Source organism: Sphaerodactylus townsendi, linkage group LG06 (genome assembly GCF_021028975.2).
Source record: "Sphaerodactylus townsendi isolate TG3544 linkage group LG06, MPM_Stown_v2.3, whole genome shotgun sequence".
NCBI lineage: Eukaryota > Metazoa > Chordata > Lepidosauria > Squamata > Sphaerodactylidae > Sphaerodactylus > Sphaerodactylus townsendi.
In genome coordinates this window covers 113,939,137-114,049,515 of record NC_059430.1, presented here as the reverse complement: position 1 = coordinate 114,049,515, position 110,379 = coordinate 113,939,137, and the positions used below count along the sequence as shown (strand labels likewise).

At 46.4% G+C, this 110,379-nt stretch overlaps 1 protein-coding gene across 2 annotated transcripts; it reads right to left on the bottom strand.

Annotated features, from left to right (window-relative positions):
- Positions 1–1,843: 1,843 nt before the first annotated feature.
- Positions 1,844–59,725, bottom strand: SCMH1 (Scm polycomb group protein homolog 1). Of its 2 annotated transcripts, XM_048500723.1 has the most exons (15): positions 59,515–59,725; positions 44,634–44,705; positions 42,464–42,532; positions 38,499–38,569; positions 37,473–37,707; positions 32,873–32,961; positions 30,296–30,539; positions 19,519–19,751; positions 16,675–16,801; positions 13,570–13,770; positions 11,624–11,806; positions 10,120–10,251; positions 7,510–7,713; positions 6,595–6,737; positions 1,844–3,795 (listed from the first exon to the last, which is right to left on the bottom strand). In XM_048500723.1, exons 2-15 carry the CDS (start codon positions 44,656–44,658, stop codon positions 3,670–3,672), a joined length of 2,082 nt encoding a protein of 693 aa, XP_048356680.1. In that variant the 5' UTR covers positions 44,659–44,705; positions 59,515–59,725; the 3' UTR covers positions 1,844–3,669. The 2 variants fall into 2 exon arrangements, with proteins under 2 accessions (XP_048356680.1, XP_048356681.1); XM_048500724.1 differs by lacking the exon at positions 10,120–10,251 and having other exon boundaries at positions 59,515–59,718.
- Between the last annotated feature and the right edge of the window lie 50,654 nt (positions 59,726–110,379).

Genomic DNA, 110,379 nt, shown 5'->3' with positions numbered 1-110,379 from the left:
ACGACAACGACGAATCTCCAGCAGCAGCAGAAGCAGTCCCTGCCGAAGGGCCGCCTGCCGCCCGCCGCTTCGCTCACGGGGCCCGCTGGAAGCTTCCGCCTTTACGGCCCCGCCGGCCAATCAAGCGGGAAGGGAAGAAGGAAGGACGACGGCCCAATCAGTGCGCTCTGTCGGGCGAAAGGCGCGACCATTGGCCAGGAGGCGACGGGGAGGGACTTCCGTCATTAGCTTCTGGTGGAGGCCAAGGCCCGACTCCGTGGGAGGGCACAAAACGCACAAAACGAACCGCCGGCAGCAGCTCCCTCCCTCCCCCAAGAACAGGGCTGGTGCTTGGGGGGCTGGACGCTGGGGCGGGCTATTGCCGTTATAACGATCGTTATTTCAGCTATGACCGTTAACTGCCGTTATAACTGCCATCGTGAGAACATCCATTGCAATGGCCGTTAAAACGATTGTTAAAACGAGGGGCTAGACGCTGGGGCGGGCCATTGCCGTTATAACGATCGTTATAGCGGCAATGACCGTTAACGGCTGTTATAACTATCGTTATAACAGCCGTTAACGGTCATTGCTGTTATAACGATATCCACCCATTGCTGTTATATCCTGGTGTCAGTCTAATTCAAATGGTCCAGCGAATTGTTGGCGTTGCTTAATTTACGCAGCCGACCAGCCCCTCCAGCATTCTCTCGTTGAAGCTGCTTCAAGAGAGTGCCTGCCATGGTCGATCTGCGCTCAAAAGCTAAGATCTCTGAGGCAAGCTGGCTTTGCTATAGTCAGTATTGTGTGTATTGTTGTAAAGTGAGGAGCTTTTCCATCTTCACAGAACACAAAGTAGTTCGCTAGAACTTACAGCAACTGTATTACACAGGCATGTGCATATGTAAGAGAGTTCTGGTCACCAGAGTTTTCTCAGTGCAAACGCTCTTCCCTTGAGCTGAGATGGTACAATAGAAGAGGCTCCCAAGCAGCTGAGGTCACCACTGTTGCTACAGGCCTGGAACACAGGAACTTGGTTCCCCAGTCTTCTTGATCCTCTGAAGATGCCAGCCACGGATGCAGGCAAAACGTCAGGAGACAATGCTACTGGAACTCGGTCATACAACTCAGAAAACCCACAACATTCCACGCCAACAGGGCGGGATGCCCCGAGCACTGGTGCAGCAGGGGCGTGGCCAGGCAATGGAAGGGGTGTTCCAGGGTGGGTGGCATTGCGGCTGCGGCACAGGTTCTCCCTCGCTCCACCCCTGGCCAGTCACATTTGAGCACCTGGAGAGCCTGTCTGAGGGGTGGGGTGTGGGCAGGAGCTTAACGAAGGTGCCGCAAGGGAGGGCTCTTGCACTGAGCACGTTATCTGTGGGTGCCCTGGCTGCCACTCCCACCTCCGTCACAAGAAAATAAAAGCCTGTAGTTACTTTAAAATGGCTGGGAAGAGCCCTTCCCTGGTCTTGTCCCTGTCCCAGTCTCCTCCAGACTGCAGCTCACCTGGAAGTAACACAGGCAAGACTCCCCTCCACCGAAGCTCTCTCTTAACCCCCTTTTTCTCTCACCCCCACCTTTTCCTCTGGATGGAGGATATACTTCTGAGTAGTACTGTGTAAAAGATCTTCAGGGTTTGGATGGACAGTAAACATTATGCGGAGATAAAAAGACTAATATGATCTAGGAGTGTATCAATAGGAGCAGAACATCCAGGCTGGAAGGGGGTGTACAGTTTGAGAGCTTGCTGGTGGGCGCCATTCTCTGTAGATACGCCCCTGGGCATCTGAATTCCCCCTTCCCCTGGGCACACACCACTGACTTCAGCGCAAGTCACCAGAGAGCCACACAACACCAGCACCCATTCTATTTTTTTTCCTTTATTTATAAACAAATCAACAGAATAAGTGCAGGAAAAAAGACTTATTGGCAGGGCCTTCCCTGCTAGCTGTGGGTAGCTCTGCACACCCAAAATGGTGTTCAGCAGCCAGGCAGTCCGACTAAGGGCAGGTGACCCTCCTCTCCCTCTTCAAAGAGGGCCCAAACCGGCCGTGGCGTTGCTCAGGCAGTTTGTGAATTCTCACTCCTTCCCTGCAGACTGGCTTATTGCCAATGAAACTTCATTGCTTCACAGTGGAGGCTCCCCTACCCCACCCCCACCCCCCAAATCTCCCTTGTGTTGTCTTCAATTGCTGCTGGGTCAGTACCAAGAGAGCCTTTTGAACCCGAGGCTCGGGGGAGACCGAAGAACCATCCACAGGACAGGCTGCTGGACACCGGCAGCCTCCGAAGGAAAAGCACGGCCCTCACCCTTGGAGACGATTTGTAAGCATTCCCACATCTGAAGGCTGCAGGGTCTCTGTGGCGGCCTTCCGAGGGATGACTCAAGGACCGAGTCTGGAAACAGAGCCCCTTCTGCTGACAGCCCAGGAACAGGCTGCCAAGGAACCAGTAGCAAAGCTTGAGCTCACCTGCTCCTTTCCACTCTGGCTCACTAGTGGCAAAAACTCTCTGCTAATAGGACAAGGACAGTCCACCGCTCAAGTGCCATCAAAATAAATACATTAAACATCCCCCCACCCCCAGAACACACACATACAAAACAATTCATGTCCCTCCACTTCACTGCCTGCTTCACCCTTCCTCGTGGCCTTCCCCCCATGAATGGGCAAGAAGGTATAACTTTCAGCAAGGATCTGATAAATTTAATGGGAGGAGCTGGTACCGTTGTCGAGTAAGAACCATTTCATTTCCTGGGGAAAAGCTGCCACTTTGACAGCAAGTATGAAGACGTTTCAGACTGGGGGTGAGGGGAAAGAGGAGGTGCACAGAAAAGAAGACTGTCTGCTCGATTGTGCCCCCCCCACCCAATGACATCCAGGTAAAGAGAAGCAAAGGGTTTCTTTCCCTTTGCCACTGCTCTTGGCTCACTTGGTGAGCTTCAAAAGGGAAGGGTAGTTCTCCGTGACAAATGCAGATCTCCTGCTGGACGCCCAATTAGCTTCCCTTCCTTATTCTACATAAATATTAATGCTTTCTGCCCTCACAACAGCAATACTGTCTGCTTGAGCCCTCAGGGCAGAAAAGAAGTTCCAGCACCATCTGAAGGGAGGTCTTTTCCTAGAGGGGGAATGCCTTCTGCGCCCCCTGCCCACGTACCCAACGGAGTAAACAATCTGGTTAGCAGCAGCAGCAGTTCGTTTTATGCCCAAGCTGACTCCTTGCAGACTATATGGCACGAATAGGTTAAAAAAGGGGGGGGCGAGGGGAGGAGGCAGCTCCTGGTACTGCCAGCTTTGAGTTTGAAACATGCTCTCCTCCTGGCGCGACAAAGACGTATCAAAGAGGGTGGTGAAAAGACAGGGCAAGCTACAGTGTGTATCTGCTGAGGCAGATAAGTCAAAGCATCAGCACCAACATGAGCCTGGCTCTGGTCAGATCAGCCGGAGTCCCGTCCGCACGACAGGAAGCATCTTTGTGGCAGACAGGTGAGCTGCGAGTCCCGGGTGCCATCGGGAGACAGCAGAGGAAGCCTCTATCCCTTTGGCAGGGCTCTTCAGGGCGCTTTCCTCTTCTCAGCCACAAAGGAAGCGCGGAAGGAGTCCTCCTAGCCCCGAGATCTGGTGGCTGAGGAACGCAGGCGTGCCTGCAAAGGGGAGGAGAGAGTGTGGGCCAGACGGCCTCTCTCGCTCAGAACTTGCCCTGCTTTAGCTTGTCGATGTGGTAGGTGAGCTTCAGAGCCGGTCCCAGTTTCAGGCCCATGTACTTCATCATCATGTCACTGCGCAGCAGGAGCAGGGCTTTGCCGTCGATCTCCTGGCACGGAGCAGAAAGAAGCAGATTAGAGCAGGACCCCGTATATCTAAACGGGGTCAGAGCACGCTTCTCCCCCTCTCTTCCTAGCCCTGCTCAACTCTTGAACAAGGTGGTTATTGAGGTGCTTTGTGGTTTCCAGGCTGTATGGCTGTGTTCTAGCAGCATTCTCCCCTGACGTTTTGCCTGCATCGGGGGCTGGCATCTTCAGAGGATCCTCTGAAGATACCAGACTCTGAAGATGCCAGATCCTCTGAAGATGCCAGCCACAGATGCAGGCGAAACGTCAGGAGAGAATGCAGCTAGAACATGGCCATACAGCCAGGAAACCACACAGCACCCCAGTGATTCCGGCTGTGAAAACCTTCGACAAAGGTGGTTATTTTCTATAGCTGCTGCTGGTTTCCACTTCTCTTGCCTCTCCATATCTGCTGTTTGGCCAGGCACATGGGTTAACCACCTTCTAAAAATGGACCCCTTCTCTTGATGGCCCTTTATATCTCATTTCTACCCCTCCTCCTTTCTCTAGTTGAAAGACCTTTCTTTCTCTTTCAGATTATAAGTTTGTGGACACAGTTTCTTTCCTCTCACTTCCAGTAAAGAAGCTTGGCTGCAGGGTGCTGTGTATGTAGTGTGTGTGTTAAGTGCCATCGAGTGGCTCCTGACTCGTGGAGATCCTGTGAGTCAAGATCCTCCAAAATTCCCAGTCGTTAGCAGCCTTGCTCAGGCCTCGCAAACTGGGGGCCGTGGCTTCTTTACAGAGTCAATCCACAGCATGTTGGGTCTTCCTCTTTTCCTGCTGCCTTCAACCCTTCCCAGTAGTATGGTCTTTTCCAGTGACCCCCTTGTCTTCTCATTATGTGACCAAAGTATAACAGCTTCAGTTTAGTCGTTTTAGCTTCTAGAACCCACTGATTTGATCTAGAACCCACTTAATTTTATTTTTTTGGTGGTCCCTGGTATCTGAAACAATCTCTTCTAACACAACATTACAAAGGACTATATATAACACACATGGAAACTTTTTTTAAAAAGTATTTTTATGTAATACCCTTAAAAATTACTATTTTGAAAAAGGAACTTGGCTGGGTGCTGCTTTTCAGACTGCTATGGCACTGTGGTGTAGTGATTAAGAGCAGGTGCACTCTAATCTGGAGAACTGGATTTGATTCCCCGCTCTGCCCCTTCAGCTGTGGAGGCATATCTGGGGAACTAGATTAGCTTGTGCACTCCAGCACATGCCAGCTGGGTGACCTTGGGCTAATCACAGTTCGTCTGAGCTCTCTCAGCCCCACTTACCTCACAGGGTGTTTGTTATGAGGGGGGAAGGGAAAGGAATTTGTAAGTTCCTTTGAGTCTCCTTAGAGGAGAGAAAGTGGGGATATAAATCCAACTCTTCTTCCTCCTCCTCCTCCTTCAACTGTGACACGACAAGCAAACGTCTTTCTTTGTGCCACTGTTAATGGGTACTAATTTTAAAAGTGCCAGAGCCTCAAAGGCTGTTAAGAAAAACCATCAAGTTCAAGCTCTAGTTGTGGTGCAGAGCTTTCCCCACTGGCTCAGATTATTCACTTTTCCAGCCAGTCTGGCTGAAAATAAAATATATACCACAACCACCACCACCCCTCCCCGGCCCTCTCCCATAGTAGAAAACTGTGGCCCACATGATGAACCGCACATGCTTCTCACGCAGGTGGTTCTCTAAGGGAAGGCTGATGAATTTGGGGCCTTTCAGCTTAGCAAAAACAACATGACTAACAGAGGGGTGGCAGACATTTTGAAGATTATGCATGCGGTAGAGACAGAGGAAGACCTATTGTGAGACGGATTGATTCAATAAAGGAAGCCACAGCATTTGGTTAGCAACACCGGAGAAAGGCTACCCATGATCTGACATTTTAGAGGCCGCTAATTTATAGGTTTGCCATAAGTTGAAAACAACCCAATATACATAAAACACATGGAACCTCCCCCCTCCCCTTCCATTCTACTTGGGGAGATGAATGAAGTTCATGGGCATTAGACTCTAGATGGACAAAAGAAACTTGCTCTTTACTCAAGGAAGTAATTCAGCTGTGGATGCGGCAAAGGCCGCTACTAAAGGTGGCTGTAAAAGGGGATTAGTCAGACGGAGGGCCGACAATGGCTGCAAGCCATAACGATTAAAGGAAAGTTAACCTCTGACTACCACAAGGTAACATGGGAGGGGTGTCTCTATACTCTGTATGTTAACCCTCTAGGGCATAGGTGTCAAACTTGCGGCCCTCCAGATGTTATGGACTACAGCTCCCATCATCCCCTGCCAGCATGATCCTGGCTGGGGATGATGGGAACTGTAGTCCATAACATCTGGAGGGCCGCAAGTTTGACACCTATGCTCTAGGGAAACCGATTGGCCACTATGTGAAACACGATGTTGGACTACAGGGGCTGTTGGCCGGATCCAGCTGGGCTCTGATTATATTCTAATATCCTGCACTCAATTCCTAGCATCTCCAGTAGATTATATGAAAACCTTTTGCTCTGAGAGTCTGCAGAGCTGCTGCCAGCCAGAGTAGACAATACAAAGCTTGACGGACTAATAGACTAACTCAGTAAAAGGCAGCTTCTAGTATGGAGCATTTTTGCTTGCTTTGCATACTGCTACTTTCCTTGATCATAAGGACGAGGAGCTATGTGGAATACTAAATCGCTGCTTCTATCCTCTTGGAGATCTTCTAGCATCTCTTCTGAACCATAAAGTCTCAGGAAACTTTCTTTCAGAGATTAAAAAACCCTCGTCCAGTAACTGATCATATTTACATGTTTTCGGAACAGGTCGGCGTGCGGCCCAAGCTGAGGGTCAGCTTCTCTCACAAACTGCATGACGTCTTCCACTGTCCAGGCAGAGGGGTCCCGGGTGCCCAGACGTGAGGTATCTCGGGATCCAAGGTATCTGTCTGAGCCTAGAAGGGAAACAATAAAGAAGACTTGGATCAAGGAGCTGGGGAACCTCAGAGCTACATTTCCAGATAGCTTCCTCCCGACCCCAAATAATCACCATTGATTTTATAACTACCAGCCAGACTGTGGCCATAGTGAAGCATAGTGTCATCCTGTGGAGATTTACTCCAGTGGGCTCAGGCTGAAGCAATTCACACATGAGAGTGTGCCACAAATTTCTCACAGGCACAGATCTCTCAATAATGTCCTTTCTTTACAAGCAAGATAAAACGTTTTGAGGCAGGAAATAAAACGTTTCCTTCGTGGCATTCCACATGTCCCCTCCCCAATATTTTATTTTCAGCTTGAAAATGTTTTAAATGAATCCTCTCCTTTAGTGATTCTTTTGTGAAAATGTTTTCACTGGCTGTGTAGATCTCTTTAAAACGTTTCCCACTCTGCTCGGCAATCCTTGGACTTCGTCCTCAGAGCTATTTTCTGAGCTCACTCCGTTGCCTTGCCTCTTTTCATTTTTTTAAATTTTGGGAGTGGGTCAAATCTCCGAAACCTCAAGTACACAACCTGTGAGAATCGCAGCACAAGGCTTTGAAGCACCATAGCATCGAATCCACAGAGAATATTTTAAAGATTGGAACAATCACAAAATGGTGGCCAGGAATTGTTTCGAGGGGGTGTGCAAACATTTTCAGGGATCTGTGCCAATGTCAGCAACACAGGTCTGGAGTTTAAAAATACCCCCCCCCCCACACACACACACAGTTTCTGCTCTCTTACCCCCAGCACTCAGCCTGTGCAAAGCGGAGGAGCCGCACTGCGTGAGACTGGAAGGCTGGTGCAGGTGCCTGTATCCCTGCAGCCGATAGTCCCTTGACGTCCTGCTGGGACTGGGCGCGTTGACGGCATTCAAGGCAGAGTCCAAGGGGTCCAGGCGAGGCTCCAAGGCACCCGGCAACCCATCACCTAGAATAAACGTTTCTCCTGCAAAACATGTAAGCAACTGATGAGGGCAGGAGGAAGAGAACAACGACTTCCCGCTGGCTGCCCAGAACGACCCCAAAGTCTCTGGAGTCATCAGCCAAGAAGCAACTTGGTGTGCTTTTGTCTGGACAAAAAGTCAGGAGAGGGAAACCCAACCAAACTTTCCTCTTACAGAGTGGCCAGTAAGGGCAGACTCAGTTCCACCTGTAAACCCTCAAGTAGTTGCTTTTTTAACAGTAGCGACAGTTGAAGGGGAGATAGAGGGTGTCATTGCTAGCACGCCACAGAAATGATCAGTTCTGTGTTACCAATCCTCATCTGAACTGCAAGTATTTTGGCAAGCCAATTCGAGTCTCTCTTGGAGGAGAGGGGCATCAGTTTGGTTATATGTTTCCGATTACATAAACCAAGCATCAGTTCTTTTGGAATTACCCACCCCTTCCCCAATAGAGATGCATTTATCAGTTCCAAAACTCCAAGCAATTTGCATTTACTGTCCATTTGACCAGTTCCAGACATATCCAATTAGGCTGTCCATAGAGGTGCAGGGCTACTTTGTCTGGGGAGCAGGGATAAAAGTTGAAGTGGAAGTCTCAAACCACACACTCGGCTGAGTTCAGCAAGCCTACTGGGAAAGGTTGAGAGAGATCCTTTTTGATGGCCAACCAAGCCATGCTTTGATATGCCGCGATGGAGAGAAGGAACAGCTGGAATCTGCCTTTCACTTCCGTGAGGCAAACAAGGAAGCCACCAACAGGCATTTCTTTACCAAGGTGTTTCGTTTGTACCCCCCTTTCTCACCTATGAGCTGATGTCATTCTCCTCTCCTCTATTTTATCCTCACAACAATCATGGGAGGAAGGCTAGGCTGGGTGTGTGTGTGTGTGGCGGAATGGAGATTTGAACCTGGGGTCACCCAGATCCTAGTCGGACACCCTTAGCGCTATACCACGTGGACTCTTGGACATGCAGTTAGCAAAGAATGGATTCCCCAGACTGCTGCTTTAATTGATGTTACTATCTGCCCGATGCTATTAATTCAGGTCCTCTTTCTTCATGAAAGAGAAAGAGCTGGTCCAGAAATTATCCATGCCGTAGCAGCTCTCCCATGATGAGTTTGTATTTCTCTGGCATGATACACCATCACTCGGCTGGCTGGCAGGAATTCATTTAGAAATCTTCTCGGCTGCTGCGGCCCACAAAGCGGCATATCAGAAAACCAGAATGAAAACCAGGTGAAACAACAAATAAAACAACAGACCCCACCGTCCCCCCAAAAAGACCAAGGGAGCAGCGCATCTGGTAAAAACCAGGGAATCTAAAACCAATGCATAAAAACTGTGGAGCATTTTTAAAAGGTTTTCACTTGGCAATACAATAAAAAAATGAGAATAAGGCAAGTGTTTTACCAGACGTTGTGAGGAGGATATTCTACAATCACCACTGAAAAAGCTCCCTTCTTTCCTGTACCACCTACTTGGTCTAAATGGGGGAAGGGGAGGCAGAGAAGAAGGGCCTCCACTGCAGACCTTAAAGATCAGGCAGGTTTACATTGCATTGGAAGATTATGTCAGCATGAGGGGAATAAATCAGGGCAGCAGAAGAGACATGGAGGACTATCCTACTTCCCTTGATATTGTGAAATAACTTTATATCAGGGGTGTCCAACTCTGGCGCCTCAGATGTTCATGGACTACAATTCCCATCAGCCCCTGCTGGCATGGCCAATTTGAAGGGCCAGAGTTGGACACCCCTGCCTTATGCTGTGTATAGCAAAGGGAAGGACATTTTTACACTTTAAGACACACAGTTATTTGTTGGAAGGGGTAAAAAGGAAGAGTTCCCCCCCATTGGTTTGACTCCTGCAAAAGCCGTACAGATCACTCTTGAAGACACAGAGCTGCTCTATCAGGAGTCAGACCATTGGTCTGTCATGGTCGTTCCTTTGTATTTTGACTGGCAGCAGCTCTCCGGCATTTTTTTGTTTTTCTCTCCACATCATCTACTTTCCCATTCCTTTAACTGGGGCTTCCAGGGACTGAACTGGGCATCTTCAGCAAGCAAGACAGATGCTCTGCCAATGAGTTATGGAAACCTCCTCCCCACCACTTATTCCAAGGACCAGAAGCAATTGCTTCGGTCCACAGATGTGAGACTGTTTCTGCTTTCACTGGTGGGCATGGCTGATGGAAACCCATGCTGCTCTGGGTGTAATTGCATCCCTTATTCCAGCAACCTAAGGAAGCTGCTATCTGGCAAAGACTTAAGCAATGAACAGCCAGGCTGGAGGCAGAATACTGGACTCAAATCCTGCAAATGTGTCTCCCTAAGGGCGGTTCTACGGGCCTCGGCTTGCTGAAACAGGCATCCTCAATAGCCAAGCTTGGGACCAAACGCTGTGCTCACCTTCCAAAGGGTGATGGTCATTCTTTGGCAACTTGGGGGAGAGAGGAGAACTGTATGGAGGGGAATCTTGGGAATATCTCTTTGTACCCCGGCCTGGTCCCTGCAGAGAGCCGTCTAACGAAAAGCTTCTATCTAGGGGAAGAGAGAACAAGCCCTGCTTAGGCAATTTCCTGTGAAATTCAGCTCTGCTCAATTTTTCTGATTCTTTGGGGTAGTCATTTTTTTCACCTACAGCCTTGTTTGAAGAAGGAACAGAAGTGTAGATGATTCACAGCACAGCCCTCCTCCCCCAGGAAGGGGGATATCAATCCAAACTCTTCTTCTTCTTCTATGATGCCATTTGACACCTAGTGAACAGCACTACCGCCCTGCCATTCAAAGGAGGATTTCTAATGTTGTTGTAGGGATGCTGCTATATTTTTCGCAAGGCTGCTTTCCGTAAGAAATACGTGGCAAACAATCTGAGGTATTTACCAGCCCGGGATACACAGCCTGGTTAACAAAGGAAATCTTCAACACGTGTGAAACTATTTGTTGTGCTTTACACGGATTATTCCTCTGAACCAGGCTGTGGTCAGGGAGGTCAGGATATAAATGTAATTTAAAAAATAGCTCTAGCAATTCATCCCAGGTTGAGAATAGTCCATGCCAACTCTAACTGAGCTGTTTACTTTTGTTGGAAGGACTTTGTGACCATTTATGTTGTGAGCAGTTAATGGAACTTGCTTGCATCTTAAGACTGGTTTCTGGTGGTTTCTGGTCTGACTTGGTTAATTACTGGTTGGAATGCTTTTGTAAGTGAACTGGGATCATAACGCTTGTTTTATCTGAGGGTTCGCTGCTACTTCCTTATTTTCTTTTTTGCAGCTTTCAGATTGTTGCATCTTACTAGGCTGGATCTGATCAGCCTTCCTGTTGGCGAGGGAGGAAGACAGTGACTCAAGAAAGACTAAGCTGAGAATCATGAGACCTATGTGCATAAAAGCTAAGTGACTTGTGGGTCTTTAGCACGGAAGGGAAATGGGTGATGCTGAATGAAGAAAAATGGCTGGATCCAATTCACAGACCTACAAGCCATTTTTTAAGCAGAGAGGCAGGGAAAATTCTGTAAATAAACCTTCTCCCATCCTCTCTGTGTTTGTGAATAGACACATATAGACAGAGAACCCCCCTTCACTACCAGCGGCAGCTTCATTCACGTAGTAATGATGGGTTCTGGCTCACAAAAATTCAACCCCCAAGTAATGTGTCAGTTTCATGATACCATAAAAACATTCTGTTACTTTGCTTAAAAAAAGACTAAAACTGCTAACCCTCTGAAGTTCAGGAGTGTTGCATAAGTGAAGCCTGCAAGCGGAAGGCGGCAAGTATTACTTTTCAACGACACTTGGGGTGGGGAATCTGTCCTCCTGTCCTTCTCTGGTAGCTTTGAACTGTGCTTGGTGGGAGTGTCCTCCCATCCGGGGCAACGACCGTCACAATTCTTCTCAGCCCCAGCTCCTACCTGGTAGGTACCTGTCGTGCTCGTACTCGCGACAGTGCTGTGCGTGATGCTGAGTGAACGGCTGGTTGCCAAAGAGGTTGTCGCTGCGGAGGTTGTGGCACAGTTTCTCAAGGAAGCGGAGGACGTACGTGATGCTGTTGACGGCTGGCAAGTTCAGGGTGTGCTGCTCGTGATCGAACACAGCTGGAGGGGGAAAGAACAAAGCCAAATGTCTTACAAGCTCACCCGTGACAGACTGGAACTCATGGCTCACATGGTGCACTCTTGCCATTGGGGATGCAGATGAAGTTCATAAAGGCACTCCTCAACACAATACAGGGCTGTAATATGAATCAGGTGCCGCCACCTCCAACCCCCTGCCCCCAGAAGTTCTTTTCTGACTTGGAATATTTATAGATATGTTGGTCCAAATATGAAATCCAGCAAGCCAAGACAATCCCTGTAACACCTTTTATTAGGAGTAACCAATGACACTTAGCCATGAGTAAGTTTTCAATTACTCCAGGGAAATTGAGACCCAGAGTGGTATAGTAGTGAAGAGCAGTTGGCTCTAATCTGGACAGCTGGCTTTGATTCTTCACTCCTTCAAATGAGTGGTGGCCTCTTATCTGTTTTGTTTCCCCACTCCTACATCCCTGCTGGTTGACCTTGGATTGTCACAGTTTGTTCAGAATACTCTCAGCCCCACCTACCTCACAAGGTGTCTGTTGTAGGGAAAGTCCTTACAAGAGAGAAAGGTGGGTTATAAATCTAAACTCTTCTTCTCATAGTTCTGAAGGCCAGGCTTCTTTAAATTGCACTACAGGATCCCAGATCTGGTTGGGACTACCATAGCGCAGGGGAAAGGAATGGATCATACCTTCCCCCATGCCATTTTTATGAACCAAAATGGAGCTGGGGGCATGTGAGCAAATAACACGCCCTCATCATTGTTTGTGTGTGGGGAGGCACATTCCCCTTCTCCCCTGTGCTGCAGTGGTGCCAACCAGAATCAAGCCCCATGATGCAGTTTAAAGGAGTTCCCAGGTGGCCTATGTTTTCGTTACCTTGCAGTTGGACTGCTGTAACGTGCTTTGCACGGGGCTGCCCTTAAAAAGCAACTCAGAAACTTCCATTGATGCAAAAATGCAACAGCTTGCCTGTGACCAAGGGTTGGTCAGAGTGAGAATATTGGACCTGTACTAAAGCAATGGCAATTGTCTCCTTGAGTGGGAAGTAATGTCTATTTCATACTGGCGCAAATCTGATTTTCGTAAGCTGCCTTGAGCACAGTAATAGGGACAGGGCAAATGTAATCATAAAATACTAAAACAAAATAAAAGCTCAAAGCTCTGTAAGACTGAAGAAGATCCACTGGCTCCCACAGAACTGATACAAGAGCAAGTGACCAAAATTTCTAGTCTTTCAGAAATCATATGGCATACATTTTATTAATAAAAGCGCTGGCTGTATGTGATGCTAAGACTGAGAAAAATATTGCCCCCTGCTTTGGCAGACTAATAATGTTACAAATCTTCTCCTGTTCCACTCTTTGAGCTAGTGGCAAGAAGACAACTGTATACAAATAATGAGTGCAGCAGTCAATAATATGGGATAAACTACACAAGCTGATGCACTCTGGCTGTAACAAACCTCTCAGATAACATTTATATATTCATAAACTTATATCACTAATCATCTTTTATAGCTCATTAAATATAATCACAGTAACATATTTACTGAGTCTATATAAGTAATATTTTCAAGTAACATCCAACAACGAAATCGATCTCAACTGCCAACGGATCCTCGTTCCTGGGATCTCAATATTGTCCGTATCCATAGAATATGCGCATTGCGCACACTTGCCACATGCAAAATGTCCATGAGTTGTCAAAATGTCCTTCTGGAGCATACAACTGAGAACTAAGCGGAACAAGGAGACCAACCATTGTGGCTCTCTGTACCTGAAATGATCTCGCCTCCGTGGCCTTGCTTCAGGAACGAGAAGACAATTTTCTGGTGGTAAGCACAATCGATGCACGCCTGGACCGCCTGTTGGAGGACCACAGAGGCTCGAGCTGGCCCAAAATGATCAGGCAATTGCTGGATTTTCTTTTTGTCCAGGTGAGGACCAGTGCTCCCGTTCTTATTCAAGTAGATACAAACTATGGAGAAAGACAAGAGACTTCTTAAAATTAAATTGAGAAACAAATGAAAACACCTTTCCTGTACCTGCAGGTCCCCCTCCCCTGAGTCACTATCTCTGCTACGGAAACAGTATCCCTGGTCACATAGTTTAGCTGAGCCTTGGAGAGCTGCTGGCCCCAATACTTTAACCACCAAACACCTGCACAAATGGAGTGTCATCATCCCCTGAAAGCCAACAGACTGACTGGAGAAGAAAAGCCTTATCCAGTCTGTCAAACACTGCTGGATGAACAAGTCCAGAAGGGCAGCCACATTTATCAGCCGTAGCAAAGGGCTTTTGCACATATTGGGTCGTCCCGCCCCCTTTCCACCTGTTTTACTCTCTCCAAGACAAAACTGAAGACAAGCCCAATGTTCCAGCTGGAAAACTGTTCTGAACCGCAGCAGAAGAACAAGATTTGAGGCCAGTAACTCCTTAAAGACCAATATTTTAGGGCTATCTGACAAAGGGAACTTTGACTCTTGAAAGCCTCTACCTCAGAAATATTGCTGACCTTTAAGGTACAACTAGACTCGAAATCTTGCTGCAGCAGGTCCTTAAAGGCTGAACAAAAAATTATTTTGGCTCCAGCTTTCACAAGTCCTTCGAACGCATCAGAGGAAGTGACTCACAAAAGGTCACGCGGAAATAAACGTGTGAGGTTTTCAAGCTGCCGCTGGACTCCTGAGATAATGTTCATACTGTTTGGCCGCAATGAGACTCAAGCTGTGCCTAACGGGTCGACAAGCTCTTCACCTGCAGAGATCTTGTCCATCTAGACAGGAAAGGAGGTCAACCCTCGTGTGGCCAATGACACTGCTGCTCAGCGTGGAGGTGAGGAGGGGAAAATAGCTGGAACAGCAGGAGAATAAGTAAGACCATGGCATCAGTCCACAGGCAAAGGACTGTGAAAACCGCTACCCGAATGTCTGCAAAAGACGTGCACTTTTGGAGATGTTCCTGGTTTCATGACAGATCTTCCACTGGTGGTGGTTAAAGGAATTTCTAAGCGAACAGCATTCAACTAGTGAAGCTTTCTGGACAAGGAGATGAGAGTGGACACATGTGTGGTTACCAGCCAAGATGGAGACCTCCAAATTAAGTAGCCAAAATGGCCAATGTGTCTCCAGGCTTCTCTCTATTAAACTCTGCCACTTTCCTAGGAGCACGTCTGGGGATTGCTGTGTCTGCTGCGACTAAGAGACATTACATGACTCACATCAGGGCATCCAGAGAACCAAAGCTAGAGCAAAAGGGTTAATGTGTTGGCCAGGTATGTGTCATGACATCGAAACGTTCATTGGAAAGTGCTCTGTGTGTGCTTATTATGTACCAAGACAGCAAAAAGAGCCAGTGGGGATGACTGCAAACAGAGCTGCCTTAACACAGAGTGTGTTTTGATCTGATGGAGCTGTTCTGAGCATGCACTGAGTCAGCAGAGGGTAAACGGCAGCACTTTCTCTGGTAGTTTTTGAAGCAATGCTGTTAAAACAGGAACGAGTGGATCTGTGCCTGCACGGGCCACATAATAGCTTTGTTTTCCTTTGGTGCTGTCAAAAACAGGGGTTTCCGACCTGCCACGTCCTTGCAAGGATGCTTTGACTCCAATTTCCAAACCTGTGACTCTGGAACAAATCTATTTCTGATAGTTTGACCAAAACTGGGTTAAGACAGCCACGCGCACAGTAGAACACACCAATAAAAGCAACTGACTTTATTGATGAGGTTAAAGAAAAGGACCAGTAAGGGCAATAAAGCTACATACACTTACAAATGTGAAGGCAAGCAGGTTACAACATCTGAAAATCAGCAAAGCAGCAGACAGTAGATGAAGTGAGATGGTCTCTGGCCCTTTACTGGTTCTGATGTTATTATTGGGCCATGCATGGAAATCTTGTGCCAGATGGTTATAGGCTAACTTTATAGGAAACTGGACCACTGCCGCCTCCAACCAGCGGGGTATAAACCAAGGTGGGGTATAAACCAACCTAGGACGTAATCCAAAAGGTGATTCTCAAAAAGGAGCAGGATCCCCCCCTCCCATCTGACACTGCCGAGAGCAGATAAGTCAGTCCACTTTGAAAGGCAAAGGTGTGATCTGGGGCTCTTCATTTCATATTGGGAACAGCAGAAGTGTTCGTAAGCATTTGATATGGAACTCTTCTTCAGTTATTCTTTGATACCTAGATGGCACATTGGGAAACAGGCTGACACTGCTGCTGTTCGTAAACTGTCAGGATGACTGCTACAGAGGTGGCAGGTCTCTTGGGAGGTACGTTTTCTCTCATTACTCTCATTACCAGAAGTGCAGGAAAGAAAGGGAGCATTTCTCAGAGCAAACATCACCATGCAGTCAAAAAGCAGCCTCATTCTGCCTGTTGCCTAAAAGACCCTCCCTCCCCACACCTCATGGCTGGAATAATATGCATGGTGGTAGGGGGAGGCCCCACGCAGGGGACAGACTATTCAATAGGCTGAAGGCGTGCATAAATCCATACTCTACAGACAGCTTCTTCAGAAGGAGAACAAGCTGGCCTCTTCTGAACCACCACAGCCTGCTGTCTCGTTCCCTGCCTAGAAGCCTAATTCAATAGCTGCCTCATGATCTCAGGATGAACGTCACGATTAAAAACTTATGGGCCATCGTCAAAAGCTGCTGACATTTCCACTGCAACTCCAGTGATATATACATATGCTCACACCAAAGGAGACAAAGGAAAAGAAGCAAGGGAGAATCTTGGGTGCTCCGAAGCCTGTTTACTTTTGTTTCCTACACCACCCTACCTTCCTGTTGTTGCATTTATTCCACTGCTCAAGTCATCCTGACTTCCTCTTCACCCAATTGCTACACCCAAAAAGGACGGCAGACCACATTCTGTACCTGTAGGGGCCTGCATAGCAGAGCTGGGGATAGTTGCCGCGTCTTGGGGCACTGTACTCGTATCGGGTTCAGGAGTGCTGGTGGTAGGGGAGGTGGGTGCTGGATTCAGCAAACTTCGAGGTTTCCTCTGCAGAAAATCACAGAGAGGAGAGAGATCACACTAATAAGCCATACAGCCAGAGTGGTGTAGTGGTGAGAGTGTCAGACTAGGGTGCAGAAAACACAGGTTTGATTCCCCACTTGACCATGGAAGCTTCCTAAGTAACTCTGGGCTGATCACAAGCTCTCATCCTAACCTACATTACAGTGCCGTTGTGAGAATAGAATGGAGGAGAACAATATAATCCTTATGGGTCCCCGTTAGGGGGTAAGGTGGGGTATAAATGAAGTTAATAACTAAAGCGTGATGTAGTGGTTAACGGCAGGTGGATTCAAATCTAGAAAACTGGGTTTGATTCCCCACTCCTCCACCTGAGTGGTAGAGGTTTATCTGGTGAACCAGATGTGTTTCCGCACTCCTACATTCCTGCTGGGTGACCTTGGGCTAGTCACGGTTTTTCAGAACACTCGCAGCCCCACCTACCTCACAGGGTGCCTACTGTGGGGAGAGGAAGGGAAAAGGAGTTTGTGAGCGACCTTCAGTCTCCTTACAGGAGAGAAAGGTGGGGTATAAATCTAAACTTGTCTTCTTCTTCTAAATAAAACACTTGAACAGGAGGGGGTAAAAATCCAGCAAGTAGAAGAAATGTGGAGGTCATATCAGATGCCTTCAGATCTCAGTAGAACTTGTTGCCACCTGCACAGCATTTCATAGTATTTGGTTATCTAAGTTATGGATAATGGCAAATTACAGCAGGGGGAAGTATCCTGATTGAGATGGCAGGTGACAGATGTTATAAAACACCGATAATATTTGAACAGCCACAGAAGAGTTTATCGGCCACAGCGCCATTTCAATGGAACAAATGTTTTATTTACTTATTAACAAAATCAATCACAAAGGTGCACAAGGACATGTCCTGAATAATAAAAAATATTTTTAAAAAAGAAAATCTAATAAACGCAAAGACGTACACGTAAAATTAACAATACATAGATCGGCAATCAAAGCACTCTCAATTTCCAAACACCTGGTTGGTAAAAGGGTCTTAACTGGGTCTCTAGGAAGAAGACTACTGTTAAGCTGTACAAAATGATGAAAGACGAGGAAGTGGGTTCGGATTTTATTTATTTTTATTTATTCACTTTTAAAAGTTTAGTATACCCGCCCACCTCGAAGGACTCTGAGCAGTGAACAGAATAATCAAACATTAAAATCACAACTGCCATAAAACCGTAATAAAAACAGAACAAGATTACAGATGGCGGTAAAAACCCCGTCAAAGTCAGAAACAATCAAATCCAGCTCCTTATTGCTCCAATGATGGAAAAATATGGGTGGCAATAAACGGGGTTACTCTCCTCCAAATGCTCGGTGGAACAACTCAGTCTTTAAATTGGAATGTGCCCAATTTGAATTTATGTTATGGTGCAAGTTGTTTCATTTGAATTCCCACATGCACTTATGGTCAAAGTGAAGACTCGAAATATTTAGAGTGGTGTAGTGGTTAAAAGCAGGTGGATTCTAATCTGGAGAACCGGGTTTGATTCCCCACTCCTCTAAGTGAGTGGTGGAGGCCTATCTGGTGAACCAGATGTGTTTCCGCACTCATACATTCCTGCTGGGTGACCTTGGGCTAGTCACAGTTCTCTCTGGACTCTCTCAGCCCCACCTACCTCACAAGGTGTCTGTTGTGGGGAGAAGGGGGGAAATGAGCTTGTAAGCCATCTTGAGTCTCCTTACAGGAGAGAAAGGTGGGGTATAAATCCAAACTCTTCTTCTTCTTTAACTTCTTGATGAGGGTACAGTACTGGTTAGAAATAACGAATCACTAGCTTTTTAAAGTTTTAAGAATATGGGAAAGTATTGTCAAAGGCTTTCACAGCGGGAATCAGCTGGCTGTTGTGGGTTTTCTAGGCTGTCTAGTAGTTTTTGCCCCTAACTTTTCACCTTCATCTATGGCTGGCATCTTCAGAGGCATGTTACGGTAACGTGTTTCTCAGAGCAAAAACTACCAGACCATGGCCACATCGCCAGAAAAACCCACAATCTTGGAAAGAAACACATGGATCTCCCTCTATATTAACAGTTGCAGGAAGGAAAATACACATAGGTTCCAATTTTATATCCCCCCCTTCCCTCTCCTATAGGAGACTCAAAGGGGCTTACAATCTCCTTGCCTTCCCCCCCTCACAACAAACACCCTGTGAGGTGGGTGGGGCTGAGAGAGCTCCGAAGAACTGTGACTATCCCAAGGCCACCCATCTGGCGTGTGTGGGAGTGTACAGGCTAATCTGAATTCCCCAGATAAGCCTTCACAGCTCAGGCAACAGAACAGGGAATCAAACCCGGTTCCTCCAAACTAGAGTACACCTGCTGTTAACCACTACACCACTGCTGCTCACTTGACAGGGATCACTCCTTTTTTTTTTTTTTTGAAGTTATTTTTCTCTGGGGAAGTCAACTGTGGAATTATTTTTTGAACCCCCCGTTAGTCTGGATTCTCTGTCAGGTATAAGGCACCTGCAGTTATCTGTTCATCACAGCATTGTAGCTAGTTCTCAGGGACATAGGTCTTTTTTCTCAGCCTTCTTTTGAATGGAACCTACTATGAAAAACTGGGAGATAACCATGTCATCTGTATAATATTCTGAGCATGAAAATGTTGACGCCTTAGCTCTTGGCAGGAATAGCTTTCGTAGCTGACTGTCCAAACACGCAGTCACATGCCCCCATCAACCTACCTTACTGCCAGGCTTTGGGCCTCTCTTTTTGGGGAATTTCAGAGGTTCCACTGCTTTGGAAGGGGCGGAGATGGGGTGTGTGGTCAGAGCCTTTGGCGTCCGGCCTCTCTTCCGACCAGGTTTGCGACCCCTCTGCCCGGGCTGATGGTCCAGGATGGTCTTTGCACCGCTGTGCATGCTGCTCTTGTCAGAGATCACGTCGGGGACGGGAAACGGGCTCTTTGGAATGACCACTGCCACAGAAGAGAAGACAAACCGGGAGTCACCACAGCCTCAGGCAAGACAGAAGCAGAAATGTATCGTCCACGACCCAAGGTGCCCAACTGCCAACGCATCGGCGCCGTTGATCTCAAAGGGAAGTGTCACAAATATGCAGTCAAAACTCCAATATATAACGTCAAAAACAATCCTTAAGGCTTGCTTCCCCCCTTCCAGAAACAGCATGAATTGGTTTGGCGGGTGGACAATTCCTTTTCTGCACTGGATTCGAAGAGGAAGACTGAACGGGGCAACTTCAAAGCAGAAGCAAAGGTTAACGTTTTACAACGTGGACACACCCCTTAGCATGAACCTTCTCAGCCACTGAGATCATTCAGACTGCCACAGCTCTGCGGCTTGGATCCTATGCAGCTTCAGAGGAGCTGCGCTATACAAACTTTTCTGCCTCCGGTGCAGTCTTCTGCTCCCCTCCCACATATGGGTCAGTGGATTCCCAGAAACATCAGGGGAGATCAAAGTGGACTGCAGCAAGAACAGGGAATTGGCAAAAATAGTCCACGAACTCTAAAGCCACTTGGAATATAAGCTCATGCCTGCGTGCCTTCTGAGATATGGCAGGTGGTTATATGGTGGTTCTTTGTGGTTTCCCAACTTCTTTGTGGTTTCCCATTTATTAAGAGACTCCCCTCCTTACAAGAAGAAGAAGAGTTTGGATTTATACCTCACCTTTCTCTCTTGTAAGGAGACTCAAGGTGGCTTACAAGCTCCTTTCTCTTCCTCTCCCCACAACAGACACCTTGTGAGGCAGGTGGGGCTGAGAGAGTTCATAGAGAACTGTGACTAGTCCAAGGTCACCCAGCAGGAATGTAGGAGTGCAAAAACACATCTGGTTCACCAGATAGGCCTTCGCCACTCAGGTGGAAGAGTGGGGAATCAAACCAGGTTCTCCAGATTAGAATCCACCTGCTTTTAACCACTACACCACGATGGCTCTCATACAAGGCCCACTTGATACCATCTTTGCTAGCCTTTTATAGCCTATACCAGGGGTAGGGAACCTGCGGCTCTCCAGATGTTCAGAAACTACAATTCCCATCAGCCCCTACCAGCATGGCCAATTGGCCATGCTCAGCAGAAACTGATGGAGTGTATAGTTAATACTAGCATGACTAACCGAGTTATCTAAACCTGGATAACACTAATGCTGGAGGTGACTTCTTTGTTTTGCTATAACCTGACGCCAGTGATGTTAAGTTGCTTAAGTTTGCCATCTAGTGGTCTCACCCACCCACTGCATCTTTACAAAAAAAGAGAAGAAGAAAAAGCAGCATCAGTAGGAGGAGGAGGAGGAGTTGGATTTATATTCCCCCTTTCTCTCCTGTAAGGAGACTCAAAGGGCCTTACAATCTCCTTTCCCTTCCCCCCTCACAACAAACCAGTGACAAAGGGAGGGGAAACTGCGCCTGTGACATGAACTGCCCGTGTGCCCCCTCCCGGCCCACGCACTCCTCCCCTGGCCCCGTCCCCGACACGTGACTGCAATGGCGGCGCCCGGGGCAAGCCACCCTGGATATCCTCATTGCAGCTCCACCTCTGCAACTAACATCCTGTGAGGTGGGTGGGGCTAAGAGAGCTCCGAAGAGATGTGACTAGCCCAAGGTCACCCAGCTGACATGTGCTGGAGTGCACAAGCTAATCTAGTTCACCAGATAAGCTTTCACAGCTCAAGTGACAGAGCAGGGAATCAAACCCAGTTCTCCAGATTAGAGTGCACTGCTCTTAACCACTTCATCATGCTGGTTATTTAGCCTTTTGCCTGGTCCCTTATGGCATCCTGCCCCGCTTTCTGGCAGTTACATACCAAGATGCACTCGTTTTTCTCCTCCAGATTGAGTTTTCCTCTTCATCACTTGTGCTAAAGTGCATATATGTACTACTCAAGTGTGGGGCTTCAAGTATGTGGGAAGACACAACTGCTAGAGTTCTCTAGACAATTTTCAGAAGGTGGCTCTTAGCACGAGATTGCTATAAAAGCAATGTACAGAAATGGTTTGAGCCAACAGTGTGCAGAAGGCGCTGCAATCAGGCACAGCTTAGATAACCGCTGGCCATCTCCAATATAAATGCTACATGCTCTATGCCTGCCCTTAGCTCAGGGGAAAATGATTTCCTGAAGCTGGCGTTTCCTGGTGCAACAGGCTCATTCAAAGAAAAGGAAAAAAACCTATGGGGCAAAAAAGGGAGGCACGTGGGGCAATTCCAATTACTCACACATGTTAATATAATATAATTAATATAATCCTGGTATAATCTACAACCCAATATCTATTTGATTGTTCCCACATACAAGACTGGGCATAACATATTGTTTTAAACTTCTGTTTCAAGGAAACAGTATGCTCCCCACTCATGGCAGGATACTGAGCCACATCACACTCAGTTCTATTGGCCTGTGGCCTCTCTTTTTTTCCGGGAGGCAAGGTCTGCTTAGTGGCTGCCCCATCCTTGTTACTGCACTCTGGGATCCACATTTTCTGTCACTGCTCCTTTTGTCCTTCATGAACTGAGCTTGGAGCATGAAGGGGACAGGATTGTACAGATCTACCCTAACTCTTCCAGCTCTTCCCCAAGTTAAGCTGCTTAGCAGGCGCACCAAAATCTCAAGGCTTCCGTCAGCTGATGGCAAATGAATACGTCTTATTGACTGCAGACACCCGCCTTCAACTCAACTGGAGCCAAAACGTGTTAATAAAGAGAAGAACAGTTTTGGATTGACATTCTGCTTTTCTAGACCAGGGGTCTGCAACCTGCGGCTCTTCAGATGTTCATGGACTACAAATCCCATCATTTTAAGGTGGCAGGGGCTGATGGGAATTATAGTCCATGAACATCTGGAGAGCTGAAGGTTGCAAACCCCTGGTCTAGACTATAAGGAATTTCAGAGTGGTTTACAATCTCCTTCCCTTCCTCTCTTCAGAACAGGCACCTCATGAGGGAGGTGGGGCTAACAGAGTTCTGAAAGAACTGTGACCAGCCCAAAGTCACCCAGCAGGACTCATGTGTAGGAGTGGGGAATCAAATCCAGTTCTCCAGATTAGAAAATGCTGCTCTTAACCACATATATAGCACTAGGCAACCAATAGCTTCTTTCCCCAAAAAAAGCTTGCCGTTATTTGCCACTAATTCAGGAGCACTTCTCATGCAGTGGAGAGTTGCACATCCAGGCTGCGTGGCGTGTTTAGTGACTCCACAATTCACAAAGAACAGGGGATGGAATAACAAAAACCCACAGAATCCTGACATAAGAGAACTGGGTCAGCAGCAGAGAGTTTCTGGCAGTATCATCTTATGGGGTTAGAGAAGGGCCACAGGGATAAAAATACCCACAATTAATTGCGCTCTGCAGCACCCGTTTCAGCGAACACGAGCCCCCGACCTTCCGGGTATTCTTACAGAGTTTCTCTTCAGCATCACAGTCCTAATTTCTGGCTGCCTGCTACATTCTTTTTGGGAGGTTACAGGGGTCGCCGCTCTAAAATTTGCTTCCTCTGCATCGTTCGTTAACGAGACCTTGCTCTCTCTTTCTCCGCCTTTCCTGCAGATCTAAGGAGGCAAAGGGTGAAGTGCTCTTCCCGCCCTTCAGCGTACTGGAGAAGAACGGCAATTAGCGCCAAGTGCTGAGATCGGAGCTGTGTGAGATCCAAAAAGTCTGGCTGGTTTGTTTCCAAGCATAACCTTGAAGTGAGAGGCGTCCTCCCCGGCTCTTAAGTCTCTGTTCTTTCCGGTGAAGAGCAGACTGCTATACAGAACGTTTGTGCCTGCGTCTAGATTCTGCTTCGGTAATTCTAATATTTTTCAAGAACATAATTCCCTGAAGGAACCAGAGGGGGGAAAGTTCAAAATGACCTGGAAATCTGACAGATTAGAGAATTCCCGTTTATTTTCATTTCATTTATTTAGTCACAGCAAGCAAAATTTCTTGGTCTCAACAGTTTACTACAAACACTTTGCAACAAAAAACACAAGGTTTTTTCCCCTACATAACAGTAGTAGTAGAGGATAAGTTTGGATTTATACCCCACCTTTCTCTCCTGTAAAGAGTCTTAAGGCAGCTTACAAACTCCTTCCCTTCCTCTCCCCGCAGCAGACACCTTGTGAGGTAGGTGGGGCTGAGAGTGTTCTAAGAAAATTGTGACTAGCCCAAGGTCACCCGGCAGGCTTTGGGTGTATAAGCGGGGAAACAAACCCAGTTCATCAGATAAGAGTCGACAGCTCATATGGAGGAATGGGGAATCGAACCCAGTTCTCCAGACTAGAGTCCACCGCTCTTAATCACTACCCCATGTTAAAATATTTTTCTCCACATATGCCAGGCTCCACATATGCCATCTCCTGTCCTGAAAGAGGGAGAAAGCTACAAGCATCACCAGGTACAACTAAAGAAAAAACAACAACAAAACCCATTACCTTTGTATTCTTAGAGGAAATTCTACAGAGCCACTGGGGGGTTATTTCCACCTAATAGTCCAGCTGCAGGTAGGCTACCCCCCGTGGCTGCTTGCCGGTCGTCTTCTAGGAATTCCTGAATTTCCTGTGAAGTTGAGTTTTCAGTCCCTCTTGGCCAACTGAAGTAAAGCTACCTGGGGGTCCTTAATCTGCACAGAATTGTTGGGAAAAATGGCTGACAAGTCCGAGAAGAATGGACGCCTGCCACTGAAAACGTCTCCATGGTAACTTAAAAAAAATTAACTTTTGCAGGCCTGCCAAGCAAGTTGACTTGAACAGTCTGGCGGCATTAGCCAGAACAAAGGAAACTGGGGCAAATGTCTGCTGTTAGATCTCTGCTGCACCCACAGTAACCGTCCCTTGCCCTTGGCACAGGAATGGCCGGGGGGGGGGGGGGGGGGGGGGCGGCGGCAGGGTGCGGAGAAGCATCCCAGTTGTTCGGCAGTCCCTCAGTTTATTCTTGCCAGCTGGGAGGGAGCCAAAGGAAAGAAACTCCACTCCTTTACATTCCAGATCTCTTGATAAAGCGGAAGACTGACTCTGGCTCATGGTCTTTCTAAACATGGTTAACTCTTAGGGAGCTGCTGCTTGGCTTTAAAAAAAAGGTTCCAGCATTCCCTATATAAGGGTGTGCTGATTTCCACATATTCCTCCCCCCCTCAGGGCTTGGGACAGTCCCCCCACCCCCAAAGGTGCTGGGAATCATTATTGGGAAGTGCCACCATTAAAGCCCAGGCTGTGGGTATGAAAAGCAACTTCCAGCTCCAGGAGAACTGATTGGAGAGTTGAACCTTAAGTGTAGGAGAGATGCTTGAAGATGGGGTCTAGGAATGCCGGCTGCAGTTGTTTGCCAAAAAGCTCAGGTTGCTTCCACAGAGACAGTTTGCTCTGGCCTGCCATTCAAAGGGGACTGGTTTGATTTTGAGAATCCACAGGGCTATTCCTTAATCCCCCCCCCCAACACACACACACACCCTTTGCTCTAGGCCTGTGGTGGTGAACCTATGGCACCCCAGATGTTCATGGACTACAATTCCCATCAGCCCCTGCCAGCATGGGGGAGCTGATGGGAATTGTAGTCCATTCACATCTGGAGTGCCATAAGTCTGCCACCACTGCCTAGCCTTTTCTAAACCTGGTTTGATCACACTCCATGGGTTTTTGCATGCTGTGTGGTTACAACAAAACTAACCACGCTGGCAACACGTTCCTTCCCTGCAACCCCCCCCCCACTTGTGACCCCTACCACCAAAGGACTTTTTCAGCTTTTTTGTTAACAACGTAAACAAACAGCAACATGGCGCTAGACTACAGCAGTGTTTCAAGTGCCAATGTTATAGCAATATCTCTATTATGATTCACAAAACAAACCCTGAAAAGATGCTCTTGTGGTGTGGCTGAGTTAAGCCAAGTGCGGGGAAACCCGTGACGTGGGCACTCCACTGTTGCCGCAAATGCCTCTGAATTCGCAGTGGCCCTGGAAGCTCCTGTGTGGAAGCAACCTCAGAGAATGCTGGCATTTAGCAGTTGTTCTTAGCACCTTTGCAGTCCAATGGAAAACCATCAGACCATCTGGTTTATTACCACCATGTGCATTGTCAAAGGCTTTCATGGCTGGAATCAACCAGCTGTTGTCAGTTTTTTAGGCTGTGTGGCCGTGGTCCGGTAGTTTTAGCTCCTAACGTTTCACTCACGTCTACGGCTGCCAGCCATAGATGTCAGCCATAGATGCGGGCGAAACGTTAGGAGCTAAAACTACCAGACCATGGTCACACAGTCCAATCCATAACGGTCACCACAATGTGCCTTTGGCTAAGCATGTCATTTCTTCCTCATTTGTACGTCCCCTTCCCTTCTCTCTCTACCCTTAACAACAACGAAGGTTGGCAACTTTCAGGTGTGCCCTGGAGTTCTTCTGGAAGTACCACTGATCTCAGACCTCAGAGATCAGATCCCCTAGAGGGAACGGGAGCCTCTGTGAGTGGACTATGTGGCATCACAGCCCTTCCCCAAGCAGCATCCTTAAAATTCCCGGAATTTCTCAAGCCAGAGTCAGCAGCCCCGGCAACAGAAAGCACTGGGAGCTGCAGCCTCCTGTTCCCTACATACAACGTGAACTATATGAAACCAATAAATGCCCTCTTTCCACAGCTAGATCAGAAAAGGGACGATAAACAGGTAAAAAGTATAATGTGTTCGAAGATGAGTGTGTGTTTGCTCAGGAGTTGGGAGTGTGGTGGTGGAGAGAAAGATCAGCAAAACCCAGCTCTTTAAGAAGAAGAGGAGGAGTTTGAATTTATACGCAACTTTTCTCTCCTGTAAGGAGACTCAACGTGGCTTACAAACTCCTTTCCCTTCCTCTCCCCACAACAGACACCTGGTGAGGCAGGTGGGGCTGAGAGAGTTCTGAGAGAGCTGTGACTAGCCCAAAGTCACCCAGCAGGAATGTAGGAGCAGGGAAACAAAATCCAGCTCAGATTATAGTCTGCCACTCATGTGGAGGAGTGGGGATTAAAACCCGGTTCTCCAGATTAGAATCCACCTGCTCTTAACCACCACACCACGCTGGCTCTCAGAAGCCCCACTATCTGATCCCTGAGATGCTAACCCAGAAGTGAAAGACAGAGGGGGAGGGACTGGCAGCTGCAACTTGAAAACCCCACCAGTTATTCCTTTGAAGGACAGGAAATGCAAGCTTTGCCTGCCACCTTTCTAAAAATAACCATTCGGCAAAACTAGCTGCAGACCAGGAATGAACAGAGGGTGTGACAGGATCATTTGTGGAGGCACCTGGTAGTTCTTGATAAATAAATGTCAGACAAGGCTCATTCGGGACATTTGCCAAGGACCCTGCTTAATTGTCAATAGGTGCCGAATCATCCAGATCAGCTGTTCTCAACCTGTGGGTCGCAACCCCTTTGGGGGTTGAACGACCCTTTCACAGGGGTCGCCTAAGACCATCGGAAAACACATATTTCCGGTGGTCTTAGGAACCAAGACACAAATAGTTTTATGGTTGGGGGTCACCACAACATGAGGAACTGTATTAAAGGGTCGCGGCATTAGGAAGGTTGAGAACCACTGATCCAGATGAAACAATCGTCTTTGTCAAACACTTATTTGTCAGATTCACTAGAAAACACTGAGAGCTTTCTGATATTTCTCATCAACCTCACCAAGTGTTGAACATTACGGGTGAGAGTCATATTCACTGAGATTCTGGTACATATGCAGGATTGGGCGTGGAGCGTGCCAGAATCTCAACACTGGCTGTGAAAGACAGAGAAGCGGATTCCTTGCTCCCTCTACTGTTAAAGGGGCAAAAGAGTTCCAAAGGTTGCTAAACAGATTCTTGGGATGGGGCTAGAAATCCATAAAAACAATTAAATATAAGCACTGTACTTTCCAGCCAAAGTATTTTTAGAGTTATGTTAGTAGTAGAACAACAAGAAGAAGAGTTTGGATTTATACCCCACCTTTCTCTCCTGTAAGGAGACTCAAGGTGGCTTACAAGCTCCTTTCCCTTCCTCTCCCCACAACAGACACTTTGTGAGGTAGGTGGGGCTGAGAGAGTTCTGAAGAACTGTGACTAGCCCAAGGTCACCCAGCAGGAATGTAGGAGTGCAGAAACACATCTGGTTCACCAGACAAGCCTCCGCCACTCAGCAGTGGGGATTCAAACCCAGTTCTCCAGATTAGAATCCACCTGCTCTTAACCACTACACCACACTGGGCAACCCTAACCCTATCTAACCCTATCTGAACCTTTGTTAGCTGAAGATTTGTCAGGATAATGCAAAAGGTGTACACCAGCATGGTGTAGTGGTTAAGAGCAAGTGGATTCTAATCTGGAGAACTGGGTTTGATTCTCCACTCCTCCACCTGAGTGGCAGAGGCTTATCTGGTGAACCAGGTGTGTTTCTGAACTACTAAATTTCTGCTGGGTGACCTTGGGCTAGTCACAGTTCCTGGGAACTCTCTCAGCCCCACCTACCTCACAAAGTGTCTGTTGTGGGGAGAGGAAGGGAAAGGAGTTTGTAAGCTATGTTGAGTCTCCTTACAGGAGAAAAAGGTGGGGTATAAATCAGAACTCTTATTCCACCACTAAGCCAAGGCCCCTGCCCAGATGAATTCTCACTAGCACCATGGAGCCTACCAGCATATGGTGCTCAGCCAGAGGTGAACCTAAACAAAATAGCGCCTGGGGCAAAAAGTAAAATGGCACCCCCTGGCCTGGGGCAAGAACTAAAATGGCGCCTCCTGGGTCCCCCCAAATTTGCTCCCTCCCCCCAAATTGTGCCCCTACCTCTTAGGCAGCTGCAAACACACTCCAGCTGTCTCGCCGCATCAGAGGAAGGGAGGGATCAAAGGGAAGTAATGCTCAAAGAGAAGAAACGAGGCAGAAAACGGAATTCTTGGGCTAACTGAATAAAGAAACGCGCAGAATCGCAACCTCCTGCCCTTCTGCTGATTTGCTCCACTGGCTTCAAGGGATAGGGAGCAGAGGACTGGGAGTGCAGCAGGACGACACCGGCCAACCTGACCTCTGCCCTCCCTGCTCTGCCTGGGCAAGACAGCTCTTGCCTATCCCCGAGAGGTCAGCGGTCTCTCGCCTCGGCAAACTCCAACAATTAGGGCCTCCTCACCTCTGCCTCCCAAGCGGCGCCCTGCTGCTCACTCTCCCCCGCTGCTCTACCCTGGGCTGTGGGGGCCCCAGCATCTGTTCTCCTCCCTGCCTTGCCTAGTCCTGGTCTGGCTGCACTGCACAGAGCTCCCCAGTGCCAGAAAGTCGGGCGTCCCTCTGTGCACCCTGTCACTGGCTTCATGGCGAGGGGAGTGCAGGCTGAATCTCTGGGGTTGAGGAGGTGCTGGCGGCAGCAGCAACAGCCGCCAAAGCTCCCACTGCCACTGCTGCTGTTACAAGAGCTGCAGTGGTGGCGCCTCGATTGGCAAGCCTGCGAGCAGGTGTGGTGGGCCCCCAGCATGAAGTCGCTGCTCCTTGGTGCTGCTGCCGTGAGGGCCTCGACGGCGGAGGGATGCCGCTGGTTCCTGCCCGTCTGAGCAGCTGGAGGGACAGGAGGGACGCATGGGAGTGGGGTGCGGTTTTGCATCCCCCATGTGATAAAATGTGTGGCACCTGGGGAATGTGACCTCACATGTTCCTCTGGACGGTATGCCTCTGCACTCAGCACATAATGCTTGAAAGGCTGCTGGCTTCTGAACAAAAAGGAAGCTCCAAAAAGGAAGCTTCCAGCCAAGAAGGCTGACAGGCACGAGCCAATCAGGGAATGTGTTGGCCCCTGCAATGATCTCAGGGCAGAGGGATTGGTGGGGTCGGGACAGATGACATTGTGCAGGTGACAAGTGGCAGCGGGACAGTTCTGCAAAGTCTCGCATAATCACAAACTCCCTCAGAATGAAACTGAAAATCCCTTTCCTTCTCAGGGCATGGGATACAGAATGGACCTGCACCATTTCTGCCTATGCCAAAATTCAGTGCAACGTGTCATGCCATACACAACTTAAGGGAGGAGTGACCACAAGTAATGGTCCACTGTAAAGCCCAAACAAAGTCTGCACACTCCAGTTCCAAGCACAGGACAATCCTGACTGTATGGGTTGGGCTCTAGACCCCACCATGCATCTGGATATTTACAGAAGGCCATGAGGGGAAAGGGTGCAGGGGAGAAAGCTGCTCAGAGAGGTGGGCTTTTCAATCTACCAACAAAGTGCTGCCCAGAGCAAACTACCAAAGAACCCCTCTCCATCTTTTGAAGTAACTGCCCAGAGGGCTGGAATGTACCTGTCTTCCATACAGCGAAAAGAGGCAAGGAAAACTTGTGATTACAGGGACTGCTATGAAATAGACTGATAATGAAAAGAGGACCCTTTGCCCAAGATTAGCTTCCTTAAAAACAAACTGGTTACATTGCGATAGACAATCTGAGGCAGATGGTCATCATGAGGTTGCTACTCCGCAACCATTCTTTTTTTTGCAGTGATCAGTGCAGGTGGAGCACATCAGCATGGGGTAGGAGAGCCTGACTCTTACCTTTTGTCCCAGGAGGCTGCAAGTTGTCTCCGGTCATCGAGCACCAGCCCACGGGAAAGATGTCTCGCGAGTCATAGCGGCACCAATAGTCAAAGGCCCCCCTCCAGCCGTCAAAGGTAATGAGGACTTCGGAGCCCCGCACCTCACCAATGGTTGCCGGGCAGATGAAATGTGGGTTTTTCCTGTCCACCGCCTCCAGTTTCATCCCAATCTTGAAGAAGTTCTGGGATGGAGATGGAGGCTCCTGGAGAAGAAGAGAGGCATGAACAACTAGCTCCCCTGAAGCGCTCAAAGAAGAAAAATGGTTTCACAGCCTTTGTTTGCTGACTTGGAATGAAACAAGCCCATAAACGACTAGGCTATTTTTTGAGCTCAATCGCTTATGTCTCCCAGCAGCCCTTGCTAAAAGACTGGTAGGCTGGTCAACAGTTCTACTTTAGAATAACTCGGCTGCCTAAATTGGGGATTATTCTCCTTAAAAGTAAACATTTTAGGTCCAAGTAACAGCAATTAAAATAAAGTTTAGTTATTGGTCTAGTTCAGGGGTCTGCAACCTGCGGCTCTCCAGATGTTCATGGAGTACAAATCCCATCAGCCCCTGCCAGCATGGCCAATTGGCCATGCAGGCAGGGGCTGATGGGAATTGTACTCCATGAACATCTGGAGAGCTGCAGGTTGCAGACCCCTGGTCTAGTTTGAGAAAGAACTTTGTAAACAGATTCTCTGTCCAGTTAAGCTGATGGTCCTGGTTATCACAACCACTTTTCTGTCCCCAAATCATGCCAACTGTGCTTAAAAGTGATGGTTGACCTGGTTTAGGAAGGCAAGGCAGAACTGTGCAGAACAGAATCTGGGGCCTTCTTAGAAAGATGGAGGACATATAAGCATTTAGTAGTAGAGGCAGACCTTTAGGCAGTGGGCTGGATCCAGACTGCTAATGTTTTCTGCTAATGGAAGGCACAATTTCTGTCATTTCCTGCTCCTGACGCATACCTGATTTGCTCCATTGCAGATGGTCCCCTATTCCCTGGGAGCAACATTTCGGGGAGGTCCATTGACTGCATAGGGAGGCAGGAAAGTTCTGTTCCACTGATGGAAGTGCCTTCCGTGAACATAATATTTAGTCTGGCTCTAACCCAGCAAGTGCTAACCTGGTTCACCTAGATGTTTAATTTACATTAGTTAGAATAAGATAAAGGAGCACTGGGGCGCAGAATGGTAAGTTCCAGTTTTGCAGTCAAAGCTGTGCTCAAGACCCGAGTTCGATCCTGACAGAAGTTGGCTCCAGGTGGTCAGTTCAAGGTTGACTTAGCCTTCCATCCTTCTGAGGCTAGTAAAATGAGTATCCAGCTTGCTGGGGGTAAAGTGTAGATGACTGGGGAAGGCACTGGCAAAACCACCCCCTAAACCAGGCGTATCCAACTCTGGCACTTCAGACGTTCGTGGACTACAATTCCCATCTGCCCCTGCTGGCATGGCCAGTTGGGGTTGATGGGAATTGTAGTCCATGAACATCTGAAGTGCCAGAGTTGGACACCCCTGCCCTAAACACAGCCTGCTTAGTAAACATCAGATATACAGATTAGGTATATATATCAATGCTTTGACTGTATTTATATGTTTATTATTTAGTTTTGCACTTTGCACTTGTGGTGTTTAGATATAGAAATGCATAAGAGAGTACTGATACATAAATTTGCAGCACTAATACACAATATATTTGTTGATTGATTTTTCATATTTCCGCTATTGCTTGTTGCATATTTTCATTCCATTTTCCTTTGGATTTAAGCATACCCGAGACTGACCAACTGCCTTGCCAATGCTGTTCACAGATCCAACCAGCCTCTCACATGTGACCACTCCAGTCAAGTCCTCATCAAAATTAGAGACCCCACACCAACGATTCACTTGTATTTCAGAAATATAAGTTGCCATCTACATTCACCTCACGTACATTCAACTGAATGCTGTTTATTACATATTTCTTTGATAGAACAAAGACTCCTTTTCATAGAACCTAAGATCCAAACCATGTGAGTTTTAAAGTGGAGGGCACGTATTTCCCTGACTGACTTTGAGACAGTCAAAGGTCAGGTGTGGGGGAACTTGTTTCCCAAGCATCTGGAATCCCAGTTTGGACTGGGACTGTAATTAGGGGGGAGAAGAGCTTCAGCCCCCTCCATACTGTTTTCATGGCCCAAATAGCTCGGGGAGACTGATAGGCTACGTATACTGTGCCCAATCTAGGCATTTTGAGTCGGTAAAACGGTACAAGAGTAAAGGCTGAAGCCCTTATCCTCTCCCTGCCGCCCCCTCCCCCTCCCCCGGCCATCCCATGCCACAGTCCCAACCTGAATTGGTGTTCTGGATGCTTGCGAAAATAAGTTCACCTGCACCTGACATTTGACTGAGGCAAAATCAGGTCAGGGAAACCCAGCTGCTGCATATTAACAATTGTTATGCCCTAAGCACCCAGATAACAAAATTCTTATCACATTACATGTTGCAACATGCAGTTTAAAGCAACATACATGTTGCAACATGCAGTTTAAAGCAAGTTTCATGCTGAAGTACCTTGTGGAAAATCCGAACAGGAGCCATTTCTGCTCCATTCAGAGTTTTCAGGAGAAACATGGGCCAAGACGAAGCATTCAGCCGAAATCCTGGAACAAACAGAAATGGGGAGGGGGTGGGGGGTATTCAAATGTAGCAACAGAAGTCAAAATATATATTCTCCATAAGTGAAAAGCCCTTCTACAATGAAGACACCTGCAGGTTTCCAGGTAAATTCTCAAACACTCAGGCATTCAAAATCAAGGAATTCCAGATCTCTGATTTGGAGTGATTCTGTCTTTTAAAAAGAACAGTTTATGTGTTATAATACCTTGACCTGGATGGCCCAGGCCAGCCTGATCTTGTCAGATCTTGGAAGCTAAGCAGGGTCAGCCCTGGTTAACAGTTGGATGGGAGACCGCCCTGGAAGACCAGGGTTGCTACACAGAGGCAAGCAATAAAAAGCCACCTCTGAACCTCTCTTGCCTTGGCTGTGACTTGACAACACTTCCTGCCATCATGGACTGTTATCACTTGATTCTTTAAATGTGCCACTAATAAAAAGTGTAGAGATTTTTTTTTGAATGGGTAGGTAGCTGAACAGGAAGTGGAAGGCTGTGAATGCTGCAATTCAGTAACACTGGAACATCCCTTAAATCTGGTGGAAGATATTTGGGCAGCCCTTGAGTTCCGCTGTTCTCTGATAAATAATCAGTGGGTGGTGGCAGAGGCTGATTTACAGTATTCTGCGATTAGAACCAGTGTGCTGTAGCGGATAAGAGCAGGTGGATTCTAAAATGGAGAACCGGATTTGATTCCCCACTCCTCCACCTGAGTAGCGAAGGCTTATCTGGTGAACCAGATGTGTTTCCGTACTCCTACATTTCTGCTGGGTGACTTTGGGCTAGTCACAGTTCCTGGGAACCCTCTCAACCCCACATACCTTACAAGGTGTCTGTTGTGGGGAGAGGAAGGTAAAGGAGTTTGTGAGCCACCTTGAGTCTCCTTAACAGGAGAGAAAGGTGGGATATAAATCCAAACTCTTCTGCTTCTAGTTTAATAAAGCTGTGCATTAAAACTTGCTCAACTAACTTATACCTCCTTTCCCCTTTCCAACTGTCATTGATTTGCCACTGAACTCCTGAGCACACAAGGAAAAGAATTCTACCAGTAAGCTCACTTCAGTCATCATTCGGGTGAGAGTACTCAAAAACTCTGAAGTACAGCTACACAGTGGATCATCAAGTGTATTCTTCTGAACCTGTTCCTACTTTCAAACACGCTCTAGCCTGGCCACCTATGGTGCATAACACTTAACTTGGGATGTGCATGTAAGGACCCTTTGCACCCAACTTGGTAGGGCCAATGTGGAAAGAGATGCTCCTGTGTGCGCAGGTGCCTGCGACAGCAAGCTCTCAGATCTATACATGGGCTGGCTAGAGTCAGGGCAAAGTCATTTGTGAATTTTAAACAGTTCTTGATTATCCGACTGTTACCAAGCCTTGCTCTTTTCCCTCTGGGACTCAACTGTAGAAACTACTACGATGTTCACAGTTAAAGGAGAGCGAGGACAGTGTTATTTTGCCAAGAGCTTGGAAAAAAAGAAGCTAGAGCTACACCTTTTTTATGAAGGCATCTCTCTCTCTCTCTCTCTTACAGGTCAGAGCAGTACAGCATGTTCATGCTGATCAGAAAAACAACTACCACACAGTTTGTGGTCTACTAGATTTCACAGACTTGCTTTCAGGACTATATTAGTTACCTTTGGAATACCTGCAAAAATACCTTCCCTGACCCCTCACTCCAAGATGTTGATAGGTTCAGTAAAGCAGTTAAGATAATGTAAATGATTGGGAGTCCCATGGCACAGAGTGGTAAGCTGTACTACTGCAGTCAAAGCTCTGCTCATGATCTGAGTTCGATCCTGACGGAAGCCTTCCATCCTTCCAAGGTCAGTAAAATGAGTACTCAGCTTGCAGGGGGTAAAGTGTAGACAACTGGGAAAGGCAATGAAAAGCACCCCAGTTTGCCTAGTAATTTTTTTTGTTGATGCTGTATTTAATTAATTTGGTTTTAATTGTTAGATCGAGATTTGTTTTCTTATTGATTTTATCTTCTGTACATTGCCCAGAACCCTTCAGGGGTGGGTGGTATAACAAGTGGAATGAATGAATGAATGAATGAATGAATGAATGAATGAATGAATGAATGAATGAATGAATGAATGAATGAATGAAGTGACGTCACCCCATGGATCAGTAATGACCCAGCTTTTGAAAGGGGATTATCTTTACCTTTAAGATTACTAAGGTCCTTCAAACTGTTTTGTGATTGGCTTTGAGGTTGAGAGCTAGCGTGATACCATGGTTAAGAGCGGCGGATGGACTCTAACCTGGAGAACTGGGTTCCATTCTCCATGCCTCCACATGAAGCCTGATGGATGACCTTGGGTCAGTCACAGTTTTCTAAGAATTCTCTCAGCCCAAGTGGAGGCAGGCAATGGAAAACAAACTCTGAATGTCTCTTGCCTTGAAAACTCTACCAGGGTCGCCATAAGCCAGCTGGGACTTAAAGGCACAGACCCTTTGAGGTTACATCATGATTATACCTCCTGTCCTCTAGTGGCCAAGAAAAAACCCAGAAGAAGAAGAAGGAGGAGGAGGAGGAGGAGTTTGGATTTATATCCCCCCTTTCTCTCCTGTAGGAGACTCAAAGGGGCTTACAATCTCCTTGCCCTTCCCCCCTCACAACAAACACCCTGTGAGGTGGGTGGGGTTGAGAGAGCTCCGAAAAGCTGTGACTAGCCCAAGGTCACCCAGCTGGCATGTGTGGGAGTGCACAGGCTAATCTAAATTCCCCATATAAGCCTCCACAGCTCAAGCGGCAGAGCGGGGAATCAAACCTGGTTCCTCCAGATTAGAATGCACCTGCTCTTAACCACTATGCCCCTATCCTTTACCATCTAGGAGAGAAGCTGTAATAATAACTCACGAGTGGGAACTAAATTTGGAAATAATGCACATTTTTAACAAAAAGAGGGATTTTTTTAAAAAAAGAAGACCCTTTTTATGGAAGATCTGTACTGTGGTCAACTTCTGGTGGGCCAGATATAGTAGTCACATGAAGCCACAGCTGATCTGTGTGTTGCGGATCACACTCGTTTACCTTAAACTCAATGTGTATATTTACATAATCACTTTATCCCAGCTCTGTAAAGCCCTGACATTGTTAAACCTGCCCAAAGTCAGATTTTAGAAAAAAATTACTCCTGTAGCTAGCAAGACATCTTGATATGTGTGTGCGTGCAGGCATGGCATATTCATTATCACTTCAAACCTGAGGGCACTACCACAGCAAGATTTAATTTCCCATAGGTTGAAGGAATGCTGCATTTGGCCATTAGCAATGTGCAACACACACACACACACGCACGCACGCACGCACGCACGCACACGCACACACACACACACACCCCTTGATCCAAAGCAGGTGAGAAAAGGAAGTGCTTACTGAAGAGGGGAATATGTCAAGCCAGAAGAAGTCACTTTTAAAGTAGCTTAAAGATTCATAATGAACACACCGCCTACAAAGAAAATGCTCCCATTTTCACTGTTAATTTGAGCCAAGGTCCCCTTCACAGAAGTGTTTCCTGAACTGCGGGTTGGGACCCAAAGTGGGTCACGAGATCTCTAAACCTGGTTCATGGGCTCACCCTCCATAATGGCCGCCTCTGCTCTTCCCATTGTTCTCTTCCTTCACGGCATACACACGTCAATCAAGTAACACATGCCCTGATGGTTACCAGAGTGAGTTCCTTGGACTCTTAGGGGGCTCAGATGGAATAGTGGAGAAGGAGAGGGTGGTCAAAGACTAGCATGTTACCTCCACATGCAAAGGCTGTGTATGTCAGAATGTCAATTGCTTGGGGTTCGTAGTGCGCCCTTTGTGTGATCTTTGTTGGTTTCTCAAACGCATCTGATTGGCCGCTGTAGAAGATGGAATGCTGAACTAGATGGTGCCAAGGTCATGGTTTGCCTGGGACACCTCGGGCCAGCCCTGGATGGGTCCCCTTGCCAAGTAAATTTGGACTTGTGGGTCACTATACTGAACAGCTGGAGAACTGCTGCTTCACAGAACATGAGTAGAACCACACACACACACTTTTCAGGACAGCGCTTTGTGCTCCACCCTCATCTCCTCAGCATTATTCCAAAGCACTTTTTAAAAAAAACCTGAGCAGTAAAAGGAATAGCTTGTCCTCCCTCGGGATCTAACACACAATGTAAACATGCTTCCCAGATGCAGAGAAGAAGAAGAGTAGATTGGATTTATATCCCCCTTTCTCTCCTGTAAGGAGACTCAAAGGGGTTTACAATCTCCTTTCCCTCCCCACCGCAGCAAACACCCTGTGAGGTGGGTGGGGCTGAGAGAGCTCTGAAGAACTGTGACTAGCCCAAGGTCACCCAGCTGGCATGTGTCAGAGTGCACAAGCTAATCTGGTTCACCAGATAAGCCTCCACAGCTCAAGTAGCAGAGCAGGGACTCAAACCCAGTTCCCCAGATTAAAGTGCATCTGCTCTTAACCACTACACCACGCTGGATGACAAAGGTTTCTACTCACCCAGTGGGGGCTGCAGCATCCCTCCATCTTTCTCACAGTTTCCAATGGGCTGGATTTCTGCAGAATCCACCAGACGCCAGAAATCATTCTTGTTGTCGCTCCCGTCCAGGCGCAGCCGGAGACGAGCACCCGTCAGCCCCACTACAGTGGCGATGCATGTGGAAGTGGTGTTCCTCGGGTCCTGGGCCTCAAGTTTCATGCTGATCTTGAATTCATTGGTGGGTGGGGTGTAAGACTGAGGAGAACCAGGATCTCTGTCAAACTCAGGAATCAAACTGCATGCCCCCCCCCCTCCCGTACCCTGAATTCTTCCCAGCATCTTAAGAACAACAGGGTCTTCAGAGCTCCATGTCTCAATTCTAAGTCACAGAGAATCTTGAAGCTGAGATGCACTGTCAAGGAAGTTTTAACTGTCCTCTAAAATGCTGGACCCTCAAATTAGTTTATCCTCAAAGATAAAATGAATGAGAGGAAAGGGACGTATTCCATTTTGGATCCTCACTGAGTATAAAGGCAGGGTGTAAATTAATAAAATAAGGTCTTCAAGTCAGGTTATTTTCTCTGGGGTTACTATGACACTTACAGTCTGCTCCCAAGCATATTTATTCAGACGCAAATCCCAATAAGTGCACATATAAGTGCGCAGCCCTGCTTACACTGGCTTCTTGCTACACTGTTACAAAAGTTTAAAGGATTTTGAAGTTTACTGCCACACAATTTACAAATAAAATCCATCTAAAAATACTATTTTTTCTCATGCTTTTCAAAATAATGAACAATACAATTTCACGTGTGCCATACTTTTCACGTTGAACTGTAAAGTTTATGTGAATTCATAAAGTATTTCAACAGAGGGGGGTCTCTGTTTCCATAGCTTCCAAATTATGGAAATTTTGTACTTCTGTCCCATTCCTCCTCCCCCACCCCAAAAAGGAACGTGGAAGAGTCTATATCCCATTGGTTCCTATCCTGACTAAAAGCAACCCTTTTATTCAAACTTTTAAAAAACACAAAACGCTTCTTTACCTGTTTGAAACAATGAGAAGGAGCTGGGACGGAGCATGTCTCTTTCAAGTATTTATCCCAGGCAAAGTGACCTAAAAGTAGGGGGGAGAAAAAGTGAGCTCAAAAGAAGCTCTGAAAACTCTGGGAAATGGTCTACCTTCTGTCTGAATATGAATGACATTCCTGAGACTGCACTGGCTGCTGTTCAGCTGCTCACCCCCTCGCTCACCACACTGACTGTGTCTTCCCATCAAAACCCAGCGCCAACCAGAACAACCACAACAGAGGTTGATAAAGTCTCCTGCCTGCAACAGAAAGGTACAACTGAGAGGGAGAAAAAGGAGTCAAGTTTAACGTCTTGACCTTTAACCTGTTCTTTCTCCCAAACAGGAAAGCAGCAAGTAGCCTCCAAACAGCTATTGATGGAGCAAAAACAATTTTTGTTTTAGTGATCCTTTTCACCTAGGACCACCCAACCAATAAAAGAAGGCAGGGTGGGACATACATAGTGATGAAAAAATGCAACCAGTTTTAAAAAACCATCACTCGATAATGGCTAAGCAGAAAAAGCTTGCATTTGTAAATGTGCAAAATGTAATCATATATAATTTTTTTTAAAAAAAGTTAGAGGTCTCAGAAGGTCTCCTAAGACCCCTGGCTTCTTTTAAAAATATTATTTTTCATATTTTGTAAATTTACAAATGCAAACTTATATGCAACTAGCGGGGCCCAGCCATGCATTGCTGTGGCTTATTGCTGCTCACAAACAGAAATGTGAAAGAGAGACAGTAGTGCAGCAAATCTTTGCAGAGGCCAGCTTGGTAAAAGTGCCTTGGTTTTTCTCTTTAACTGTAAATCCACAGTGATCTCAGGGAATTCCAGGGTGCCTTGGCCCTCCTCCCCGGCTCCCTCCCTTGCATGTCACCCCCACCTCTCTCCCTCCCTCACTCTCTCTCCCTGCATGTCACCCTCCCTCCCTTCCACTCCGGGCTTAGGGTGCCCAGGTGTGTCATATCAAGATGCTGGCCCCCCTGCCTCCCCTCCCTTGCATGCCACCCCTCACTGTCTCCCCTCTCTCACTTCTCTTCCCTTGCATGCCTCCTACTCCATCCCTTTCCTCTCCCTCCCTCTCTTCCCCTTTGCATGCCACTCTCCCTCCACTCCTCTCTCCCTCCCTTCCTCTCCCCTCATGTGCTCAATGTGGCCTAGCCTGTATGTGTTTCACTTCCACTGGAGTTACTGCCTATGTACTGTTTCCACTGCTCATATCTGGCCGTCTGAGTGAACATTCTAAGCAGCATGAACATTCTAAGGGTGACCGAGGTTACACCGCCACCGAGGGCAGCTGTGGCCATGGTCCTTCTCACTCAGGAGGTGCCAGGAAAAAAGGCGCTTTTACCTGGGCTAGGTGTTGGAAATTTCAGGTATGTGGGACCAAATGCTTAAAAACACTCCTCGCCGCATTGAGCTATGTGGTGGCTGGGAATTTTCAGAGGAATTGGCCCAGCAGTTACTGAGCTATACTGTCATCAACAAAAACACTGTTAGCTTTTTATATATATAGACTAACCAAAAGATATTAGAAGTCCATTCATTCACTTCAGTTCACACTCTTCGTGATTCTGCTTTAAGACAGCATTGTTAAGTATACTTAATTATGAAGTTAAGTCCTATAAAAGACTTCGACTATACATTGTTATTTTGATTTATGGGGGGCCTTTTTACTTCTATTACTGATGGCCTTGAGGTTCAAGACAGATATTTTTAATTGTTGCTAGTTATTTATGATGTTCATTTTTATGGTTCCATTGTTTTCATATTGTTGCAAACAGCCTCAGGCAGTGCGTTCAAGAGAGGAAGTGAACACTCCAAATAAAGAAAGACTTACTTTTGAGACACATGTTTCTGGGTAATTAGAATGGAAATCTCACCTCCTACAAGCCTGCATTTTATTAACTCCTGCACACCATAAATAGCAAGAGATCTCTATTTCTCAGTGTTAGGAGAACGCTGAAGGCAGCAGAAGAGAAAAATCATTAACAGTTCTCACTTGACTCTACATTTTCAGATTTTCAACCCAGACCCACCAAATAAAGGGTTGCCAACAAGCCTGGAGAAAAATGTCTGACCCCACAGCTGTTTACTTCGCAGTGGTGTTTCCCTATGGTTTTTTGTTTGCACAAGGATTCTCCTCCTGCAAAGTGTCCCTAGCTGAGCTGATCTGCCATTTTGCCCACCCCCACTCCTTCACTGTCTCCATGCAACCACCCTTTGGAGAAGTTGCCTGCCGCCTCTTTCCGGGTCTAGCTTCAGTGTGCCAGACCATGTCAATTTCACTGGGTCTATTGCTCCAGTGACAGACCTTCAGCATGGAATTTTTAAAAAGTAAAGTTCTTCTGATCCTTCATGAAGAAGAAAGTGTCACTGGGTTGTAGTCAACTCATGGTGACTCCATCCAAGGAGCATTCCGAGCTCTGCCATTATCTTCCTCTTCACTGCCCCCCCGTCTTCCCTGGTGGTCTCTCATCCAAGGACTAACCATGGCCAACCCTCTTAGCTTCCAGCTACTAATGAGCTCAGGCGAAGCTGGGCCACAACACCCGATTAAGACTCTGCTAAGGGACAAGGATATTTCTTTCCCCCAGGCAAGTGGCAGTTCTAGGCCATTTATGCATGCACTACTTGCCCCGCAGTCGATTCTCTAACTTTGCTTTGCAGTGAGGTCTCCCAGCAGTTGTTTACACTGGGTGCCCTCCTACGAAGTGTCCCTAGATGAGCCAATCTACCATTTTGCCCGCCCAGCTCCCTTTGACTGTTTTAATGAAGCCTTCATTTGGAGAGATTGCCTGCCACTTTTTTTTTTGAAGCCATCTTAGGTGTGGCATTATTATGCTAGACCAGCTTGTCAATTTCACTTGGATTTGTTTACTGCTCCAATGATAGATCTTCAGCACTAAAATAAAATTTAAAAATAAGTCCTTCTGATCCTCCTGAAATGAGGGTCCAAAGTGTAAGAGGAACTACTGTGGTCAGGGCGGGGGAAGGCGGGGAGGTGTGAGAAAACCCAAGGAAACTACATGGTGATCTCCTTCACTTTCCCTGCAAAGGGAGAGAAAAAGTCACACTTTAAGAGCTTTTGGAAAGCATGGGGATTTTCTGCTCTGACAGCCGGCAAGTGTGCATAACTGAGAATCAAACCTGAAGGAATGTTTGCTCAAAGCGAAGGAGACCACATGTGTGTAAACGGTCCTAAGCAATTATTATGTACACAGATTATTTTAAGCTGTCTCTGCAGAATGGTAGTAACATGTGCCTTGGTCCTCTGACTGAGAAGGAAATCTCAGGCCCTACAAATTTGCTTTTGATAAATGTTGCTCTTTTCCTCTTCAGTTCAAGAGCAACCCAGGCCAGGAGTAACTGGGAGCTGCTTTTTAAAAGGCTGCCAATGCAAGAGAAACAAATGGCTCAACTCTAGTACTTCCTTGTGCTTTATTTGCATTGCAACAAACAAACTCCCCAAACCTCTCTGTATGCCTTCAGGTGGGAGCTGACTCTTTTAAAGTTGCTCTACAGCCACTACACTGGGGGTCCTTTCCAAAATTGTTATTGTTAATTGACACGCTGGCTTTTCAACTAACGTTAAACTCTTCTGCCGATATCTGCTGAAGAGGTAAAGGAATAATAACCTACATTCTTCAGGATGCCATACTAGCAAATCAATCCAAAGGCACTGCTGTAGCTACTACAGCCATTTAACTAATGTTGCTTGGCCTCTAGGCCAGGTCTTCTGGCATTTGTTTTCCTGGCTGTCCTTATTCATTGCTCTTCTTTATGCTACGCTCTTCTGGAGAAATAATCCTAGAAGTCACAAACGTTAGTTGGGCAACAAGAAGATACCTCTGGGCCTATTTTGTATCCCTTGGGACTGGCAGAGGAATCTACTAACAAGGACAGGAATGGAAAAACCAGATAAATTTGTTTCATACCTTGGTACTGAGAGGGAGGTTCTGACAGGCGCCCGTACTTGTGCTTTTTGCCATCTTTCCAGTCTATTGCTGAGAAAAACAACACCACACAAACACGAAAGTGAGGAATCAAGTTACTACACCTTTGTCTTCATGAATCATCATCACCTCAGACTGTCCTTTGTTTGTTCCTCCAACTGCTGGTTACCTGTAGAGCAGGGGTGTCCAACTCTGGCGCCCCGGATGTTCATGGACTATGATTCCCATCAGCCTCTGCCAGATTGGCCAAATTGGCCATGCTGGCAGGGGTTGATGGGAATCGTAGTCCATTGTATGTTGTTTTAATCTGTTGTTCACCGCCCAGAGCCCTTCGGGGGTGGGGCGGTATAAAAAACTCAAAAATAAATAAATGAATGAATGAATGAATGAATGAATGAATGAATGAATGAATGAATGAATGAATGAATGAATGAATGAATGAATGAATAACCAGCTGCCCTGGATGGCCAAAGAGGAAACAGCAGCATTCTTGGCTGCCTGATAGAGAGGAGTGCTGTGAGATACACTGGTTGTCGGTTTCATGCTTCATTCATGGAAAGGATCCATCTGCCAGCATTTCACCGGCTTGCACCAGGCTGAGTGCGTGAGCAGATGGTGCCAAAGAGGCAACATGGGGGTTACTGTGGCTCCCTTTGACTGGCGTTGCCTATAAACTGAACTGCAAGCGAGGCTCTCCTTAAAAAAAAAACTACTTGCCGAAAATCTATTTGTTACAGCAAAGCAGAGGGAAACTGAAAACAATGGGAGCCAATACACAGTCTATTGCTAAACACCACCACCTAGAAAACTGCACTATCATCATCATCATCATCATCATCATCATCATCATCATCATTCATATGCCAATATCTCTGTACAAAGAGCTTTACAGGGTAACACAGGATGCATCTACACAGGGGTAAAAAAACGTCATGGCACTGGCCCATTCCTGCAGTGGTTGTGGCCATTCGAGAAGAGAGAAGAGTTTGGATTTATATCCCCTCTTTCTCTCATGTAAGGAAATTCAAAGGGGCTAACAATCTCCTTTCCCTTCCCCCCCCCCACAACAAACACCCTGTGCGGTGGGTGGGGCTGAGGGAGCTCCAAAGAGCTGTGACTAGCCCAAGGTCACCCAGCTGGCATGTGTTGAAGTACTCCAGCTAAACTGGTTCCCCAGATAAGCCTCCACAGCTCAAGTGCCAGAGTGGGGAATCAAACCTGGTTCTCCAGATTAAAATGCACCTGCTCTTAACCACTAAGCCACTGCTGGTCCTTCAACCCCTTCCACATTCTCCTGGGCAAAAGCACATAAGGGCAATTCTGACAGACCCCAGATCTCCCCCACTACACTGTAATGCTATAGTGCAGGGGTCCTGAACATTTTTGTGGCTGTGAACACCTTTGGAATTCTTACTAAGGGCTGCAGGCACAATCCATAAATGCCTGCTGCTGGTGGCAGACCCAACCACACAATATCAGGGACTGAGCTTGTGTATATTTCTAACAGTCGGTCTTCTCCAGGAGCTCTCTTTAACAGAATGCCTTTTAATCTGCCCGGCCCGTCTGAAGTTGATGAGGCTGATCCTGCATACCCAGAATATGAAGCCCTGTGGACATCCACCCCCTGCTGCAGAATGAAACTCCATTTTAGCTGAGAGACCCTTGAGTGTGCACGTGCCAAATAAATGACGAACAGCACCTAAATATGGATCCGCTGATATGAAAAAAGGGAAGCAAAAGAACTAAATAAGAAACCATACCCGTTTCTGAAGGCTGGGGGTGGCTTTCTACACAAGGGGATCAAAATCTAAATGTGGGTCACGGTCTCAAGAAAAGCAAAGAAACCTCTGGCCCCCCCACTAATGCACATTGATTGAGTGTATAAAGAGTTGCCTCATAAACAGGCATGAGGTTGATCTATCCAGCTTAGTATCAGACTGGCAGCGGTTCTCCAGGGACTCGGGCAGAGGCCTTCCCGACACCTCCTACCTAAGATCCTTAAAGGGCAGATGTCAAGGATCGAAACCTTCTTAACACAAAGAAAGCACTCTGCCATTTCACCACAGCTCCTCCCGCAGACCCTGATCCAACACACCCCAATTAAACTCAAGGCTTCTCTCGGCCTTTCCTTCAGCTTAATATCCGTGCTTACCTTTCTGAGGGCTTGGCTTCCGCATTATCCTGCTGTATTACAGGTCCTCACCCTGGAACTGGCTCAGGTTTACTGGGGGGACGGGAAGAAGAAACAAAGGAATCAATACAAAGTTCCTTACAGGAGGTTAAAAAGATGATATGGAAACACCACACAAAAGTTCTCTTTCAGTACATACTCGGTATCAAATATCAGTTATAAACGTTCACAAAACATAATCTGTGTTTAAAAAGCAAGCGATTCCCTAAAAAATGAAACTGGTGGTTTTTCAATCAAACCGCCCAATTGCATTTCTGAGAATGCCCGAAGCAACTATGCTTCCCAGGTTTCCTTTTGGAATTTATGAACAACAGAATTGCCTGTGATTAAAAAATAAACTGACTATCCTGTAAAACGACCAAGGAGCCAACCTACTAACAGATTCATGGTGTCATCCTAAATTGACTGATCTGACCTAGATGGACCAGGCTAGGCCAATCCCATCAGATCTTAGAAGCTAAGCGGGGTCAGCCCTGGTTAGGGCTTGGATTTAGCAGACTGCTAAGGAAGTCCACGGCCACTATACATTATACAGGCAGGCAATGGCAAACCATCTCTGAATGTATTGTTGAAGGCTTTCATGGCCAGCTTCAACTGATTGTTGTAGGTTTTCCAGGCTGTGTGGCCGTGGTCTGGTGGATCTTGTTCCTAACGTTTCACCTGCACCTGTGGCTGGCATCTTCAGAGGTGTATCACAGAGGGAAGTCTGTTACACACTGTGTCCAGAGAGAAGGGAATGTTTTGGGTATGTATTGTCCATGTTTCAGGGTGGGGAACCAATCAGTAGGTGCTTGGGTGGAACTTGTTATTCAAAGATGTGTTATGCAAAGATATTGTACAATACTATCAACCACATCTTTCCATTCCACGACCACACAGCCCAGAAAACCCACCAAAACCATTTCTGAATGTTTCTTGCCTTGAAAACCACAAAGGATTACCATAAGTTGGTGGTGATGGGATGGCCCTTTCCACCATCACCCAGTCTTCTGAAGGGAGCAAAATGTTTAAGACTGCATTGACAGTCTGCTGACTTCAAGAATTCCACCCCTTTCACCACCAAGAAAGAACTTACTTTCCCTAGTATCTCAGCAATTTCTGCAGATTTCCAGCTGAGGTTGGTGAGAGGACAGATTAAAAGAACAGAAATTGCCTGGTGTAATATGTGGCCAACCAACTGTTTCTATTCCCCATCTGGCCATCAGGCAAACTGACCTGAGAGGTATTACGTCAGAGGAAAAATAAACCCACCAAAGGTACAAAACCAGCTGGTGAAGTGCACAAAATATCTGAGTGCTTGTTCTCCCAAAAAACCCTGGCATTGTCAAAATGTATATTTAAGCTGGTCCAGTTTATATTGGGGGAAAATATTTACCCCAATTTCAATAAGGCTGACGCTCAAGCAAATGCACATAACATCTCAGCCTTAGGGCCAAGCTCGATAAAATAGGGCAGTCCACTGCATTTATCCAAATGCCTGTGCCAACCACATTAAAAGAAGGGAGGATGGGCTAGTTGTTTGGAGGGGTGGTTCTTTAAAAACAGACACAATCTCCTTTGCAGCAAACCCCCCTGCCCCAACAAAAACCATATGGGGGAGAAGAATACTGAAATTGCAGAAAAGGGCAAAGAACTCCTAGGAGGTTTAGAATGGTACCATGCTAACTCATGCATCAAGAGGCAGACAGCGCACATTCCACACCTGCAGAAAAGGCTCTTGGCTGAATAGTCTAGACCAGGGGTGTCCAGCTCTGATGCTTCAGATGTTCATGGACTACAATCCCCAATTGGCCATGCCAGCAGGGGCTGATGGGAATTGCATTCCATGAACATCTGAAGCGCCAGAGTTGGACACCCCTGGTCTAGAAGCTAGAAACAACAAAAAGGCAAGATAAAGTTATCATCAGTGACTAAAAGAAAGGAGGAAATTTATTTTCCAAGAGAAGACTGGTGGGAAAAGGGGATCCTCAAACTGGGAGTGAGTGAATGGGAAGAAGAAAGGAGGACATCCTTGGTTTATCTCTTCCTGCCCTGCCATTCTAGCATCAATCACCACCAGTGAGAGACCAAGGACAGATCCACAGAATTAATGAGTCAGTACTAGGACAACTAGCTTCCCGCATCAGCAATTAGTAGCTGCGCTGGCAAAAATCACCTCCATAATCCTCCATTATTAAGAGCCTCCTAAACACTAGGCATCAAAAATACATTCAGAGGAAGCGCTGCTCCGCGTCTGATCTTAACTTGCTCCACAGGAGAACAGCAACCGGTTCCAGGAATTCATGAATTGGAACAGCTCCCGAGATACTGCTATCGTAAAGGAGTCGGAGCCTCCCGCAGTTTCTGGCACGCCGTCAGTTATTGCAACAGTGGAGCAACGTGGCGTATATTTTTGAATGAGAAAAACGAAACGGCCGTACATGCTTGCAAAGTCACAGTGGCATGATTAAAAAGCCAGGGAAAACCAAATCATGGAAGGAAAAAAAATCTGGATTGCTTTGCTGTTGTAGGTACAAAAGCAAAACTTACATTTTGGAAGAACTCACAATACGTTCCCAAGAGCAGGCAGTAGTCAGAAAGATAATGTATGAATTCAATTTAAACGATCCTGATGTCTTCTTCCACGCACCAGATTGCTGACCACTTTCAGTGGTACTGGTGGAAACAAACGGAAGAACTGCAGCCCAAGCCTAAAATTCCAGTGATTTACAAGGCTCGTGCTTAACATTGTAGACTTAAAGACTTAACATTGTATAACTTCAAAAGGCAATATCCTGCCTCTCCAATTTACGTATAACTATGTTGTAAAACAGATCTTAATTCCATTTCCATCTGGAATTCCACATTTCAATCTGGAATGAAGAAGTACACATTTGCCATGCTCCCCCATTGAACAGGGAAATTCCTCTCCGGAATTCATCATTCTCTGGAAGAGGGAGCTTGTGGAAATCCACCGTCCAATCACTGGGATTACATTTACCTCGCTCTAAAAGTACTTAAAGAGGAAAGAACCTTTAAGAAAAAAAAGCTCACCGCCAGTCACCTCTGCAACATTTGACAATAATTTATACCAACCTGGGTATCTCAAAGGGCTGAAAAGGAGAGAGGAAAGCACACCTGTTTTTCAACAAGGACAGCCACAAGGTGGCTAATGGTCACAGAAGTGGATGTACATTCTGCTTATAACAATGCATTTAAATGTCCAATCCTGGAGTGTGTGTGTTTGTGGGGTGGGGTAGTTTTGTTGCAGCTGGGGACAGCGTAGCAGCAGTGCCTCCAAAGAGGACTGGGAAGGTGTGGCCCGGAAGGAAAAAACACACGCACAAAATTCAGCAAAGGACCAAAAACTCACTGTAACAATTCAATGGGCTATGCATGCAGTTTTGCTGATGTAAGTTGCCAGCAGCAAAAAGGGGCCATTCTGGAGCTGCCCCCTGGGGAATACCCCAGGACTGCCTACACCAGTGCCAGTGTGGGCTCCTGTGGCAGAGTGCTGCTGCTGAAGAAGAAGAAGAAGAAGAAGAAGAAGAAGAAGAAGAAGAAGAAGAAGAAGAAGGAGAAGAAGAAGGAGAAGAAGAAGGAGAAGAAGAAGGAGAAGAAGAAGGAGAAGAAGGAGAAGAAGAGGAGGAGGAGGAGGAGTTTGGATTTATATCCCCCCTTTCTCTCCTGCAGGAGACTCAAAGGGGCTTACAATCTCCTTGCCCTTCCCCCCCCACAACAAACACCCTGTGAGGTGGGTGGGGCTGAGAGAGCTCCGAGAAGCTGTGACTAGCCCAAGGTCACCCAGCTGGCGTGTGTGGGAGTGTACAGGCTAATCTGAATTCCCCAGATAAGCCTCCACAGCTCAGGTGGCAGAGCGGGGAATCAAACCCGGTTCCTCTAGATTAGATACATGAGCTCTTAACCTCCTACACCACAAAACTGGACACTCTTCAGAAGCTTTTACCAAAGGAATCAAAGAACTAGCGGTTGAGTGGAAGCAACTTGAGATGTCCCTGAATGAAATCCACTCTTCCCACCAACATATCCTTGAGGAAGTGGAGGATGTTTTGCGCCTCAATTCTGCTCCCAATTCTGTTCCAGAGGCCTTGGGGGATGTATTATGCTCTGGAAATTCCCCTTCTTGCCCAACCTTACTTGCCTATAATCCTGCAATTCAAAGTTACTGTTCTCCAGATAACTCTCCTAATGAAGCAAATTGTGTGCCCATAAGTAAAGGGGGGACTGCCAGTCAGGCTAAAGGCAACCCTTATTCAACCAGCCCTACTACAAAGGCCTTGAGGCTGCACCTCGCCAAGAACACAGACCACCCTATTACAATGCCAGAGCCTGTGTCAAAGCCACCCACAGCAGCTCACGGTGAAACACACTGTTCCCCAACAAATACTGATCTTACTCCAACACCTATCCAGGCGGCTACCTCTCTAGCACTTGAGAATGTATATCATCAAACCTCCCCCTTACACTGGGAGGTAGACCTCAGGTCCACAAATGTACTGGATAAAGATACTCTCCTAAAAACTCCAAAGAAATCTTGGTTCGAGGAACTGAAAGAGCTGAGGATGACCCCACTTCAATCAACAGAAGCCCACCCAAACATCAGCATCCCTCTGTCAAAGGAGGTTACTACGTCTCAGAAGACAGATCAGGTTATAGATAATAACAGATCATCTGGGATTTCCATTCAAGTACCGATTGAAATACATGCATTTAAGAGCTTCTTGGATAATACAACTCAGCCAAGCCCCACCAAAGAGATTATAATTGACTATTCTTCCACGGCTTCAGATACACATACCTCCATGCCAGACCCGATTAGGCTACAAGGTAATGGATGTGTGGTCCAAAATGACCACGAAATTACAACCATAGACCAATCTCAGTGACGCCAACCCTTATCAAAATCTCTTAGCCAATCTGGGACCAACACAGCATGGGGGGAAGTATCTCCAAATCCAAGTCAGAGAAGAGATGTGATTTCCCTCATCTCGTGGAATATAGCCGGATGGATCAAGAAATGCGATAATCGTGATTTCCTCACTTATCTACAAAAATTTACGTTTATAGCCTTACAAGAAACTTGGTCCAATTCAGAGCTTGCCTTAAATGGCTACCAACAATACTCTCTTCCTGCTACAAGAGTATCCAAGTTTGGTCGTTATTCTGGAGGACTTTCACTATTTGTAGCCAACAGCATCAAAGCAACTCCTCTCGACTCATGTCCCCCTCTTGCACAGGCTGTTTTGGTAGAGGGGGAAGCTCTTCACATGATTATAGTGAACTTGTATATACCTGCTGGATTGACACGAGACTCCTTAATCAACACATGGAGTAGGATATCATCATTTGTAGAAAATTTAGAAAATAAACAACCATCTACGGAGGTGATCCTGGTAGGTGATTTTAACGCCAGAGTGGGTACGGACCTTTCTACCACTTTGGCCCATTTGAATCAGGAGGATGATCTCGTACAGCTTCTTCTAACCCCAGCTCTTCGCTCCTCAAAGGACTCTCTCGTGAATGCGGCAGGAATTCAGTTAATCAAATTTGCCATCAAATTTAACAAATTATGGTTAAACGGCCTCAAGTGCTATAGGAATGCAGATAGCTTTACCTTGGTAAACTCGCTCGGTGCTAGCGTGATCGATTACATCTTAATATCCCCCTATCTACACCAGTGTGTCACATCTTTTAGCGTTGGGGACTTATTGCTAAGTGATCATCTTCCACTCAATGTAACTTTTTCATTTGAGGTAAAGACTAATACAGAGGACCCCACCAACTTTAGGCATCAGAAAATAACATGGTCACCTCAGGTGGCAGCTGCTACAGAAACACTACTTAGCTCTTTTACATTTAATAAATTAAAAGAGAATATATTACAGGCTGACACACCAGAACGTGGAATACATCACTTTGAACAACTAGTTTCAAATTTAGCAGGGGAACTTCAAGCCGTCTCCTCGACCAAATCTAAGGCTGTAAACGGTCATAGAGAATGGTTTGATTGCTACTGTATTGAATTTAACAACCTCCTACACCACTGCTGCATTTGTGGCCAGGTGCCGCGGAGATGCATGGTGCCCCAGCGCCCCACTCACTGGCATAAATACCACTTATGCCATCTGAACTGGCAATGATGCTGGTGGCAGGGTCATGCTGGCTCTCCCCTCCCCCATGCGGATTGAACTGTTAGTCTCTCTTTTAGCTTTCCTTTCTAGAGGTGAGTGGCTAGTCTACAGCAGGGATGCTCCAGGTAGTTTGGATGGCATGCAGTGCAGAGAGGGCTTTGCAACGGCATAAAATACAGGACCTAGGCACACCCCTGCCAATCTCCTCCAGGACTGTGGTTTGTTGCTGCTTCCTCTTTGTTCAGTTGGCTAGGAACAAAACAAGCCTTCAAGAAGGAGGAGGAGGAGAAGGAAGAAAGAAGAGGAGGAGGAGCTTGGATTTATATCCCCCTTTCTCTCCTGGAAGGAGACTCAAAGGGGCTTACAAACTCTGCTTCCTTCCCCACTCCCCACAACAAACACCCTGTGAGGTTGGTGGGGCTGAGAGAGCACCAAAGAACTGTGACTAGCCCAAGGTCATCCAGCAAGCATGTGCTGGAATGCACAAGCTAATGTAGTTCACCATATAAGCCTCCACAGCTCAAGCGGAAGAGGGGAATCAAACCTGGTTCTCCAGATTAGAATGCACCAGCTCTTAACCACTACACCATGATGGCTCTCACACCGAAACCGAAGACCTTAGCAGATTAAACATGTTTTGGACTTGATTTGTGGCACACTGTCTGTTGTGTGCGTCCCATTCCCCACCCCCCTCCCCAAATTAAAGACTGACCACAATTGAACCAGAAGATAGAATTTAGAACTTTGAATAACCACTACCTTTTACACATGCTCAAGTCTCACATTAAGGTCAAGGGGGCTCAGAAGTGCTCTCAATTTTGGAACTCAGCAGGGCAGAACATGTCACAGGTGGATTTTCATCTACTCTGGACCTTCAGCAGGTGATTCCATGAAAATACTTCTTCCTCCATTTTTAAGCAAGGTGTTCCACGTGGCAATCAGAAAATGAAGCAAAGGTTGTGAAAGGAAGGATGCGCTACATAACTTGAAGGGTGGCTGAGGTTTGCAGCAAAATCATGGTCTATATCAGGGGTAGGGAACCTTTAACACGCAAAGAGCCATTTGGACCCGTTTTCCACGGGAAAAGAAAACACTTGGAGCCGCAAATAATTTTTGACATTTAAAATAAAGATAACACTGTATATATTGGGTTTTTTTTACCTTTTACTCCGCTCATTCTGAGAAGCGCATGGATCCATCCACCCAGCTGCTCAAGTAGAGGGGAAGTCTGGCGCGGCCCAGCCGGCTGGCGCGGGCAGTTGCGTTTGCTCTGCTATTACCTGCAGGGCGGGCAAGGATGGGGCTTGCCCGCCTCGTCGGTTTGTCGGGCGTGCAGGGGCAGAAGAGCCGCATGCGGCTATCGAGCCGCAGGTTCCCTACCCCTGGTCTATATGCATGCATGAATGCACACAAAGTCTACAAGAATACAATGTGATTAGCATATACTGTCTATATTGGCAGCATAGGGCAACGTGTAGGAATACATCCACAGCTTGAGAAAGGGGCCAGACTGTCACCCAAAGGTGGAGAAGGAATTGGGGAAGGATAATTCACAGCCTTTTGTACACATTCTCCAAATCCCAAGAATGCCCAAGGTCACCCAGCACGATTCATGTGGGGGAGTAGGGGATTGAACCCGGTTCTCCAGATAAAAGTCTGCTGCTCTTAACCACCACACCATGTTGGCTCTAATCCATCTGCACAGCCTTGCAAATAGCAACTTGCCGAGGTGGCAACAACAAAGAGTCCTAACCAGGCAGCAAAGCCTTACTAATCACAAGTTCTTCCTTTTTTCCCTTTGCGGTTCTCCTTGCATCATAAATGGTCAAACTAGATACACATCATTTGGTGTTCATTTCATCTGAGGAAGTCAGCCATGACTCACAAAAGCTCAAGCTGCAACAAATGGTGTTTGGTCTTTAAGGTGCCGCTGGACTTCTGTTTTATCAAGCGAGGAACAGCCAGGCTAGTAGGACGCTTTGTGGGACAAGCAGCCCAATCCAGAGGCCGCTGTGGCCAAATATGGCTCTGCCGCCATGCTGCCTCCAGAGGGCTTTCAGGTAGTACAAAGGGGGAGCAGAACTCCAGCCACCTAAAAGCCCTCCAAAGCCCTTCCGAGGACTATGCCGGGGGCATTCCAGGCCTAAAAGGCTGGTGGAAGCTGACTAAAGGCAGCAACACCCCTTGAAACGTCCCCGGAATGCCGCCAGCTGCACCAGCATCCTTTTGGACACCAGCACAGCTCTGGGGGCCATGCTTTTTTCTGGGTTGGGTGCTGTTGAGCTGTGCAGCACCCGCCCACCTTCCAATCTGCCCTCCCCACTGGTGTAAGCACCTCCGCACCAGCTCCACAAGCCCATTTGCCCCCCCTCCCCACAGGATTGAGCTTTGCAAGTTTCAATCGTCATTTGACTAAACCAAAAGTCTCGTGTCCTCTTAAAGACTAACAATTTCTGTTAGCCTTACATATGTCAATAACTGCTGAAATACTGAAACAAATGTTGCTAACAATTAGGGTGCCACTGGACTGTCTTCAACTACAACGAGCTGACACTGCGGCTCCTTTGCATTTGTCATGCTATTACCTTCACTGTCATCAAACCCAGGGTTGGCACGGATCCAACAAGACCTCTAAAATTCAGCTTTAGTTCAATGTCAAGTCTTACTCCCAGCACACATGTGACACGATTTTGAAATCATGCAACTCTGGAACAAAGGAAACTGCTTTTTTTATTTCATCATGACTAACGAGAATCCGCTTCCAAATATTAGACATGAAAAAATAAAGCATGTCCACATCAGAGGGTGCATCTTCCAGGAAAGTCTGAATGCAAACACTGATCTTTTTTTCAGAAAGCAAGTCACAGATAAAAACCACAGCTGTTATCTGAAGCCTCTAAGGATGGCTATTCTACACCTTTGTGAGGCCAACTGGCCTGCAACTGAACTCCCGGCAAGTTAGGATGCTTTTCTTCCTGCTGGGCCTTTTCTAGCCTCTCTCATTTGTTTCTTCCGGTGCTATGCTAAGTAGGCCAGAGCAGCTATTGTTCCTTCTCACTGGGGTTCCACATAGATATTTAGGCTTGTAAATACACATCTAGAAGGCCGGGGCGAGCAGTGGGGTGCAGTAGAAGGACGGTCATTCTGAGATGGAAAAAAAATGGCAAAGGGTTTAAGCAGCCCCTCTTGCATGCTTCTCCTCCACTCAAAAGCACAGAAGCCCATGGCTACTTTTCACATAAAGCAACAACAAAAACAAACGAATGCAGTAGAGTTCCAGTAACATGAAGTTTGCCTTTGAGCTCCTTATTTCTTCTCTGTTTTCTGGGAAACATATGACATCATCTCACCTGCACAAGCCAGTGGCTACTTTCTGTCTTTCTGAGTGTGTGCATGGATATGTGGTGCACTGCAAACAACACTAGACAGTGAAGCATGTTAAAACCAAAAGGCACTCTCTGTTAGAACTAAATTAACTAATTTCGGTATGACATATTATTGCCAATTATGCCCGCTTCTGTTTCCATCTGTCAAACTTTCTGTCTGGTATATAATTTTAGATTGTAAGCTCCTTGGGGGCAGGGACCTATCTTGTTTTATGCTATCCAGCTCCAAGCCCACAGATGCTGTTACAACAATGGCCCCTTCCTCACATGCAGAATAATGCACATTCAATTCACTTTCACAATTGTTTGCAAGTGGATTTTGCTATTCCACGCAGTGAAATCCAGCTTCAAAGTGGATTGAAAGTAGATTGAAAGTGCACTGTTCTGCATGCGTGGAAGGGGCCAATAATGGCTAAAATAAAGTCAGCATTTCTATGCCAGTAGTATCCAACTGCTTCATTCAGATGGCTGGTCCTCTCCAATCTCCCCCAATAAATACATCAAGTCAAAGTATTTTCATGGAGAGGTCAAAGCTGTTAACTCCTGATCATCCAGAGTTTGTTGCTGAATAAATCACCAAGAAACACCAAAAAGGAGTCAAAACCCAAACATACACCAAGAATGAAAGCAAAAAACACAAGCTACAGTCTGCAGTATGAATTCTACTACCAATCTTTTTTTGTTGACATAATTTTAAACACAGTTCAATTTGTCCTAAATCCATATGTTGAAAACAAGTCTTGCTTGCTTCATCGTCACTTAGAACTAGACTTCAACTTGTTTTCCCAAAAGCAAATAGTGCATTTTATCCACAATATCCTCATACTTTGGGAAGGAAGGGGATCTTTTTTTTTGTATTTTGAACATCAAACTTGTGAAGCACTGGAAAGAGAAATCAACCCTCCTAAAATTTAACTGTACATATTCCACTTCATGTTGGCTTGCCCATTAGGCTTTCAAAACTATGAGACAACATACAAGTACACATTCTATACTGTACACATTCTATACTGTACACCAGTGTGGTGTAGTACTTAAGAGCAGGTGGATTCAAATCTGGAGAACCAGGTTTGATTCTTCACTCCTCCACCTGAGTGGTGGAGGCTTATCTGGTGAACCAGATGTGTTTCCACACTCCTACATTCCATCTGGGTGATCTTGGGCTAGTAACAGTTCTTCGGAACTCCCTCAGTCCCACCTACCTCACAAGGTGTCTGTTGTGGGGAGAGGAAGGGAAAGGAGCTTGTAAGACACCCTGAGTTTCCTTACAGGAGAGGAAGGTGGAGTATAAATCTAAACACTTCTTCTTCTACATGCCAATGCTATACTGTACATGCAAACACAAGGGATCTGACACAATTGCTGCATCTAACACTAAACTGACTGCTCCATGCGTGGATGACAAAAAATGGCACAGGGAGCCACCTACTGACAAGGAAAGGGATCTAGGCCTGATGAAGATTAAATATGCTCCAGAAGGGACAGAATGCTGAAAACAGGTGTGTGAGGAGAAGTCACCTTGCTTATGCCCTGGAGGGCTAACAGAATCCTGCAGGGGGGAATTCCCAAATTGTCCCCTTCATGATTCCTTATAAGCCTTCATCTTGCAATATTTATATGCTGCATGGACGCAGTAAAAGGTATGTGGTTTCCTAAATTCTGCAAACTATCATAATCCTAGACTCAAGATACAGAAATAAGCCTCACTGGTGTGTACATCCACACAAGAGGTTTGTGATCAGAGGGGTGCCAGACGCTGAGAAGAAACCAGTGGGGGTCATCAGAACTGCAATCAAAAAGCAACAGTATGAGCTTTTCTACCAATCATTAAAAAAATAGGAAAAGGATGTAAATCAGTGTTTTGTTGAAGGCTCTCATGGCTGAAATCAACTGGCTGTTGTGAGTTTTCTGTGATCATACAACCCAGAAAACGCACAACAGCCAGATGCAAACCAGCTTACATCCATATGCTACTGTATCATTTTCCTATAGTCTCATCATTTCAAAAATGTAAGCCAACAGAAGGGATTATAATGTAACATAACAGATAGTAAGGCTGATCTATTGTAACATAAAACACATTATAGAGATGAGCTGTGAGACGGGGATAGGAGAGGAGCTAGCTCCAAATGCACATCTTTGACAGTTGCTGGCCTTACTCTTTCGTAAAGCAGAAATTCTTAGGGTGAGGGGCTTTTTTTCAACCTTCAGTGTCCAAGGCCAGGTGAAGAAGGGACAGAGGGGCGCAGGTGATGGATTTCAAAAATATAAACGAGAGCATCTTTCCTAGGGAAGCCTAAATTATTTGAGCTTTTTAGTTTTGGGGTGGGCGGGGCAACAGCAAGAATGAGGAGAGTAGAGACAAAGAGTAGAGGTTTATAAAATTATGTATGATGTGGGAGAAAGCGGGTACAATTTTTATTCTGTTCCCTTATTACTCTAGAACTCAGGGTCACCAAATGAAACTGACAGGCAATAGATTCAGAAGATGCCTGAAGCAGGTGATATAGAAAATTTGCTGAAACGAAAAATCTACGTTCTTGAACAGGACTGTTTTTGTATGTATACTGCCTTGAGCTCCACAGGATATAAATGTAATAACACATAATAAATATATCACACAAAGTATAGTTAACTGATATAATTCACTGCCACCAAATGGGGCGGGTGGCTAGTCTTACCTGAGTTAGACGAAAGGTTCTCAAACTTTTTGAAACACGACACACTTCTAAATTTACTATATTTTACATGATCTGTTTGCAAAGTTAACTTTATACAACTTTCCTTCTCTCCAACATAATGTACAAGAATCTCACAACTCTGAATATAATGTATTTAAAATATTTTATATATTTATAACTATGAGCCATGTTAGAACTTTCTCAAAGGAAATATACCTTTGAACATGAGCTACTGAGAGCAAACAGAAGGGGACCACTGATACTGTTTACACCCTGCTGGTGGCTACTGGGGAGTAAACAGCGGGGGGGGGGATATTGGGGGTCTCCATGCCCTGCTAGTGGGCTTCTAGGAAACTTCCACATTGGAATCAGGATGCTGAATTAGCAGTATGCACACCATAATTCTGGATGGGCATCCATGTCAGTCAGAAATAAAAACAGGAGTCTAGAGGTATTTTAGGGACTAAAAGAATTAACTCCAGCATAAACTTTTGAAAATCACAGCTCACTTCACGAAATGTAAGAATAAGTTCGTTCATCTTATTTAGTTATTTACTTCATTTACATCCCACCTTTTCCCCCCAATGGGGATCCCAAGTGGCTTATATCATCCTTCTGCACTTTACCATAATTATAACACTGACCTGGATGGTCCAGTTTAGCCTATCTTGTCAGATTTCGGAAGCAAAGCAGTCAGAAATAAAAACAGGAGTCTAGAGGTATTTTAGGGACTAAAAGAATTAACTCCAGCATAAACTTTTGAAAATCACAGCTCACTTCACGAAATGTAAGAATAAGTTCACTCTATCCTATTTTAGTTATTTACTGCATTTTATCCAAATCTTTTCCAATGGGGATCCCAAGTGGCTTATATCATCCTTCTGCACTTTACCATAATTATAACACTGACCTGGATGGTCCAGTTTAGCCTATCTTGTCAGATTTCGGAAGCAAAGCAGGGTTGGTCCTGGCTAAAGTACTTGGATGGGAGACCTCCAAGGAATACCAGGGTCACTATGCAGAGGAAGACAATGGTAAACCACCTCTGTTAGTCTTTTGCCATGAAGAAGAAGGTTTGGATTTATACCCCACCTTTCTCTCCTGTAAGGAGACTCAAGGTGGCTTACAAACTCCTTTCTCATCCTCTCCCTACAACAGACACCTTGTGAGGTACGTGGGGCTGAGAGAGTTCCGAAGAACTGTGACTAGCCCAAGATCACCCAGCAGGAATGTAGGAGTGTAGAAACACATCTGGTTCACCAGATAAGCCTTCACCACTCAGGTGGAGTGGGGAATCAAACCTGGTTCTCCAGATTTGAATCCACCTGCTCTTAGACACTACACCACGCTGGCTCTCCATACTGGGTTGCCATTTAGATGTGACTTGACAGCACTTTATATTCACACAACCCTGTGAGAAAGGTTAGGTAGAAAGAATCTGACTGGGCCAAGATGACCCAGCAAGCATCCACAGTAGAGTGCGGATTCAAATCTCGCTTTCCCAGATCCTACTCCAAAACTCTAACCACTACTTATTTATTTAATTTATTGATTTTATAGGCCACCCTTTCACATATAGGCTTGCTACTCCACACTGTCTAGTAAGGTACCCCTGGACTTCTATTTAACTTTGCCATAACAAACTCATAAAACCACCCTTCTCAAATTCTTAAGTATAGCTCCAGATGTGCTCATGTGCAGCAGCAAAATAAATCAGGAACCTGGCAGTACCTTGAAGACAACCAAAAATGTACTCCAGCAAAGATTTTTTTTGATTATACTAATTGAGGACTTGGATAGTTATATAAATTAACGACTTATATAATGAGAGTGCATTAGAGCTACGGTATATGGATAAGGATAAACGATTGAGACCGTGTAATAACTTCTTGAGCCTTAAAACCTATGGTTGGAATTTAAGATGCTGTAAAACCGAATGATGTAGATGTAGGCAAGCTTCATAATGATTATCATGTTTGACTTTAATTGTAATGTTAAAAAATAATAATTTTTAAAAGTACTCCAGTGTACGAGTCCAGATGAAGCTTAGATCCACCTGGCAAAAGCTTAAATCACGATTTTCTTTGGTCTTTAAAGCCACTCCTGGGGCTGGACCAGTTATGGTATGCGCTTTACCAACTATGGGCACCCAGTAAAGTCCACAACTGCTGCGTGCCACCTTACATAGGACTGCACTGTGGGATCCAGTGGGAGAACCTGATAGGTGTCAATGCAAGGGGATGCTGCAAGAAAAAGGCCTCTGCACGAGGGGGAGGAGGAGGAAGAGGGCAAAGAGAATAGAACAGAAATAATAACAACAATCATAATAATAACTACGATGAGGATGAGGATGATGAGGATGAGGATGCAGTATGCAAGGAGAAGGGGGGAGATGGACAAGGCCACCCCAGTAGCCAAGGGGCACCCGCCACACAATGACACTCAGAGGCCCCAACACCAGCCGCAAGAAGCGCGGGCCGGTCCCTGTCACCCGGCCAGGGTCGCCCCCGCAGGGCCAGGCCTGCCCGGGCTGGCTGGCTTAGGCCGCCGCTGCCCTCTCTCACCCCTCCTGCCGGCACCGGCCTACCCGGCTGGGGGCCCGAGCGGGAGCCGCCTCCTCCGCCGCCCGCCTCTTCCCGCTCACCTGCGGCCGCCGAGGCTTCACTCCCTCGCCGCCGTGACTGCCGCCGCCATGTTCCGAAGCGCAGTGAGGAGGAGCAGAGAAAGGGGGAGAAGGAGGCCGCCTGCTTGGCTTGGCCCGGCCCGGCCCAGCCCAGCGCCGCCCCCTGCCGCCTCAGGACGCGCCGGGGAGCCCGGCCTGGCAGGAAGAGCGCGGAGAGGAAGGGCCCAGGCGCTGGCTTGGCGGGAGCGCCGCCGCCTCTCCCCGCAGGCCGCCAACGCCGCCGCCGCCGCCGCCGCCTCCTCCTCCCAGCCTGCCTGCTCGCCTCCCCAGGCGGGGGATAATCCGTCTCCTCGCTCCGCGTTCCCCCCTCACCGCAGAGAGCCTTTCCAACGGTCTCTTCTCCTTCACTCCACATCTTAGAATTATCCCCCAAGTTAACGCGTTTCCTTCTGAAAAAGAGATTTTTTAAAAAACAATTCTTGATAGGCAGAGAGGTGTAAGGAAGGGCTCTCTGGGTGTTATTTGTATTCTTGTGGAATGTTTTTGTGACCTCTTATCTATCTGCCTGTCCATTAAAAGGCTCTGGGTGTTAAAAATTCTTGATAGGCAGAGGAGTGTAAGGAAGGGCCTCTGGGTTGTTAATTGTATTTTTTGTGGAATGCTCTTGTGATCTATCTATCTGTCATTTAAAATTGATAGACCACCCACCTGCAAAGGGATCTATCTATCTATCTATCTATCTATCTATCTATCTATCTATCTATCTATCTATCTATCTATCTATCTATCTATCTATCTATCTCTACCCTGTTTCCCCGAATATAAGACATCCCCCAAAAATAAGACATAGTAGAGGTTTTGCTGAAGTGCAAAATATAAGGCATCCCCCGAAAGTAAGACATAGCAAACTTTTTGTTTGGAAGTATGCCCGACGAACAAAACACAGAAAAATAAGACATCCCCTGAAAATAAGACATAGCGCATCTTTGGGAGCAAAAATTAATATAAGACACTGTCTTATATTCGGGGAAACACAGTATCTTTCTTTCTTTCTTTCTTTCTTCCTTCCTTTCTTCCTTCCTTCCTTCCTTTCTTTCTTTCTTTCTTTCTTTCTTTCTTTCTTTCTTTCTTTCTTTCTTTCTTTCTTTCTTTCTTTCTTTCTTGGGTGGGTATAAATGGGAAGTTCTCACAATGGAGAGATGTAGGGAGTGGTGTCCCCCAAGGATCCGTTTTGGGACCAGTGCTCGTTAACTTATTCATAAATGACCTGGAAGTAGGGGTGCCATTGCTTTCACATCCTGCATGTGAGCTCCCAAAGGCACCTGGTGGGCCACTGCGAGTAGCAGAATGCTGGACTAGATGGACTCTGGTCTGATCCAGCAGGCTAGTTCTTATGTTCTTATGTTCTTATGGGTGGGTAGCGTGGTGGCCAAGTTTGCAGATGATACCAAGTTATGTAGGGTGGTGAGAACCACAAAGGATTGCAAAGAGCTCCAAGCGGACCTTGAAAAATTAGGTGAGTGGGCTAAGAAATGGCAAATGCAGTTCAATGTAGCAAAATGCAAAGTGATGCACATAGCGGTAAAAATCCAAACTTTACATACACGCTACAAGGGTCAGTGCTATCAGTCACAGACCAGGAAAGGGATTTGGGCGTCTTAGTTGATAGTTCCATGGGAATGTCAACTCAATGCATGGCAGCTGTGAAAAAGGCAAACTCTATGCTGGGGATAATTAGGAAAGGAGTTGATAATAAAAGGAGTTGATAATAAAACTGCAAAGATTGTCATGCACTTATATAAAGGTCGTGGTGCGACCGCACTTGCAGTACTGTGTTCAGTTCTGGTCGCCACATCTCAAAAAGGATATCGAAGAGATAGAAAAAGTGCAGAGAAGCAACGAGGATGATTGAAGGATTGGAGCACCTTCCTTATGAGGAGAGGCTGCAGCGTTTGGGGCTCTTTAGTTTGGAGAGGAGACGTCTGAAGGGGGATATGATTGAAATCTATAAAATTATGCATGGGGTAGAAAATGTTGACAGAGAGAAATTTTTCTCTCTCACAATACTAGAACCAGGGGGCATTCATTGAAAATGCTGGGGGGAAGAATTAGGACTAATGAAAGGAAACACTTCTTCACGCAACATGTGATTGGTGTTTGGAATATGCTGCCACAGGAGGTGGTGATGGCCACTAACCTGGATAGCTTTAAAAAGGGCTTGGACAGATTTATGGAGGAGAAGTGGATCTATGGCTACCAATCTTGATCCTCCTTGATCTCAGATTGCAAATGCCTTAGCAGACTAGGTGCTCGGGAGCAGCAGCAGGCCGCTGCTTTCACCTCCTGCATGTGAGCTCCCAAAGGCACCTGGTGGGCCACTGCGAGTAGCAGAGTGCTGGACTAGATGGACTCTGGTCTGATCCGGCAGGCTAGTTCTTATGTTCTTATCTATCTGCCTGCCTGCCTGCCTGCCTGCCTGCCTGCCTGATCTAATCTAAATCTGAAAGATGGGAGCCCAGTATCATACTGCATCTAACACCAGAGCACAATGCAGAAGTAGATCGCAGAAGGATTTTACAGCATCTCCTAGCATCATTTTTATCCTTAAAAAACTATTTTGGTGGCATCCAGCCTGAATAAGAGTTTGGGGGGGACGATGCTGTTTGTGCACTCCTTACATGGATTGTGTTCTTGGGTTTGGGATCTCTCTCCCTCAAACAAACCGGCTAAGGAGAAAAAACGGTGCCATCCTGAAAACATTTTTCTATGAGTAAATCTCATCCAGTCTATGCACACTATGATAATAATTCCAGATGGGCATCTGTGTCAGTCAGAAATAAAAAAACAGGTAGGTATATTCGAGATTAAAAGTATATTCCAGCATTTTTGTGAATCAGAGTTCATGTCATTTGATGAAAGAATAGATTTATCATTTATTATGCATTTATTTGCTTCATTTACACCCCAGCTACAAACACTTTTCTAGGAGAATAGGTAAATATTCTGAGTAAATATTCTGAGTCGACAGAAGCAAGAGAAGAGAGATTTATATCCCACTTTTCTTTTCCTCAAGGAGACTCAAGGCGGCTTACAAGCTCCTTTCCCTTCCTCTCCCCACAACAGACATCTTGTGAGGTAGGTGGGGCTGAGAGAGTTCTTGGAGAACTGTGACTAGCCCAAGGTCACCCAGCAGGCTTCATGTAGAGGAGTGGAGCTGTCATTTCCTCCAGAGGAAGTGATGTCAGTACTATGGAGATCAGTTACAATTTTGGGAGAATGCCAGATCTCACCTGGAGGTTTATAGCTCTAATTCAGCACGAAACTACTGATATAAATAACTTTTTTTTTTGGGGGGGGGGGGGGGTCTGGTTCTGAATCCAGATGGAAGTTTTCTTACCTTCCTCCTCAGTGTTAAATTTAGCATTACAAAGCCAGGAAGATCTCAGTCCTGCGAACACAATACAACATATTCATAAAGAAAAAAAATGACATATATTGCTAAAAAATCCTTGAATTGACTGCCAAGCTGCGGTAAGGGGTTCAGCATGGATCATGGGTATGAAAAAGTTGAAGATTGTTGTGCTAGATTAAGATACCAATTCTCATTCCCTATCAGAACCTCCATATGGAGGGTGGACAGGTGGGTCTCCGTAAGACCACTGGTATGATCGGTCCCATTTAAATAAAATATAATACTTTATTTCCTGACTCATGGGAATGAATGTATAGGACAGGAAAGATTGTGGGACTCATTTTGCAAGTTTATATGGGGTTCCAGGGAAATTGTGTCTAGGTATTGCTCCATAACCACCTCTCCCAATAGCAATTTCTGATTGCACTGCAGCCATTTAAATCCAACCAGATTCATTATGAGATAAACCAGTATAATAAAGATCCTTAATTGTTTCTTTTAAAACAAACAAACAAAGAAACCTGAACTGGAAGATATACTGCAAAATCCTAAACAGAGTTACATCCTTCTAAATCCATGCACTCAACTCTGTTTAGGACAGTAGCATCTTAGGAGGACCGGCTGGGGCCCTTGCCTACAGAATTGGCAGGAAAAGACAGCTTCGGGCAGGAACTGGATGCATGCATGGTGTGGGAATGAATCTAGAGATAAAAATCTCATGACTTCCTGGGAAATGCAAGCAGCAGACAAAATAGTGGTGGGAGATGGTGGTTGGGGCCAGCTGTCATTTGTGTTGAAGCAGCGGCTTACTCGTGAGTAGACCACCTTGCAGGATGCAATGCAAACAAGAACTGAAAGACACCAGTCACCAGTGCAGTTCTGTTTATTGCTAACTACTGTCAAAGTGCTCCGCCAGACCGCAGGTGTTTCCAGGCACACATCACCCTGTTGTCTGTGCTTACTATATACAATTGAGGTGCCAATCAGGTGCCCATGTCTTATCTGTCTTTGCACACGGTACACAGTTGTGCACACACTGCCCTAATTATGCACACGGCACTTGCTGGAAGGAGGGTCCACCTGTCCACCTAGATTTTGTCCATCTAAACACATGTTATGACAATTTGTGATGCTTGATTGGTAGCACAAAGACTCTGTCTGATGTCTGCTAATGGGTGGTCTCAGCATTCTGGGGTACTCGACAAAATGCAGGGATGGGACCCCAGAATCTCGGGCAACGTGAAGGGAAGCAGATCAGCTATATGATGGTGTACACCACCTCACAGCTGTCTAGCTGAACACTCTTTTCCAGGGCTGCTTCCGCACTCGTTAGTTAGTGCACTTTAGCAATTGTTTGCAACTGTTTCACACAGGAAAATCCAGTTGCAAATTATTTCTAAAGTGTACTAAAAGCACATTAACAGTGCATTATCTGGCTGTGTGTGAAAGCAGCATCTTTAAGACAGCCACGTGAGTTAGTTAAGCTACACCCATGCCATGTTGTGGCACTAGTCCCTAGTTCCTAGATTCTGGCACTGTTTGGGCTATCACTTGCCAAGAAAAAAGAACAACCAGCAACAGCTGGGAAATGTGTGACAAATCTCTTGCTACACTATTTCCATCTGTGTCTATGACGGCTATGTGTCTGCGGCTAAACCCCAGTCTCCATGTGCTGTTGAACTATGATGCAAAAAGATCTGACTGGTGACCTTTGGCCTTTAATTTACGTATTTGGAAAACTGACACGCAACTTCCAAGGAATTGCTTGAGGCACCTTATGAAACAAAATACGATAAAAATCATAAAGCTTGAAAATATATTTTTTAATTATACCCGTTAATAACCCATAGCATTAAACACAGCATAAGATGTTTACTCACATTGTCATAAAGAACGCCTCAGACTGTACAATCAATGAAAGAAAAATCAATCTCTGGAACTGAAAAACTGGATTAAAAAGAAAAGAAAAGAAATGTTTTGCCCTGGCACCTATAAGAGCTTAAAGGAATGATCACAAGAGCTTCAAGGGGAAAAGTGTTCCGCAGCCACAGTATCGCCATTGAAAATGTCTCTGGTCAGACCCTGCCCCAGTGCTGCAGGTGGGGGTACAGAGAGCAGGGCCTTGAAGGACAATCTCAGCTAGCAGATTGCTGAGGTTCAGACAGGGCCTAGATTTCTCCTGGAAATACAACTGATCTCCAGATGACAGGGATTAGTTCCCCTGGAGGAACTGTCTGCTTTTGAGAATGGATTCTACAGCATTACACCCTGCTGATGTCCCCCACCCCCACCCAAACACTACCTTCCCCAGGCATTACCACTAAACCTCCAGAAATTTCCCAACCTAGAGTTGCCAAACCCTCAAGCTGCACAGTACAGTCCTTCAAAATCATGTCTTGTTCAAAATGGGCTGCCACCTGGGCAAAAAGCAGGTATATATGCACAATAGCACGACACATGCTCAGACTGCTTTGTTGCATGATTATGCTTTGTTGCATGATTAGATTATGCACAGGTTTCCAGATTTTGTGCAATCCATACAAAGCAGGGATGTGTGTTCAGTTTTCGTTCCGGAGATCGTACTGTACCCTGGCAGATCGTACCATACCGCACCCTGGCAGATCGTACCGTACCCTGTGGATTCACTGGAGTCATGGGAACACTCAGGTGGGTCCACCTTATTACACTGGCAATGTGCTAACTAAGGTGGATTCCACACAGCATATGTATAACGGGTTGCAGTCATTATAGGTGAACCCATTTTCCTTTTTCACATTTGTGTGTCTGCCCTTCACCTGTTCAGGCAGTGATTGGAGCCCCTGGAAACAATGCGGGTTGCTTTCGCACCTTCGCACGGAGATGCTTTTCTCTTTTTCTTAACTTCCTGCAACACATGCAGCTGCGCAGTCATGCAGAAAAGAACCCCCACAGCCATGCCAATTGTCCCACAATCTGATCGGCTGCACCTGTGTAGCTGCGCACGTGCAACACACAAAAGAGAAAGGGACTTCCCTGCAGTGGGCGGGCAATAATGAACATGTTGCTGTAGATCGATCATACTTGCTGTCACGGGGAGAAAATGTGCTTGGGGGACTTTGTACATTGTTGGGCACCCAGAGAATCTGCCCACAACATATGGGTCGACCTGCACGGAATGGTGGGCGGGCAGGTTCTCCCTGACAGTGGACGGCACACAACCTAAAGTGAGCGGGTGAAAGGAAGGGAGATAAAGCGTCTCCTGCCTGTTGTGTTTGCACGGGAGTGCCTCCAACCCAGGATTGTGCAAAAGGATGGCTGGTTCAGCAATTTTTGAAAATCCTGGGTTGAGGGGAATAAAACGGGCCAAACTTCATTTTGGAAACGGGACCTGTGTGAAGTCCCCCAAAGCTCATTCTGGAAAAGGGATCCAAAACGGTTTGTATGATGTCCTACCCCTGTTATATTTGGCCGGCGCAGAATCCACCGAAGAGCATATAGTGGCCTTGCATAAATTGCACGTGCAACACAGGTTTTTAAATAAGACCCAAGCCTATGCAGAATTGCACGGGGAAGTTTCTTTTAATCTCATCGTGATATTTCTACCTTTCATTCCCCTAGTCAGGTGACCTAAAGCACCTTACAAAATTGTTCACCCCATCATCACAACCACCATCTTGCAATGCAGGTGAGACGGAGAGCGAGCAATTGGCTCAAGTTCACCCAGGAAAGCTTCTGGTGAGAATTTGATCTCAGGTATCCCAGATCGTAGTCCAACAGTCTAACCACTATATTCTAGCTGCTAGATCATTCTGGCCTCACTAGCTGCACATTTAAGTCCAGATTGACATGCACACACGTCTCTAAACTAATTGTGGGGGCTCAGGTGTGCCTGTCTAATCCTGGCATTCTCTTGGTGTACATCTCTATGTTCGTGAGTCTGATTTGGGCTTTGATTAGCCATAATTCACACAAAGGTACGCCTGGGTTTTGCATTTTGCCAGGGGGGCTACGAGCTCCTTCAGGCATTGGGGAACAAATTATTTTGTTGATCCATCTGCGGAGCATAGTGGGAGCATTTAGCTATTGGGATTTGCAGTTTGCCTATCCCCAGGGAATTGGAATCAGCAATATTATTATGCAAATATTCAAATTCGGTTCCTCATCCCAGAGGCTCCGCAATCGAGGATGTCGTGGTGTTGTATGTCCTCGGGGAGCAGGGAAGCAAAACGAAGAGGATAGGTGGGCAAGAAGAAACGGCGCTGCACAAATTCGTTCCATCTCTTTCAAGTGCCCTATTTTTTTTCTCCTCGAAAGGAATTCAAACTTTCTGGCTACTGTTCCCTACGGAGAATAATTGCTTTTCTGCTCTCCTGGGAACAAGCAAGTCTGCAGCGGAGAAAAAGAGAGAGACTTTAAAATGACAAGGCACAGATGTCCCTTCTGCGGCTCTTTTCTCTCACTTTCCAGACAAGTGTTAATTTTCTGCATTTGTGGCTCTGTTGTGAAAATGCGAGAAAAAAACATATTGAGTTAGATTTCCCCCCTCCCCCACCCCCGGGTTGGGGTTCTTTATTATATTTATGGTCTGCTCCTGTGCATATATTTCTTCCCAAATATTCTGTCATCCATGGGGAAAAGTTCCCAGGAAAACCTGTATACAAGCACCTCTTCGTCCAAGCGTGTTCCGCTATTGCGATATTCCCTTCTATACTGCCCTTCTCTAACCTCAGTGTGGATTCCCCTGACCCCTGTTCTTCAGGCACATTTTTTATTTTCTCAGTCTTTACTAACAAGGGTTGCCAGCAGAGGCATATCTAGGAAAAACGTAGCCCGGTGCAAAATCTGAGTTTTCCACCCACCCCCACCTCCACATGGGCAACCGCCCTCCCCCACCACGACCAAACAATGTTTTCTTGCATCAGGTCTTGAAGTCAGTGTATGGACAATTTTCTGCCCCCCCCCACCCCCCATGACTAAATGGCTGCAGCCTGGGAACGTTTGACCTCATATGGGCAGTACGCCCCTGGATTTGCCAGCTTCAGGCTGGAAAATTTGGGAGGCGGAGTTTATGAAGGGCTGGGTTTGGAAAGGGGAGGGAGTTCAAAGGCATGTAATGTCGTAGAGTCCACCTTCCATTTTCTCCAAATGAACTGATTGCTGACCTCTGGCAATCAAGTGACGTAGTGAGAGATCTCCAGCCACCAACTGGAGGTTAGCAACTTTATTATTCCCCCTATCCTTAACCAAAGAGCCCCAATCCCTTAACTAAACAGCCCCAATCCAGCATCTTGCGGGGGGGGGGGGGGGAATATCTAACTCAATAGGGTTTTTTCCTCACATTTTCACAACAGAGTCACAAACCCATTAACTGACTCTCAACTGCTCTCAGCAGTCCAGGGACAATAAACACGCTCTGTTCTGATCCAGTTGCTTTTGGCTCCACCTGTGTTTTAAAATAAACATTACCAATTATTTCTTTCCTGCATACCTAGGAAGTCCTCTGAGTATGCAAAACAAAAAACAAAAAACTCAAGCCCTCATCCCCAAGTGAGTCCAATACTCAGTAATTAAATTGGCCCTCAGAGTTGCCAGTCTCTAGGTGAGACCCAGACATCTCCCAGAATTACACGTGATCTCCAGACGACAGAGGTCAGTTTCCCTGTAGAAAATATGCTTTGGAGCGTAGGTGTCAAACTCGCGGCCCTCCAGAAGTTATAAACTACAGTTCCCATCATCCCCTGCCAGCATCATGCACAAATTTGTTCCATCTCTTTCAAGTGCCCTATTTTTTCTCCTCGAAAGGAATTCAAACTTTCTGGCTACTGTTCCCTATGGAGAATAATTGCCTTGTCCAGCAACATGCTGGCAGGGGATGATGGGAACTGTAGTCCATAACATCTGGAGGGGCGTGAGTTTGACACCTGTGCTTTGGAGGGTGAGCTCTGCTGCATTCTGTCGGACTGATGCCCCTCCCCTCCGAAACCCTCCACTCTTCAGGCTCCACCCTGAAATGTGAAGGTGTTCCCCAACCTCAATTTGGCAACTCTGCAAACTCAAGGCCTGCAAGGTAGTTGTGGTGAGACTGAAAGATCTGAAAACTACCCTACCTTTCACCTATAGGCTGTTCTAATCTTTCAGGGTTCTCCTCCTCCTCTTCCTCATATGTAGGTCTTTGAAACTGCTTGTCTATTTTTTTTTGTTTTCACTTTACTTCTTTTGGATTCCCAGTCAGTAAAATGTTAATTCTAGACCTCACTTTTCTACCTTATTGAATTGAGGTAGGATGTAGGGAACCAAAAAACTTTGGGCCTCCCCTGTCCTGCCTCCCATCAACTGACCCCTAAGCATGGTCACTGTTCCATGCTTTCTGGAGCATGCTCAATCCACATTAGGCAGGGTACTTTTTTTCTTTGGGTTAACTTGCAACTTCACCCTTTTCAGTGTATCTACAGAGTTCCTCAGGTACAGAGAAACCCCTACCTTGTCTGTGAGTGACCTTGTTTTTTCTGCTATTACAACTGACATTTTACTAATAGACATATTGATACTAATGATTATTCTTTTTTTAAAAAAAAAAACCCTGATAACGTTGGAAAGTTGCCCTTTAAAAGCCAGTTCAGATAGGACAGAAACTCCATCCGGGTGATGGGAAGAGGGAAAGCAGTTTGAAGGGGAGGTGGGGGAACTGAAACTTCCTCAGGTCCACCCTTTTCGCTCCTGCAACCCACATTTCAAAGCTGTTTTGCTCCCGATTTCAAGGTCCCACTGGCAGAATTTTTTTTTCAGGGGGAGGAATCAAAATAAGGGCGCCCCTCCCAACCAGCTGCTTTAAAGCGAAACCCAAAATGTTGGGAGATCTGAAGGCAGATTTCCCATGTCATGTGTCAGAATTGGAGCTCAGGACAGAGGTTCCCCCCACCCCCAGTCTGTGCTCATGATCTTGGTATTTAGAAGTAGAAGATAAAGGGAAATGTTCTCAATCCTTTGAGTTCCATTTTGATGTTGTCCTACAGCTCGCAATTCTTTGTTGTTAATTAGAGTAACTACAATTTCCTTGGAGACTGGCGGGAGCAGCATTGGGCTATAATTTCAATCCCCCCGAAAGTTCCGTTCAATTGCTTTTGTATGGCTAATGGCTCTCTGCAGAGATCCTTGTTTTGAGAAATACATTCAGTATTTTGATCAAAGGCCTCCTTTCGCACAGAGCGAATTCTGGGATAAGTTACAGAGTTACTGGAGCAGAGCTCATATCATCAAAATGCAAGAAATAACTCTTGAATAAGTCTCAAGGAATAAGGATAGTTTCCAGGAGCGTTCCTAGCAATTAGCTTTCCTTAGGGCTGCCTGCATTAAAAAAAAAAAGTTTCTCTGCCTTTGACATTTTGCTTTGGTAGTGACACGAACCATACTTTTAGCAAGTACTTAAAATATATACAAAACCAAGATCTCAGATGGCCCAGAGTAGCTACATCTCAATACTAGAACCAGGGGGCATACATTGAAAATGCTGGGGGGAAGAATTAGGACTAATAAAAGGAAACATTTTTTTCACACAACGTGTGATTGGTATTTGGAATATGCTGCCACAGGAGGTGGTGATGGCCACTAACCTAGATAGCTTTAAAAAGGGCTTGGACAGATTTATGGAGGAGAAGTCGATCTATGGCTACCAATCTTGCTCCTCCTTGATCTGAGATTGCAAATGCCTTAGCAGACCAGGTGCTCGGGAGCAGCAGCAGCAGAAGGCCATTGCTTTCACATCCTGCATGTGAGCTCCCAAAGGCACCTGGTGGGCCACTGCGAGTAGCAGAGTGCTGGACTAGATGGACTCTGGTCTGATCCAGCAGGCTTGTTCTTATGTTCTTATCTCAGGTAGAGCTCTTCCTTAATGCTGCTGGAGATGCCAAGGATTGAACGAGGGATCTTCCCCCAGCAAAGTATTCATCCATCTTATTTAACATTATCTACCCTTATTGGCAGCAGCTCTCCAAGGTCCTGGCAAGCAGAGGTGCTCTAGGCGTTCCTGGCTGAAACTTAGATTTTAATATGTTCCTATCTGAGTTGGGACCAAGGTGCCTGGGGAAAAGCATTTCAGCCTGATCTGGAATGGCCCCAGGGAGCTGTTATATGCTGTGCTGAAGAAACATACATGCAGCCTTTTAGTACCCATGTGCCAGAGCCACGCTAGATTTACCTATAGCAGTGGTGGCGAACCTTTGGCACTCCAGATGTTATGGACTACAATTCCCATCAGCCCCTGCCAGCATGACCAATTGGTCATGCTGGCAGGGGCTGATGGGAATTGTAGTCCATAACATCTGGAGTGCCAAAGGTTCGCCACCACGGACCTATAGGCTTGGCAGACTGAAGCCTAGGGCCTCAAAATCTGCAGCCAAGGTGTATAATATTTTTGACACTGTCATAGGCCCCAGTGGTGGAGTTACCTATAGGCCTGGCAGACTGAAGCCTAGGGCCTCAAAATCTAGGGGGCCTCCAGCCAAGGTGTATAGTATTTTTGGCACTGCCATTGGCCCCAGTGGTGGAGTTATCTATAGGCTTGACGGGCCGAAGTCTAGGGCCTCAAAATCTAGGGGGCCTCATGCCAAAGTGTATAATATTTTTGACACGGTTGTAGGCCTTTCTGACACATGCTGTCATAATCCATTGTCGTTATGAATTTTAAACACCCATCTTCATCCCTGACTTCACTCAATTTTGCATAAAACACTTCCCCATCTTTCTCTAGTCAAGAGGGGGGGGGGTTGGGAGGGGCCTCACAAATGGAATCGCTTAGGGCCTTGCTTCATCTCAATCTGGCATTGTGTCACAGTATCAGTGTGCTGTCACTTCACAAGAATCAGCAGGGGAAACAGTGACTCTTCAGTACTATTTTGAGTTGAAAAAATGGCACAGGGAAAGGTTTAAGCCTTCTTTCTTGGTGCGCCAAGTTCTTGGTCTGAATCACCACCACCACCACCCCCAAATGCACCTGAGAAGCTAAGTTTCTGCATGGATCCCTCTGCCCCTTTGTTGCTTGAGAGGACACAGAAAAGTCACACATGAAAAGTCACACAGAGGCAGCTGCCTTCTGCTGAATCAGGCCCTTGGTCCAGTGGGATCACTACTGTCTACTCAGACTGGCAGACAGTGGCTCCCCAGGTCTCAGGCAAAGGTCTCACATCACCTAGTGCAGTGATGGCGAACCTTTTTGAGACCGAGTGCCCAAATTGCAATCTGCAATCTGCCCAAATTGCAATCCAAAACCCACTTATTTATCGCAAAGTGCCGACATGGCAATTTAACCCAAATACTGAGATTTTAGTTGAGAAAAAAATGGTTGGCTCTGAGGCATGCATTACTCAGGAGTAAGCTTGGTGGTAGTCGGTGGCTTTGCTTTGAAGCAACCGTGCAACTCTTCCAACGGGTGAATCACGACCCTAGGAGGGTTTACTCAGAAGCATGCCACATTGCCAGCAACCAAGCTTACTCCCAGGTAACGGATCGCACTTTAGTTCTTTGCATGAAAATCAGTGGGGTTTAACAGCGCTTAACAAGGTTACCTATACTGCTTCCCCAAAACTAGGTCTTAGGTTTAATGCTAATAATCAAGCCCAGTGGCCCAGGCCAGCCTAGATGTGTGTGTGTGTGTGTGTGTGTGTGTGTGTGTGTGTGTGTGTGTGTGTGTGTGTAATCCCCCCCACACACACACACACGATGAACTCTGTGCCACAGGTTCGCCATCACTGACCTAGTGCCTAGTTCTTTTCACTGGAGATGCCTGCAATCAAACCCAGGACCTTCTACACCTAACATAGAGGACACTTTCGCACATGCAGAATAATGCACTTCCAATCCACTTTCAATGCGCTTAGCAGCTGGATTTACTGCGCGAAATAGCAAAACCCATTCGCAAACAATTGTGGAAGTGGATTGAAAGTGCATTATCCTGCATGTGCAAAAGTGCCCAGAGGCTCTTCCACTGGGCTGCAGCCCCTCCAGTCATGTTGAGAGGTGAGTTTCTCCCAATCCCACTGTCTCAAGATCCTTTCAAATGGAAATGCCAGGCTTTGAATATGGGTCTTTCTTTATGCAAAGCAAGCATACCATGGAGCAATTGCTCTCCCCTGTAGTTGCCACCTGAGCCATGTGCTGTAGGTTTGCTCCAGGAGGCAAAGTAGATCTGCTCTGCAGCCCCCATCAGCACCTTCAACCAATTTCTTATAGATGACCACATGGAGAGACATCCCCCACATATACATTTTTTTTCTCTCTTCAGGCCGTTTGCACAATTTCAGCTGGAAAAAAACACATGGATCTTTCTTGTGCTGAAAAGGAAGGTTCTAGGAATACTAGCCTGCAGATGGGATCTAGGAATCCCCCAGCTTTATACCTCATCTCCAGACTGCCAAGATCCCCTGGAGACAATTACCCCTTCCACACATACAGAATAATGCTCATTCAATCCAGTTTCACAATTGTTTGAAAGTGGACTTGGCTATTCTGCACTGTAAAATCCAGCTTCAAAGTGCATTGAAAGTGGATTGAAAGTGCATTATTCTGCATGTGTGAAAAGGGCCAATGGATGCTTTGGAGGGTGGACTCTGGCATGACACCCCACTGAGGCCCATCCCCAAAACTCCAGGAGTTTTCCAACCTGGATCTTGCAACCTTACCCCTCATCCCCTGCCAGGGGGACAGGACAACCCTAGAAGACTTCCTATACTTCCCATTCGAGGCTCAGCCGTGCTGAATTGCAGGAGGTCAGGAAGGCTCTCGCTATCCCAGCTTTCTGAAAACTATGCCAAACTGAATTATTCAAGAGGGCTTTTAGGCGATAGAATAACTGAATAATTTAGTTTTGCATAGTTTTCAGAAAGCTGGGATAGTGACAATCCTCCTGTCCTCCTGTAATAGGCAGAGATGAGCCTTGGATGTACAAAATGATTCACAGAGTTGCTTGGAGAAATTATTAGGGACTATGGTCTATGCTACTATTTAGCTCATTGAAACTCCTTCTGTGTAATTTTTGCATCATTTAATGTGTTCAGTTAATACTTATACTTTGTATAAGTATACAAAGCAGCAGCAGTGGCATAGTGGTTAAGAGCAGGTGCATTCTAATCTGGAGGAACTGGGTTTGATTCCCTGCTCTGCTGCTTGAGCTGTGGAGGCTTATCTGGGGAATTCAGATTAGCCTGTGCACTCCCACACATGCCAGCTGGGTGACGACTTCTTCTTCTTCTTCTTCTTCTTCTTCTTCTTCTTCTTCTTCTTCTTCTTCTTCTTCTTCTTCTTCTTCTTCTTCTTCTTCTTCTTCTTCTTCTTCTTCTTCTTCTTCTTCTTCTTCTTCTTCTTCTTCTTCTTCTTCTTCTTCTTCTTCTTCTTCTTCTTCTTCTTCTTCTTCTTCTTCTTCTTCTTCTTCTTCTTCTTCTTCTTCTTCTTCTTCTTCTATCCTATAACCCTAATCTTACTGGGGTGTTGTGGGGTTTCCTGGCTGTATGGCTGTGTTCCAGTAGCATTTTCTCCTGACATTTTGCCTGCATCTGTGGCGGGCATTTTCAGAAGATCAGATCCTCTGAAGATGCCCGCCACAGATGCAGGCAAAAGATATCAGGCATGCTACTGCTAACTCAGCCATTCAACTCGAAATTTCTTCCAATCAGTGATTCTGGCTGTGAAAGCCCCCGACAATACTAATCTTACTGCATTGTTTGTTGAATGTCTTACCCTGTTGATTAAATCAGATCATTCTGTGTAATCCGCCTTGAGACTAAGTGAGAAGGCAGATTATAAATTATGAAAATAAAATAAAATAAAATAAAAAATATGACTGCAGGCCTCTCTCTGCCTGCCATACAGTGGTGAACAAGAGCACCATATCCCAGCTTGCTTCCCCATAGATGTTTTGCTCCATTTTAGCATCTAAACCAGAGCAGGCTGTTTTGGAGCATCCGTATGATATCAGCTCCTAAATGTCTATGTTGTGGATGTCTCCCCACTGTGCTGTGATCTTTCTCAAGGCTGTTTTGATAGGATCGTTTAAAGAAACAGTGCAAGCCAAGCACCTTGACTCTTTCCCCTTATAGCTTTACAACGAAAACAGCTGGAGTCTTCTTTGGAAAAAAAAACTCCAGCTGGGAATGTTGAGTTGCTACTAGACTGTGGCATCAGATCATTATAACATTGTTTTCCAGTGATTTAGCAAGTGTGTGTGTGTAAAATGCAGTCAAGCCATAGCTGACTTATAGCAGCAGCAGTCCAGGCTGGTGTAGTGGTCAGAGTATCAAACTAATGTCTTGGAGACCCAGGTTCAAGTCTCAACTCTGCCATGGAAGCTCGCTGGGTGACTTTGGGCAGTCACACCCTCTCAGCCTAACCGACTACACATCAGTTTGGTGAAGATAAAATGGAGGAGAGAAGAATGAAACGGCTTTGGCTCCCCACTGGAGAGAAAAACAGGGCATAAATGAAGTAAATATATAAATTTGCAACTGCAATGAGTGACATGGAATTTTGTCACTGTGTGGAAGTCGCTTGTATCTCTCACTGACTTAAAAGATAAAAGAGTTTGATTCCTTAGGGTACACTGATTCTAGAAAAAGAAGAAGAGAAGAAGAGTTTGGATTTATACCCCACCTTTCTCTCCTGTAAGGAGACTCAAGGTGGCCTACAAGCTCCTTTCCCTTCTTCTCCCCACAAACACCTTGTGAGGCAGGTGGGGCTGAGAAAGTTCCAAAGAACTGTGACTGGCCCAAGGTCACCCAGCAGGAATGTAGGAGTGCAGAAACACATCTGGTTCACCAGATAAGCCTCTGCCACTCAGGTGGAGGAGTGGGGAATCAAACCCGGTTCTCCAGATTAGAATTCACCTGTTCTTAACCACTACACCACGCTGGCCCTTCAATATGTTGAACCCACAGTTCAAAAACAGAAATGAAATCACAAGCTCCCCAAACCCTCTCTTCCCTAATAGGGTTGTCCATATCCACATGGTGGCTGGAGATATTTTATTATAACTGATCACTGGTGTATCCAGGGTGGGACAGGGTGGGGATGGATTCCCTGGTTGCTGTTTGAGGGGTGCACCAGGCAGTCTAGGAACCACCACCACCCCATTCCCTAGGCACTGCCCCTTCAATCTTCTGGCATTTGTTACGTTAGACTGGAGTCCTATTGAGTCCTTCTCCTAAAGTACTAAGAATGCAATTGGTATATGTGTGTGGTATGGAGCCTTGGAAGTGGCACAGGGTTGTGCCAACATGGGACTCCCACTCCCCCAACAAAAGGGGCTATTATGACAGCTGCAAAGCCCAAACCTGGTTTGAAAGTGGATTTTGCTCCCGCGCAGTAAAATCCAGCTGCAAAGTGCGTTGAAAGGGAATTGAAAGTGCATTATTCTGCAGTGCGGAAGGGGCCAAAGTAAGTTCTTTTCTTTATGCAGCGAGGTTAAATGTAGCCAACTGTGCTGTCTAAGATACCTATGCACACCATTCCTCAGTTGTAGGTACAGCTGAAGTTTTCCATTTCCACTCTTCATGGGCTATTTTGTACCTTCCTTGAACACAGTTCCAAGTGTTCCAAAATCTCATAGCTGAAGATTGCACACATTACAAGAAAGGGTCATTTCTTTCTATGTGTGCATCTGAGGACATTTGTCTCCCCAAGCAACGTGGGCTGCTTGCAAGTCAGCTGCCTTTCATGTCAGTTTCAAAGGCACCGGTGATGTCTGAAGAAGCTGATTTATAAAAGTACAGAGTGTTTCCAAATATGCAAGCAGACGCGGTTAAGCTCCAAGGGCAGAAGGTGGCGTGAGGAGATCGGAACCACACTCACTAGGTAATATTCTCTGGAGAGAGATGCACATCTGCTGGTACAAGAAAGGCAGTGCCTGAACACTCACAAATTTATCTCTATAGAAAAGCAAGAGTCAAGTCCAGTCGCACCTTAGAGAAGAACGAGATTTCCAGAGTATAAGCTTTTGAAAGTCAAAACTCCCTTCATCAGTTGAAGAAGAGAGCTCTGACCCTCAAAAACTTACACCCTGGAAAATTTGTGGTCTCTCAGGTGCTACTGGACTGCAACCTTGCTCTTCTACTGCAGACCAGTAGAAATATTTCCATAGAAGAAGCATCATGTCTGGTTTACAAAGGCAAGAGAATGGGGGAAGTCACTGGCAGAGATGCTATGGCTTAAATCAGTGGTTCTCAACCTGGGGGTCGGGACCCCTTTGGGGGTTGCACAACACTTTCACAGGGATTGCCTAAGACTCTCTGCATCAGCGTTCTCCATCTGTAAAATGGATAAATGCTAGGGATGGGGGTCACCACAACATGAGGAACTGTATTAAAGGGTCACGGCATTAGGAAGGTTGAGAACCACTGGCTTAAATCATGTCAGGATACAGGGAAGGATCACATTTTGGAATGGACTACTATGTTGAAAACTCTCCGCCATTCGATCAGCAGCACAGCAAGGACCAAAAGGGGATTTGCAGCTTTCTTCCTGCAGTGCTAGTTTTCTATTTGCATGAATTAAAAAAAATGAAGGAACACCCAGAACTGGAACACACTCCTCATTGTCCATAGTGACGCAATGCATTCTGCCAATCAATATTCTGTCACCAGCATGTGTGTACATCAGAGACAAATACACCTAATCAGTGTTGGGATTCAAATAATTTAACAGCATGTTCTGAAAGGACTCACTGGTGGGATTACAATCAGTTCTCCAAACTAGATAAAAAATTAGCTACCGGTTCTACCGAACTGGTGTGCGTAGACTGAATCCCACCACTGTACCTAGTTGCTATTTCCTAGCTGCAAAAAAATTGGGGGGATGGGGGATCATGGGCCTTTGCCCTATCCTGGATGGCCCAGGCTAGCCTGATCTGGGCAGATGTCAGAAGCTAAGCAGGGTGGGCCTTCACTAGCACTTGGGTGAAAAACCAGCAAGGAATAACAGGGTCACTACAAAGAGGCAGGCAATGGCAAACCATCCCTGCCAGTCTCTTACCATATGGGGTTGACAAAAGTTGGCGGCAACTTGACGGCACTTTGCACACAAATCGCACTTTTTGTTTTGTTTTGAAGGAATATTTTTTTCTTTTTTGAGAAGTGGTTGCTTCTCAAGAGGACTTTGGGAAATGGCGCTTCATTTCGGTCACAGATTTCAATATCTCCCACAGACACACTGAAGGGGTGACCTTGCCGGCTTGTAGAGCAAGTGTAACTCAGCTCTCTTCTCCCTGGGATCTGGATATCTGGGGATCTCAAATTCAACAGAAGGACCAGCAGAGTTTTGTCATTAGACCCACAAGTTCTAATAAACACCTAGGATCAGTAAGTGAGTGCAAGCCACCATGCTCTCTGAAGCTGCTCTCTGCCCACTTTTAATTTTTCTTCTTCAGTCTTTCTTGTTTTCTTTTTTGCCTCTTCTTTTTAGTATTTTTAAAAGATTTATGATTGAAAAATTGTTTAAATTAACTTTTTAGTTTTCCATATCTTCTTCATTGGTAAAACTATATACATATTTGTGTGTGTGTATGTGTGTGTGTGTGTGTGTGTATGTGTGTGTATTTATATACACAGTGTGTGTGTGTATTCTTAACTACATACATAGGTTGGGCAAACTGTACAGGGTCGGGCACACTATAAATACAGTTTTACCAACGAAGAAGACACACACACATACACACACACATAAAAGACTGAGCCTAGGAACCACGAAATGCTCATCTCAAATCTACTGTTTCGTTCTGCATTTTTAGAGCTGGTTACACTTAGTAAAAATGAGGGCCAAACTAAATAAGGTGGTGGTCAAATTGGCCACTTCCCAAAGAAGCGGAATGTGGGCAATTGGAAGCACATTACGAGCAGGACTGACACCCCCCCCCCCCACTTCTCCTCATCTGTTTCCCTTCCGGTGAGGCTTAAAGAGCAGAAATAACAGCTTGCAAAATAGAGGAAAAATTCCTAAGAGACAAGAGGCAGTGTTTGTAGTGGTTAGAGCAGTGATGGAGAACCTTTTCGAGATCGAGTGCCCAAACTGCAGCCCCAAACCCACTTATTTATTGCAAAGTGCCAACACAGCAATTTAACCTGAATACTGAGGTTTTAGTTTAGAAAATATGGTTGGCTCCAAGGCGCGCATTACTCAGGAGCAAGCTTGGTGAAGCAACCATGCAATGCTTCGAATGGGTGAATCACGACCCTAGGAGGGTTTACTTAAAAGCAAGCCCCATTGCCAGCAACCAAGCTTACTCCCAGGTAAAGGATCATGCCCAGGACAGCCTAGGTGTGTGTGGGGGGTGGGGGTGGGTGATTTTCCGCCCCCCCACATGATGAACTCTGGGTGCGTGTGCCCATAGAGAGGGCTCTGAGTGCCACCTCTGGCACCTGTGACATAGGTTCGCCATCACTGGGTTAGAGGGTCAGATTAAGGGGCATGCCGCTCCATCATTGCCTTATAATGAACCATTTGCCTCCTGGGCTGTCGTGTCCAAACTCTTTGGGAATGATTTACTATCCCACAATAGCACAATAAAGACTGTACCACAATGTTACACCCTTAGTGCCATATATCAACCATCTGTGGATGAAGCATAAGAGTGGGGATATCTGGGTGCAACTACCCACTCACCTGAAAAGCTACTGAACGACCTTGGGCCCATCATTTTCTCTCCCCCTAACTTACCTCACAGGGTTGTTGTGAGGATACAAGGGGGGGGGAATACGCACTGCTTAGGTTAACAACCTCCATGTGGGGCCTGGACATCTGGAATTACAACTGATCTCCAGCTGACAGCAATCAGTCGCCCAGAGCAAATGGCTCCTTTGGAGGGTGGGCTCTGCGGCACTATAGCTCATTGAAGCCCCACCCCTTCTCAAATCCTGCCCTCCCCAGACTCCATCCCAGTGGTGGGATCCAAAAATTTTAATAACAGGTTCAGATGGTGGTGGGATTCAAACAGTCGCGCCGCTTCACACACGCACCTCCAGTCCCTATTGGGCAGGGAGGTTGCTTTAGTAACCTTGGCACTCAGAAAAAATTAGTAACCACTTCTAGAGAAGTGGTGAGAACTGGTTTTGAAGAAGAAGAAGAGTTTGGATTTATATCCCCCCTTTCTCTCCTGCAGGAGACTCAAAGGGGCTGACAATCTCCTTGCCCTTCCCCCCTCACAACAAGCACCCTGTGAGGTGGGTGGGGCTGAGAGAGCTCCGAGAAGCTGTGACTAGCCCAAGGTCACCCAGCTGGCGTGTGTGGGAGTGTACAGGCTAATCTGAATTCCCCAGATAAGCCTCCTCAGCTCAGGCGGCAGAGCTGGGAATCAAACCCGGTTCTTCCAGATTAGATACACGAGCTCTTAACCTCCTACGCCACTGCTGTGGTTGGATCCCACCTCTGCTCCATCCCCAAATCCCCAGGAATTCCCCAACCCAAAGGTGGCAACCTGATGCACTACTCTGAATTCCTTGGAGAAAGGATGAAATCAAAGGTGATGGGCAGTCAGGGAAGGGCGCATAAGCAGGCCAAGCATTTAACACCGCCCCCCTCCATCTGGACTTTGTGCCATCGCTCCTGGCTAGCTTGCGGTCGCCGCCGAATTTCAATTGGATATTTAATTTAACGCTCTTTCACGGCCGAAATCTGGGAACCCTTCCGCAGCACTGAAGGTCAGCGTGACAGCTGGCAGGACGAATTCATGCAGTGCAGAGCCACCGAGCCAGCGTTTAACTGCCTCTGCTTCCCGTCTCAGTCATCTCTCTCTTGCCTCCCCAGCAATAAAAGGAAGTCCATGCAACGCTGAGGCACTTCCTACATGAAAGAGCACATTTGGGGATGCTGGTTGGACCGTTTTCACTCCGTACTGCAAGCCCATTCTATCCACAATCAAAAGACAGATGACTTGTGCCTGGCCCAGCTGCAACCAATTAGCCGTCTTTCATTTTTCCTCGTCAAAAGGAAGGCCCAGCTTGGAAGAGAACTGCTAAAACGGGCTTCATTCAGTGCATGGTTTAGGTAGAGAGATATATCTCTAAGGCAAAATCAGGGAGATTCTAGGGTTGGGCAAACTATTTGAAGAAGAAGAAGAAGAGTTTGGATTTATATCCCCCCTTTCTCTCCTGCAGGAGACTCAAAGGGGCTTACAATCTCCTTGCCCTTCCCCCCTCACAACAAACACCCTGTGAGGTAGGTGGGGCTGAGAGAGCTCTGAGAAGCTGTGACTAGCCCAAGGTCACCCAGCTGGCGTGTATGGGAGTGTACAGGCTAATCTGAATTCCCCAGATAAGCCTCCACAGCTCAGGCGGCAAAGCTGGGAATCAAACCCGGTTCCTCCAGATTAGATACATGGGCAGCACATTTGGGGGAGCAGCACACCAATCCAACGGCACAACGTGAAAATCCGGCTTCTCAGTTTGGTTTCCAGTAGTGGCCATTTTCTTCATTTTCAGATTCCATTTCATTTTCTAGGCTGGACAGTCTGAGGACTGACGCATACATATTTGCCACCTGTATTCCACCACACTTCAGTGGTGTGGCACTGGAAGTTGAAGCAGACAGATCTACTGGGTGTTAGGTGGCTGTGGTCTGGTAGTTTTTATTTCTTATATTTCGCCTGCATCTATGGCTGGCATCTTCAGAGGCATTTCATGATAAGATGTGTTTTCCTCTGTGGCACAGTGTGGAGTGATTGTTTTGTGGGGTACCTTACAGTTTGGGGTTGACTTTTAGATGGGTCTGCTTTAAAAACTGACACTTAGAAGACACCTCATCCCAGTGACTGTTAGCATCTATTGCGGAGGATGCTTGGTCTTTCCTTCTGGCTGTACCCTTCAGGTGCACCACAATGTCTAAAAAAGGGGTCCCCAACCTTTTTGTGCCTGTGGGCACCTTTGAAATCCTGACACAAGGTGGTGGGAGGAGACACAAAATAGCTACTTATAGGAGCAGGGTTGTCTTGTATCCTTGGAAGAAGAGGAGGGGAGATGTCCTGAAAGAGGGCAAAGGAAGCGGTCAGTGATTATGTGACTTTTCCCTGGAAGTGATATCACACCTCTTTGGGAAGTGCCAGAAACTCTAAGATAAAACCATTTCCATATCACCATTTTTGGTGATCTCTAGAGTGGACTGACCCAAAAGTAATATCACACCGTCAGCCCAACACTCATTTTGTTACTTTTTTAAACTTTTTAAACCTTTTAAATACTTGGGCTCATTCCACACATGCAGAATAATGCACTTTCAAACTGCTTTCAGTGCTCTTTAAAGCTGTGCGGAATAGCAAAATCCACTTGCAAACAGTTGTGAAAGTGGTTTGAAAACGCATTATTTTGCATGTGCAGAAGGGGCCTTGGTAAATTTTCTTTTATTAGCGGCATGGTCAGGGGATCCATAGAATTTCCAGTGATCCCTAGAGAGATGTCACATCATTTCTGTTTTCCCAGAAATCACGTTGCACTATCGCCAATTGCTGCCTCATGTATGGATTTAGCACAGAGTCTTGCAAATCCTAGAGCATCCATGACATCACTCCTGTTTTTCACTGGAAGTGACATCAGCACACTGGTGTAATGTCAGTGAGTGCCCCTACATTTGCTTCTGCTTGCACTTTAGCCACTGGTGGGCAACAAACCAGAGTGCTGGAGAGTCTGCTTGGCAACTGTATATGGAGTGAAACCAGAGGTGGGATCCAGCAGGTTCTCACAGGTTCCCGAGAGTAGGTTACTAATTGTTTGTGTGTGCCGAGAGGGGGTTACTCATGGGTGATTTTGCCACGTGATTTTTGCCTTAGTTACGCCCCTCCTCTCAGCAGTAGCGCGCAGAACTTGAAGCAGTCTAGCAGGAGGTGCACCGGCGTGCGTGGCAGCCTGCGCCTGCGTGCATTCATTTCCCGCCCAAGGACCGGCGTAGCGGCTGCGTCCTTGCCCCAGCCCCGCCCAGGAATGCCCCGCCCCCTGAATGCCCGGCCACGCCCCCGTCATGCCCCACCCAGCCCCATTGGCGTTACGCCACAGTTTGAATCCCACCACCATGGGAACCTGTTACTAAAATTTTTGGATCCCACCACTGAGTGAAACTCAAAATGACTATCACCAGATGAGGTGCAGCCTACCAGAAAACGTCAGGAAGTGAGGTTATGTATGATAGTCACACTTCAGACAGAAGCTCTGCTTCACAGGATGTCTTTTAAAATGAACATATTGTTTGAAAACATTTTCCTGCATACACATTTTCAGCAAATGTTCAGCTTACTTTTAGCTGCAGTTGCCTGTCAACGGGGTAAAATGAAAAAAAAATATTGAGAATGTTGCACAGTGTGGTATAAAGCCACCTATTTAGAAACTCTTGCTGCAAAAATGACAAACAAGGAACCACAACAGCAACATATAAAAACAAAACCAGCACCTGTCTTCATTCAGTTGCTGAGCCATTACTCCCTTAATGATCTGCATTCTAGAGCCAAACATGTATTCTGAGCTTTCTTTCTTTGCCTCCTCAGCCTCTTGGACCATGCCTCCATTTCCCCTTTCGCATCACTCTCGTAATCCACAGCAACACTTTTAGACAAGGCTCTCTAGGCATAACTCATATCTATCACCTTCTCCCATGCCACTGTCTCCAAAGACCACCAGCACTCTAGGGTTCTTGGTAGACAGCTAGCCCTGCTTGCCGCCCCCCCCCCCCGGTTGGTATGCTACTGTTCAACGAGTGCCGTGGGATGCTTATCTATGGCACAGCTGGTAGGGCCTTTTCAGTGGCAGCACCCAGGATTTTATTTTACATTTCAACAACCCCTGGTATTTGCATTTTCATTTGAAGGTGACTTCGCAGGAGGACAAACGATGATCTGATATACCAATACCGCTCAACACTCATCTCGTTAAAGCTACCTGGCATTAGGCAATGCAGATTTAAAAACATAAGAAGAGTTCTGCTGGATCAGACTGACCTAGCCCGGAATCCTTTTTCTCGTAGCGGCCAGCTGCTCTGTTTTACAAAGGCAAAAAGCTTTAAGATCAAGGCCCGAAGTACAGAGGCAGGGGTGGGGTGCGACACCCTGGGCCAATGGGGCGGGGTGGGGTGTGACACCCCGGGCGGAACTGTAGTGGAGGCGTGTCCAGGCCAATGAGGGGGCTTGGCGGGGGCGTTCCAGGGCAGGGGCGGGTAGCACCATGGCAGGGGCGCAGGGTGCTCGCGCCTCCCGGCAGAGTTTCCCCTTGCTCCACCTCTGCTGAAGTATATCTTCTTTTCTCTCCCCTTCTTTTAAAACAAAACATCCAGCTTGGCAAAAAGTTCCATAGACCTCTAAACTTTCTACACGCTTTTGGGTTATTTGGTTGGAAGATTTGTGCTGGTTTTTTCCCCCGTTTATGTTGTTGCTATTAGTCTTTCCATACCTTAATCAAAGTTATTCCGTGTCTCTTTGGTTGTGCATTTTGCTCCGGACTCAAGCAACTTCCTGCAACCTCTGTTTACTGTTCATCTTGCACTTGGTTATTTTTATTTTATGCAAAACAGGTTATCATTGAATTAAGTGCATACATAAATGTCACTTTAAATTGGGGCTTCAGTCTCCATCCTTTTCAAAATAAGAAACAATTAAATTAATATTAGATTGGTTATTCATAAAGGCCATGAGAAATTTTTCTTTAATTTTGTCTTCTCTTGTTTGAGTGGGCACAAACACTTTTTAGTTGTGTTAACAGCAGTGAAGCGGGAAGCCTCCAGTTTCTAAAGATTATTGATCCTTGGCAGAAACAAGCTGTCCCCTCCCTTGCATGCCACCCCTCCCTCTCTCCCTCCCCTTCCCTTGCATGCTTCCCCTCCCTCTCTCCCTCCCCTCCCTTTGCATACTTCCTCTCCCTCCCTCCCCTCCCCTTGCATGCCTCCCCTCCCTCTCGCTCCACTTGGGTGAGTGGGCCATGTACAGATGCCAGGCCCCCTCCCTCCCCTCCCTTGCATGCCACCCCTCCCTCCCCCCCTGCTTCCAGGGAGGCAGAAGAGACAGACGTCTATCAGGGGTGGGGCTTAGGAGACGTGGCCACGTCTCCCCAAGCCCGGCCCCAGCCTCTCGGGGGCGGGGGGGGGGGGGGCTTTGCTCCCAGCTCCCAGGGAGCCAGCAGCCAGCGATATACCTGTGAAGAATGAAAGGGGCTGTAGGGTACTGTGTCAAGGTGAAAGGGGCTGTAGGACACTGCTGTATAGAATTGTATAGAATACCCAGACAGAATGTCTTACAGCTAATAGGTTGGGTTTTAGTGCAGGTAGTGTTGCCAGCTCTTGGTTGAGAAATTCCTGGAGATTTTGAGGGTGGAGTCTGGGGAAGGAAGGGTTGGGGAAGGGAACTCAGTGGGGCAGAAGCGGCCATTTTCTCCAGTGCAACTGATCGCTTAAGTCTGGAAATGAGTTATGGGCGTTTTCTGGACGGACATAATATCCTGGGGGGGGGTGGGGAATCATACATATCGGGTTGTTTGTATCTCGGTTTCTTCTCTCGCACAACTGCTTGTTAGCGCGTTCAGACCAGGAGGAAGAATTCCAGGGGATTATGGATAGATAGTCTTTGTTTACGGTCAATGACAAAATACCAGGGGATTATGCATGAGACCCCAGTTTAGTTTCATTTTCCACGCCAACATTTCCATGCATGCGTGAACATTCCCAACGTTTTCCCGTCATTCTGATTGGCTGCAGCTATGGGGCGGGGAGAGCAGGCGGCGAGGTGGGAAAAATAAACCGTTTCATCTCCCGTGGTGTTTGCATGGGAGCAGGATTGATGCGGGTTTTTTTTTTTAAAGAACCGCCAATTTGGCGATTTTTGAAAATCCTGGGATAAGGGGAATCTCATGGGGAAGGCCCGATTTAGGGCCAGAAGCCATGAGGAATTCATGGGCAGACCGGGATATTTCACCCACTCATCCCAGGATACATGGTCCGCGCAGAAAATCTCATAATTCCAGGTGGTAAGGGAGGGGAGAGAGGCGGAAGGCATCTGGACATGGCCCACCCACCCTACCAGAGGGAGAGGGGGGAGGGGGGGTGGCATGTAAGGGAGGGGACGAGGGAGGGGGCTGGCATCTGGACAAAGCTCCACCTTGGTGGAGGGAGGGGGAGGGGTGGCATGCAAGGGAAGGAGAGTGAGGAAGGGGAGGGAGGGGTGTCATGCAAGGGAGGGAAAGAGCCTCACCTGGACACTGGTAATCCTAATCACAGCCCAGATCCAGGTACAGATTCCTTTCCTCTCTGAGGCCCCTTCCGCACATGCAGAATAATGCACTTTCAATGCACTTTGAAGCTGGATTTTACTATGCAGAATAGCAAAATCCACTTTCAAACAATTGTGAAAGTGGATTCGATGTGCATTATTCTGCCTGTGTGGAAGGGGCCTGAGTGTGGGTTTTCATGAAATATTGTGTACTCAAGTACCAATACCTAAGCCCAAAATACATATCTATAACATCCATTGCGAAGGGTATATGCACGTTCTGAACCTTTCTGGCCTGCATTTTAAAGATTGAAGGATATATGCAAATCCATCGATAGTGGATGTAGTCCACATGTGTTCTGTAATGAGAACTGGTGCTATCATACCCTGCAAAAGGGGATCCCTGTAGAATTGGAGCAGGTATGCGTTGCATTTCCTAAGCCTGTTTGGAGCTCGGTTCTGTGACTGATTCTTACATCTTTCAGCCTGCTCCCAAGTCAGAGACGCTGAAGAGTAACACCGCCAAAGTGAATGTTCCTAACGCGATAAAGAGCGGAACGCATGGTTGCCTTGGCAACAGAATCTAATGGGTGATTATAGCGATTTGGTGCTTCGGCGAGCTGGGTTTTCTCCAGCGGAGGGCGCTGGGTGCTCACTTGATGGTTGAGTGCCCCCCCCCCCCCAGCTGGGAAAAGAAGCCCTGTCATTGTTAAGAAAATGTCTACCTCTGGCTCTTCCCGTCTGTCACTGGATCATGTGCTTTGCAGTGTCATACGAAATAGAGTTGTGCCATTTTAATCCACTGACTTCAGTGGACTTAGAAGGGTGCAACTCTGCTTAGGACATTTGTTATGGTGTGTGGGTGTTTGGGTTGTTGTTTTTTTTGGTGCAAATTGCTGTTATGAATCATTAATCCGGTGTTAATCTGTTCGTATCTTTTTTTAAACGGATGGAGACCTAAAGCTAATTTAAAATTGTAGTTATGCATGGGTTTCTTTCCCTTGTGCCACTCCACAAGCAGAGGTTTGATAGAAAATAACAAAGAACAAGGGTACGTTTAAAAATAGACAGGTGTCGGAGGTAGTCCTATTGGTCTGAGGCCAAATTCAAAACCAAAAAGCCACAGAGTACAGAAACCATACAAAATAACACGCACACAAATGTGCCAGCTTTTGTGTTTTCCAGAACTCTTCAACAGGGACAATGTTAACCACCACCACCCCTGCCAAAAAAAAAAAAAGATGGATGGGTGTTGTATGCCTTCATTTGAAGACAGCTTGCCCATATCCTGTGTAGGGTTGCCAACCTCCAGGAAGTGGCTGGAGATTTCCCGCGATTATAACTGCTCTCCAGGTGACAGAGATCAGTTCACCTGGAAAAAAGCCCGCTTTGAAAAGTGGACTCTACAGCATCATCCCGCAGTGAAGTCCCTCCCATTTCCAAACCCCGTCCTACTCCGGCTCCACTCCCAAATCTCCGGGTACTTCCCAACCTGAAGCTAGCAATCCTAGTATAGAATGTCAGGTGGGACTGAATATGTGGCTGCTGGGTGAATGGGGTTGCCAATCTCCAGGTAGTATCTCAAGGTCTCCTGGGATTACAACTGGCAGAGATCAGTTCACCTGGAGCAAATGGCTGCTTTGGAAGGTGGACTCAAAATCTCCTGGGATTTCCCAACCCAGAACTGGCAACCCTATTAATATTCTACCTGCTGAACCATCCCAGCCTTCCAGAGGACTGGAACCATGAAAGAGCCACTCTAGGCACAATTCTGCTGTTCGAAATGGAGCTCTATGAGGCATCATGGGAAAGAGGGAAAACTATTCAGGAAGTCCATTGGACCTGTCAAAATCTCCCCTTGTGGGAATTTCTAAATTTACAAAGCAGGTGAATTACTTTTCTTCCCCCACCAACGCCCTCTCCCCGCCTGTTTGAGATACGCAATGAAAGCTGCCTTGAGTCTAAAATGGAACCCCTAACTCAGTGGTGGTGAACCTTTGGCACTCCAGATGTTATGGACTACAATTCCCATCAGCCCATGCCAGCATGGCCATGCTGGCAGGGGCTGACGGGAATTGTAGTCCATAACATCTGGAGTGCCAAAGGTTCACCACCACAGCCCTAACCTGTGCGTTGATGCAGTACAATTCATTCTGCTACCTCAGAAGGCTACCACATCTCTACTCTGATGTGGTCTAAGCTGTTTGAAGCACTCCAACTGGGGGGCAAGAGCTTCCAAAGTCTTTATCCCAGCCCCTAGCTTACCTCCCACCACAGTTTTGTTGAAAGTACATTGTGGGGTAAGCTCCACCTCTGGGCTTAACCCAGTGGTGGGATTCAAATGATTTAACAACTAGTTCCGGTGATGGAATTAAAATAATTTAACAACTGGTTGTTTACAAGCACCATTTTAACAACCGGTTCTGCCGAAGTGGTGCGAACCGGCTGAATCCCACCACTGGTTAAACCCCAAACCCCCTTTCCTGGGTGTAAGCCAGGTAGCTTGCTTAGACTTATTGCCTTCTTGGTCTTTGAAAACCCCGGGTCAAAGTTCATTTCAGCCACAGTTGGTATCTTTTTGGAAATAGGGATCTCCATCAACAGTCACCTTTGAATGCTACTAAGTCGCTGCTCAGAGATTTCCCTACCCCTTTCACATGAATTTGTGACAAAATCTTTGCTGTGAGATGCTTCCGACGGTGGTCTCAGGATCTTTCAACTTCACCCTCCTGGCTTTTGAGCAAAGTCAGAAGACATTTAATTTCAATCTTTTCTGTTATTAAACTGAGATCCTGAGTACCCATAATCACATCTAACCTAGAGTGGGTCTTAAAATGTTCCAAAAAATAAGTAAACTCCTTTACATTCTCATTAAATTTTCTCCAAAGGTCTTCTACTGCAAAATGTTCACAAAGTTCGAAAAAGTATTTAGGTAGTTTGCGTCAAATTTTCTTTTATCTTGTGTTTTTTGTCTAGCTGTAGTGATACTACACCATTCCACCCTCCCACAAAGCACCAACTATCTAAATCTATTTTTTTATCTAATAAATCTTTAAATAATTGCTTTTATTTATGTTTGGGGCATACACTCCAATAACCCACGTCTTTTGATCAAACCAGTTTACCTTCACGCCTATAAATCTCCCTTCTGTATCTTCTAATACTAATTTAGGTTCCAATTGACTTTTAATATACATTATTTGTTCTTTTTCTTCCCTGCTGACACAAATTCCTGTCCCAATTTCTTATTTGTTAATAAACCTACATCTTTACCTCTAATACAAGTCTCCTGTAAAGACATCAAATCATAATTATGTTTCTTTAAATAATGAAAAACTTTCCTCCCTTTCCAGTTGTCTTTAGAATGGGGTTTCACTAGTGATCTCTTATTATCTATTCCTCATTGTATGAGAGGGTCTCTTATTAAAAACAAATTTTAGAGTACGTTTGATAAACCATATTTGCATCTGGAGTCAGCTGTAGACTTTCCTTCTTCCCAGAAGACCAAGTTACAATCTGTTGCCAGCTTCACCCATAAGGCTGCCAACTCTGCATTGGGAAATACCTGCAAATTTAAGGGGTGGGACCTGAGGAGGGTGGGGTTTGGAGAGGGGAGGGGCCTCCACGGAGTATCATGCCAAAGTGGCCATTCTCCAGCGAAACTGATCTTGGTCGTCTGAAGATTAACTGTAATAGCCGAAGATCTCCAGATGCCGCCTGGAGGTTGGCAACCCCAACCATCAAGACCCAGGAACCATCTAGCTTCCTCTTTAGCAGTGGCATAGTGGTTAAGAGCAGGTGTACTCTAATCTGAAGGAACCGGGTTTGATTCCCCACTCTGCCGCTTGAGCTGTGGAGGCTGTGGAGGCTTATCTGGAGAATTCAGATTAGCTTGTGCGCTCCAACACATGCCAGCTGGGTGTCCTTGGGTTAGTCACAATTCTTTGGAGCTCTCTCAGCCCCACCCACCTCACAGGGTGTTTGTTGTGAGGGGGGAAGGGAAAGGAGATTGTAAGCCTCTTTGTGTCTCCTTACAGGAGAGAAAGGGAGGATATAAATCCAACTCTTCTTCTTCTCTTGCATAGTCTGGTAGCTTCATACTCAAGGTTGTGGCTTTCTTCTCCGTCGCTGCCTTATCATTTAATGAATTTGTTAGCGGAGTTGAATTTTAACATTAATAATAAAGGTTGGTAAATATGTACCTGGTGCAATGAAACGTCGCTTGTTTTAATAAATAACGAGCAGCATTAAATTTTGTTTTATTGCTGCCTTTTTCTGGTTGAACAGCCTTTTGGCCTTAAGACTCAGATGAGGTAGGATACACACTGCCCTGAGGCGGGCGGGAACCATCCAGACCCAGGTTCAAACACCGTTTCAGTCTTGCTTTGTAGCAATAGGCTAGCTAGTCAGTACCTTGAGGTCGAGTTAACATTTACAATGGTGTTGTGAGAAAAAAATTCGTGGCCGAGTTTACCTTTACAAGGTTGTTGTGAGAAAAAAATTCATGGCCGAGTTTACCTTTACAAGGTTGTTGTGAGAAAAAAAAATGTGGCCGAGTTTACCTTTACAAGGTTGTTGTGAGAAAAAAATTTGTGGCCGAGTTTACCTTTACAAGTCTGTTCTGAGAAAAAAATTCGTGGCCGAGTTTACCTTTGCAAGGTTGTTGTGAGAAAAAAATTAATGGCCGAGTTTACCTTTACAAGGTTGTTGTGAGAAAAAAAAATTCGTGGCTGAGTTTACCTTTACAAGGTTGTTGTGAGAAAAAAATTCGTGGCTGAGCTTAACTTTGCAAGGTTGTTGTGAGAAGAAAATGGTAGTGGGTGACTGAACCAGCTATACCACTTTGAACTCCCTGGTGTGGTAAAAAATGTACAAAATATTTTAGAGGAGTCAGTCCAAGTAAACTTGGCCAAGGCTGAAATCCTGATATGTGGAAGTAACTTGAATCCTGTGGCTTAATAACAATCTTTTGCTGCCCCTTCAAGCCCAGGCTAGCCCAGTCTTATCAGATCTCAGAAGTAGGGTCAGCCCTGGTTTGTATGTGGATGGGAGACGCATAGGCAAGCAATGCAAACCACTTCTCTCTCTTGCCTTGAAAAGCCTGTGGGGTCGCCACACGTTGGATGCAACTTGATGGGGGAGAAAACGCATCCTCCACAGTTTGGTGCAGCTCTCATTCAAAGCCTTGAAAACCTGTCACTGCAGAAAAGTCACTTCCCCTCCAAGAAGGACCTGCTCTTGGTTCCTTTAAGGCTGTACAGATTGTGAATGTCTCACCTTCGCTCCCAGCCAAGTGCACATCACGGCCGCTGTGAACATCGCTCCGACAAGCCCTCCATTTGTATACTTAGGAGTGTTAAATATGAACGGAGGTTTCACCTCTCCGGGGCATATTTTGCTGTTTCAGCAGAAACGATGGCCATGTGGCCAAAGCAGCATCTGATACCCCCAACCCCCAAGCTTCTCCTCAAACAATCCTGGATACTCTGGAGGAAATCTTGGTGCCTTCCAGCGGTGTAATATGTGAGGTAATTTTGCAGGTCTTTGCAGCTTTACTATCACTTGACAACTCACCAGGTTGTAGGTTTAACCAACATATTTTGTTTCTTTGTTTGGAAGGGGGTGGATATAGAGCACTGGGAAGAGACTGGAAGAAGAAGGAGGAGGAGGAGGAGGAGGAGGAGGAGGAGGAGGAGGAGGAGGAGGAGAAGAAGATCTGCTTTAACCACCTCTCACGCACAGTGTAGGAAGTGAAGATGTACAGATGAGGTCTATGGAGGGCAGAGCTGGCAGAAAGACCTCAGCAGAGTATAATGCTATAGGGTCCAACCCTATAGCCTGGCCACCCTAGATGCCACATCTAGCAATTTTGTGATTGCTTAAAGTTAACCCAATGCAGTGGCACTCCTTGGCCTCTAGAGGGACCCAATGCCCAACCCAATTGTAGGCAGAGTGCTTGTGAAGCCAGAGGAGACTAGAAACAATGGAATCAAGTCATTTTTCATGGGCTCAAATAGGAGTCGTAACCTTTTATTATCATTCCAAGACCTTCAGTTGGAAGCAATGAGAACTCAGCCAGGAGTGTTCTGCAAAGCAGTTGCAGAGATCTCTCTTATAGATGTGGTCCTTAGGCCTCCTCTTTCCCCGGGACACTTATCCAAAGTGGTCCTAAACAGAGTCACACCTTTCTAAGTACACTATAGTCAATGGGTTTAGAAGCATGAGATTCTGCTTAGGAATGCACTGATAATTTTTTTTCGACCATACCTAATTGGGCCATGCATTAACAGAAGGTACCTTAACTGGGTAATTACCTGCATAGGCAATTGGTGCATTAATCCCTACGGTAAGAGATAGACTTTCAAATATGTGGGTTCCCAAATTATGCTTTTGTTATACGTTTTTAGCCACCTTGGGATCTTAGGAAGAACACGGGCTATAAAAGTTTTGAAATTCTTTTTAAAAAGCCCATAAAGCTGAGGTTTATTCATCTTGGCATCCTATAGCATCGTGTACGCAAACTGGCTAACAACATCTTTCCTGTTTCCATCTTCACAACACTGTAAATAGGACACAAGAATGGGGAACATAACGTCTGGAAGTCAAGTCATGATGGTTTAGAAAATGACACATCTGGGCAGAGGGGTAGCAAGGGGGAAAAGCACCCGGTGCACTGGTGTGTCCTCTGCCCCACTCCACCCCAGAATGTCCCCGTCATGCCCACGCCACATTTCCACAGGGGCGCGCGTCCGGTGTGTCGTGCACCCCCCCTGTCCCCTTGGAGCTATGCCTCTGCATCTGGGTACAGCTTGCTCTCCCTCTCCTGAAAGAGTAGAAGTCAGGGACACTCGCTGAAGTTGATCGTCAATAGATTCACAATAGACGTAAAAAGAACTGCTTCATTCACTGAGTGATCAAATTATGGGATTTACTGCCAGTAGAGGTAGTGGCCATGAGTGTACATGGCTTTAAAAAGGATTAGACTAATGCATGGAAGAGAAGACCACCTGTGGCTACTAACCTCCATCTACAGAGGCAGCAGACTCTGAATATCAGTGCTAACAGATAGCATTAGGGAAATGCCCCTGCGCCCTGTTGCTGGCTCTCTGGGGCAACTGGCTGGCTGATATGCAAAACAACAACAAGACGAGTTTGGATTTATATCCCACCTTTCTCTCCTGTAAAGAGACTCAAGGTGGCTTACAAGCTTCTATCCCTTCCTCTTCCCACAACAGACACCTTGTGAGGTAGGTGGGGCTGAGAGAGTTCCGAAGAACTGTGGGCAGTCCAAGGTCACCCAGTAGGAATGTGGGAGTTTCGGAAACACATCTGGTTCATCAGATAAGCCTCTGCAAATCAGGTGGAGGAGTGGGGAATCAAACCCGGTTCTCCAGATTACAATGTACCTGCTCTTAACCATTTCACCATGCTGGCTCTCAAGATAATAGACTAGATAGACCACTAGTTATGATCTGGCAGGGCTCTTTTTAGGCTCTTGCATCTCTCTGCACGTTTCTGGCCCATTCCGCACAAGTCATTGAAAAAGTTTGCAAAATGTTTTCAATCCCCCGCCATTTGTTTTCATTCACTCTCTCAAAATGATCCCTGGCTGCCATTTTGTGGTCATTCCATTAAGAAAAAAGATTGGTGTATCCCGTGCTACAGAGATTCAAAGCCTCAGGCTGTGATTCTCTAAGGGTTGTGTCTTAGAAACCCCCAAACAATTTTTAAAAAACTGGTAGTGCAGAATGTAGCTCTTTCTCCCAGAAAGGGGTTGTCGCTCAGTGGTAGAGCATCTACTTGGCAGGGAGAAAGTTCTGAGTTCAATTTCTGACTTTTCCCATTAAAAGGAACAAGGAGCAGGTGATGGGAAAGACCTCTTCTTGAGTAAACGAGACTTACTTTGATAGGTCAATGGTCTGATTTAGAAGAAGAAGAAGAAGAAGAAGAAGAAGAAGAAGAAGAAGAAGAAGAAGAGGAGGAGGAGGAGGAGGAGGAGGAGGAGGAGGAGGAGGAGGAGGAGGAGGAGTTTGGATTTTCTATCCCCCCTTTCTCTCCTGTAAGAGACTCAATCTCCTTTCCCTTCCCCCCTCACAACAAACACCCTGTGAGGTGGGTGGGGCTGAGAGAGCTCCGAAAAGCTGTGACTAGCCCAAGGTCACCCAACTGGCATGTGTGGGAGTGCATAGGCTAATCTGAATTCCCCAGATAAGCCTCCACAGCTCAAGCGGCAGAGCTGGGAATCAAACCCGGTTCCTCCAGATTAGAATGCACCTGCTCTTAACCACTATGCCACTGCTGCTCCTCCCTGTGCTGTGTCATCAAAATCTGGTCAGATGAACGGACTGTAACTTTCAGCTTGGTCACAGAACGTACAACCAAGTGGCAGGGATAACACCGCAGTGGTGGCAGGGTCTTTGTTCCATTCCTGGTGCTTTGGCAGCGATCCGAGTGCCAACCCACGAGAAAACGGAGAGGGACATCTGTGAGGTTCTGGCTAGGCCTGGGTTTGTTACGATGCTAATTAGCAATGCAGGAAAAAAAACCAGAGGGGTGAGCATGTGCGGTAGGCGCACGGTTGGCACGAGGGTAAAGTTTGAGAGTATTGTTTCCTGTTACATTTCAGTTTGCTTTCAACTTTGGCAAGGGGTAGCAGTCTCTCGGCTCTGAGTCACCAGGAAGGGGGGGGGGGTGCTTCTTTCTTACACATCTGCCATAACACTAAAAATAAATCCGAGCCACAAAATGACTTGGCGCGAGTTGTCTGAGAGGAATTTCACACGTCTGATTACCTGCCATGTGCCAATAAAATCCGATCACCCTGTAGATGGCAAGAGAACAGCAAGGGCCAGTCACAGTTCTCTCCAAACTCTCCCAGCCCCCCCCCCCCCCCCGCCGCCTCCCAAGGTGTCTGTTGTGGGGAGAGGAAGAGAAGGAATTTTAAAGATGCTTTGAGACTCTTTACAGGAGAGAAAGGTGGGGTATTAATCCAAACTCCTCCTCCTTCCTCCTCCTCCTTAGTTTAGAATGATCTTGGTTGCCAGCAGCACATCTTTATACTTACGAATCTTTTCTTGCTCCTTCATGGTTGCCTTTCCCATTTTCAGTCTCCTTCTGATGTCTTGGTTGCATTCTCCCTTCTGGTTGATGACAGAGCCAAGGAATGAGCTCTTGAACATTGTCAATTTGTTCTTCATCATCCTTTAAGTTGTATAATTCGTCTGCAGTCAGTACTTTAGTCTTAGTGTTCAGCTGTAGCCCTGCATTTAGCACACACAAATTTCAGAGCACATCATGAGGAACGATGGATGGGTGATTTCCCACTGAAAATTAAAAGTAGATTAATCCAAGTTTCAAAATGAACCACAGCTTTTCATTGCGGATTCAACATCCTCGCTGCACCGTTTTTCCAGGGAAGACTTGTAGGCCTGCATCGGATTCCAGAAATGCAACAACCCCCACTGCCATGCGATCGACTTGGTGAGTCTTGGCGGGTCTCCTGATTGGCTGTCGTGCTGTGTTGGGGCGGGAACTTTTCTTCACGTCATCCGGTGAAGACGTGAGACCATGAGCAAGGCACCCCCTCTGAGTTTAAACGTTATACTGAGGGTCCCCTTGCTCTTGTTCTCTCGTCAGAGAGGTTAAACGTTTGACCGAAACAGAAGAAGCCGAGTGAAATGAAACCAAACAAAAACAAAAAGAAATAACTGCGCGCGCATTGCGCATGGGCCGCCATGCTCTGATTGGCTGGCAGCATTTGTGTCACTGTGAACGGCGGGAAATTGAACTACATCAGGCCCCCAAACCTCCCCACTGATGCGGATTGGTAACGTGTTTTGCCAAAAAGTTGCACAAGCAACCAGGTACTGGGGAAACGCGGGATAAGGGGGAGGGGGAGCGACAGAGCTGGGATTGATCTGTGTTTCGCAGTTCGGCAGTGGGGAGAACGTGAAGAAACCTGGATATTTCAGGTGACTATCCTAGGATTAATCGCCAGTGGGAAATTGACCTTAGATGAAGGTGGAGTGAAAACTGGCTGAAGGGACATCAGCAATCTGAGACGTGCAGATGATACCGTATCACTGGCAGAAAATAATGAAGATATGAAATGGCCGTGGATGGAGGTGAAACAGAAAATGCCAGGGCAGTTTTGACATGGCAAGTTTCCCCACACTCCCCCTGCTGTGTGTTTTAGCCTGGCAACTAAAAGAAAGCAAAGTAGGTGAGTCTCAGTGGGGACAGCATTCCAAAAACAAGGGGCCACCACAGAAAATGTCCTGTCTTTCATCTTCACTTGTCTCATCTCTGAATTCAGGGGCACAGAAAGCAGGTTTTGGGAGGTGGATCTTAACTTGCATGGGAGGAGGCAGTCCTTCATGTATTCTGAGCCACTTAGGGCCTTCACAGCAAGAAGAAGAAGAATTTGCTTTTATTCTCCGCTTTTCTCAACTGTAAGGATTCAGGAATCTCAATGCGATTGACAAACTCCTTCCTTTCCTCTCTCCATAACAGGTAGGTGGAGCTGAGAGAGTTCTGTGAGAACTGACTAGCCCAAGTCACCCTTATCACTACACCATGCTATTCCATCTTTCTTTATGATTTGTTCTCATAGTTGATTTGTTCTCATAGTTGTTAAGTGTTGTCAAGTCATTTCCAATTCACAGCGACCCTATGAACCAATGTCTTTCAAAACATCCTATCATGAACAGCCTTGCTCAGGTCTTGCAAAGTGAGGTCTTGACTTCCTTTATACAGTCAATCCATCTCCTGCTGGGTCTTCCTCTTTTCCTACAGTCTTCAACTTTTCCTAGCATGATTGTCTTTTCCAGTCTTCTCATAATGTGACCAAAGTATGATAGCCTCAATGTTTAGCTTCCAGGGACAGTTCAGATTTCATTTGAACTAGAACCCACATTTAACTTTTTGGTAGTCTATGGTATCTGTAAAACTCTCTTCCAACACCACGTTGCAAAGAAATCTACTTTCTTCCTTTCACCTTTAGGGTTGCTTACATCCTCTTGTTTATTTTCTGCAGGGCAACTGTGCATTTCACTATAACACAAGAAGCAGGATCTGCAGAGGAGGAAGGAAGGGAAAATTTAGCTTCCCTATTGCTGATAGCAGAACCCTTTGTTGTCCTATTGTGGGACGCAAACTCCAGTTTGTGGGTTCTGCCAACTCCAGTTTGAGAAATATTAGGCTAGCAAGACCCAGTAAGACCCAAGTCTTAATAAGGAGTGTCAAACAGATTCTACCTACCCCATTGATGGTTTTCTACTGATATGGAGATCAAAGAGGGGCTTCTCCAATCAGATTTCAATTGAAGACTGAAACGTACATATTCATTGCACTGTAAGCTCAAGGGACGGTTCCGCACACCAAATGTACAACGGGTTGCAGTTATTGTAAAGGAACTCCTTTTCCTTTTTCCTGTTCACGTGTGCACCATGCAGGCAGTGATGAGCCACGGAAACAAATCCAAGTTGTGTTCGTGCCTTCAGACAGAGGCGCTTCTCTTTAAAAAAATTGTTTTCCTGCAACACATGTGTGGCTATGCAGGCATGCAGAAATGAACCCACACAGCCATGTCAATCATCCCACAATACAATTGGTTGGGCCTGTGTGCAACATGCAAAATTTTAAAAAGGAAAAGGGGCCTCCCTGCAATGGCAGGCAGATTCTCCCTGACCATGGACAGCACGGTGGAAGGAAAGGAAATAAAGCGCCTCCTGTGTGGCTGTTCACGCAGGAGCAGCTCCAACCTGCGATTTTTCAAAAAGATCACTGGTTTAGTGAATTTCAAAAATCCCAGGTTGAGGGCAATATAACGGGGCAGAGACATTTTGGGGATGGGATCTGTGCGAAGTCTGCTCCCCACCAAAAACGGTTTATATAGCATCCTACACCCGTATTATTTGCCTTGTGCAGAATTGACCATTACGGAGGAAAACACTTATAAACTTGATGCCTGAGAGCAGTCTTTCCCCTTATGATGCAGCCTCCGCTATTTAGAAAGTTCAGCTGTGTATGTGCGGTTAGGCCTGTCACTGAGTAGCTGCAATTTTTTGTTTTGTTTTGGTTCTGACTGTGTTGATTGCTGTTGATTATTGGAACTAATGCTGCTGTCCGAACTCTTGTTGAATGCGTACGAAGGCTGCCATATCAGAAACTGTTTTATACATCGTTTTAATTGTATATTTATGGTGCTCTGAGCCTATTCACGGAGAGCGCGGTATATAAGCCTAAGGATGTTTCCAGGTCAGTGAACAAGACTTTGAAATACCTTTAGTTTTTGCAAACATTTCTCCAAACATTTGTCCAGCAGATTCAGATGCAAGCCACTTCAATCTCATTAGCTTCTATAGTAAATGTTTCCCACAATTAAAATAAAAAGAAAGAAAGAAATTGCATGCAAGCATACACATAGAAACTAAATATACCTCTCAATTAACCTCTAGCTTGGCACCAAAATACTAATCAGCTCTAGCAAACTTATTCTTTAAAGGGCAGACAACAGGTCTCTGGCAGTGAGTTTCTTTTTCAGCCTTAAGACCTATTGGAAATATGGAAGGAATGTTGTCGCTTTTTGTAAGGCACAAAAGCAAAACTACTGTGCCACGCTGTGTAGTCCAACACACAATCAAAAATGCAGACAGTGTGTGATCAAAGGACAAAAAAAACCCCATCTGAATGAAATGGATTCAAAACAAATGGCAAAAAAAGTAATGAGCAATGTAAGATTGTTCTGATATATTTCTGGTCTGTTGGTTGTTTCAGTTGAGGTGTATAGGAAGTTTCTGCAGCCCACGCTCCATTCCATTAACACATCCAACCACCTTTCTTACCTGTAATCCTCCATCACTCCAGGAGAACACAAGGCTGAGCATTGGTTGTTTGAGACCTCTCACTTTCTCTGATCATGGACAGGCTCTGCCAGTAGAGGGTACAGCATAGTAAGCCAGATGAACCAATGGTTGGTATAAAAGCAGCTTCCCAGGAACAGCCTTTGTGAGGGGCTGTGGCTCAGTTAGGAGAGTGCCTGCTTTGTATACTGAAGGCCTCAGGTTCAATTCCTGATACCCCCAGTTAAAGGATCTCACAGGTACCCATTCCTGGGAACAATGTGCAGTGGTAGGAGCAATTTGAAGGTCCAATTAATTGTCTGACTTGGGATAGCATAATTTTTTGTAGTACTGCACACTTTAAAGATATACCTCTGGAAGCATTTATTTATTTATTGAATTTATTGAATTTATAGGCTGCCTCATCCCTGAAGGGCTCGAGGCGGCTCACAATACAGCTGTTCTACTGAACAGCAATCAACAGTATAAAATCAACAACATAAAACACTAAACCCATTAAAACTTATGCAGCGATTACAAACAGCAAAGAGCTATAAAAAAGACAACCAAGGTTTTTATAAAACAGAAGTTGTTTAAAAACAGGCGCCCGATCTAAGGCTAAAAGGAAAGGGAGGGAGTAGGCCGGGCCCGCGATGGAATCCAAAATCAGGCCCAACCATAATAAAAGATGGAACCCGGCAGCCTCAGTTTCAGTGGGGGGCGGCAGAACCACGGCCGGCCCCTCCAAAAGCCCAGTGGAATAACTCCGTCTTGCAGGCCCTGCGGAACTCACCAAGGTCCTGCAGGGCCTGGACAGCTGGAGGTAGAGCATTCCACCAGGCAGGGGCCAGAGCTGTAAAGGCTCTGGCCCAGGTCGAGGCCAGCCGTATCATCGCGGGACTAGGGGTCACCAGCAGTTCTGCCGCTGCCGAATGCAGCGGCCTATGTGGGACATAAGGGGTTAGCATGTTAGTTTTGCCTCTGACATTGGTAACGCTGCCATCCCATCAAATGAAGCATGGTATAATTCTGCTTAAGAGGGCACTGTAAACATTATAATAGATAGCTCTGAGTCTTATGTGTCATCAGGTCACTTCCCAGTTGTGGCAACCCTATGAACCAAGGTCCTCCAAAAATGTCCTATCATTAACAGCCTGGCTCAGATCTTGCACACTTAAGGCCAAGACTTCCTTCATTAAGTTGATCTATTGTGCTGGGTCTTCCTCCTCTTCAGTCCCCTTATCATTGTCTTTTCCAGGGAGTCTCTTTCTCATGATGTGATAAAATAATACCCTTAGTTTAGTCACTGTATCTTCTAGGGCAGTGGTTCTCAACCTTCCTAATGCTGCGACCCTTTAATACAGTTCCTCATGTTGTGGAGACCCCCAACCCTATCATTGATCCATTTTACAGATGGAGAACACTGATGCAAAGAGTCTTAGGCGACCCCTGTGAAAGGGTCATTCAACCCCCAAAGGGGTCGCGACCCACAGGTTGAGAACTGCTGTTCTAGGGAGACTTGATTTGATCTAGAACCCACTATCTTATATTTTTGGCCATCCATGATATCCATAAAACTTTCCCCCCAACACAACTGTCCAGCTTTCATTTATTTATTTCACATTTCTATCCTGCCCTATCCCAAAGGGCTCAGGGCGGGTTACAACAATTAAAACACAATAAAACGTTCAAATATAATAATAGGATTAAAACAATAAAAACGCCAACAACACTTAAACAGTGAACAGTAGATTAATTAAATAGGTTATAAAATAGATGGCTATTTAAAACTCCAACATCAGATCTATTCATCTTAATGGGGAATATCATAGTATGAATTATAATCGATAGTTAGCACTACCAAAACAAAAACACAACAGCGAGCCAAGACCAAGATGGTCCAGGCTAACCCAATCTTGTCAGATCTCAGAAGATAAGCAGGGACAGTCCTGTTAGTATTTGGATGGGAGCCCACCAAAGGATATCAGGGTGGCTATCCAGAGGAAAGCAATGGCAAATGACCTTTGTTAATCTCTTGCCCTGAAAACCCTATGGAGTTACCTTGTCAGCTGTGCCTTGATGGCACTTTACACGCTCAGCACCACAAAAGGATTCAACTAAAGTTTACCGTGATTAGTCTTCACACGTGTCTGCTGGATTGGGTGGCTGGAAGTGTAGAGAATAAACAGAGGATCTCGTTTGGGGCCAGAGGTTAAGGCCTGATGACCTCTCCGCAGGCTTTCCCACATTTCTAGCAGTTGCTATTGGGTGCTTGCATGTATGTTTTCAATGGTGTGTTAAAAAGGACCGGAGTCAAGCCCAGCTTTGCGAAACAGCGATTATGACAGCACCGAGCGCATACAGGGAGCCCATTCTGCTGTATCCCTTCCCGACAAGCTGGGCTTGCATAGACAAGATAACACTCCAGGGGAGCGGAGATCTGCTCGAATCCCCCTCTCGAACGCTCATCCGATCAGACGCTCGTCACCTTAAATCCGCCGCTTGTCCCAGGTCACGTACCACGACCGGTCTATTCCTAATATCATTAAGAACCCTTTTCTAGCGCCTAAATAATAAGTCGAGGCGGGGATGCTGTGATTAATGGAGGCTTGATGGATGAAACCCCTTGTCACCATTTAATACCTGTAACAATAGATTCATTAACTAGGATTAGTTTCAGACATAAGCTTTCTATACCCATGGCTATTACTCACTCAGTTCATTAACAGGACAGCATTAGTTCTGGTACCTTTGAGCGCGGATACATCCTGCATACCAATTACGTTCACACTCTTTAACTTTCAGGGAATTGGAAGCAGGGGCTGTTTAGAGGAGAGAAAAAAAAGGAGAAGGAGCTGGAATCTCTTAATTCAGACCTGTCAGGAAACGCAGCCCAGCTCTGATTTTGTACCCACTTAATTTCTTAAGGTGGAGGATGCGGGGGATGTGCCAAAGGGAGACAGCGGCTTTCCGCTTGCCCTTGGCTTTTGCCTTTGAGAAAGAGAGGCATGTCAAAGCGTTTGGCTGCCAGGGACAGGCACCCACACTGGCTGGCCTTCAACACTGCGGGGCGCTGTTGTTACCTGTGAAAGACATCTGAAGTGCTTTATTTCTGTGGCAGGAAAAAAGATTCTTTTTTCCCCCACACAGGGCAGTTAAATCACTCTTTGCATGGCCCATATCTGTAAACCAGACGTTTGGGTTGTTGTTATTCCACCTTTTCTCCAAGGAGTTTGGGACTGCATCCATGGTTCCATCCTGGAATCATAGGCTCCTTCCACACATGCAAAATAATGCACTTTCGATCCACTTTCACCATTGTTTGAAAGTGGATTTTGCCATTCCGCACAGCTGCAAAGTGCATTGAAAGTGGATTGGAAATGTATTATTCTGCGTGTGCGGAAGGGGCCATAGAGTTGGAAGAGACCACAAGGGCTATCCAGTCCAACCCCCTGCCACGCAGGGACACACAATCAGCACTCCTGACCAATGGCCATCCAGCCTCTGTTTAAAAACCTCCAAAGAAGGAGACTCCACCATACTCTGAGGTAGCGCATTCCACTGTCAAACAGCCCTTACTGTCAGGAAGTTTTTCCTGATGTTTAGGTGGAATCTCTTCTCCTTCACTTTGAACCCATTACTCCTGGTCCTAATCTCTGGAGCCGCAGAAAACAAGCTTGCTCCCTCACCAACATGACATCCCTTCAAATATCTAAACATGGCTATCATGTCACCTCTTAACCTTCTCTTCACCAAACCTCACCAAAGTTGTTTCAGATTGGAAGTTCTTCCTAACATTTAGATAAAATCTCTTTTCCTGTACCTTGAACCCATTATTCCTTGTCCTAGTCTCTGGAGCAGCAGCAAACTAGCTTGTTCCATCTTCAACTTGACATCCCTTCAAATATTTAAGCACAACTCTCACGTCTGAACATACCCAGCTCCCTAAGTCCTCTTCCATTTCATCCTTACAACCACCCTGTTGAAAGATCTCCCTCAACCTCAGCTACTTAGCAGGGTTGTTGTGAGAGCAAAACCACATATGTCATCCAGAGTGCCTAGAAAAATTGAATAACAGAGTAGTAAAACTAAAAATGATGGATGTATTAACTTCCTGTACTAGCAAAGGGAGGGAAGGCAGCATGATACAGCCCCATCTTGTCAGATCTCAGAAGCTAAGCAGGGCTGGTATTTGGATGTATGAGGAAGGCCCTGAAGAGGAAGGCAATGGAAACCACCTGGGTTTCTCTCTTGCTTTGAAAACCTCTTGCTGGAGTCACTAAATGTTGGTTGTGACAGGACAGCACTTTATGCACACAAACTCAGAACGACACCAGGCTGTGGATGACATGCATGTAATAATGAAGAAGAAGAAGAAGAGTTTGGATTTATATCCCCCCTTTCTCTCCTGCAGGAGACTCAAAGGGGCTTACATTCTCCTTGCCCTTCCCCCCTCACAACAAACACCCTGTGAGGTAGGTGAGGCTGAGAGAGCTCCGAGAAGCTGTGACTAGCCCAAGGTCACCCAGCTGGCGTGTGTGGGAGTGTACAGGCTAATCTGAATTCCCCAGATAAGCCTCCACAGCTCAGGCGGCAGAGCTGGGAATCAAACCCAGTTCCTCCAGATTAGATACACGAGCTCTTAACCTCCTACGCCACTGCTGCTCCTACGCCACTGCTGCTCCTCTGCAATGGCAAAGAACCAAAAGCTTTAACATAAAGTCACACAGGAAAAGACTACAATAACTCACAGCCTAGACCTTTGATAAAAACCAAAAAACATCACTGGCTTTTGTTCTACATGGGCACAGAATGGTGCCTCTCTAGAGCCTGGAAAAACGGAACTTCAAACAAACAAAACTTTGCTTTTGGTCCACATGTGTCTATGCAGGCTATGTTATGTCACTGTCTTTTTCTTTCTCTGTGGAGGATAGAATTAGCTAGCCATTTCACATAGACTACATCACAGGATTGTTGTGAGGGCAAAATGGAAGAAGGGAGGTCATGAACTCTTTGAAGGATGGGATTAAAATGTAACAGACAAGTAGATACACAGGAGGATGTTCCCCCATCATCATTTTTAAACATATTTATATGTATTTATTGATTTTAAGCCTGTCTTGCCTCAGCATGGCTTCTGTGCCCCTATTTTTTAACTCACAACACCCCTGCAAGGTGGATTAGATCAGTGGTTTTCAACCTTCCCTAATGCTGTGACCCTTTAATACAGTTCTTCATGTTGTGGTGACCCCCAACCCTAACATTTATCCAGATGGAGAACACTGATGCAGAGAGTCTTAGGCGACCCCTGTGAAAGGCTCATTCGACCCCCAAAGGGGTCGCGACCCACTGGTTGAGAACTGCTGGATTAGATGGAGAGGCAAAGGCTACTCGATCAGCTTTACTCAGAAGCTGCCTAGAAGTTCGGTCTGTTTTTTTAAAACGTATTTTTAGCTCTGCATTTCGTACTCACTTCGCCAACGACCAGCCAGTCTGCAGCCTGATGCCATGTGATCAATAGAGGGGATTCTGACATCTGTAACTATCACAAATTCCCTGGTTAGACACCATGTTGCGTAATGATGAAACTCAGCCAGTGAAAGCTTTAACTGAGTCAGTCCAGATTCCCCCGAGAGGCTGAATGGCAGAGCAAAATCCTGATCCCTCCCTTGCTGACTCAGTCGCAGACTACCATTAAGGGTTCCCCAACGGGCTTAGTCAAGGATAATTCTGCAATAAAAACTCTGGCTTTCCAGGGCTTCCGTGACGCTTCCGCTCCAGCTGTGGCTTGGGTGGCCTGCCGCAACCTCCCTAGTTACCATATTTATTTTTAAAAAATATGTCCCTCTTCTTGGAGATTCTTCAAAACCGCTTGCAAGAAAGGCAGGCAGCTGACGGAGGCGTCAGGAGGAAAGGGTATTCATTTGCCTGTGCAAATTCTTGCCCTCTGTTGCCTCCAAAGTTTATTATCATGGCGGGGTTATGTAGTACATGGTTATCCTGGCCTTTCTGCAACCCATGAAGAAGTTAGAAAAGATCCTCCAGTACCAGGTAGTGTTGCTGGAGGCCAAGATAAAGATAATCCATATTGCGCAGGGAAGAAAACGGAGTGGAAGAAAACTGCCTCCCTTGAAATGTGTTGAGAGTTTTATAGATACTGTGGGCCACCAAAAAGACAAAGATGGGGTTCTAGATCAAATTAAGCCTGCCCTCTCCCTATAAACTAAAATGACTACACTGAGGCTGTCCTACTTTAGTAGCCGTCCCAGTCCAAAAATAGAATTCCAAAAATCCAGGACACTATCCCCCCCAAAAAACTTTTAACACAGCCAATCAAATTAGACATAACTGTGTGCCAGAGTATGTCCATGCTGCTGATTTGCTACAGGCCATATACACGAAGCTTCCATTTATCGCATCAGCTCATTGGTCCATTGAGGCCAATATTGTCTACTGGTCTGAGGCAGAAGTTTTTCGCCTCACATACTGACTGGTCCTTGGAACTGGAGACATATAAAACAGTCTCTTCTACGGAGCCACAGCCCCAACCAGAGAAAAAGCAACAGCGCAGAGCCAGGTAGGAGCAAGGGATAGACATTTCAGATTCTTAAAAAGACCAAATGTTATGCATTTATCATTTTAATAGCTGGACTGAACTGGTAAAATCTTCTGCATGCCAATTAGAGGCTAACCCAACTTGTTTGCCAGCGCTTGGCCACCACCATGCTGGCTCCAAGCACAGGATGTTAACCAAGTTCTTGGTCCACATATCAAATCAGTGTTTCCCAACCTTTTCGAGGTCAGGGTACCCTTGACCTCACTCTTCATATCTCACGGTACCCCTGCCGCCACCCTCCACCTTCCCCTCCCATTGCCCCTGCTTGCCACACCCCCCACCTTCCCCTCCCAGGGTGAAGGGAAGCACTGGGGAGTGGTGGTGGTGGCTGCTGACCTTGTGGCAGGCCCTGCCCCATGGGCCAGCTCCATGTCCTTGCTGGCGCCGGTGGGAGACACCACAAAAATGAGGGGGGAGGGACGGTAGTGTTGCCACGGTACCCCTGGGACATGCTCATGGCACCCCAGGGTACCACAGTACCCTGGTTGAGAATGGCTGTATCAAATGCTTACATTCTTTAATCAGTGATGTGGTGGAGAGATCCTCCAATGGGGAACCTATGGGTGCCATAACCTCCACCAATATCATTCTTGGAACCAGCTTCCTTCTTCCCCAAAAGAAAGAGCCAATCCTGACTACCCGCAAATTATTTGGAACAGGAGATGCTTCAAGAGAAGCCAGCAGACATGACATCTGGGCCTACGAGGAGGAGCTGTTCAGGAAAAAAAAATCTGTTGCCTTCACAGGAGGGCACTTGGCTTGCCATCTCCCACCATTTTACAAACGGCCTAACCTTGTGGTTTGCTGCGTGCATCCTTGCCACCTCTGGCAGCCATGTTCTCAAAGTCCCAAGAGCAGCTTCAGAATTATTAAGATTGAGAACCCAGGTCTAGAGTGCTGCAGTAAGACTGAGAGATCCATGTTGAATACCTCACACATGCTTGAAGGTGACTGGGGCCATTTATACAATGCTTACCGCGCCACTCTTTGCTTTGCAGTGGATTTTTCCATCGGGCTTTTGTTGTGATGGTTTAAACAGGGGATTCTCCTGCTGCACTGTGTCCCTGACCAAGCTGATCCTCCATTTTGTCCACACACACCCCCCCCCCCACTTCCTTGTTCTGGAGAGGTTGCCTGCCACCTTTTTGGGGGGGTGCCTTCTTTGGTCTAGTGTTAATTTGCTGGACCATCTATCTTTTAGGTCAATTTCAAGCATCTATTATTCAAGCATGAAAATGTAAAGAAACAAAACAGCCCTTTCGATCCTGAAGTGGTACCTGGAAGAGTGAGAAGAACTGCTGCAGCGTAGGCAGGGAAATCCATGTGGAGCAAGAATACCCAAAGAAAGCTAAACACATATTGATTCCCTTCCCTCTCTCTGCGAAGGGAGAGGAAAATTCATGCTTTCAGAGGTTTCGGAAACCACAGAGATTCTCTGATCTGAGATATGGTGAGTTTGAGAGAGTGGAAAATGTGTGTGTGTCAAAGAATCCAACCCAATAATCAGCCCTTCCCAATGCAAAGGAGCCCACAAGCGCACAAACAGCCCGGACGTACTTGGGCCAGTCATGTTTTCCAAACCTGGCCCACCTCCTGGGCTTGCTGGAAGATATAATTCCACATTTGATAATGAATGGAATGTATAGAAACCTGGTGAACAAATAACCAGTCTAATTGGGTTGGTCCAGGCTACACTTCTTTTGGGCATACTTGCAAACTCTGACATGCTATCTCACAGTCCCAAAATACTTCCCCGCATCTTCAAAGCCTATGCACCTTTCCCCAGATCATAAAGACACATTGCCAACAAACGCGCTCTGCAGGGAACAAACATACGGCACAGTGAGGAAGACACACTCCCACAGGCTGTGATAGATGGGCAATTTTCTCCCCGTGTTCCTCTCTGTGCATAAAGCTTGCATGCACATAAGTTAAGAACAGAATTAGTTCCTAACTGACCCAACGTACCCACGTTCCATTATCTTTCTTTAAGAAATGCCTACCCTGTCTGCACCTTTCAATTTTTAAAAAGGTCCTGCTGCAATGTTGTGTATGATCACTGAAAAATCCCTGCAATTAAAAAAAAATGTATTCTTGAAAGGTCTGTTGACAGTGTAATAAAAGTGCTCAAACTCAAAGCATGAAAAAAACCCTCTCTATGCAAACGTAATAAAAAACACAGCCAGAAACTAGGAAACAGCGTCCAATCGCCTGCAGACTTGGCTAGATGCCTAAACACTAGCAAATCTCCTGAGCCAGGAAGTTCAAAAGCTGTGGGGGCCAACACCAAAAAGCCTTTCTTTCCAGTCGCATGAGAAGACAGACATTCAAGTAGTGGTGGTGGTGGAAAGTGATGTCAAGTCACAGCTGATTTATGGTGACTTCACAGGGTTTTCAAGGCAAGAAAGGTTTGCCATTCCCCGTCTCTGGACTTCCTAGGTGGTTTTCCATCCAAATGTTAACCACAGCTGACCCTGTCTAGCTCTCCAGATCTGATAAGATTGGGCTAGCCTGGGTCATCCAGGCCAGGCCATCCAGGGTAACTAATCAGAGTCTATTAGTGTTGGCATTGACTCTTGCACTGAAGAAGAAGAAGAAGAGGAGGAGGCGTTTGGATTTATATCCCCCCTTCTCCTGTAGGAGACTCAAAGGTGCTTACAATCTCCTTGCCCTTCCCCCCACACAACAAACACCCTGTGAGGTGGGTGGGGCTGAGAGAGCTCAGAAGAACTGTGACTAGCTCAAGGTCACCCAGCTGGGGTGTGTGGGAGTGCATAGGCTAATCTGAATTCCCCAGATAAGCCTCCACAGCTCAAGCGGCAGAGCAGGGAATCAAACCCGGTTCCTCCAGATTAGAATGCACCTGCTGTTAACCACTACGCCACTGCTGTTGCTTTGTATACTAATCAGAGTCTATTAGTGTTGGCATTGACTCTTCCACTGAAGAAGACGACGACGACGACGACGACTTTATTTACGGTCAGTGACCAAATATGACTCTTCCACTGAGCCACACTCCTTTCCCCAACACATGAAATAACCTTATATCGAGCCAGACTATTGGTTCATCAAGATCTGGTGAAGATATCACCCTCCCCCTCCACTTGTCCTTTTAAGTGGAGATGCTGGGAACTGAACCTGGGATCCAGATGCTCTACTACTGAGCAACTGCAGTATAGAAGAAGAGGAGTTTGGATTTATACCCCGCCTCTCTCTCCTGTAAGGAGTCTCAAAGCAGCTTATAAACACCTTCCTTTCCTCTCCCCACAACAGACACCTTGTGAGGTAGGTGGGGCTGAGAAAGTTTTGAGCAGAGGCATACCTACAGAAAATGGAGCCTGGGGCAAGTACTGAAATTGCTCCCCCCTAAATTGTGCCTTTCCCCTGAAAACTGCACCCTTCTTCCCCCAAAATTGTGCCCCCAGTAAGAGGCAGGGGGAAAAGGTGTCCTCAACCTCTCTTGCCTACCTCTCTGGCGGACGGGCAGAAGCTGGTGGGTGGGGGCGCAAGAGGAGGCAATTCATGTGGAGGAGTGAGGAAACAAACCTGGTTATCCAGATTAGAGTCCTCCGCTGTTTACCACTGCATCAGGCTGGCTTTCAAAATTATAGAACAATGGCAAAATTATAGAACAAAGGTAGTCTGTCATCAGTTGGAAATCAAATGAGAGGGAGCAAAATCAGGGAGAAATCTCTATAAGAAGCTGGGGAGAGGTGTTGGAAAGGGAAAGAAGGCAAATGGGAAAGGAACAATTGCGAGACAGCGTATTGTCAAAGGCTTTCTCAGCCAGAATCAGCTGGCTGTTGCGGGGTTTTGGGGTTGTGTTTCTGGTAGATTTTGCTCTTAACGTTTCACCCGAATCTGTGGCTGGCATCTTCAGATGCATGCCGCCTGTGAGATATGTTTGCCACAGAGAGAAACACATCTCACCATGACATGCCTCTGAACATGCCAGCCACAGATTTGGGTGAAACATCTGGAGCAAAAACTACGAGACCCATGCCACGCAGTCCAGAAAACCCGTAACAGCTAAGAGACCGCCTCTCCTGTTATGTCCCTTGAAGGTCGCTACATTCTGCGAATGAAAATCTGGTTGCTGATCCCTGGCTCAAGAGAAATCTGCCTAGACTCAACCAGGACTTCTTCAGCCCTTGTCCCTACTTGGTGAGATGCTCTGTCAGGGGAGACCAGAGTCCTATGGGATTTCATGAAATTCTGCATGGCTTGTAAGATGGAGGTGTTCCACCAGGCATATGGCTGAGGCAACTATGGGGTCATTGTCAATGGTCCCCCCTCCCTCCTCCTTTTCCCCTCCCCCTCTTCTTCCTTCCCCACCTTACCAAGTATAATCTCTTTATTGCCTCCCTCTGCTGGAGTGCCCACCCAATTTAAATGTTACAGATTATAGCGGGAAGAAGGACCTGGGCATAGGCGTATACCAGTGATGGCGAACCTTTTCAAGACTGAGTGCCCAAATTGCAACCCAAAACCCACTTATTTATCGCAAAGTGCCAACACGGCAATTCAACCTGAATATTGAGGTTTTAGTTTAGAAAAAACAGTTGGCTCCAAGGCGCATGTTACTCGGGAGCACGCTTGGTGAAGCAACCATGCAACACTTCAAATGGGTGAATCACGACCCTAGGAGGGTTTACTCAGAAGCCCCATTGCCAGCAACTGAGCTTACTTCCAGGTAAAGGATCATGCCCAGGCCAGCCTAGGTGTGTGTGTGTGTGAGGGGGTGATTTCCTCCCCCACATGATGAACTCTGTGCACGCGTGCCCACAGAAAGGGCTCTGAGTGCCACCTCTGGCACCCGTGCCATACGTTC

Excerpts from the sequence above, each read along its gene's own strand:
- SCMH1 (XM_048500723.1), bottom strand. The coding sequence starts at position 44,658 with ATGCGGAAGCCAAGCCCTCAGAAAG. Across the intron at positions 42,533-44,633 it reads GAAGCCAAGCCCTCAGAAAG|CAATAGACTGGAAAGATGGC; the intron begins GTAAGCACGGAT and ends TGTTTTTCTCAG. Across the intron at positions 3,796-6,594 it reads CCGACCTGTTCCGAAAACAT|GAGATCGACGGCAAAGCCCT; the intron begins GTAAATATGATC and ends GCTCCGTGCCAG.